Source organism: Mchenga conophoros, linkage group LG7 (genome assembly GCF_057382185.1).
Source record: "Mchenga conophoros isolate Kocher_MC1m ecotype Shallow Benthic linkage group LG7, M_conophoros_male_GT1.1, whole genome shotgun sequence".
NCBI classification, from domain to species: domain Eukaryota; kingdom Metazoa; phylum Chordata; class Actinopteri; order Cichliformes; family Cichlidae; genus Mchenga; species Mchenga conophoros.
This window is the reverse complement of record NC_140532.1, coordinates 48,629,034-48,750,929: the sequence shown is the minus strand read 5'-3', so window position 1 is coordinate 48,750,929 and position 121,896 is coordinate 48,629,034. Positions and strand designations below refer to the sequence as shown.

The following is a 121,896-nucleotide window of genomic DNA, read 5'->3' as shown; positions in this document are numbered from 1 at the left end:
TCACTTAAGGTTCAGAATGAGTTACCATGGCGATGTAACCCGGTAACTGATTGACCTTTTTAGTACAGGGAACCCAGGGTTCATCCTGGAGCTACTTAACAAATAGGCTGTGTCCAAATTCAAGGTCTGCACGCCAGTGTTGCCAACTCCTCAGTAAGGAAAATCACTATTGGTTGTCCTAAAAGTCGCTAGAAGTCGCCAAATGACGCCATCACCTAATTTGCATAATTGATCATGCTAATGTAATTGTAACCTACGTTGTTGGAGAGAGAAATAACATCGTGGAAGAGACATAAAGTGAGTAAAAACGTCCTAAATGCAGTTAGAATTTATTTGGAACTACAAATTAAATTTCTTTTAGCAATTATTGTTTTTTAATGTCACAATTCCAACCCTGCTCCTTTATCCGGGCCTGGACCGGCAAAAGTGACCCGAAATTGGCACTCTGGTGGAGTTACTTTGTGTGTGAGAGTGTGTGTTTATAAGTAGTTTTAAACCTTGTGATCCACAAAACAGCATAACAGTAAAAGAAGAATTGACTGCGTTACAGTCAGTGCGGGAGCAGCGACTTCGCTCATGCGCGATTCATTTGCCGTTTGGACGCACAGGTGTGAACGTCTCCTGCCCTGATAGCAGTTGGGGGAGGACTATCCTCCGCCTGGGAGCGCTTTGGCATATATATATATATATATATATATATATATATATATATATATATATATATATATATATATATATATATATATATATATATATATGTGTGTGTGTGTGTGTGTGTGTGTGTGTGTGTGTGTGTATATATCATAATAATCTAATCTATTATATAGGCCATATTATATTTACATTACCACAGTGAGATGATTTTAGTCTCATGAACAACATTAACTAATTGTTATTTACTAACTAATCTTACATGACTGTTCAGCACAGAAATGACGCCCAACTATCATGTTTTACAGTCCTGTGGTCTCAGCCTCAGATACTCAACTAATCAAAGTGATGTCATGACAAAAATGAATGACCAACAAAACATTTTTCTTCATTTCTGTCAAACAATGCTGTATGTAACGTGTCTCGCGGTTAGTATCATGGTTGCTAGGCAACCTGAACAGCGCGACGAAGCGTATACCGTCCCATTTCACAAGCCTCTCACTTCCGCACTTCTCGTACTTATAGTACGCACCGTACGTAGTATGCGTAGTGCGCGTACTTCAAGCGTGCAGACCCTGAATTGGGACACAGCCATAGAATGGGTTAGGCAGGCAGGTGGAGGCAGGAATTGGCATCATGCCACTCCTGTCTCTATGGCAGGCAGGAGTTACATAATAAATGAACGAATAAATGAATAATTTTTTTCCAATGCCAGGGTTGAAAAAGGGGATCTTTCTTTCTTCTAGAGCCTCCATCGGAAAAAAGACGTTGGGGGTACCATCTCCAGGACACTAGAGGTCACTCTAACTTTTGTTTTATGTTATATTTTTTTCTTCGGATAAGTTTTAGGAGACTTCCGTGTGCGTGCAAACATGTCGCCGTTCAAGAGAAAACGTGCCGGCAAGGATTCCGTTGATTTCAAGCCGAAAAAAGGAAAACTGGTACCAGATGAAGGCAAAGACCTAGAGGAAGTGGGAAGAGAGAAGCAACATGAGATCACGGTGCCAGCGCCGATCTCTCAGGTCAGAGTTATAGCGTGTTATTGTCCACTGAACTATTTTAGCTGGTGAGCCAACTTCAGTTTACCAACTACGCGCTACTTCACTTACTTATCTATAACCTACTCAGTGTGTAGCATCAGATAGAGGAATTCGTTATATCCTAACATTCCCAATCTGATATCGACACAGATATGAACCAAACTGCCTTCTTAAACGTACAGTCGGTATTTAAGGCTAATTAATAGTAAAAAGAAAGAATGTTGTGCTCAAAAATATGATAGTGTGTTATTACGTTCCTTTCAACAAATTGATGCGTTTTAATAAACGCATCGTTAACCCATTAAAAATACATAAATGGCTCGTGATTTTTTTGTGGCGGCGGCCATGTTCCCCCAGCTTATTTAAATACAGTGGCCGGGAAGGACATTTCCACCTAGTCCAATTTTACATGTGAGGCTGAAGTTTGGCTACATGTGTAAAACACCAAAGGAAGAGAACTCGTAGAACTCGAACTATGAGGCTAATTTAAATTCGTGCCTTCGTCTTCAGACGCAAGACTTGAAGGATTATGCTTGTGTTTTATGGTTGTGGAGAAGGGGTCCCCTTCATCAAAGAAACAAAAATGCAAAGGAAAAGAGAGAAGCTCACCAGCATTTTAAGAAAACGTCATCCTCGTTATCCTCACCTCAAGCCAGTGCTTTTGTACATGGAAACAACATGCTAATTTGTTCCTGATGTTGTTGCTGTTACTCATAGTCACTGGCTAAACAACAACAGCACTTGGCTATAAAGTAGACTGTGTCCCAAAAAGGTTTTGCTGTAATAAGCAGTTTGCTTACATCGGAGGGTTTATTCACAAAGCATCAAAACAGCAGCTTTTACCAACAGAAAGGTTCGGCATATCCTCAATAACTCACCTCAGTATGGAGGTCAAAGGTCACTGACCTGTACTACTTCCACAAAGTTTGACGGTCTCTTCCAGATTGAATAAATGTGGATCCCTCTTACCTAGAATTGACAGCTGAGGTAAACAATGGACCAACAGCCTTCCGCAGACAGGGAAAAACTCCCGGGCAGACCCATATCTGTTCTGAACCGTAGTAGAAGAACGCTGTTTCTTTGTTTTGTTGCATTTTAAGACTGAAATTGCAAACTGGTATTTGTTTTAGTTCAATGTTCTGAGCTAAACTGTTTTTAACAGGGCAAATGGACCAACAAGGAAAGAGTTCTGATTTTCTCCTCCAGAGGGATCAACTTCAGAACCAGACACCTGATGCAGGACCTGAGGACCATGATGCCTCATGCAAAGGCAGGTTAGTTTCATGTAGCACTGACCTACAGCATTGCTTCACACAAACACCTGTGTTATCTGTCTTACCTTACTAACCCACAAATCTTGTGCTTAGACACAAAAATGGACAGAAAGGATAAGCTGTTTGTCATAAACGAGGTAAGTTTGCTGTTTAACATCTTAGTTCACTCTTACATAACATATGTAAAGCATCCAGGAGAATAAAGTCATTTGTTTGGCAGGTTTGTGAGATCAAAAACTGCAACAAGTGCCTCTATTTTGAGGCCAAGAAGAAGCAGGACCTCTACATGTGGTGAGAATTTCATTGGTATTACATCTCGTGTACATCAGACTCATAGGAGAGCCAATCTGAACTAAGTTCAATCATGTTCTTGTCCTGTAGGATTTCAAACAGCCCCCATGGCCCTTCTGCAAAGTTCCTAGTCCAGAACAGTAAGTTATTTCGCCACCAAAGCCCTCAAATGCAGCAATCATTTGTTATACGTTGGGAAAAATAATTGCATTGCCCCTCCTCTTTGACAGTTCACACACTGGCCGAACTCAAACTGACAGGAAACTGCCTCAAAGGATCCAGGCCGCTGCTCTCGTTTGATCCTGTGAGTAGAACTGGGTCATAAAGCCGGGAGTAATAAATTAGACTTGCTGTTAGTTTATAATCAGTATGTCTTTATTCCGAATTTGTTGCACTATGAGTCTCATCAACACCACATCAGATATTTATGGTTTAGTGTAGTCAAGGAAATAGGGATGGGAATTGGTAAGAATTTAGCGATTCCAAGATCAATATCATTTATCGATTCGATTACTTATCGATTGTCATTGGGTCCGTTTTGAAAGTCACCACAGTTGCTAAGAAGCAATATAGAAATTACCTTCATGCAAATTAACTGCATGCTGTGGGTTAAATGTTTGAGCAGGTTACACAGAACATGTTAGACATATTACACAGAACACGTTACTTAATTACTCCCTGGAAAAATAATTCCTTACAGTACTCGTTACATTACTTTCATGTTACTCTATAACTTAGCTGAAACACACTATTTAACAATATAAACCTGAGGCTACAACCCCACACACTAACACAAGTCCCTAATGAGAACACTAAGATCTTTCTCTTGGAGAATACAAAGCAGACCACACAAGTGCCGAAGTTGTGTTAGCAGCATAATGCAGTTTTTTCTGTCCAGTTTTCCACTTAACCATTTATCTCAGTCTTTTGTGCAATAAAAGTAAGTGTCCATATCCACGCTCCAGACTGCGTCGCCACTTTCCTCCTCGGACAGGTGAACCGTGCAGGAACCAATAAGAGCGATCGATAGAAAGGCAGAATAACAATTCCAAGGAATTGGACTTCTGGGAATCGGTTTTCTACATAAACTGGTTCTCAATTCCCATCCCTACAAATAGCGTCACAAAACTCTGCACAATGTCTTCGCTCTGATATAAAATTCTCGGCCTGTGATCTGAATAGTGAAAGTTTTTTTGTGTTTAAGTTGAATTTAAGAAAAAACGCCTGAGCAAGAGCTGAAGTTTTTATTTTTACTCTTTATTTTCTTCAACAGAAATTCGATAAGGAGCCTCACTATGCTTTACTGAAAGAGCTCTTCATCCAGGTGCGTTTCCAGGACAGCGTGAATGTAAACTGATTGCAGTTTTTGACACTTTCAGTCTAAAGTCCGATTACATATCATGTTTTTACTGTAAGAACGGAGCAGATGTGATTTTTTTTTTTTTTTTTAAACATTTTTTTCTTGAAGAGTTGAACAAATTGTATTTTCTGACTGAACTCATTCATTTTTTCTGTTGTAGACCTTTTCCACCCCACGCTACCATCCTAAGAGTCAGCCTTTTGTGGACCATGTTTTCACCTTCACCATTGCAGACAACAGGATTTGGTTTCGAAACTACCAGGTACTCTTCTGCCATACTTTTCTAAATTTCATTTGATATTTTATCCCTGGCTTGAGCAGATTCCGAATGAAATATTTCTTATTTTCCTCTGGCTGTGTTCAGATCATTGAGGAAGATGGCTCTCTAGTGGAGATTGGGCCTCGCTTTGTTCTTAACCTCATGAAGATCTTTCAGGGGAGCTTTGGGGGGCCTACGCTCTATGAAAACCCAGACTTCCGTTCTCCTAACATGGTAAAAATCCATTGCACGATAGCTGAAGTTACAATTAATGTTCCTGATATACTAATGTTCTTACATCGAACATCTCTCTGTATGCTCCTGCAGCACCGGAGAGAGATGCGACTGGCAGCGGCAGCCAAAGTGCGAGAGAAGCAGATGGTAAAGGAGATGCAGAAAGGAAAGAAGACGTCTGCGAAGGAGGACCTGGAAAGTGACGTTACAGCGGATGTCTTCCTGACACCAGCTGAGGAAAAGCCCGCTGACATTCAGATGGAAGCGCCTGAGACGAAAGTGGTGAAGAAAAAACAAAAAGCTTTCAAAAGACAAAGGATGCAGATGGCACGCAGGTAACTGGATGGACTGCAATAAGCTGAGTGAATGCTGCTGCCATTATTCAGTAAAAATATGGGAATGTCACCACACAGTCAGGACTCAAGTACAGTATTAGAAACAGTCCTTGGGAAAATATGCATCATGTTTTGTTGCCCCAGTTTATGAACTCCTTTCTTCTTTTTCTAATAAACAAGTTTTTCTTGATGTAATGTTTATTGAGTTGGAGTAAAAACTCTTTTCTATGTCATAGAAATAAAATACCAACTTGATCTCTGTATCCTGTGATGTATACTCCATAAAAGGCTTTTGGAATAGTGTCAGCATAGACTTGGAGGAAGTGTGTCCACAGCTTAAGAGAAATCACACCTATTCAAAATAGGTAGAATAGGTGTTGTTTTAGATCACTGTCTAGTTGTTTTAGATCAGTGAGCTGGGTCTAATGTGTCCTGTTTTACAGGCTGTCAGCCATCTGGAAGCATATGTCAAAAGACGAGCTCTGATATGCAAATATAAAGAGAGCTGCATTTAACAAGTAGACTCAAATTCAGGAGTAACATTCACAAATTGTGAGACTTATGACTGAAAACAGCTGAGTCACTATAGTAATCAATAGAGTACTTGAACACACATCGAACATGCCTCTGTATACTCCTGCAGCACATCGAGCTACGATTATGACGTGTGGCGTAATCATAGAGAGCATAAGAACATCTCTCAAATCTGGCAAATGATGAATCAGTTCATTTTCTGTTTACTCCACTGTGCCCATTACAAGTCCGGCATTTTCTCCATACCTGCCTCCTCTGGCAAACTGGACTCCGGTGTGTAGTTAAGGTGCTTATTACAAGTCAGATTTGAATCTGGTGTTCTCAGTTCTCTTCCACCTCCTCATCGGGACAGCAGTAATATTCTACGAAGCAGATCTGTCCGTCGTCGTTCCTGACCAGGTACTGCAGAGAGAGGAAGCCCCGGTTGTCTGTCCTGACGGAGACTTTACAGGACAAAGCCAAGGCTTTGGTGGACGGCTTCAGGAGGGACATCTTGTATCTGTTTGCAGACAGAATACAAACAAAGCATTACACGGGGATACGCTGAAACTATGCCTAAACTATTTCTCTTGCAGAGATTTTTAACATGATACGATAGAAAGACCAAGAAAACACTTAACACTGGATCCAGGAGTGCTGACTCATTAGTGTCAGCATATCCAGTTGCAGTTGTAAATGTCATTATTTTTCTGTGCTTTTTATTCAGTTACAAGTCAAATGTATCCAGTTAACAAGCTCTATTACATAAGTTATAACAAGTCTGCTTTTAAGGAGATGTAAAGGGGACGAAGAGTCACCGGGGAAATGATTATAATCCTAAACACCTGCATGCAGGTGCTGCAACGTCCTGTGGCCAGACCTCTGGTTAGGAGCCATGCTGGCAATTACAGTTTGCACACAAGTATACAACACAAGGTCAAACCATGGGAGTCTACTTGAGTGAAGTATTTCCAATTCCAGGAATTTCTAGAGCGCCTACAAGGTGAGTGTATACCTATCCGAGTTCATACTTAGGTTAAGGACACTGGCACTAGTTATTAGTGTGTGCACACAAGTGAGTGTCAATATTTTCAAAGCTTAGTTTGTTAATAATAAAAAATATTATCACTGCCCTTTGGTTATTATTATTTTCCCAAAACATAAGCCACAAAATGCTCAGAATTACAATCAAATAAAACAAACTAGATTTAAAGAAAATAAAATGCTAAACAACAGTTTAATACAAATATATTTCAGCATTTCTTATGTTTCATTAAAAATGACTTCTACCATTGCTGGAGGTCATCATTTACAGTCTAGTTTGTTGGCATTACCCGACTGATGCTGGAGAATCTGATCAACTTTGTTGTCCAAGGGTATATTTGACACAGTGACTGAACAGATATACTAATTTTATGACTCTCAAAGGAAAGATGTGTATATTTGGTTATAACTTTTTAATATTTGGATTTATTCATGTCAACATCTTCAACTTTTTCACATTATGATCAGAGTTACCTGCCTGGCAACCATGCGTGAACAGGCATGTAAAAGGGTCAAGACTGAAAATGAGAGTAAAGTCAGTCACAGACAGTCGTGACTGACTTTACAGCGAGATAAAGATCACACATTTTCTGCTATGTCATTCTCTACTGTGTATGACATTTGGTTTTAGTCGCTGTGTTGGTGCTTCCTGTCCTCCCAGTCCACCTATGGCTAGTTTGTGTTCTCTACAGTCTAAATAATCTGCGCATGTGTTCGTGTGCTAACCTGTTCGTTTGTGTCTCGGTGCACTTAAACAGCTCCATCATGTCCGAGTCTTTGGAGTAATCATAATGAGCATTTCCAGCATTCCCAAACGTTGACAACCTTAGAAAATCAACAAATCAAATAATAATAATATAAATGAAAGGTAAAAAGAGCAGCACTTTCAAAAATAATGCAGAGGGGGCAAAGTTAGACTGCAAACTACCTCAGCACACTGATAATGAATGACAGGAAAAAGATCTATTTTGTTACAACAAATCCTTGAAGAAAGTCACTGTGCCTACCTTTAGCTTAGCTATACATTATATTTAGTGTTAGCTTCAATCAGATCGATACAATCCAGCATAAAACATGCCTCAACTTTACCGTTAAGAAGACTTAGTTTCCCAGAAGTGGATTATGTCTAATCCCAAATACTTTTCCCAGTGGATATCGTCAGTGATTTTTCTTTTAAGAGCTTTACACACCAGACTTATAAAAAAGAATTAATTTGAAGATTTTGTGCGTTGAAAATGTTTTTCGGACTCCGATATTTTTCAATTTTCAGAACGAGAATAAAGAGATCTGCCAATCAAACCACTGCATTTGGTAGCAAAAGTCTACTTGTAGCTTAAAACACACACCGGTACTGAAAACTGGTGATGCAGCAAAAGTAAACAACACAATTTCAATACAGAAACACAATCAGTTCTACAAAATGACTTCTCTGCCCCCTCAGATGTGATCCTAACTCTGCCCACAAGAATTCAAACTACCCTAATGACATCTGGAAAGATGTACATACATAAGCGGTCGTGATTCAGCTTCAACTTCTGAATGAAACCGCAAAATTCTCCCTGTTGCTCTGAACCTAGAGTCTCTGTTTCTACCATTTCAGTGTTTACATATGTTGTGTACTAAATTCTGAATTTCATCTGTCCCCCCCCAATGCTCTTGGTGTGTAAAGGACTTTACAGTCATTTTAAACACAGTGATTTTTTTTTAAGGTCAGCAACGTAATCATAAACCAGCACGACACTGTAGAAAAAGTACAGTAAGGACAGCACACCTGAAGTATGGTTGGCTGGGGGACATGGTAATCTGTAGCACTTCACTAGTCATGTCCAGTTCAGAGAAGGCTTCCTTCAAACTCTCTGACTGCAAGATCACCTACAAAAGAGCCAGGGATACATCAGTTGTTACTGAGTTGTGTTTCCTGTTTTTCTAACACCTGCAAATAGTGTTATGCCCGTTGGATTTGTAAAGTAAGGAAACCAGAGAAACTGTAATTTCTGAACTGATTCGTTTGCATTGGTTTATTGTTTCCCATCTGATTTTTTTGTATATTTAATATTCCAGTTTTAATAACAGAAAAAGTGAAATTAACCTTGTTCGTGACATTAGTGCTGCAGAACTCAAAGTCAATCGGTTCTTCTGGTTCTTGCGTGTTAATCTTGCACACGGTCACTACACCACCTTCCTCCAGGAACAACGTCAGAGGGTACCCATACCCCCTGTAGCACATCCGCAAGGCTGTTGATACACCTGCAGCATCACAAGAAACAGATAAAAAGCATGTTGAGTCCCATCTCAGGTGGGGTTTTTTTTAAATTCGTTTATTTTTATGAATTTTACCTGGTGTTGTGGTTCCACCAAATATATTGAGGCAATCAAGGAGAACAGTGAGGTTGATCTGAAAAGCCACCAGATCTTCTCTTATGGTGAACTCTTGGAAGATCTCAGCCTGGGAGACATGAGTACAACTTCACTAAGGTATCAGTATTATAGGATTAAACACAAAGTAAACATACCTGCTCATTTAAGTATGTTCACTGACAAAATACAAGAGAAACACACCTGGATGAAGGCATTGGCCTGCAGACATTTCGAGTCCTCCACTGTGACCTTAAGGCCGTTGGTTGTAGCTGTGAAGATGGCGTGATCTTTGAAGGTGATTGCTTTCAGGATGTTGGAGAGATTGCGAGCATTGTCCAAATTCGCCACTAAAACGTACTGTTCGTCATCGCCTTGCGACTGAGTGGAGAGAGGCATTTTAGCGCTGAAAAAAGGCGCACAGATACCCGCTGTGAGGTCCCTGTAAAGGTAAACACATCGAATTAGCCGCTCCAATCATACATCACATGCGCATGAAGGTAAAACTTTGTTGAATGGCGTATCTTTTATATTCTAAATCGGACAGAATGTAAATGCGCCAAAGTGATTTGTGTCGATTCTACAACACACACACACACACACACACACACACACACACACACACACACACACACACACACACACACACACACCGAACTGTCACTTTGCTTTTACTGAAGTACTAAGCTTGTAAGCTTTTTTTACTGTGGCTCGCTTGGAGTTTAAAACGACGTAAAACACGAATTAACGGTAATATAATTTACATTTGTACTATCTAGATTCTCCTATACATTAATGTATTTAAAATATTCTCCCCAGAAAAACTGTAACTACCTTCGTGTCTCTTATAAAGCTGTTACGCAGCAGTTCTTGTGATTGTTTTTGAAGAAAGGCGCCCGGTGATGAACAACTTCCGCCTGTCGCTCTTCTTCTACGGAAGTTGGATTAAAGTACGTCTTACGTCAGCAACATTCCAGATATTTCGCCATAAAACATACTCTGCCCATCGGTAGTGCGTGACAACATCATTTTGTGATTGGGAGAGGTGAGAGTCTTTATTCTTTTTTCCTCGTGTAACAGTTCAAATCTTTTTATTTTCCTGTCTGAACTTTGGTGACAGTTTTTCATAACAAGCTACCGGGTGTGATATGACGCTAGCTTTAGCTCACTGTTTTATTTGAGCTTAGAGAGCATGAAACCAATAGTGTGTCAACTGTGTCAAGTTAAAAAATGATCGAAAAACAATTTACAGCACACAACAACAGAAATCACGAACAGAGTAATTTGTGTAGTCGTGTGAAAGAAAGCTTCCTTCCACCGTTAACTAAGGTAGCTCAGGTTAGCTTTGAAAACGTCAGTATGGCTGACAGGTCGCTCGGTGTGGAAGACCCAAGCTGCCAGAATAAATAAAACAAACAAAATAATAAACGTCTCAGTACAGTCATTTTTAACGTATATAGACCAGAAGAGTTTAAAATTAACGTAGGCAGTAATTGTTGTAAATATGCCATAAATTTCTTTTTTAAATTTGTGTAACCTATTTATAAAGCAAGATTCTGTTACTTTTCAAATTATGTACACATTTCTGTCATTTCAACCAATATGTTTTTTGCTTTATTTTCGTGTTTTAAAGTGCATGTTGGATTGTTTGATGTGGGGTTTTTGTTTTTGTCGTTTTTGTTTGTTTGTTTGTTTTTTAATTATTGTATAAATGTTAATAAATTCATGAAATGTTAGTAAATCATTCTACAGGAACCTTGTAGCAATATCTCAACAACCAACCATAAACTTACTATGTATTTTTTTTTTTTTTTACAACTCACAATATTTTTTCTCTGTTGTAGGTTTTTCCATTTTTACCAGCTATGGTGTGCATTCCCTGTATTGTGATTCCTGTCCTCTTGTGGGTCTACAAGAGGTTCCTGGAGCCTTATCTCTATCCTTTTATTTCACCCATTATTAATATATTCTGGAGCAAAAAGGCAGTGCAGGAGACCAGTGCTAATGACCAAAAAGTTAGTGAAAAGAGTAATGGGACTTGCAAGGTAAGTAAATGGAAAATTTTTGTGATGTTTTCATTAAGAAACTTAAAAATAATTATGGAAATATTTCCCAGCTCTGGTATATAGAGCGAATATATCTAAAAATGATAGTAAAACTAATAGGAGCCACTCAAAGGGTCTCTGTGTTGTGTCATTTTTAACGTATAAGTTTCATAGTTATTTGATTTGAAGTTTTAAAAAAAAATTTCACTCATGTTTTTCAGCCTGAAAGCAACGGCGAGGCCACTGCTAATGGATCTACAATAGCAACGGATAAGAAGACAGACTGACGCCTCAAAATATATTCAATGCTTCAGAAACAATGTAAATATTTAATTCTTCTAGAGAAACTATAAATTAACTTATAAATCACCTTAGAATTAATTGGATTTTATAACCTTCCAATTGTTATTTGGAGCTTGTTTTTATTTTTGTCATCCATCTTGTTGATATATTTTCTGTTAATCATTAATTGATACAGCTGTTTATTGTATTGAAGGACATAGATTTTGTAAGTTAAACTTTAAGCATAAATAATGAATAAAATAAACAAGACCTCTTAAGTGCTTCTGCTGCTTTTTCTTCATTTTGAATAATGTGTTCTCTTCATATTTGAGTTGTTAAGAAAGCTGTTTTGTTCATATAACTTTGAAATAATTAAAATAAATATGAAAGAATGTTAGCAACTTGACACGAAAGTAGAATAGAATAGAATTAGAATAGAATTCAACTTTATTGTCATTGCACATGCACAGGTACAGGGCAACGAAATGCAGTTTGCATCCATCCAGAAGTGCTTTAGTGATATAGATATATTACAATATATATTAGCAATAATATAGATATGTGAGTATATTACAGAAATGGGTCTATTATGGTATGTTATAATGTACACGGTATGAAGTATGTTGTGAATATTCTATAACTATAAGTATGTACAGGCTGTAGTGAGTACAAGCTATGTACAGGATATGAACAGGATATAAATATGAAAAACTATACAGAATATGAAATAAATAACTTTACAGAATCTGGGATATACAGCTATACAGAAATGGGAACTATGCAAGTTGTAAGCAGTTGTAGGATTAAAGATTATCGAATGTACAGAATGATTATTTACACAGAGCTATACATTAGTGCAGTTAAGATAAGTGAGGGTGTAGATAGTTTCTACAGAGGCTATATAAAGTGCTAGTGGTTGTGAGTGGTGGTTCAGTCCATGTTATTATTGTGTTTGAGGGTACAGTTGTCCATTGTGGGTGTGTGTATGTTCAGTCCATGAGTTTAACGTGGGTCAGATGTCAGGAGGCAGAGTTCAGGAGTCTGACAGCTGTGGGGAAGAAGCTGTTCCGGTACCTGGTGGTCTTAGTCCGGAGGCTCCTGTAGCGCCTCCCAGAGGGCAGGAGGGTGAAGAGTCCATGTGATGGGTGACTGGGGTCTTTGATGATTTTCCCAGCCCTTTTCAGACACCGCTTCCTGTAGATGTCTTTTATGGCAGGAAGTGGTGCTCCGGCGATGCGCTGGGCAGTTTTCACGACCCTCTGCAACGCCTTCCGGTCCGAGGCAGAGCAGTTCCCGTACCAGACTGTTATACAGTTGGTCAGGATGCTCTCGATGGTGCAGCGATAGAAGTTCACCAGGGTGTCTGAGGACAGGTGGTTCTTCCTCAGAGTCCTCAAGAAGAAGAGGCGCTGGTGAGCCTTCTTGACCAGCTTGGAGCAGTTGGTCGTCCAGGTGAGATCCTCGGAGATGTGGACTCCCAGGAACTTGAAGCTGCTCACACGCTCCACAGCCGTCCCCTTAATGTGGATGGGTGGATGTGGGTCAGCATTCCTCCTGTAGTCCACGATGAGCTCCTTGGTCTTCTCGGTGTTAAGCAGCAGGTTGTTTCTGTCGCACCACTCAGCCAGACGATCCACCTCCTCCCTGTAGGCGGCCTCATCGTTGTCACTGATGAGGCCAATCACCGTGGTGTCATCTGCAAACTTAATGATGGTGTTGGAACCATCAGCAGGTCTGCAGTCGTGGGTGAAGAGGGAGTAGAGTATAAGTAGGTATAAACTAAAAATTTAGACCTGACATTTATGTGTACTGCCAGTAGTAACAGTGTTGCATGTACAGTGCAAGAATTACTCCAGACATAGAAGCAGCTGGGAAACGTTTGTCTTTGTCACACATTGCTCAAAAAGGAAAAATATAGTTAATAACATTTAATATCTTTATAGTATTGGAATATACCCTACACTGATCAGCCACATTTAAGCCAGTGAAGTGAATGCTATTATTGACTTGTTACTGTGTCTGCATATGTTCTGTTGTGTAACTTGGCTTCCCCTTATTCAAACACGTTCACCATGATGCTGACCGGGCTGCCAATTTTCCAAGATGCCTCAGGACACCCCATAATTCGAAATATATATGCTTAAAATCACCTAGCAATAGCCTAAAATAAAAGTGTTTTTTTTTTAAACATATAAACAACATGTACTGCCACTATTATTTTTTTTAATCTTATGTTATTAATATATATTTTGCTGTTAGTTTACGAACAGCCGAAACAATGCGATAGCATGGGCATGCACTAGTTATTAAAAAAATGTAAAATAGAGAAGTTATAAAAATAGAGGGCAGCAGTTCTATAGCTTCCAACCAGACGAACACACGAAGAAGATGTAGTAAACGCCCATATGTCGTCATTACGCACAGGGTGGCTACGTGGAAAACATGGAGGAAAGGAGTATGTAGAGTAAACTTAACTGTCTGAATTACAAAACAATTTCAGACCCTTTCCTTTGTCATTCGTACTTAATAAATCAACTGGACTAAACTTCAGGTCACTTTAAAAGACAGTAGTCGCCCCTGAACGGTCCTGGGAATCGGCAGAGCCGCGGAGAGCTGAGAGAAGCGTTTATGACAGGTAAGCTGAGCGGTCAGCTGGCTGCTCTCTGTATATGCGTTATTAACCACTGGCTAAACCAAAGCACTCCTCAATGAGAAATTTATTAGCGCCTGTTTCATTCTTATGTGGGACTTTGAGTTTATATTGCTTACTGTGAAAACTGCTAAGCTGCAGGCTATTTCCTGCGCTTGAAATCAGTATGGTCAAGCTAACGTCGTGCAAGTAGATTTAAAAAAAAATATTTAAATAGTGTCATTTAAAGTAAATGTTGAAATAATATAATGAATATGAAAACGTAATTTTAGCTCTTGCTGGAGAAAGAAAAATTGTCCTTTATGGTTTAGCACTGCAAATATTGTAAATACTGTACTCCACTTCACTTGTGCTGACTACACCTGTGTGTCTAAGGTGTGTCGTTAGAAAAAAAACAAAAGCCATGTCCTGGTTCAGTGTGTGTCGTCCTGCTGTGATGCTGTGAACTTTGGCTTTCAAGGATGAGTTTGTGTTTGAGTTGGTGAGATCTGTTTTACAGGTTTTGTAATGCACGAACATGAAGAACCAGGAGTGTATATAGACTGGCTCTCACTCGTATATAGCACTCTTGCGCTTAAGCTCTGAGAGCACTTTATACAGCACGTGTCATCACAACTTTACACACAGACACACTCACACATATTCATACAAGCACATTTTATATGTCTAAGTGCTTTTAATCAAACATTTACACTCCAGTGAATGCAACTCTGGGTTCAGTGTCTTCCCCATGCAACCTGCAGTAGCCAGGGATCGAACCTATCCAATTGAACCACAGTCATCCCTGGCACCCCTGGTGCCCTTGTTTCTTAAAGCCCAAAGCGACAAGGATGGCCTCTGTCTATTCCTATTTAGATCTGAGTGTAGGAGATGTATAAATGTAAGCAGAAGCTCATTCATTCTCACATTAACCTTAATGAACTTGCTAACTCTGTAGTTAATTTGAAGCCCAGTTGTTTATTGTTTGTGCCTCCAAAGATTAAAGCATTTTCTTTGTCCCAGGTTTTGGCATATGCCTGGTGAAAAAGCAGTGAAGAGCAGCGAGTCTGGCTGAGCACAGCCAGCAAAGATGGGAGCCAACACCAGTCAGGTCAGTGACCTGTCCGATAATCCCAGCCTCAAGGCCCTGGTGGGCACAGAGTCCATATCGGAGAATGACCCTTTCTGGAACCAGCTCATCTCCTTCACCTTCATCAGTCCCACCAGCAGGTAAAAAGGAACACTGTGTTAAGGCACACACCTGAAATTCAATACACCTGTCAGCCATCACATTAAAACCGCAAACAGTCATTGCAGTGTTCTGCTTTGTCTCCAAGCATTTATGTTACTTTAAAAAGACCACTCACATTAACATTGTTGCAAACCAATTACACCCATCCATGGCAACTACAATCCCCGATGACATCCTACCCTACTAGCACATTAGTCCCATCAGACATATCTAGGATGTTCCATAGCCAGCCCAATAAACAATTGCCCCACCTCGCAACACAATCGGGTGTGGGGAGGTGTCCACATAACTTTTACTTGGCATCACTCTGCTCGTTTCAATTACTTAATTAGTAATTTATTAGCTAAGTCAAATAATTGAGGCTATGACATCTAAACACCACTTTACTGTACTTTATAACTTTTATACACAATGTGACGCTTTAAATCACTCAGATGAAACCTTCACATATCAAAACCAACAAAACAAGCAGTAAGTCAGGAAGGCAAACAGAGTGGAGGAAAAATTCATATTGACATAAGTGAATTTTCCTGGGTTGCAGCCCTTAGATACCCTGATGTTTTTAATAATGGTTTGTTCCCTCCACCACAAGGGAACAAAGCCTTCTAGTTAGAAAGTCCTTTTAAGATTTACACCCGAGATTTAAGATTAAACTGTAAACCGGAGGTTTGCAGAGATCACCTGAGCAATGATCTAACAGGGCTGCTGATCTGCTTGGCTGTGATCAGACCAGTTAACCGTTAACGTTTAGTTCCTTTGTAAACAGCACTGAGAAGGAAAGGCACCTTGTTCTCGCTTTCAGGTGGACCATGACTGATTGACTGATGTTACATATTAATCTACTAATGTTGTGATGTTTTCCATTCATAAAATAAATATAGCTACAGTATCTACCAAGTAACAGAAACAAAAGGCACATGTAACATTTTGCATTCATACTTAGTGTTTGTCTAAAATAAGACTGAGAAATAGTGTTGTCTGTATTAAGGCAAAAAGTTGAGCCCTGTCCAAGTATACAGCAAACTGCTGTATACTTGGACAGTGGGGGTCGGTCATGAGTAATCATCACTTCAAGTCGTCCGTTTGAACATTGAAATTTCTGGTGTTGGTTTCTTCCTGTGTGTATTTGCCCTTACACTCTAATTGCTGCTCAATAAGATAAACACAAATAGCTAAAATATCAGGTTGCTGCTATATTGAATCAAACTACTGAATGGTAATTTATAATAACTAGTGCTCTTGGAGTGCTGTGTCTGCTACAGAAGGACACACAGAGATTTCTTAACAAATTTTGTTGTATGACATTTTAAGAAACCTCATGTTCACCCTTTAATGATGAAAGTCATGTGAACCCATTGAGCACTTGCAGGTTCAGAAAGTGGAACATTGTTGCTTTTTCTAATGGCTTGGTTACATATGTAGCACTTTCATGCAGCGTTTTATGCGTGTCATTCTTCTCCAGTATTGCAACAGTGGGTTTGGCTGTCCCTAATGGCTCTACTTCTGTTATTTGTTCAAAGGCTTATAACCCTGTAGTTGTGTAAGGCACTTGGCCTTTAAACAAAAAGAAATAAATCTTTAATTATTTAAAACGCAAAAAGTCACATGGTGAGACGTGATCAAACAAGAGACCTTCAAACTGATTGTTTGTGGACACACATCTTTTTGCACAATTTCCTCTTGTTCTGAAAGTTGAATGATGGCCAGTGTCACTGTCTTTGTGCCATGATAAATAAGTAGTTGAAGCCAGCAGCTAGCTAAAATAGCACAGAAACAGGAAATGGTGTAAAGTAAAATTAGGTGTAGGTCAGGATAAGTGTTTGCTGTTGTCATGGTTACATTTAAGAGTAATAGTATGGGGTATTGTTAATGTAAAAGATGGTCAAGTCTGGCACCACACTTAATCAGGTTCCCACCAACTCTAAAGCTGCTCACAGGAATGGTTGTCAATACAGCAGAAGAACAGACAGATTTCTCAAAGTATTAGGAAGATAAACCACTAATGATTTAATTACTAATAATCTGAGAAAACTCTGCCTCTTCTTCTGTTCTTCACCTGTATTGACAACTGTTTATCTGAGTGAAATGGAAGCGCCTGCACGTTAAACTCAGCAGCTGCGCACACCAAAAAAGCCATCGTGCACACAAGAGTGTCTGCTTTGGACGTGCTGCTACATGCTGCTACAGTTTTACAGTCTCGTGAGTAACTCTCTGCTACTTACTATACTTTCACTGTCTGAAGGCAGAGCCGAAAGGAGGATGGGGGTCCTGGGGTCCTGTGACTGGTCACTTTGATGGACTCTTCAGTTTACTGGGTTACACTGAGTGACGGAACAATGTTTTAAACTTTGTTTTTCAAATTGTAAACAAATAAAGTTGTCAAATTAATCATCAACAGTCACTGTTTGCTGTGCAGCAGTGAAAATACAGACAACTGTCCCGGTAATGTTAAAGAAATATTTTAAACCAGAGAATTCTAAGGCAAGTTCTGAAGCCTCTGCACTGCTGTCCCATTAATCTGTTGTATAGTATTACATATCGTCTATGATTTAAAAAATTAAAAACAAAAATGTCATACAATGATCAGGAAAGGAATTTTGCATCAGAATCTGGAAATTGTAAGTTTGGCCAAAATACAAACATTTAAACCTGTCAACAAAAGGTTGTTCTGTCTGCAGCAAACAGGTGTAACTGCACATACGTGACTAGATGGGAGTGCTTCAAACATGGCCTGGAATTCTACAGTGTTTAAGTACAGAGGAGAAATGGCTCTTTAATATTGTTTTTGCTAGTCTCTTTATGAACTTTAGGATTTAAACAAACAAATATATAAACTTACCAAACAAAACTTAAAATGATTTCTAGAACATTGTGACAACAGAAAGCAGATGCTCAATCATCCAGGTAAGTAAATCCCAAAAAGTTGATTCTGTTCATCTGGACGTAGCGTTTTTAGTGGGAGAAACATTTGATCAGTGCTTTGATCAGTAGTTGTTGATCAATGGTCATGAGAATTTGCCTACTAATGATCAAGGAACTCACCTCCCAGCCCATTGTTCATTCATTGGTGCTGGTTTCAGGCATTATGCAAATGTACTGTTTATAAGATTGGGGAAACCTGCAGTCAGCTGAGACTGAAGAAGTCACTTGGATGAGTGACGGAACGTTTCTCCCACTGAAAACGCAACATCCAGATGAACAGAATCAACCTTTTGGGATACAACAGACATGACTAAAGTTAATCATGTGGTTAGCGGCACAGAGATAACCACAATGCATAAAAAAATTAGACACCTTGCACATAGCGGTTACAAGTATGCTGTGTAATATAGTTATAAGAGCCTTTAGATTTCCACAGCATCATAGCAACGACCTGAACTGTTTGTTAGACACTAGTTCAGACAAATGAGCTACCTACCAACAACAGCCTGTCACATCTTACTCTCCTATCCACCCCACAGACTGTCTGTTCAAAGAACCTGAAATATTATCTGGATGAACTATTACAGTGGAGCCCTGTAGCCAGATGTGTACAACTGGTAGCAACAATAAACTATTTTATATTTGTTCACATTTTATAAAACAATTTGATCTTCTTCTTAGAAATTATGTGTGCCTCTCGTTATGATGATTTTTTTTTTTTTTTAAATGATAGAAGCTATGTAAGATCGGGAAAGCGTTCTTATTTTTCATATTGTAAACAAATACAGTGTTTCTTTCGGTTCTACATCGTAACTCAGTTTAACACAGTAACCTGAAGTGTCCATCAAAGTGACCAATCACATTAGAGCCCCGTTCTCTGTAGGTTCTGCCTCCAAACAGGTACGTTTATTCGCGCTAGGAGGATTTCTCTCCAAGCACCGAGCTACTGTGAGAATGTAAAGCTGTAGCAGTGCATGGAGGTTTTCATTGGTAGTGACCTGGATGGACAGGGTTGGAGATGAGTATAACAGAGGGACAGCGCAGGTTGAGCATTTTGTAAATAAAATCAGGGAGGGAAGTTAAGTTTTGTAGGTTTGGACATGTGCAGAGGACAGAGAGTGGACATCTTTGGCAAAGGATGCTGAATATAGAGCTGCCAGGCAGGAGGAAAAGAGGAAGATCACAGAGGAGGTTCATGGATGTGGAGAAGGACATGCAGAGGAGGGTGTTTGGTTTAGGTCAGATGGAAGCAGGATGATCCACTCTGGTGACCCCCAATGGGAGCATCCAAAAGAACAAGAAGATGAGCGACCAGTGCCTTTAACTAAACCATGATTTATAACTGAGTCATGCTCTGTATCTTTGCATGTTGTATGTATTATTCAGACATTTGTTTAACTTTGTTCTTTTTGTCCCTGTTGACTTGCATCTTATTGTTGTGTAGTACCTTGAGTTTCCAGCAGAGGGAAGGTTACTCAAGCAGTCAGCTCCTTCTGTCCATTTTAACCTGACTTGTTCTCTTCTGTTTGTTTTTTTGTTTCACAGTGGAGACTCTAAGTTACTGGAAGAAGCTGTCATACCCCTGGCCAAGATCCTCAGTATGTTAGCTACTACATAAATAATTTCACATAATACGTGTTTATGGAAGAATATGTCTGAGTAGTCCCAAAGAAAACTGACTTCTCAAGAGTTTGAATTTTAATCATAACATTTAAGTTACTGAATGCTAAATTATCATATTTTGAGGTTTCTGTAGTTTATGTAAAGCTTTTAATAATAAAGTTTTGTCCCCCCCCCCCCCCCCCCCCCCCCCCAAGTTGAAAACAATCCGAGAACGGGGAACTTTGGCGCTCTGGTGAGAATTTTCCTGGGAAGAACCAAAGAGCTGAAAATCTCTACAGAATGCCAAGAGTGAGTATGAGAACCTCAGAGGGGAAGTACTGACTGTCAGTGATGGATTCAGTGCAGGCCACTTATTGTTTGAGAGAGAGAGAGAGGAACGCTGAAGTAGTTGCACTTTCCCATGAGAAAAACTGCAGAGGTATAACTATCAACATACGTATGTGGCAATAATCAGCGCTCACAGCCAAAGCTCCATTTCCACAGAGACCGACTCTTCCCAAGTCACCAAATGTTTTGGGTGGGAACTCTTCCTTCTGTGCTGAGCAGCATTAGAAGTTGGAGTTATTGCTCCTCTTCTCTTTTTCTCACATTTCATAGCAGGTCTGTCCCACAAATCCACATTTTCTTGGTGTGACATAATTGGTGTGTGCAAATAGTTAATTGCAGAGACTGACATACACCTCAGTATTGGTCTTTAGTGGTTGTGAAACTTGGCTTGCAGTGGGTGGTTTCTTTCGTGTTTGTTTCTCAAACTTATGCAGTTTTGGGGAGTTACTAGGTACATGTAATGGAATAATTAAATGCAAAATATGTTTAGTTTATTCCTTTTAAAAAGGTTTTAAAAAGGGGATTAAGTATGTTGCTTCCTGTTAAGTTACACTTCTTTCTCAAAACCCAGAGCCTTAGGTTGGGCATAGAATCCCTCTTAAATGTGCCACATCACAGATGAAGGGAGACAAAGCAGCTAAAGTTCCTCTAGTTAATTTTCCTTTGTCAAAAAAGAGGTTTTCCCCTACTAGCAGAGCTTTCCAGATGTTGGGCAGACTGTTTTTTCCCCACTTAAGGATCTGCTCATGCTGTAAGGATTGCATTTACATATTTCTAGGGTTTGATAACGGTGTGATCTGGCTGCCTTCAGATGCCTTTGCACATTGTGTGTAGATAACTATCCAGGTAAACATGTCATTTTAATGTCAGCTGTAAATGGCATATCAGAGAAGTTATGGCCTAGTTTTGAGCATAATGCAAAAATTCTTCACCCCCAGCTTCTTTGTAGTCGTGTCACAGTGATAATACTTCAGTCAGAGCTACTTTGCATTTAAGTTTGGATACAATCAATGGATTTTTACCAGATGTTTCAGAATCAGCCCAGAAGTGTCACTGCGCTCCACAGATGTTAAAGTAGTGCCAGGTCTGTTCTTACAGAAGCCACTACAAGCTCTACAAGGCACCTGAGGAAAGCAGGAAGCGAAAGATTAGTTTTCAAAAATAAAAGCCCTCATACACATGAAACACTTTTAAAATGTTCAGTGTGTTTAAAGCTGTATAAAAGACAAAACTGTGTCAAAGACTGAGCTTCATCGACATTGCTGGAGTTAGAGTTAATCAAGAAACGCTTAGATTACGAGTTCGCAAAGTTTTTATGCCTATTTAGAGCTTATTTATCACTTTTACTAGTAGCAGATGAGCATAATATTCAGCCATACATACTTTTATTGTTACACCCATAGGCTGTGCAAAGACTTGCTATTGGCTCACTCTCAGTCATCTGAGAGCCCTGATTTTTAGCTGAAAAGCTGCCACTAGTAATTTTTTGTTAAATGAAATGCAAATCCATCTTTTAACCACCCAGAAGCATGCCCATGAGATGTCTTGGTTTTGTTTTTCTCTTCCACAGCCAGCTTTTTATCTGGCAGGCCCACAATGCACTGTTCATGATTCGCTGTCTGCTCAAGGTCTTCATCAGGGAGATGAGTGAAGCTGAGCTGCACCAGCAGTTCTCCTACCAGGAGAGGGCACCAGGATCCTGCGGAGGTGAGCTCCAGTATCTTTTTCACAGGCAGGGCCACAGACTACACAAAAGAGTCAGCTTGAAAAGATTTTGCTAAAAAAAAAAAAAAGGTGCTCTCTTAGAATCAGTAGCAATGTTGAAAATTTCTTGAGTTTTTTGCACTTGAGTGCACCTTACGCAAAACGTCACGTTATCTGTTAGGAAATCTTCAGCATTCTTTACGTTTTTGGTTTCCAAGTGAGTTCTTGGAAGTGAGTAACAGAGGTTATGGCCTAGTTTTAGATGTCTCATATAATAACTGTCAAATGTACGAGACTTCCTTTCATACTTAAGCCAATTCTGAATGTCTCTTAAATTGAATGAAGTTGAATTAATTGGTCTTTGCAAAATGGTTTATCCTTCCATCAGTTTCTTGCTGCTTATGTGAGTTCAGGACACACTAATATAATTAATTATGTCATTAGGAATTATCGTGCTAAACTGCTGGAAAATATGATTTAACATTAAACAGTTTTAGACTTTGTTGTTCTACCGGTTTGTCATCATTTGTTCATCTTTTGCAATTATAATCATGACGAAAGTATGAAATGGATTCTGTGTGATATCCTTATTAAATAGTACTGTGTTATTTCCTCTGTTTAATGGACATGAAAACACAGAGCGACCTGTGGGAACTAAGGATTGGATTAGTGGCAGATTAGTCGAGCAGAGTTGCGACAACTAACCTGATACTGTCTTATATTCAGTGTTTTTCATATATTTACTTTATCAATCCCTTGTGGAGAAACAGGAAGTGAAGACCTTCTTGAGGAGCTGCTGTCCAACCTTGTTCACCTGATCGTTGAAGTGCCGCTGCTGTAAGTCTCTCCCGTCTTTTGCGTGAGGAAAAAGGTGAATTAAACACTCTAAAAAGGTCGGGCATGTCAGAGCTATTCTGAAACGGTGAGAAAGATGCTTACAGCCTAAATGTTTGAAAACATTGCCTGAGTGATTGGACTTGTAATAGTCCGTGATCACTTGTTTCCCCCTGTTAATATGAGTAGCATGTTAGTGACTTAGGAGCTAATGAAAAGCAGTTTGTATGTGTTGTTCTGTTTGCGTGCTGCGCTTGCTTATTCTTGTCTTGAGTCACTAACCAAGAGAAGATGAAATCCATTAAGGAACACGGCATACTGACATGCTGGAACTCTGATGTTGGCAACACGGCGATCCGAAAGAGCGAAAGTGTTGGTTGTTTGGGGGAAGAGAAAAAGCTTGGAATGAAAGTTTAGGAGCATTTCCAGGGAGTGGGAGTGGAGGGAACATAATGTTTGAAAAATTGTATCAGGCTTTAGTCCCGCTGGGCGGTGTGAACACAAACATCCTCTGTGTTTACTTATCAATAAGTGAATGATTTTTTAAAAAGTACACGCAATATGTTTAGAAAAGCAATCTCCTCGAGCTTTTCAAAATAAATTTGTCGAATCATGATTGACGTCTTCTTGTCACAGCATCTTCCACTTGTTCTGTGCGTCGTTCCGGATACCTTCTCTCACCGTCTGCCTCTATTTTCTCTGCACCTCTTCACCTTTCGCTCTCCTTTTCTTCTCTTGTCTCCAAACATCAAACTGTGGCTCCTGTGTAAATGCATTCAACATTCCAACATTATTCATTGTTCCAAGCTTAAAATCGCTCTCTGTTTTTCTTCCCTTCACCACTTTGTGGCTGTTAGCCCATTTCCCCTCTACGTGCTCCTGGCTTGGATGGGAAACCCACCATTCTTTTAGTTAGCTTCCCCCAAGTCCCAAGCAGACTCCTGTGCCTTTTTTGTGGCTTTGTCTCACGAGTACGAGAGTGGTTATTTTTCCATTCACAGGTATCCAACTAAAACAGTAGCTGATTGGTGACAAAGTACTTTGCAAAGCTAAAAAACAGCACGCAGTAATGGAATTAATTTCAAAACAGAAATTTAAGTAGCCCATAAAACTGGCTTAAAGAGTGCAGTGTGCATGTGCAGACTTCACACAGAGCTTCTAAGTATGTACTGGATTCAAAAGACAATGTTTTGACATGACTGGGCCTTTATCATGCACAATGCACTGTTTCTATGCAAACTGTGAGAGCTGATCTGTCCGGGTGACATAGGCTCCAGCTCCCCTCAGCCCTGAATTGGATATTAGTAGTATGACAAATGTTTACTTAAATTAATTACAGAAATATTATGTAAGAGTAGGTCACGGATTGTAGGTTCTGATTTTTAAATGGCTGAACAGGAACAACCTGAGCTTCTTGTATAATATTACACTACAGTATATACACTGTAGTATACAGGGTGGGCCATTTATATGGATACACCATAATAACATGGGAGTGGTTGGTGATATTAAAGTCCTGTTTGTGGCATATTAGTATATGTGAGGGGGCAAACTCCTCAAGATGGGTGGTGACCATGGTGGCCATTTAGAAGTCGGCCATCTTGGATACAACTTTTGTTTTTTCAATAGGAAGAGGGCCATGTGACGTGCGTTCACCAGATATCAACACGATTTCGATCCGCTCCTCACGTGTTTACCTCTTCGACATGTCAATGGCTGTGAACAAAGAGAAACTTGTAAATAACTCATGAAAGAATAAAGTTACGCTGAAACCAAGCACACCATTGTTTTTCTTGTGACATTACCAATAAGTTTGATGTGTCACATGGTCCTCTTCCTATTGAAAAACCAAAAGTTGTATCCAAGATGGCCGACTTCTAAATGGCCACCATGGTCACCACCCATCTTGAGGAGTTTGCCCCCTCACATATACTAATGCGCCACAAACAAACTTTAATATCACCAACCATTCACATGTTATTACGATGTATCCATATAAATGGCCCACCCTGTGTTTCTAACTAACTAAGCAGCTCATTTTCTTTCTTTTGCCAATACTTTCTTTAAAGATACAGCAAATCTTGGGGTCAACGTAAAATAAAGGCAGATGTGAAATGTAAACGTTTGATCAGAGGTCAAATGTGACGTGATATTTGGATGCAAACTGTAATGTGATATTTACAATCCCCATATACCAGTATCATTTCCCAAATGTTGCCAATACAAACAGACAATTTTAAAGATAAAGCTTCAAATGAAAAGTTGACCTTATTCGACCCTGATGAAAAGGTCAGAGGTACAATGTAATGTGATAGTTATAGGTTATCGATACAAACAATGGCAATAAGAAACATAGTTTTAGATGGCTCTATGTAGCATTATTATCACCTTCAGATCAATCTATTGATAGTGAAGGAGAGATCAGAGGTCAAATGTGACATGATAATCTTGATACAGCTATTTCTATATGTTGACAATATATGCCACACTAGTAAAATCATAGTTTCCAAGTTAAAAGTTTTGTCCGTTTTCAGCCAATAAACAATGGAGTTTATTGGCAGAAATCTAACAGACAAACTAAAAAAATCATTTTTCGTCACTGATTAATAGGAAGAAGGCTGAAAACTGAACTAAGGGCGCGTACATATGAGCATCATTTTATAACTCCGTGACCTGTAGTGTGCTAAGAATTGGCATTTTAGCAAGGTAGGAAATGTACTGTAGAGTCTGGATTTTTTGATATAAATGGATAAACTGTTTACAAAAAAGATGTTTTTAGTCATAAAACGGGTCTGAAAAGAACCATCAAGGCATGATATGTAGTGCTGCCACCTTCAGCTAACTGCAGTGCTCTGTCATCCTTTTATGAAGAGATGTTGACATCAATGCAGCCAAGAGAGCATATCAATCTATTCTGTTTGAAAGCATGCATGAAATGCTTATAGATATTATTTTATGCAGATGTTTAGCTATAAAATTGAGTTTGTTTATTTACATGAACTCTTTGTGTTACATTGTTTTCTTTAGTGACATCACCTATAGCATCCTGTTTGAGGCAGTGACCGTGCTGCTGGTATTCTTCTCCTATCAGCTCTTCTACAAAGACATCCTCAGAGATGGAATTATATACCAGCACATCATGAAGGGACGATGGTGAGGAAACACACTCGCTCACACTCCACTGAAGACTACACTTAACTTGAAGTGCCCATATTAACAGAAAAGGTAGAAATGGAAGTGTTTTGTATGTGATTATGTGCTCACAAGCCACTTTATTAGTTATATCAAACTGGTCCCCCTTTTGGCTTGCTTGACCTGCTTGAATTCTTAGTGGCACAAATTAAATCTGGGTACCCTGTGGTCATAAAAGGATGGACATGGTCAGCAACAATCCTCAGGTAGTCGCAGTGTCTCTAGAAAATCTCCCCAACAGCATTGCACCATCAGTACCTTGAACTGATGATGCAAGGCAGGATGGATCCATCCTTTCATGGTGTTTATACCAAATTCTGACCCTACCATCTGAATGCTGCAAAGTTTTTCTTCTGTTATCCAACAATTTTGCGAAGTCCATGCAACATAACCTGACAGGAGTGACCCCCGGTGTGCTCTTCTGCTGCCCCACCTGCTTCAAGGTTCAGCAGGTTGCATGTTCAGAGATGCTCTTCCACAAAATGTTGCAATTTGAGTTACTGTTGCCTTCTTAAAGCAATTTGACCATTCCCCTTAAGGTAGGGGTGTCCAACTCCAAGCCCCAAGGGCCGGTTACCTGCAGGTTTGAGACAGCTGATTTAAAAGGCTAAATGACCTCCTCAACATGTCTTGAAGTTCTCCAGAGGCTGGTAATGAACTCATTATTTGATTCAGGTGTGTTGTTCCAGTGTGATAAAACCTGCAGGCACCGGCCCTTGAGGCCTGGAGTTGGACACCCTGCCTTAAGGCCTTTTGACCCTGTGAACTGCTGCCAACTGCATATTTGCTCTCTTTTTATACCATCTTCTGTAAACCCTTGAGATAGCAGGTTGATTTAAACATGCCTAAATGAGTTACTGTCACATCATTGGCTGGTTTCAGGACATAGTATATATGTCTGTCTTCCTCCCTTCACCTCCAGCCAGTGGCAGCAGATGACTGCCCCTCCCTGAGCTTGGTTCTGCCAGGGGTTTCTTCCTGTGAAAAGAGAGTTTTTCCTTCCCACTGTCACCTAGTGCTTGCATCTGTTTTTTGTTTTTTTTTCTCTCTAATATTGTAGAGTCGTTACCTCATTATAAAACATCCCTTGCGGTGACTGTGATTTGTGGCTATATGCAAATTAAATTGAATATTTTTAATTAATAAGCAGCTGAATAGGTATATCTATTAAAATAGTCACTGAGTGTATCTACATGACTGCGCAGTGCATGTGCAGAACGCCTACAAAGCAGCCAGTTTGGCAAACCTTAAAATAAACAATGAGCTGCTGCTTCACAGTCTGCCATTTTTGTTCACTTGCTAGAGTGGCTTGTCTGACTCTAAAACGTCTAAGCAATGAGCAAAAACACCAAATGTTCTGTTGTTGGCTGCAGACCTGCACAAGTCTTCAGGCACATCTGAGAAAACGAGACTCAGTGATTTATTTTTGTTTTTGATGATAATTCCACAGAACAACAGGGTGTTTGCATGCAGCATGGCTAATATCGTTCCACTAGCATTGATGCTTGTCACTGTCCAGAGCTATGGGGAACTTATTGTATTGTATCATTGAAGCTTGAAGATCCTGTTTGGGCAGAGGAATAAATGGTTATAATACATGTAATTGTGACAGGGGAAAAATAGTTGCATTGAAATATTTATGCGGTGGTTAACGGCTTGACTTCTGCAGGATTCACAAGGTGTTAGCCAAGAGCCCTCAGGCTGCTGTGCCATACTATAAGTTGCAGTCCATAACTAATGTTTATGCCAAATCAGCTGATCAATAGATTGCATTTTTTGGGAGGGGAGCTAAAATGTCTGAACCTGTAAATAAATATAATAGGGTTTTTTGTATTTTTTATTAATACAGCCCCATAATATTTTTGTTTTTCAGTCAAATAATCTACTCACATAAAATTAACCTGTTGGTTGTCCTTGTCCCATTTAACTGATACCAAAAGAAGAAAACAAAACTAATTTAGCCAATCACAGCCACAGCAGTGTGAGAGCGAAACATTAGCCTGTTTATTATAATAAATGTTAATGCAAGCCTGTACATGGAAATGGTTTTCTTGAATGTTATTAAATTTAGATAACTGCTGTATTTTGATGCATTTTGTTTGAGTCCAATAGTTGCAGTTTAGACTAACACAACCAAAGCGAGCACTTTGGCTCAGTGGATTGAAGTGATGAAAGGTTTTCAAGTGACAAAACAGCTTTGAAGGCCATCTAATAAGATTTAGTGTTTCCAGAAAGTAAAGCACAAACAGTGATATTAGATCCACAAGAAATTACAGCTTACGTGTAAAGAAGGGAAAACTGACTAAGATTGATGCCCAACATAGACACGTGTAAATGGAGAGCGGGTTGTTAGACGTGGCTGTAGACACGCACCTGCATGCACATATGTGCGTTTTGCTTTCTGCTGCACTGTGAAGAATATGGCGTGATCAGCGACTAGGAAGGTGCTAAGGCTGACTTTGCAAAAGAGCTGATTTTTTTTCCTCTCTCTCTGGAGAAAATCCTCACAATCTGTTCCTATTCTGTTTCTAAAATTAGCATTTCTTGTCTTTAGCAGGTAAGGAACACTTTTAAACATGACCAAATAACCCCAGTGCTTTTATTCTCAGAACTTTTGCGGAAGGCTTCACTTATTATATATCTAATAAAGAAAACTAAAGTGCTAAAGATGAGAGTGATTGTCTCCGTGCCTCCTTATATTATTCAAAACCTTTATTGTTCAGCCCTTCAATTATTCACACATGATCTAATTTTAAAGAATTGAAATAAAGCTAAGACCACAACTGTAGGGCTTTATTCTTTATGTGTGCTTTACTTTTAAGGCCTAATCTAAGCAGTGAATATAGAGACAAATGATGAACCCAGTACGAATGCAGCTACTACTCCATACTCTTTGTGATGCAAGAAAAAAGGGAGGATAAAGTCAAATAAAATAACAAGCCCAATTTCCTTTGACTTTTCATATGCGCTGAGGTATAAATGTGCATTTATGTCTCACATTGAGTCCGAATGTCCAGTTTTGTCTTTTTAAAACCGTTATCATCCCTTTTCCACAGCATGTGTTTAACCAGTCGACTGGTGAAGACCCTGCTCTACAACTTCATAAGGCAAGAGAAGTGTCCTCCTCCTTCAACCCACATTTTCGAACCAAAAGCTGAGGGCGGCTTGCTTTATGGTCTGGCGTCAGGAGTGGCAAGTACGAGCACACTCATCAACACACGATAAAAAAAGGGAAAGCTTAATTATTATTGTATTTACTAATCAGATTGCTACCCAGATAAGAAGGCAGATCCCACTTTTTGTGTGTTTATGTTTTTATTGAAATATCTTTATTTTTAATTCGTAGTCAAAGTGTGAATATTTAAACAGTTTACTTTGTACATTTCTGTAAAACTTTGGAACTTTGGTCATTTTCACACCTTTAGTTTGTTTACTTGTAGCTTTTCCCCGTGGTCTGATTTGTTTTCAGATGAATCAAAATGTGTCACTGAAAACTACGTGACAATGTTCAGTCTGCTCACTGGCCGCATGTATCTGTGGTGGGGTGCTGTGTTCTGGACTATTGGAGAACTCAGAGAATTTATGTTCAGTTCACGGCTAGTTGCTAGCCTGCACAGACCTTTGCACATCTATGGTACCTTCCCACACTGAGAATACAAAGGATACGAGGCTATGAGAGGTTTTTTAGCTCTACTGTGTTCACACCTACACAAATGAACCCCACCAAGAGGGGAAAACTAATTACTTTGATTTAAACGGACACACTGCAGGTGTGAAAACGCCCTTAGATTACTGTATTATTGCATTAGGGGACTGTGGTGAGCTTTTCAGATGCAGTCACCTGTTTTTTCCTTCCAAATTGTTGCCTAAAATGAAGCAGTGATGTGTCTAGTCACATCCAAAGACTCATATTTTTCCCCGTCTCATATTGTTTCTCACACATACACACACTGCAAAAAAATTCAAATATAATAATTTCTCAATAACATGCCAAATTGAATTCACTGGCTGGTTGGGGTTTTCCTGTGTGAATTTAACTGGGTGCCTACTTTTCTGTCTCCATAACGACTCCTTGTGTTCCTCACCCATTTTTGTCTTTTGTTCTAGTGATGTTGCCACTAGCAACACATCAAAATCAAACTGTTGGATTAACACATCCACACGCCGTAAGATTTATACATTACAGTTATGTTGGGGTGTGGGGGATTTTATAAAATATAAACTGACCCGACGCATCTGAGAAATAAAAGTGAGAGCAACGCTGCTGAAATGAATGACAAAAAAATGAGCGGATTTTTGTTGTGTGCATTTTTAGCTGGTAATGTGCACTGTGTGTGCCTGTTTCAGTGTGAGAACAGGGCCGGGTTTCCCCCACGGATAAACGGTCTTTGTCGGTTGTTGGTGGCAGATTCCTATCAGTGAGCCATCACCATTCAAGCCAGCCTGTCTGTCTGTGGCCAGTGATCAGCTCGATGAGTTATGGTGCCCTGTCCTGTTCTGTAATCCTCTAGAGCCTGTCTGTCTGCAGCCGCCTCCCTTATACACACACACGCAGACCAACAAAGACACAAGCCCTCTTATGCTCAGAGCTCAGAAACAACACTTGTTTTCTTTCTCTGTCTCTGTGTCTCGTATGCATGGAGGCATTTGGCACTGACAGAATATACAAGTGGGTGTTATTCTGAAAACAGTAACTATCAGATGACTTTCTTGAACTTCGTTATACTAGCAAATGTTTGGCTAGTTAGGAGAATTAGACCAGTTTCACAACTGAAGGGCAGTTTGCCCCTCGTGGTTGGGATTGCTCAGCTTGCGAAAACGATTATATAAAGTCATCAGTCGAAAATAACTGATGATATTAAACTAGACTACAACTGTTGAGCCATGCAAAGCTATATTTATGCAAAATAGTGCTCTGAGTTGAATGATGGCATTTATGTTGAGCCGATTTCATTTTATCATCTCAGTCTACTGAACTAAGTAGCACAGAGGACAAAATACAGCTGAGGCAAAGAGCAGTATTATTCATCTGTATTAATGTGGCCGTGTACTAAAGGATGTCACAGAAAGATTTCATGGGTGAGAAGGATACACATGCTTAGTTCCTGTACTTAAGTAGAATCATCGTCTATCTGCGCTTTACTGGAGCGTTTAGCTTTCTGACCACATTTTACTTTTATTTGTTACATCTGTACTTTCTACTCCTTGCATTTTTGAAACGTGCTCATTACTTTAGGTTTAAGACATTTGAGGAGAGTTATTGTTTCCTGTGAATGAGTGCGTTTCCAACAATAAACCAGTTGGAACCTAATAAAGGAAACAATAACACAATCTTATTGATGTATCCATCACTGAGGGTTATTGTAAAGGAAGAGATCACTCAGGGGGTTAAAGTGACTGCGAACGATCCAAAATGGCGTTTTTGGCGCAGATGTGTGTAAATTGTGGTAATGGTATTTCAGCAAATAGCTAGCACTACAAATGTGGAGAAACATTTTTGAAGTGGAAGGCAATATTTCTAATAGCTCAACAAATATCAGCAAACGCACAAACTGTTTCTGTGCAGTTTTTCCACACAGTGGTTATGCTATTCACAGTTGTTTTATTTCTTAAAGAAAGGAAAGAATGTGTGAGGAGTTCATTTAGAGACGTAACCCCTAAACACACACACAGTTTGGTCTGGACTAGTTATGACCAGTGTTGGTCAAGTTACTTGAAAAAAGTAATCAGTAACTAATTACTGATTACTTCCCCAAAAAAGTAATCCGTTACTTTACTGATTACTTATTTTCAAAAGTAATTAATTACTTAGTTAGTTAGTTACTTTTAAAAAACACGATTTACAACCTGAAGAGGTGATAAAGCGATAGATCTTTCAGCCCAATTCTACTTTTTTTGCATAATCCATCATACAACATGTAATCAAATGGAAAAGTCTCTTTTTTTTAACTTATCAGTTTTAATCTTTTAACTTTATGCATCAAGCAAAAAAATGTAATTATGTGCAACATTCTCTGACTTGAATAAATTAGTTTAAGATTTAAACCTATTTTCTACACATTCCAGCCCATAAAATAAAATATTTTTTGTGTTTACACTCACTCTTTCAAATAGATGCAAGTAAAACACAGCAGAAAATAAATAAAGTCAAAGACTCAGCTGTCCTGTTGCTCTATTTTCACCTGTAAAGCAGGACTGCGGTAGGCGGAGGTTTACCCTGGTGCAGGTGTGCCGCGGTCAGTGGAAGAATCCGCGACTTTCTCTGTGAATTTCCCATTATGTCGTTGCGCACTCGGTGCTTGCTTGGAAGTTTAGGGGTTTTTTCCGCTGTAAAAATAAGTTTTCTTCCCACGCACGATGGACGCTAATGTTTTTGTCACATTTTATGGAATCAAACTCAAAGTAAGGTCAGTACTTCCACGCTTTAAACGCTGCACGCTCATACTCTCTCCCACAATCGATATGTGATCCATTGTTGATCTGCACACAGCTGTTGTCACTAACTTATGTCACTGTCACTGTCATGAGACATTCTCGCAAAAAATCACGGTTTTAGTAACGCAGTAACGCAGCGTTCCTACGGGAAAGTAACGGTAATCTAATTACCGTTTTTGCAATAGTAATCCCTTACTTTACTCGTTACTTGAAAAAAGTAATCAGATTACAGTAACGCGTTATGACACTACCTGTTTTGTTTTTTTATACTTGCCATGCCTAAACACTTGAATCGTGGACAGATTTTTTCCAAGAACCAGACACTGACCTTGGCAAAGCAAAGCAGTTCTTGAGTTTCTTTGGCATTTTAATGTCTAAGGGGTAGGATGTCTGTCACACACTCTGCTGTCTCAGTCTGAGCAAGCGTCTGCAGGGGGGATTATCACCCAGACTGGCAACTCAGGAGCTTTTCCTCCCCTCCTCTTCACTCCCCTCCCTCTGCTTCCATAGGAATTCAATTGGTAATTAGCCTCCAGGTGCTGATAATCAAAGGCACTTGTTTAACTGATCAGCTGCAAGTGTGACCACCTCTATAAAAGGAAGAGATCTATCCGCTTGTTCATCTGGACCAAGGAGGAATGAATTCAGCAATGATCTAAGAGAAGCAATTGTCTTTGCCCTTCAATCAGGGAAGGGTTATAAAACTATTTCAGAATAACTGGATTTTTCACAAGTGGAAAACTGTTAAGACAGTTGCCAAACTTCCTAAGAGTGGATGTCCCAGCAAATGTACCCTGAGGTCAGACTGTGCAAGGGCAGAGAAATATTTAAAAAACAAAACAAAAAAACAACTACATCTCAGACTCTTCAGGACTTAGCAAGTTCATAACAGTCCAACTAGAAGAAGACTTCAGGACTGTCATAAGAACAGTCATATCAGCAGAGCTTAGGTTTGCAAAGTTGCATCTGAACAAACCACAAGACTTCTGTAACAAATTCCCCTGGACAGACAAATCAAAATGGAAATGTTTGGCTATAATGCACAGCACCATGTTTGGTCAAACATCCAGCATATCAACACAAACACCTCACACCAACTGTAAGGCACGGTGGTGGGGGCGTGATGATTTGGGCTTGTTTTGTACCTTGCGGGCATTGAGTCAACCATAAACTCCTCTGCGTACCAAACTATTCTAGATTCAAATGTGAAGCTATCTTTGAAGCTTGGCCCAAATTGGGTCATGCAACAATATAGCACAGCAGCAAAGCTACAGCAGAATGGCTGAAAAAGAAGACAGTAAACATGTTTCAGTGGCCCAGTCAAAGTCCAGACTTCAACCTGATTGAAGTGCTGTGGTGAGACCTTAAGATAGCTGTGCAAAAATGAATGCCCGCAGACCTCAACTGAACTGAAGTAGCACTGTAAAGAAGAGTGTCTCGAAACCCCCCACATTCATGTACGAGACTGATAAAGTCATACACTTTATCATACAAGTTATTGTTGCTAAAGGTGCCTCTACAAGCTACTGAATCATGGAGTGTACTTCTACTTCCACATTCCGTCTTCTGCATTTTTGGCTTTGTTTTTGTTAAATATGTAATGACACAAACAGCTTTCTGATTCTGCAGTTTGTTATCTGCAGTCTACATGATTAATATTGAGTTAGCAGCAGCCACACAGACACGCTATGTGTACGTGTATGTGACATTATTGGCATAGCGCACTTAACAGAAAATGATACATTTCTAGCTTGGACTGGAGACTGCTCTCATTTTGCTATTAGGAGTGGAGGATTTGTTGTGGCAGAACTTTGTATTATCATTATGACGGTTACAAAATCTGTGGAATGTTCTCATATGTCGGATATGTTTATGTTACCATGGTTTTGGATTGCATTTGGATAAATGCGCTTTGAGCATATTTTTTGTGAAGAAGTGTGTTTATTTATCGTCTGCACAACATGTTTCCCCACATGCATTTTTTTAAGATAATCATCAGAGGTTTGACATATCCACATGCGCGCATGTGTGTGTGCGTGCATGTGTTTGTATCAGTGTATCTGCGTGCTTGGCCAAAACATTGGGCTAAAGCCCTGAAGTCATATTTCATTCACTGTTATGCAAGTAAATAAGTAAGTAGCACACTGTGTCTGTCTCTGTTGACCAGTGTCTGTCTGCGCTGTGTTTTTAGCCGTAACTATGTGGAATCCTTTCCAACTCCAGCTCCCTTCTCTAGTGTCTCCACTGAGGTGTTTACATGTTCACGTTGCTCCTGAATTAGAAAAGCAAAAATTTCACTCGTTTCATAGAGATTTGAACTCTTGTATGTTTTTTTTTGTTTTTTTTAATAAGCCTGCTTCTATTGCTGGAATTACTGCAGCTGAAAAATGACAGTCGTCAGATGTTAAGGAGTACAAGCCAGCTTAATTAGGACTGAAATTTTTAAATATAACTATGTTCACTCCATTACTACAACCTGCATTATGAACTGCATCAGAAGAAATAAAGTGAGAGTCGAGGTCAATATCAATTCATCTAGGTGATCTGGACTTAGAGGGTTTTCAGCCCACCTAATGTTTTGATTTAAATACTCTGTGCGCCAGTATTCGCGTGTCTGATGGCAGTAGTCATTATGCAAGACTAAGGCCAAGTAAAGCAACAGCACCGCATGTTCTGTTGCAGAAACTTGCAGTGTGGTCTGGCTTTGAGTTTCTATAGACTGTGGGTGCACATTGTGAGGAGAAGTGCAGATAATGAAGAGGTTGTTTTGGTAACATGCTCATCCTGCAAGTAAAGTAAGGTTTTCTGGGGGCATGGTTTGCATGTAGCACCTTTCAGCACCCCCCAAGTCCTAAAGCCCAGATTCTCATTTCAGCGTAGTAGCCTCTGTGAGAGAGTGTGTGACCTTCTCTTTTCCTCACTTTCCCCTTCCTCCTCCTGGTGTCCTCCTCCTCCTCCTCTTTTTCCACTGGGCAGCTGGCCAGGTCCTGAGCAGCCTAAGCAGGGTAGCATTATTGGGTTTATGTGGTGGGCAGGCAGACAGGCAGAGGGAACCAGGCCAGATGGCTAACAAACAGCACCCACTAAGGTAAAATAGAGCTGTGTGTGTGTGTGTGTGTGTGTGTGCGCGTGCGTCAGATATAGTGCAGGAAATGTGGCTGCCAGACCGGTCTCTCTGAAACTGCTGGGCTAGTCACTGTGGTGCCAGTGAAGAGATGTACGGGGCTCCGTCACAGCTTGGCCTTCTCTCGCTTGATCTTGTTTTCTCTCACACTCGCGTCTCTTTCTGGCCAGCAGAAATGAAAGCTTATCATGTGCGTGTGTGTGCGTGTTTGTGTGTAAGGGAGAGACAGAGTGACCAGTGCAAATTATGTAATTCATCTCTCGGGGTTATTCTTTTTTTCTTGTTGTTGTCAAAGCACTTTGCTGATGTTCTTTCACCCACATATAAACAAGCTTCGTCCCCTCCTCTATGGAATTGGGTTCACATTCCTAAACACAAACGTTGGAGTAGCTCTTGGCTAGTCATTAGTGAACCAACATGTAAACATAAGGAGAAAAATAAGGGGGGGAAACGTGTTTGAAAAGCTCCTTTTTCAGAATGCAAAGTCATTTAAGACAAATTAGTTTCAGGCTTCTTCAGTCAGAAACGTTCTTTTTGTCTTGGACGCTTTTGTTTCCCATCAGTCCAAACAGGATACATGAGAATGCCTCTTTAATTTTCTTCAGTTATTTTTTTTTATAATATGATGGGATGCCGGCTTAAACAGGCGTCATATCAGGGCTCAGGGCAGCTAATTAACATGGCTCCATGTGTAACTTCAGCCAGACGTTTGTTACGCTCTTCCAGCCTTCGGCTCTAGATGGCAACAGATCTGCTTGGCTTGTTCTTGAGCTCACTAGTTGGATCATTGTGGGCTCACAACTGCACTCTAACACTTGGTTCACGCATTCTGTTTGGCTAGACGTGGAGGAGCCAGAGACTGTCATCTGTGTACCTTGCTGTTCATGTTTCTTGAGCTTTCTCTTGATGCTTGAAAACACCAGCACTTCGCTTGCTCTACAAGAAATTCTCTCATCTCTCTCTCATCACCCAACAAGAAAGAGGGGGGGACAAAAAAACCCTAACCCAGTAGTTCCACTTTCCGTTTGTGCTGTGGCGCCGTCTGTGTTGTTTCAAATTTCAGGTGCTGCAAACCATTGTGCGTGACTCCATTGTGCCTATTTGGCCTTGATTACATCAGTCTGGCTGTGAATACTTTTCTTTTTTCCCCACTGAAGTGTAAATCTGTTTTTAAGGCTGAAAAGGACTCAATTGTCAAATGATTTCTTTGATAAGATTTCCATGTACAAGCTAACTGCTCTTCCAACTGAATCTTACTTCAATTTTCTGTAGAAACAGAGGACTAAAGTTTTCAGTCCAGTCGATCCTCAAATATGATTCATGTTCTTACAATGAATGAAGTTGCTTTTAATTTCTCATGTTTACGTAGTTTCACAGTGACTTTCATTTCAAATACAAGTCGTGGTACACACACGTTTTCTTTTAGACTCCACAGGAAGCTGTAGGAACCCGCTGTACTCTAATCTGATCATCACTGAACAGCAGACACATACTGAATGGCAATATAGTATGCAAAGCAGCTCAATGTTCAGGTGACAGACACCAAAAGCAGATAATCTTACCAAAACACCAGTAATGTTTGCCAATAAACTTCCACATCAACTTAAAAAGATAACGAAGCATCTGGGGTTTGGATTGACTAGTTTCTGTCATTCAGCAAAGCGTTTGTTCATCTATACAAAGCGTCGACCAGCTAATGTCTCTTTTTTCGGGGCTAATCGAGGGCGCTCTGTGGGATTTGGTTCAGTGCTCTTGGAGGGCCGTTTAAACTCTCTGTTGCAGATCTTCCCCTAGCTTTCTCCACATAGAGTTTATGCTATAGACTGGTGTGAATGCAACTCCCTGAGCATGTTCTTTTGTACGTTTAAGCTTGGTTTTCTGTAAGCTTATGAGTGCTTCTGCCGTGTCTCATCCCCTCTGTGCGAGTACTCTTTGATCCTACTTCAGATGTTCCGTGAATTGAGTTGTATCTTTTCATCGACCTCTCTCTTGTCTGAAGCAACCTTTTCCATTGTTTCACACCATTTTTTGCAGTTATTCTATGTTGTCTAATGTACTGCAGGTCTTTATTAACTCAACTGTGTATGAAAGAAAATACTTTTTTATGCTGTTGTGATGAGTTCAGTCATCTTCTGTGTTCAAGCTAAAGATGCTTGACCTTTACTCTGAGCTCACTTCACTTGTGTTTGCCTTTTTTTTTTTGCCTTTTTTCTTTTTTTTTATGAACCAGCTTCAATTTATAGAAATTCATATTTAATATATAAAACCACTCGGCGAGTTACAACTAATCCAGATACTCTTTGTTGCCATTTATAGGAAGTATATCCATGCTTTCTCATATGACAGTATGGTTGGTTGTTTTTTTGTGTGTCTGTTTTTGGTTTTTTTTTTTTATTGGTTTTTATGCATTATGAGCAAAAACAACAACGTATTTATCTGTCTATCTGTACATAAGCTTTCTTGTACCTCTAATTGTGTCTCTAAATTCCACATTTCTTTTCTTACAGTTTTAAATAAAACTTAATAAAAGAGAAAAAACCCTTGGTGAAAAAGATTGTGTCTTGCTCTTTGCAGGCGGTCTGTGGAGTGTCTTCACATTGGGTGGAGCTGGCAGCAGAGCTGGGATAGACCAGGAACATGACCCTTTACCTTTGTCCAATCAGAGTCTTCTGTTACTGCTGGTATTAGCCAATCTGACAGATGGGCCTGAATGGCCCAACCCCTACCGCCAGGCTATTACTTGTTTCAGAAACACACAAGGTAATATGTACTAGATAAACAAGGCGTGTGTAACACAGCATGCGAAAATCAGATTAGACGAACATATCAAGAAAAAAACAGATTTCATTATTTATCTTTTTATTTTCTACGAATCTCTGATTTGAAGAAGTCAAACTGTGTCTGTTCTTTGAATTATCGTGGTTTAGTAGTGACGCACATAGATACTCCGTCAGTTGTAGTGCGTTCGTAAATGATTAAACTTCTTATTTAAGACCTCCATTAGGTTTCTAAGAAACATCAGCCACAGTCTCCATGGAGTTATCCCTCCGAGCTAAAGATGGATTTATGGAGTTGTAAAAAACAAGATAACATGATAAAAATGTGTATTTTACGTAGTAGCTGTATATGTTCTGTGTTATTGTCATGTTGTTATTGAGATTCATATCAGTACGAAAGCTGGATAAATATTAACTGGTAACTTACGGTGAAGGGGTGGCATTAAAAAGGTGTGCTTTTCTTCCCACTGCTCTTTTTCAATATGTAAACTGAATCAGAACAGAGTGATATTGGAGTGCATTATTTTGGTTGTTTTGTTTTTTTCCTAAATGCTTTTCTCTGTATTGCTTACATTCCCAAAGTCAAGAGTGCTACGGCCCACTTCAAATCCTTAAAAATCTTAAACCTTCACTCTAAAGGGATGTATTTCATTAAAAATTTTACTACTAACGCAGGTTAGTTGTTGTAAATTGCTGACAATTGGCAAAGTGTTAAGTCCAATGTGTTACCCACCTGCCACTGGGACACAAACTTCAGTACAAGAGGTGTACATTTAGGTCAGAGTGAAAGTAATATCACAGACTAGCCGCCTCCTCTTAATAGTTTTTATATAAATATATAACTGCACATACTTACAAACAGAATTTTGGTTTTTACTGTTTTCGGTCTGCCTCTTTTTCTGCGCTGTGTCACATAATGTTTATGATGTTCCAAAACATATTTGGGACAGTTGTTTGTTTGAGTTATGTGAAAGAAGGCAGTGAATACTAATCCTGATAATATTTACCATTGTCCATGCAGACACATCATCGCTGCCTGTAGAGCAACCTCACACTTTCCAGATCAATTTCAACAGTCTGTACACTGCTCTGTGTGAGCAGCAGCGCTCCGACCAGGCCACGTTACTGCTGTACACCCTGCTTCACCAGAACACCAACATGAGGACGTACGTGCTGTCGAGAACTGACATGGACAATCTGGTGGGTCGGATTGAAGTGAATCTGAATCTGACATTTTGGAAACAAATAACACACTTGCTTAATAAAACACATCATGCAGTCCTTCCACACACACATTCAGTACGGCCGTGAAGTTTCGTCATTCAGGACCGATGCCGTGGCTCGGTGAACAGGCGAGATTAGTGCGGGGATTGCTGTTGATTTTCTGCGTGGGACCGTGCCAGCTGTTCCTTATAAGATAATAAATTCAAAGATATTTAGTGACTGGAAATCAATCTTTGGCATCTCAGATCAATTTACAAATGATTTAACATGGAGTAGTATAACTTTTTTTTTGCCTTGTTAGCTAAGACGAGGAACAAACCACAACAGAAGAACTCTATGAGGTTGTTTCCAAGACTTGTTTGGAAATCCTCATAAATTTAATCTTCAGTCACATTTTGAAACTCGTTCAGAAGTAGGGAGGCTACTATTGAGGCTAGGCTCTTTGCTCAACAATGAAGCAGTGTAATGAGCTAACAGTGCTACTGCGTATGTTTATTACTAACTGCTAACTTGTTCGCCTCTGGCACTATTAGTAAATTGGGTTAAATAGAATAATGTGAATAACCCCTTTTTGGAATGTGTATGCATTATGTTTTATGGTAATTTTGAGCTGTTTAATGGCTTCTTTTCCAAGACTGTTTGGATTTTTGCCCAGTTTTGTATGTGTGGTTTGTCTCTGGTTAGATGATCCATGAAGAATAAGAAGTGTCACTAGAGTTGTTTTTCAGAGCTGTGGCTCACACCTCATCTGTTGGCCAGCTCAAAAGTAAAATGACTTAGTGCCGCCGTAGTCTTGAACATGTCCTTCTTATACAGCCATGGCATGAGAAATCCACACAAAGTCAGAAGCCTTGCAGATGTCAACCCCGAATACATGTTTGACTCCTTTTCTTTTCCCGCTGTTTGTCTCAGGTGTTGCCCATACTCGAGATCCTTTACCACGTAGAGGAAAGAAATTCTCATCACGTCTACATGGCCCTTATCATTCTCCTCATCCTGACAGAGGACGATGCTTTCAACCGGTCCATCCATGAGGTGGTAGGTAGACGCACTTTACGTCTCAGCTGTTAACCGTCTCTCTTGGTGGTAATAGTCAATGATTCCTGACGTTTTTCACCTGGTTCGTCTAACTTCTGTCCCTCTCCATCTCACAGATATTAAAGAACGTCACATGGTACACAGAGAGATCGCTAACAGAGATTTCTCTCGGCAGTTTGCTCATCCTGGTGGTGATTCGCACCATCCAGTTCAACATGACCCGGACAAGGGTAAAATTAACACACGGTGATGAAGACGTTTGTACATTTGTGAAAGAGGCATATGTTACAGTCCTGTGCAAAAGACTTTTTTTTTTTTGAAAAAAAAAAAAATTCAATTAATTTTTTTTTTTTAAATGAGACCCCTGTTCATCGAAGCAAATGAGAGAAAGAGCACAAGGATGTGACATTAATGAGGTGTTATACCGTATACTTTGTATTTCAGATTGTTTCCCTTTGTGAAAATTGTCATGCAAAATGTTTCTCAGTCTAAATGTACTTTCCCTTTCTCTTGATGTCACATTTTACATAGTTGTGCATTCAGAGCTTAGCACATTATTCTCAGTCCCTGAAATGATTATTTGGTGCAGTTTCAATAGCTGACCTTACACTAACTTTTCATCTAATTCCCCAGTGCTGGGGGGGATACAAGGAATCAGAGATCATAATGTCTTTACCCAAAATTAGGCTGTGGTTTACTGAAATATGTATTGCATCATTTTTTCTTACTGTCTGTCATTGCAAATTCAGTCCTAACACAGACCTGATGTTCAGTGCATTCCCAGCTCACACATGGCATTTGGCATGATTGGAGTGTTTGAGTTAAAAGCAATTTTCAGTTTGATCTTTATGCCAGTATTGTCTGCTTGCTTGTGTGTGCGTCTTCTCCAGGATAAATACCTGCACACCAACTGTCTCGCTGCACTCGCCAACATGTCAGCACAGTTTCGATGTCTCCACCAGTACGCTGCCCAGCGGATCATAAGGTAAGCAATTAACTAAGGTGTACAAATAATAAAGCAAGTGGGGCATGACAGATGATGAGATGTCTGTAGAATACTTGTATGAGATGATTGAAAAGCAGAAAAAAAGCACGTTCGCACAACACTCAGTAGATTTTTTTTGCAGATTCATGTTGAGGCAGCACATAATATTTGTCATTATAGTAACTTGACAGTAGTTGCAGCAAAAGAGGCTAAAAAAAATAGATTATTTAGTGAGTGGTAAGATTGTGCAAATGACATCGTTATGTAAGAAGGGGGAAATTAAGGGGAAAGTGTTTGGCCCATGTGGAGACAGAAGAAGAGGATGGGGTCCAAACCACACACACAGATACAGATATCAAGTCATTCTTGTCTGTTAACTGCAGACAACAGGAAGGGAATGTTTCCTTCCCTTAAGACGTGCACAGACTCACGCACACTCAAAGATCGTCTTATCTCCCTGCCTGTGTCTCTATCCATATCTGTGACTTTGGTGTTTTGAGTCAGAGAGGAACAGCGTCTCTGTATTTCTACGTGTCTGTCCAGAAGTGATGTAGAAGAACCGACTCCATGTCTGATGATAATGATAATGGTGATGACTGCGATGGCTCGGGCTGGGCTAAACTGGCTGGCTGCTAGATAAAGGGAATTTCCTGCCAGGAATTTCCTAATGTCAGAGTGGCAGCGCTGAACTCTGCTCCATAATTGACTCTCTGAGAGAATCGCGGCTGGTGTTGTTTATTTTAAGGCGGCAGTGGGTTGATTTGCCCTAACCACAACCCCCACACATCTTTCCTTACTAATTTAACGTTTTCCCTGCTCTCCATCAATATTTCCTTTCTGCCAAATTGTTCCTCTATCCCTGCTCGTGTGTCGGCAGACTCAACAAATGCAATTTAGGTCACTGTAATGCTGCAGGTAATGATCATCTTCAATCTGCCAGTTGTTTTATAATATTAATCAATTCATTGTTTCGTTTATTAAAAAAATGTATACATGAGATTTAATATTCACATATAAGAAGCTGGAATTGTGTCTAAATAAACCAGTACAGCTAAATTTGTTGTCATTTTAAAAGCGATCCACGCTCATTTTATTCATATTTTAAATTTGGGGGAAAGGTTTTACTTTTATCTCTGCTGTGAAAGGTTTGTGGATTGTTATGCAACAAGGTGTGTGCCAGAATGTAACAGAATTTTACAGCGCATTGTGTTCTGCCTTCTGGTTGGCTGTAGACCATTGTCAGTCAATCTCGTGCCGAGTCTTCTGTACAGTACAGAATGCGTTCAGCTTGTCAAATTTACATAAGTCTTCCATTGCTAGCCGAAAACATTTTGCACCGTCAAAGGCAACCGCGGGTGCCTTTGCTTTCATTCTATGATACTGGACTTATTTTTCTATGAAGGTTTAAACGTGTGGAAAAGTGTGTTCGAGCCTGTCGGAGAAAAGTGTATAAAGTGTGTAGTGAGGGATTTTACAGCCATAAAACATTTATAATAACTGTAAAAAATAAAGTTGGCTACTTTGTGGATTTCACCTATCGCGGGTTATTTTTGGAACGTAACTATTGTGATAAACAAGGCACCACTGTATACCAAATGAGCATCATGTTGTATGAAATAAACAAGTGACTGAGACCATAAAGGTATGAGGAAAATGTTTACTGTGTTTATTTTGAAACCATATGAGCTGATTTTAATAAAGCCCTAAAATAAAATGGTGAAACTATAAATGAGCGTTCCTACATTTCAATTTTAGATTTAGAAAAGAATCCAAGCCTCCAGATGGGTATTTAAAATGAACGCTGTGTCATATATACAAATGTTTAATCACAATCGAGCACAGTGTGTGTCCATAACGAAACCTCTGCAGTGCTGGGAACAGGACGTCTTTAGGTCTTTAGTGTGTCTGTCATTACTTCGGCCTCATAACTGATTTGGGGATCATGCCAGTACTGTTGAAATCTTTTGTGTCACTGATGAGACAGGCCAGCTTGTGACAGTGTGTTATTGTGGGCACCGTCCCAGGTGGAGCTCACTCGGTGGTCTCTCGTTTAAAATGTGGTGGGAAACGAGCGTAGATAGTACAAGAGGTCCTTGAGTAGTTGTGGCTAATAGAGGCTTTGACTTTAGGTCTGAAGATGATAAGTAGACCTCCGTGTAGCTGCTCACATAGCTCTATTTCACCAATTATCCCGGATAATGAGTGCTAGGGGATTTAGAGTGTGAGTGTGCATGTGTGCGCTGTGCTGTGCTGACAGGTGGGTAGTTGTAGCTCCAAGGGCTTATCAGAGCTCTGTTTGTGCCTCTTTAGCTTGTTGATGTCATTGATTTTAATTTATTCAGATTTTTTTTTAAATCTTCTTGATTAACACACAAATTAAAGATTTAGCACCCCTGAGCACCCACAGAGGAGATTACAAAGTTGTAATTACAAGATAAGGTCACTAATACTTTTTTATTTATTTATTTATTTTTTTACTTTTTATTTTCACAAATAGTACATAATTACATAACATAATACAGTGTACAATTCAAAACCAAAAAATCAACAAACAGACAAACACACATAAAACAAACAACAAACTGATAACTAAACACAAAAAAAACAAAAAAAAAAAACAAAAACAAAAAAACAGCTCAGTTCCATTACAGTTTAAACATTCAAGAGAATCCTTGTAACATAATATTAGAAACATCAGGTTCCACATAGTTCAAGTATGGTTCCCACACCTTAAAGAATTGATCTGTTTTTGAATGCAGTATACATGTAAGATATTCCAGTGGCACTAAATCCAACACTACTCTTTGCCAACCTTTAATAGTTGGTACTTTTTCATAAATCCATTGGAGTAGTATATTCTTCCTTGCCGCATAGGTGAGAACACAGTACAATCTCCTATTATTCTTGGATATTAATCGCCGGCTGGGGAGGCCCAGTATGAGAGACAGAGGGTCCATCTCCAATTCACAACCAAAACTAATACTTTTAATAACACTGATAATCAGCAGGATGCCTCTTAAAAAATGCATTTTAGAATATTGTCTCTTTTCAGCTATGAATGAGTTTACTGTTGCATGAGCAGAGCAGTAATGGTTACTCTCTGTGGGTCTGTGCATGCATTGACCCAAACTGTTACTACACCCCAGGTGCAGTCAAGCAGACTGATGTTTGTCTGTGTCGTGCCATCATGCGGTCCCATAACAGCAGCGGTTTAGACAAACGCATAAAATAAGAGGCAGACATGTCAGGCTAAAAGGGGGACGACCATTTCCATGTAGAGATGTACACAAATAAAATGTCGCATTTAGAAAAGAAAACACGAGTTGTGGTTAAATGAATCTCCTGGTAGTTCCCTGTGTGATGAAATATGAAATAATATTCATTCATTTTAAAAGACTTCATTTACAAATCAAGCAGGTCTGCTTTTAAATTAATAAACTGTTCTGAATAGAAGTTTCTGTTCTTAGCAGAGGTAATGAAAGGTCATTGTTAAGTATAAAATGCCACTTGAGTTGTTTTGTTATTCATCTGTCACAGGCACACTCATTCCTTTTCCGTGTCTCTGTGTCTCCCCTGCAGTTTGTTTGCTTTGCTTTCCAAAAAGCACAACAAGGTTTTGGAGCAGGCAACACAGTCTCTGAGAGGCAGACAAGGAGAGAGCGCAGCGTTGCCAGACTATGTGAGTAAAACTTACAAACACAAACAGTCGGTCCCAGTCTGCAAGTTTAATCATATTTGCCAAATTATGTCTCTGCTTGGACTGTGAATAGTAATTAGATGTGGGCATCCGTGGCAGTTTAGCTGAGTTGATCGGTTTGCGTTTAAAGCAGCATATTTGCATCCTTTAGTTTTAAAAAACAGCTGATTTTTATTTTGTTTTTTTCAAGTCAATGATAAATAAGTCTTTCCAAAGGACGCAAGTTATCTATTTTTTAAAGAAATTTAGAAAATAGGCAATCACCGGTTGCTATGTAACTGTGTGTAGTCCTTAACTGGTTGGTGAGGGGATGCCGGTGGAAGTTGCTAAGTGAAACTGGTTGTAAAGAGTTATGCAGTGCTGCAGCAGTAAAGAACATGTCAACGTGTCTGCAAACGCTTGGCGACTGCTTGCTAAGTGGTAGTGAAACTGTGAAAAGTGTGACACAAAATGGGGACTGTTCATCTTCAAAGTAAAACTTGAATTTATTGAAACGTGGAACCAGGAACCAGGCAGAGAGCTTTTACTGCAGTGGTGAATATTCTCCTTAGACTGAGGGCTTAGCATGGATGCGCTAAACATCCATAAATTACTCCTGATGCCCATAAAACCAAAGGATGGCATTTCTTTTACTCTATGGTTGTTCCGCGCATTAAAGGAACACAATAATAATATGTTAATTATTTCTTGGTTATTGCCCAAGCTAACTGTACGCTGGCTGTTTTAGCCTGCAGAGATGAGTGGTCCTCATTTTCTCATTTAAATCTTGGCAAGAAAGCAAATAAGTGTTAACAAATGTTGGACTGTTATGTTCTGATCAGTCCGATTAATCATCAAAATGACTCCACTGACCGTTTGATCTTAACATTCAATAATGGTGAAAAATGAGCATTATCATAGCCTTTGAGTTTTAATAATTACGTTTTAAATGAATACAAACAAGAGCATTGGCTACTTCTACACTTGAGTTGGTTTTATTTGATGTATTTCTGTGTTCCAGATTTTATTTTTTTATTTTTATTTTTTTTGTCTAATTCCACCTGATGTTTTTGAGGCGTTGAACATTTATAAAACAACGTAGACACGACTGGTTAAAAATAAAGAATGATTTGGCATAATCCAGCACCATAAAGCAACTTTACAGTTTCTGTGGAACAAAGCGAAAAGAAAGGCTGTAACTAGCTAGCTAGTTATTTTGCACATTATTCTTTTGACAGAAAAACAACAAAACAGACAGTTTAAAAAAATTAAATACGGTATTGACTGACAGCAAATTTGTCTTTTTAAATATGTTGATATGACAGTCACACCTGACGAGAGCATTTTGTTGGCTATTGACAAACATATGTCGTCTGTATTTGCACGTAGACGCCGCTGCCCTCGGGTATGTTTGTCTGCCTTTTGGTCTGGCTGTCTCATTAGATTTGCTTGGTCCTAGATAAGCGTGCGTATGCAAACACATTTGTGTGTGTGTGTGTGTGTTTGTTAGTGCGAGTTTGGACAAGGTCCCCATAAATACCCTAAGGTGTTGAGGAAACATGAGCGTATGTGAGTGCTTCTTCAACCGTGTAGTGACTGTCTGATGAGGCCCCTTTACAAGCAGACATCTACAGTATGTAACACACATGTATAAAGCATAATTATCCACCCTTGCTTGGATGCCTCCTTCCTTCAGGGTCTATTGTAATGCTCTTTTTTTATTTACAAACATGCATAAGTGGACATTTTATATGACTGAAAATCAAATGGAGAAATAAAGAGATCGGTTTGCCACGATTGCATTTTCTTAAAAAAAGAAAAAAATTGTGAGTACAGCGGTTATATGAGAAAATGGCCTTAAAGTTAATATAATAGAAGCGAAAAATTCAAAAAAGTCAAAGACATGCTCATGCATGGGAGTACGAGGTCAAAAAATAAGGTCATCTACACAACAGCACTCTTTTGATAGAGACTCACTTTAGTGCTCAAGGGTACATGGCAGATTTTCAGCTCGATTATTTCATGGGAATTTTGAATGAGTGTTTTCCTTGAAGTGTCTGACACATTCTCTGGGTCATAGACTTTAAAGACAGAACTGGTCAGCTTTTCTGATATTGTCGTTATCCTTGAGCTTAGACTATACTAACTGGCTGTGGCATTGGTTCCCATGTCTACTATCCACGTCTCCGTGTCCACACAGTGTGCTGTAACGAAAGGGAACATGTTGTATATTTGGACACACACACATATATATACACACTCGAGGTGAGACATAAGTCGAGTGAAATTTTGTCTTGAGCACAAGCTCGAACAAAACTACACAATTAGCCTTCCCCTTGTTTTGAGTGGTGAATATCTTAGTCATAGGTGTTTTTGAGCAGTGGAGGAGATTTGTTGGAAAGAAGGGCTTTCCAGCCTGCTGTTGTCTTACATCTCTCTTTCACCTTCAAGTAGCACAGGTGAAATTGAAAAGCAGATGTTTGACAATGTGTTTTCAGAAATTAAAGCAACTTTAGTAGCGTCTGTTTATTTATTTCTTCACATATTGCCATGTAACTTTGGATATGTGCCACACTGAGTATTGTCTACTTATCAGACGGAAGCTCCATGGGCTGTCTTTTGACAAACATATGCCAAGTAATAGTGTATGGCTTACCATGTTCTTATTTTCAGACTCCTTGGCTTGTTGTTTCCCTCCAAAATGTTGGCATTTGTGAGTAAGATTTAAAGTGTTGGATTGAGTGTGCTATTGGGTCTTTTATTACCAAGCAAAAGGAAGGACATTCCCATCAGTCTATTCTCGTGCCTGTCGGTAAATGCTAGTATGCTAAACTAAAATGTTTAACATGGTCTGCATCATGCCAGCTTAGCTTGTTTACATGCTGAAGGTGGCATTTAGCTTAAAGCACTGTTGTACAGCCGTATAGAGCAGAAACAGAATAATGAGGGGTCTCTGAAATGTAAATATACCTTTAGGCTCTGCACTGCTAGAGCTTTTTTTTTATTGTTAATTCTCTTTGATTTGAGGTTGGCATAGATGGGGAGTTTAAAATGTAGACCCGATGAGCAGCAGTTTGCTGCTTGTTAGCAACTTGTTAATAAAATCTCAGAAAGTAGTCGCTGTAAGTAGCTGATTTTTGTCAGAGCAACACCTAAGCATCCCTAAGATACTCATTATGCCCAGGTTTAGGCTTCACATTGGTTTATGCAGAAAATAATATATGAAACTGACACAAAGCTGCTCTGAGGCCTTAAATTGTATATGAACAAGTATAAAGTATAGCCATTTTTTCTTTTAATAGTTTTAATGTTAAGTTGAAATTCCTTCCTAATTTTCCATGTCTGGCCACTTAACATGACCTTACACGCCAGCTAAAGCCCGTCATTGGTTTTGAGAGATGTGACATCTGAAGGAAGGGCTGCTGTCTCATTATGCCGGCTCCTTTGTTTCCTCCATCGCCGGCTCTCATCTGCTCCTGCGGTAGTAGCGGATGTGGCGGCGTAATTGAAAGCAGCCTGCCCTGGTGTTACTCACAAACCCTCGCCTTAACTTGGGGAGGTGTGGAGGCTGAGGTAGCTGTAAGGAGAGACAGAGGAGAGGAGAGAGCTGACGAGGGGAGGAGAGGGCCCTGGGGTGGGTTAAAGCGTGTTTTTGTGACAGGCATCTGGAAACAATGCAATTTGGCCGAGCCTGGCTGTGGAGAGAGAACTAATGTTTGTTTAATGTGGGATCGTCCTGGACGTATAATCGCTCTCTTTACGAGGGAGAGACCGAGAGGCGGATATGAAAACGTTGTCAAACTGCCCTAAGCTGAGAGTTAAAGCTGGGTGCAGTCTGCTTCTGTGTTAATGTCTCATCTTTCCCTCCGTCTCCTCTTCTGTACCCCCCTTCTCCCTGTAGATGTCTGCCTCTTGGTTGCTGTCTCTCTCTCTCTGGTATATACACACACAGAACATGCCCCCTGTCCCTGAATGTGTTTGCGCGGCTGCGTCTGGTTAGTATCAGGGAAGACAGAGCGAGGGGTTGGGGCCCTTGAGCCCCCACCCCCACCCCCGGGGGGAACATCCAGAGGCTCCCAGACCAAGAAGGGCATCTCTCGTGGGATCCTATGGTTACCTCTGAGTCTGCATTTTTATTCTTATTTTCCTGTCTCATCCACTGAGATATGCCGAGGACATGCAGTTTGCGGTTGTACATGCAAACAAACATAAAAAGATGGAAGTATGTGTTGCATTGTTTGTCACTGTTTATGCTCCCAGCCAGTAATGGTAATGTTACTTCTCTGCCTCTTAGTCTGTTTACTGTTGTACATTTCTGGGAAAAGACTACAAGCGCACACACACACACACACACACACACACACACACACACACACACACACACACTTACATGCGCACAGACACTGCCAGGAGCATGGTGGACCACCCTGTCTATGTGTTTATGTGTCCTGGTTGAGTCACATTCTGTGATCTCTTTTTAATAGCTGGAGTAGACACATGCATTAGCTTTGTAGCACCATTCCTCTTGTTTAAGAGGAAAGCAGAGCCCGGGGATATATCAACAGATAATAAACATTATGCCTTCTGTTTATTATCAGGGCTTTCAGGAATGTGCGGATTTCTTAGGAAGCTACAAAATGATTTTTTTTTGTGCAAAGTCCAGAATCATTCAGTGATGCAAGCTGTTAACTAGAAATTGTGCTTCTGAAGCGAGCTATTATACAGTCTGCGATGTTTATGTGAGTGAGTAGTTGTAATCAGTCAAGCAGCATTAATGTTTGTGCTGACAGTTATTGTTTAGTTTATTTGAAGTGGCCTCACTGCACATTTTCTTTTTTTATTCGCTTGTTTACGATGTTCTACTGCGTTAAGTGTGTTGTAGGTTGTTTGATGATTCAAACATAGTTCACGTGTAGATGGAAAAAGATTTGTAGCCCGAATGTAAACAAAGGGATGAAAATGTGTAGTTTCATATTTTAGGGTGTTACTTTAGTCAATTAGTATTCATAAACATTAATATTAAAATTGAATTAACACACAATAAAAGTTACAAGCTTATATACAATACTGTTCAAACGTCACCCCTCATTTCTTTATATTGTAGCCGGGCTGTCATCATTTTTAAAGTGTTAATGAGCAATAGTTCAGCTCTGAAAACTGAAAATCTGCAGCATCATTCATCCAAATTTCAGCTTTTTGCTTCAAATCATTTTTAGTATGTGTGGAGGAGGTAAAACAGGAAGTGTCTACAAATTAGAAGAAAGCTTGTCTAAAAGAGTTCAGGCTGTGTTGAAGATTAAAGACGGTCATAGGAGCTTATTTATACTGACTTTTAAGCTTGTTAGAATTGCACAAACTCAGTTTTTTTCTTTTAAACTGTATTTCCATGTGTGTGTACATGTTTGAAAAAATCACTGTACTTATTTCTCTTTTCCCCAGCAAAACATAAAGAAATGAAAGGGTGGTTCAAGACTTTTGCACAGTATTGTTGCACACAAAAAAGACAATTCATGAACCATTTATTACACTAGTTCAGGCATGCTGCTATCAGCAAAGGTTGACCCCAAAGGATTATTTATAAACTGGTAATAAGATGATGAGGTCACAGAGGACTCTCACGTTATAAATTGTTGCACCAGGGAGAAGACTGAGAAAGTGAGACCTCTTCACATCCTAGCAACCTTAAACCACACAGCACACTCGAGCTTAAAGTTGACCAGATGAGACGGGTTAAACATAGATGATTGTTTCTTACTTTCAATTCAGAATCCCAGCTCAGTGACGACTCCAATCCAGACCACTTAATCACTTTGGCTAATGTGACGGGAAAACTTGATATTTTTTAAACTGTATTTTTATAGGTTTTACAGCTTTTCCTGCTGATAAAGACCTCCCCACCGCCCCATGTTATGAAATGCATTCTGCTGTTTATAAGGCTTTATTCAGACAGGTGTTATAGTTCGATTAAAACAAGAAAAGGCCTTTTTTTTTTTTTTTTTTTAATTTAACCAGGAAGATCACCATTGAGATTAAAAACCTATTTTACAAGAGAGACCTGGCCAAGATGGGCAGCAGCAAGTGTCTCACAGTTACAAAAATTACTCAATTAAAATCAGGTAGCAAAAATAAATGAAAACTATCAAATAAAATAAAATAAAATACAATAAAATTCAGCAGTTCATCACAAGGTTGTTTGTCACCATATGTGTAAGTCACACATACAAACAAAGATCTGAGCACTCTTCTATAAATCCAGAACAGATTATAACAGATTATTTCAATCTAACAACAACTAAGTAAACTATCAGTACTATTTGCTGATCTTTTATAGGCCAATTAATCAAGTGTACATTCCTGGAAAGTTATGAAAGATAGAATAAATATATGTTGCTCATTTTCGAGAGGACTTCCTCATGCGAATCTTTAAGTTCCAAATCTGTTACTCGGATGGACTTCTTAAAATCATCTTAGCATGAGCTGGGTTGTGTCATAGTTTAAGGAAATATAAACGTAGGACACCAGCATATTTTTTTTTTAACTGAACTCCAATTAAGAGTTTGCCTATAGGAGACCAAGATAAATGAGATCTTTTAGAGTGGTGGTCTTTAACTGCTCCAAATGAACTCAACTTCAGGCTCCAGGCTGAGTAGCTAAGCCTCTAGTGAAATTGAACATAGAATAAACTAATCACATGTAACAAGTAACCTCTTAACCTCTCTGCCATGCAATAAGTAGCTCATTATCTTCTCTTCTCTGTCTCATAAATCTGTTTCCTTGCATTCCTCTCATTAAGGTGCTTTCCTGCTGAGAGGTGAGAGTTAGCTTACACACTGACTCCACAATTTGGTCTCTGATCTTTCAGGAGTTACCCCTCCCTCACCCCCTCACCTGCCCAGTAACAACGGTGTTAGGCCCAGTTATTAGTTTACTATTATTCTGTTAGCCCGTCTCTCCATATATGTGCCATCCTCTTCTCTTTTGTCATCTATCACTGCCTCTTTCAGCTGCTATTCTCAGGCAGTAGGACTGCCACCCCTGCAGGCAGCAGGTGCTCTGGGGTCCTAATGATCCGCTGCTTCCAAATGGTAATTAGGGCAGCCCTGCTGCATCGTGGTCCTTTCGCGATCGAGGCACAGCAAAACAGAGCACAGCTCGTAGCAGATCAATTAGCACTGCCTACCTATCTCCCAGAGTGCTGTTGCAGCAGTTGGCGTCATCTTTTTTTTTTATCATTATCACTCACGTCATGACCCACATGACCCACAGTACTGCCTTCATTCCCCACCCAAGCCGCCCCGCTGTTAGCGCTAGCCAAGTCTCAGAAAAGTAGTGTGCCTATTTAATCAGGATAAGGTATATGGATGCCAATACACGGGATCCTGCCGTCACACACGAGACGGTGATGCAGAGAGCATCCAGCATAATCACATTGTGTTGATGCTGCTGTTTTTCTTTAGGGTCCAACTTTGTCGCCACACACACACTTTTTTCTCTTTTTCTCTGTGTGCATCCAACAAAGGATGTTTTGTGGGTATGTGAAGCTATGGGGTAATGAGAAGCTGACCTGAGCACAATGCTCTTCAAAATGGTGTGATTATGACATGGCTGTGGTACCATAATGCGGGTCAGACAATGACCTATTTAAAAAAAAAAAAAAAGCTCCCAAAAGACAAGGGCAGGCTGCTGCTGCTGCTCAGCCAGTCTGACCCTCTCTGTCTGTCCACGTGGCTTTTTTTCCAACTCTTCATCCTTTTCCTCCACTGTGCTTTATTCAACCTGTAGGTGTGGCTTTTCACTCTTTCTGTTTGTATCCTCATGCCCTTGTCTTCATCAGTGCTCTTTCTTAATATGTCTGGTTTGTCTGCCCTGCAACAGCCTACAGTGAGCAGCAGGGCCGGCCAGGGAATCACTAAGCTATTGGTTTAATGATGCCAGCTCCTACTTTACAGGGATTTTCATGTCTATGTCTCTAAACACCCTGTCCGCACTCACAAACGCTCGCTTAAAAACATGTGTGGGTATGATAGAAAGGACGGGCTCTGGCTTTCTAGTCACTGCTTGCATCTACAAACTGTCAGTTGTCAGACACAGCAGAGGTCACCACGCCTGCAGATGCGACACATTTACACTCGGTATGTTTAAGAATTAACAGCAGAATTGCACAGAGTTGGGGAAGGGTGAAGGGTGCATATAAACGCTTTGCTTTCCAATAGGGTTTCTGTGAATGGTGATGCAAGTAAAACAGGACGGGATCATTGAGGCTAATGATATGACTCACCTATGTTTTCCTGGGTGGAGAGAAGACGAGAAATAGCGGCATGAGTGGCTGTGACCAAACGACAAGGCACAAGGTTGGAAAACGATGTATGACTAAGAGAGAATAAGGCAAAAAGAGGAGGGAGAGGTAGGAAGAATATGCTGTCAAACAAACACATGTCAAGTGTTTTTTGGGGGGGTTTTTTGTTTGTTTTTTCTGGCTGAGGATGCAGTTTGAAGAGAAAAAAAGTGCAAAAGGACAGAGTGGGAAGTGGAAGAGGAGTCGCCGCCAAGATATTTAAATCCTGTCTGGGTTTCAACCAGACCGTGGACCTCTTAATCTCATCCACTTGACAAACATACACACAAGGCCAGGCAGACGTCTAGCTAGCCTATTTTCATGTGACCTGAATTCCCCAGTGTGGCATTTTTTCCCTGCCAGACTAATCTCATTAAGCTTGGTGCAGAGCTGGAGAACAAACACACCAGGCATCCTTCACTCCTACTCTGCCTCCCTCTCCTGCTTTTGTCTCCTCTTCGTCACGTCCGTTTTCTCCATCAGCTAGCCCCCCTACCCCCCATACTCTCTTATCATCTATGCTACCATTTTTGTTGCTGTCCTCCTCCTCCTGCCTCCACATCCTCCTACTCAGTTTTCTCTCTTATCTGTCCCTGCTTTCTGTCTAATTATGGCCTGCCACTGCGGAAAAGAGTGGAGCAAGTATAGCTAGGCAGTGGAGTCGAGCTCAGAGAGCCACCTCTGCTTCCAGACGCACAATCAATCCTCATTAGAGCTGGCTCTCCTGCCTTCCTATTGCCTCTCCACGTCTGCCGGTTAAAGCTCAACACCTTCAACCATCATGCTTGTGGAAATCAGTGCAGCAATGTTATTGGATGTGTGTCGAAATAACTAGAGTTTCGTTACCAGTTGCATTGATGGTGTTCACAAAATCTGAATGCATTGTTTTCGATAAAGATCATAAATCTAGAACTGTTCAATCCTTCTTCATCATTTTGCTGGGCTTGAGTGGCTTCTGTCAGAGAGCTACACAGGTCAGCAAAGCTGTTGGAGAATAGGATGGCTTACAAGGTTTACAGTCTTTATTTGACAGCAAAGTGTAGAGCGCAGACAGGAAAGCAGGGAGAAGGAGCGGGTGGCGGGGGGATGACATGCAGGAAGTGGTCTGGATTGGACTCAAATCTAGGCTACCCCTGCTGCAGCCTTTGGGTCACGTCCGAGCCTTCTTTTTCCTTGGTTCTCTTCCAGTCAAATCGATGCACATTGCTTTGAGCAACCCGTTTCCATGCCTGCGACCCCACCTGTGATAGTCGGCCACATCACTGGACAAGAATGCCTTTCAGTGCTGGACTTCAGCATTTCCGACACTTCTGACACAGATTCCAGCATCGCCGTTCACTGTGAAGCTTGTTTGTAACACCTCTGTAACCTGCAGCAGCTGGATTTGCCTGGTTTAAAAAATACATTTGGTAGAAAAGTAATCACACCGTAAACAAAAAATAATAAGATACATCATTCTGAATTAATTTTAAAGGGTTGCCCTAGTAATTACATTTTCAGCAGCGCAACCAATAATCTGTAACCCATTATATTTCTAAAGTAACCTTTTTCAGTGCACAAAAGAACACAGCTATTTACTGTTATCTTAATCCCCCGGCTTTTTTTCAGGGACTGATTATGTGCATTAAAAAAAAGCATCACAGCAAGCAAAGTTATTTATAAGATAAGAACTTCTCTCAAAGCAGGGCACCGAAGATGGAATATAAAATGCTACCACATGCAGTTCTGTTACAGATGATTTGCCCAGATTGGAGGTAGACTCGGTGGCCAATCAGCTCGCAGCAGGAGTCTCACCATGTTGCTGTTTCGAATCAGATATTGCAAATTCTTGGTCAAAACAGGTCATCAGCAGAACAGTGATGCAAATGAATCACTAAGCATAAGTGTGCTGTGGCGAATATAAAAGCTCACGTTGTGCCCGGCTCAAGAATGAGACCTTGTGAAATATAAATAAATCTTTTTTTTCTTTTTCTTTATCAGAAAGCTTTGCCATCTCTGCTGCCTATTCTAATGAACGTTACAGGAATTTTACTTCAAGCTGAAATGTGGCAGCGTGCAAACCCAGAGGAAGTTTCTAATGAGTAACTGTCTAAGGCGAGGCTTCCTGCAAAGCAAAGACAATGATTAAAGGTTTTCAGACCGACAGGCTGAACTGGTCAGTTAAATGTTTGGAAAAGTGACGTTAAATATGTTTTTGTCATAGCATTCATATATTTATGCACCATTGCCGACAGAGGTACATGTGAGAACACAAACGTGTGCTGCTTTAACCCAACAGATTCCTTCTTAAAGGCTGGATGGTGTTGGGTTTTGGTGATATGCTGCATACTTTACCTACAATACGCAGCATTTCCTAATAGTACAAACGTGACTGAAACTGCCTATTTCCTGCTACTGTATGTGCTACATGTGAGAAAGGACAGCTGTGGAAAATATCCTAATGCAGGTCGCCCAAAATTGCCCAAAGTTCACGTATGAAAACCACTTAAAATGACGCATTTCACACGAGACATTTTGACAGTTGTGAATAGTAAGGACTGTATTCAGCATAACTGCCTGCGTTTCACTGTCACTGTCATAGTTTCTACATCCACATAAAGGACTGAGGTCATATTATCAGCATTATATCATTAATTACATTTTTGCTGTGGCACAACTAAAACAAGACGGGCAAACTTTAGCTGAGTAAACATCTTGTGATAAATGCACACTACTGAGCATTATTACACACTGAATTCATAAACACTTTGGTATAAGGCACACCTCTTTCTCCTCTCACCCATCTGCTGGTTTTTGCAGACATATCTTGGTTTGGGTAGTTTTTACTAGGCACTGGGAGATCTTTTCATTGAAATTTTATGTCATGTTATTGTTACATATAGTAATAGTAATTATAATACTTTTTATATATTCAGACAACACTGCAAAATGAAGAATGTTCAAAATGGAGCACACATATTTATTCATATCTGCTTGGAGGCATGCAAGGATCTTTAAAGATCCAGGATCTGAACTAAAACCTGTCAGATAATCTACGTCGCGTGTTACAGTTGTGGTCAGACTACCGATGGACTGATTTCCATTGCATTAAGCTAAGCTGCTTTGGATGTCCCTGACTTCTGCATTCTCTTAGTTTGCATTTTGTTGTTCTAGCTGCTTCTTCTGAGCTGCTTACACAAGCGGCTCTTTGACTCTGTTTGGCCTAACATAGATGCTGTATACTGTATATGTTAAAAAAAAGAAGTCGCTGAGCAGATTTTTAGAATTTCTTTTTAAGCAGTAAATTTAAGTATTTGTAAAGCAGAGACCATATTTTTGTCTTTTTGGGAGTGAAGAGAAACTGATACTCGTGGTTAGTAGTGCTTGGTTTAATTGAGATGAGTCACGGTGCTATTGAGTTATATTTTTCTGGTTTCTCATTTATGGAGCTTATCTTGCAATATCATCAAACGTAGACGGTAGATTTTGTAACGCTCTGCCCACAGCTGTCACACCATGGGAAATTAGTCATGAACTCTGTTGACCAAAGTTTTTATCTCTCTGTAGATTATTCATTTTCCCACGCTCTCTACTGTTTTCTTGTTGTGCGCCACCATTGAACACGCCAAAAAGACGTTATCTCATCACGGTGGCGTCTGTCTGTCTCTCTTGTAGACGGATTGTTGTGAATGAAGTAACTAAAGAACAATAAACCAGATTTCTTAAAGCATGCCTTTTTCCATTAAAAGCAGGTTGTGTGATGAAACCAAACTCCTCTAGCTGCATAGACTTCCGTTAATGATGAAAGCCATTTTCAATATCATTAAAGGCTACAAGTAGGCGCATGTTTTACGAGTTACCACCACGCAGATTAAGGTCCAAGGTTTCTGTAGCATAAACACGCTGATAAGGTAAATGAAACCGAACTTTAAAGGTTGACAGGTGCAGACATCTTTATCATCATTTAAAAACATCAGCGACACTGAAAACCTTTCTCACTATGTAGAAAGGATTCTCCTACTGACTGCTTTAACTGCAAGTTATTAAAAAGATTGTTCATCTAATTAATAACTGAAGCTATTGAAAGTAAAAAGAGTGGCCGAGTGCTTCACACTACTCGCGCTAAGTACAAAATTAAGGACTTTTTCATTTGTACACTTAATTATGAACATTTTGAATGCAGGGATAATAAAATATAATTTTTTTTATTTACTTTTATGGTTGGATGTTAAGATTAATACCACTGTCATACGTATGTGATCACTGTGACGCTTTAGTCAGCAGCTAGCTCTCCTAGCTTATCTAGATTATCATAAAGGCTGAAAACACGGAGGCGGTAGTTGGACCGTCTCCAAAGCCAACAAAATATTTCTGTTGCACCCGCATCTCTCAAGCTCACAGATTGTGTCTCTTGTTTAATCTGCACAAAAACAAAAATGTAAAAATAACAGATTGCCTTTGTAAAGGGGGTTATTTGTTGAACTGTTTCTTTGGAAGGACAAAAATAGCGTTTCACCGCTTTTGAGCAAAAGGAGCTACTAAAATTGAACATCATATTGCTGCAGTCACAGTAATAGTGGGAACAACCACAATTAAATCAACTATAAGTCAAAGAACCTGGAATCTTATTGGCTTTGAAACTGTTGCTTCAAAGATGGGGACCAGGTCTGCAACCACTTGCAGTCAGCTGCCATAAAACTGCAATAAAATGCAGTCACGAAATGGGGATGATATGTGGACAAGTTGACAATTACATGCTGTCAGTTTATGATAATGCACTGGTTAATGCTGTTTACATGCGCAGAAATGCAAATTAAACAGAATTGACAACCTACATTGAGAATCCAGTCAGAAGCTGGTAGATCTGAAACAAGAGTTCTTTCTCAAATGGTGACGTATGTGCTGCACGATGCTAATTTAACAACAAAATAAGAGAGTTTAGCTTTTACTTAGGAATATGACGGGAACCTGCTGACAACCGGTAAAATCAAGTCCACAATTATAAAAAGACGTGTCCCAGACTAGTTACACTCATTGTGGGAGACCGACTCAGACTGATTGCAACACATTAGCGAATTGGCTCCGTTAGTAAATTAAATAACAGTCATTTTGCAAACCTTTGTCAATCTGTCTGAGAATCCGACCGGCATTGTTTGGAGACTGGAGGTCGAGGGTGCAACATGCTCGATCTCCGAGCGACCATTTGGCCGCCACAGCTAGTTGGAGTCACACAGTGAGAGAAGAAAGATCCTTTTCCTAGCTGGGAGGAGGTCGTCTGAACCTTCATAGATATTACATGTTATCAATCTTGTCTTCACCAAAGGGCAACTGTGCATATTTTTCTAAAATGTCAAACTTGTTTTTGATGCTGCTTTGGGATTTCAGTTCATTTCTCCAACAATCTCTTGTGTTGATGTTCACATCGGGAAATCCTTATTTATGAACTTTTTGGGTTTATGTGTTGAGAAGCCTACTTAGTTTGAAACAACGCTGAAAACAACGCCATCATGTCAGGCGCTTTAAAACTCTTTATCTTTTTGTCCGTCCTTCTTATAGTCTTTGACTGTCACGTGTCACTGAGTTGCCGTCTTTGCCACACAAGGAAACACAGGCCAACACGACCTGATATCTGGTTTAAAAGATCACCCTTCTGTCACTTGCTAAGACCTTGGCTGACATTCATGCTTTACTTTTTTGTCCTTCCTCTGATCCCTGCTGCCATTTCTGCCATCTGTCTGTTACCCCCTGCTGATCGTTCTATCAGAAAACAATCATTTAAAAACAATATAATAAGTGGAACCAGTCTAGTGGGAAACCAATTAACCTTTACATCCTCCCTCTCCCTCCAGGCCCAGGACCTGAGTGTGATTGAGGAAGTCATCCGCATGATGCTGGAAATCATCAACTCTTGCCTGTGCAACTCTCTACACCACAACCCTAACCTGGTGTACGCACTGCTCTACAAGAGGGAGCTCTTTGAGCAGTTCAGGACGCACCCGTCCTTCCAGGACATCATGCAGAACCTCGACACGGTCAGCCTGTTTGAGGGTTGTTGTTTGGTTTTTTTAAACTAGGAATCGCACAAAGCATCACAAGTGAATTAAGAGAAGCCTGACAGTTTTTTCTGCAGTGTCCTCTTTGTCTGCTCAGAAATGTTGAAAAAGCCGGGCCAGAAGATTGCCGTCAGGCAATAAAGAATGAAAGACTTAAGTAGTATGATTGAATTAATCAGTCCACTGGTGTCAAGTATCTGCACATTACATCTCAAACATTCAATGAGTATGCGTGGTGTATAAGTAAGAAGGGACGCGAGAAATCTGTCATTCACAGTCACGTAGAGAAGGGAAAGGAAGCTTTGGTGGGTATGAGTGTGTGTGTGCAGAGGATGGGGGTTGCTGCATACATTGCCACAGGCTTTTACAGTTATCCATAAGTATGAGGGAGGCATGCCTAGGTAGAATCCCTCGGTTAAGTCAGTTTCCCCGAGGCTATTCAGGATGCGAGGCGGCTTTTTTGCTCTTCTAAAATAAGCCCATATGGGGGAGGCCTTCTGAGTTAATGAAGAGATTAGTATTAGATAGATGTAGACACACATAGTGCATGAACTCTGGTGTGCTTGAAATCTTTAAAACAGCCCACACTGAGAAACAAAACTGCCTGTAGAAGCATTTTTTAATGTTGCTCTGACAAAAAAGAGCTTTAAAAGGAATTTGTAATAGTTCTTTTTTTTTTTGTAATTAAAGAACACCAAACATTTCTTCAGGGAAAAACTTAGAAGAGCAGTGGAAACACAAAAAATACTTTCTTAGATTTCTTCTTTGAGGTTAAACCCAGAAAGCATTGAATAATTTTTAATTCCAGTGAACTACATATTTAAAATGAAAAGTTTTTGACATTTTCTAAGTTTTTTTCCGCTGACAATAAGCAGAATTCACCCAGCTTTGCAAATCATCTCGATTTATGATCAGCTGCAACTCTTTAAACATCTCATTGTAATGGCACCAGTCAAGCCAGTCCAGTCCAAAATTAAATCTACTCATTCTTCCAATTATAGCCACTTTTTGTCTGTCTTCTAACAGGCTTAAGTGTAATTTGATAAACATACACTATCATAAATACAATGATTATTTTAATGCTTGAAGCCTGAGGTTTGGAACACGTGGATATGTGCCAAATGCTGGGTGGTCCACGGCTGCATCTTTTTTTGCTTTAAAAAAAATATGAACAAAAATGTGATTTATTAGAAGAGCATATATTGCTGCTTGTTTGTAAGTCTCTCTGCCTTTTAGCCCTCGATCAATGAAACTTAGGTTTAGGTCAGCTGACTGACTCATCCATCGAAAGGACGATTGCAGTTTATTCGAAGTGTCGCGCTAACGTGGCACTCTGAACTGAGAAGGTGCCCGGGGCATCTGCGCACAATGTCCGCTCCAGTTTGAGGCAAAGTCACAGACGTGCAGATCTATGTTTACAGTTAAAAGCATGTATTGGCAACCTTTACCTGGGGTGAAATGGCACCAAAAGAGCATTATGGAAAGCGTGTGTGATGATCTGGACCATGATGCTCTGCAAGAGGTTGAGCCCTGGCATGTGGAATGTACACCTACTGCATACTTTAACACGTTGCACACTACATACACCTTTTCAGAAAAGTAAGCAAAAGTATCCCCTGGTGGCAGTAACCCATTTCAGCAGGCTAACGCACCCCTGCCCCACCGCAGTGCTTGTTTAAGATTTAAAGAATACAACAACAGACTTCAAGGTACTAACTCTGTCTCCAAATTCCCCAGTTCTCGATCTGACTGAGCATATCTGGGATGTGCTAGAAAAACAAGTCTGATCCACGTAGGCCCCACCTTGCAACTTACAAGACTTAAAGGATCTGCTGCTCATGTCACGGTAGCTGATACTGCAGATCCGAGTTGTTTTTTCTGGTCCTACATAATATTTGGTAGGTGCCTTAATGTGGCTGGTTTATCTGAATAGTGTGTGCTGTGCTGTATCCTTATAAAGAAGCATCTACAGAAGCGAGTTACTGTTGCTAGGAAACATGGCAGCCCATGCACGTGTTTAAATGGCCGTTTATGGAAGCGGCAATATTTTGCCTTAAATGAAACCGAGCTGTCGACGTACTGTAGGTTCAGCACAGATTCCTCTAACGTCATGTTCAAACCACTTTTGGAACACTGACCAGTGTTGTTGTTTACACAGCTGAGGTCTCTCAGGCCTACGCGTGTAGCATGATGCCATTTTGTTCCTAGATCTTCATATTGCACCCGGTGTCGTCATATCGGGTGTGGCTGCTGAAATATTAATGTGACAGCTCCAAACAGGGATTAGAAGAGTTGGAGAGGGTCGTGATGGAGCTGGGACTTGACATTAAAGCTCAATGAGAACAAGGTCCCGTGTGTGTATTAGGAAACACAGACAAGAGTGAATATTGATTTTTTATTTATTTATTTTTTGCTAATGCTACCAGCTGATTTATACTTACAAGTAGAACAAAATGGAACAAAGATATCAATAACTGCATTAACACAAAACCTGACGAGAAATATTTTAAAATAACCATTTATTTTTGAGGAGATAATCAACAAGAGTTAAATTTCATCAGCGAGTTATATTTTCTTCTATTTTATTGGATAAAAAGTGGATTTTGCTTTGGACACTGCCTGCTTTATCACATATGTTTTGTTAAGACACTTAACAATGACCATTCAAACAAAAGAGACATCTTAATTTTGTGTCTACGCTTGAAGACAACTTGGCAAAGAACCTTTTTTTTAATTATATCTTTAGACAATCTGTTACTAGCAGCCTGTCACAATTCCCCCACATTTCCTTAGTTAAATCTACAAAAAATGCCTGATATAGCGTAGTTTCACAAGCATAAAATAACAGTTTTTGCACCAACATATTGATTTTCAAGCTTGTAAGAATTATACAAACTGTGCTTTTGTCTTATATACTATATTCCCATGTATGTTTGCACATTTCAATAAATAACTGCACCTATTTCCCATTTTCCTGGCAAAACATGAAAAACTGAGGACACTGTATTGGTGGTAATTTGTATTTAAATTCTGTGTTTACCCCTAAATACTCCAACTGTATTCAGTCCAATTAAATTTTATTTCTATAGCACCAAATTACAACAACGGTCACCTCAAAGCACTTTAAGGCAAGCTAAAAGACCCTATGGCAAGTTTGTAATTGGCTGTTTCCTCCTGTTTGACCTTTAGGTTATTGGTTTCTTCAGTCAGCGTCTGGAGCAGGCTGGAAGTGACCTGTCTGTTGAGAGAGTTCAGGAGGTCATCATGAAAGGAGCCCAGGCACTGCCAAAAGACAGACTGAAGGTAATTCACTCACACAGACACACAGGCAGCGGGGCGACAGACAAAGTGGAAGAGCGTGGAAAGCAGGAGTCATAAAATGTGGGCTTTGCTAAAAGGTTAAAAAAGAGAAGAAGAAGAAGTGGTAAATTTCTATGCATGTGAAGAGAGTCCAGTTGAACAATTGAGATGTTTGGGATTGGGATATGGACTCGGGCAATGGAATGATGGAAGGAGGCCTTTGGGAGTGGACACAAAAGGCCAAAGCCCAGTTCTCATTAACATTAATGCCCATCTTCGTTCCATTTCTGCTTACCTGCTACATGTGAACATGTAATGACATTTCAAGGAGATGGGATGGGGGGACGGCTAACGGCACTTTGTCATGGGTACATCAGATTGGGGGGAGGGGACGAAGGAGACATAAATCTGCCACCATGCCTCGTTACCCAACACTCCTGGCGGGTTCTCTAACCCTTTCCCTTTCCAATGCTCCTCCATTAATCAGTAAGGAAATATGTAACCAGCGGTCTCCACAGCAGCTCGGAAGCTCTTAATTGCATGTTTTATCATGTGTTTCATGTTCCATATACTTGACTGTTGGCTGCAAGCCATTTGTCTGTGGAAGAGGGATGGTGCGCGGCCATGAGTCCATGTTCTCTCTCTCTGCCGTGCTCACAGCGAGCTCATCAGAGCACTAATGTAGCGACCATGAATTCACAGAATTACCCACCGAGCCATGTGGATAACCCTCATGTCCTTCAGCGAGAGTGCTGTACCTGTGGCACAAGTCAATGTGGGTCATGAGTGTGTGTGTGTGTGTGTGTGTGTGTCATCTCCTGCATTTGTGTATGTCTGCTGATGACCATCTGACTAAATGGCAGTCTACGTTTTTGTGCAAAAGTGTTTTTGAGTCTCACGCTGACTCCACATCAGAGTGCTTTCCAGCTCCACAGGGTGATGTGAAGTGAAAAGTATATCTGGGCAATGTGTCTTCCGGGAAAAGTCCCTACCATTTGATGGCACCATCTCTCAAACAAACAGCTGTCTCTCCACCTCTCGCCTCCCGTCATCCTATGAGCTCATTCAGCTTCCCCCCAATGTAAAAATCTATAGGTTAGATTAATGTTGTGTGGAATCGTCGATACGTCGGCAATTACTCCGATGAAGCAGTATCGGTGTCTCAATCAGTTGTGGCTCCACGGAGAGCGCCGACATGAATGAAATGTTCGGGAAAAGCGATTGTTCCTCGCTCTTTCTAAAAAAAAAAATTTTTTGTGGAGTTTTTTTTTTTTTTTTTTTTTTTTGGTGGAGGTTTTCTTGCCCTCGGGTCATGTGAACATTGCATGTAAATGAGTGCATCAATTTTTAAATCTTAAAGTTGCACCCATATCTACACTAACAACCAAAATCAGAACATTTTGTTAACACTTGCTGAAAGCTGAAAGCACCACTGTGGTGTTGCAGTGCAGCTGGGGAAGGATATCTATAAAACTTCATTCCCAAACTGTATTCTATGGTTCTTCTTGCACACTGATAAAATCATCAGTAAGGTGACATTATTTTCAGATATCGTCTTTTTTTGTGGTTATTTATTTTTCAGCTCAGTTATGCAGTCGCAGTGAGAATTCAGCCATTTATGTTGACAGGAGGCGAGTTAACAAGCATAAAACAGAGGCTTAGGTGGAGATGATACTTCCCATGTCTGTGGGTCTGCTAGTGTCCGCTTGGATCCCACCAAAATCAATTTTATCATCAGATGGTTTGCACGCGGTGAGTGCAGACGAATGTATCAGCTAGCCATGCACCCAGACAGCTGTCTTCAAGCAGACCTCCAAGAAGTGTTTGGCATAACAGGACTGACTACTACCCCATCGGGTCTCCAGCTGTCCTCCACTGAAATAACTGATGCTTAAGACACAATTTACTGTTATTGCATGCAAATGTTTGGACATTTTTAGTTGCAAAATGATCTTTAAAATTACGTTTTTAGATTATTTTTTTTTAAATAAAAAAAAAAAAATATCCACATTTAGTGTTAATCTGTATCAGCCTGTACGTGGCGCCAATATAATAACTTCAAAATTGGTTGGTTGGGAACTGCAGACACTTGTCAGGTAAACCACTGACATAAAGATAGTATGGACACTAGTTAATCTATTGAAATAGAAACATATAAGTGAGGATGCAGATTTTTAACGGGGCAAAATGTAGACATGCAAATTAGGCGCTAACTGAAAGAAAGGATTGAAGGTGGTAAGTACCCCTTGGATGACCCTCAACACTCAGCTGCCTGCCTCTCATTCTTTGTGTGTGTGTTGTTTCAGGGTGTGTGAGGTTGAGTGGTGCTTATAGGCAGTGCCTGCGGAATGTGTTGTTTAGCCTCTCCTGCTGAAATCTGCCTCTTTGAGCAGCGATAGCCTACAGACTCTCTGGCTTCTCAGGAAGAGACGGAGGGGGAGGGGGGTTACCAGCTGTTAGTCAGTCAGTACCTGGGGCTTAAGAGGCCTGATGGCAGCCATTACTACTTTCCCACACACTGACAACACAGTTTCTATACATTTCTATGTAGAAATCCTCTTTCAGATGTGTGCAGTAAATTCAGAAAGCCCATGCCTAACTTGTGTAATACAGTCCGCCTTCAGAGCTCAAACTTAGGGCAATCGGGACTTTGCAAAGCGTTAATAGTATTAAGCAGTTTTCACAAATGCATTGCAGCCCTGAACTTTTGTAGTGCTCACCGAATGAAGCGCAGTGTGATAAACGTCCACCGCTCTCTAGGTCGGAGATTGGCTGCTCTTTTAGTCTGCGAGCTCTCTGGTACAGATATTTTTCCAGTGCATTCACTGCTAGTGAGTCGCCGTCATGCGTCCCGGCTTCTTCTCACCCTGTCCAGGAGGCTCCTTCGCTTAAAGCCTGCAAAGTATTTCCAGTAATGCACGCATGTCTGAGGTGGATTGGATAGCTGTGGAAAATCTACTGACCCAGTTTCACCGAAAATGTCCGAAATTCATGTATGAAAACAGCTCAACACTGTCGAAAGAAAGGTCACCCTGACGATTTCTTAAATATACCAGTTCTCTCCTGTCAGATCTCAATACTTGAACATGATTTGAGCAAATGTAGAAAAAAAATCATCAAGATCTGTAGGTTGAGCTATTGTTTATTTATTGATTGATTATTGATTCTGGCTTTTTGCCATATTTGATCATCTGTAATAACTGTCTTATACAGTTTGAGCATTTAGAGTAAGACTTAGGAGTAGGGGTGGGTTTTTATAATCGATTTATCGATTAAAATCGATTCTGGCTTGGGTAACGTAAAATCGATTCATTAAAATCCTGAATCGATTTTTTAATATTAATTTATTTTGCCCGAAATGCCAGAATCTCTGGTGAAACCTCACAAAATTTCAACAACCACCAAACAGCTAAGACAGTAAATGAGAGCAGGTACACGGCTTCTGCACAAAGACGTAAACACACAGCGCGGATCAGAATCAGTGAGATGTCGCCTTTCTCAGCTGACGGTCGGGGCTGAAAGCCGACAGCTCGCTGATTCTGATCCGCGGGTCCGCGCTGTGTGTTTACGCCCTTTTTGCGCTGATCATATGGCTGTTTGTTTTATCTCTCTCCAAACAATATTGACCGAACCCAGCAGCAAAAGAAGATCCAAACTACGCTTCACATAAACATCGTCATGAATTCACTCTGACTTTTGCTGACTTTTCAGTATAAAAATCACACTTCATGCACAGCTCTCTCTCTCTCTTTTCTGCATTATTCGCTTGCTTGTTACGCACAAGTCTACCGTTGTTTACAGGCTGTCGGCCGACTTTTTTTTTTCCCTTTTACTTACTTCCGAAAAGTAAACCTAATTTCTGCCGTTCAATATTGAACAAATGTAAACTTTTTAAAATTAAGCAAAATGCAAAACGCTTAGCCGTGTCTCTAATAAAACCGCTGTAACTTCAGAGGTGATGTTCATGTGTTGATTAATGGTTTTCTTTCGTTTTTGATGTACTGCAGATTATTTTTATAAAATCCCAGGCCAGGAAAAATCACCTTCATGTTTTTCTGTGTTTTATCTTCAGCTACTTTGACACAAAGGCATCTGCTGTGATGCTCACACCTTTGATAAAGTCTTGCGTGTGTCAGCTTCCTTTTAATAGATACAAAAATATGTAAATGTACTGATCTGAATTATAATATTTCTGACTGTCAAAATTTCCCAGATTCAAATCGAATCGAATCGAATTAAATCGAATCGTGGATCGAATCGATTCGGGACCTTGTGAATCGGAATTGAATCGATTCTAGAAATCAGTGACGATACCCAGCCCTACTTAGGAGTCTATCTGGTGTCACCTCGGATATCTTTCCCTGTCAAGAAAATTATGATGTTGCCAAAAAGAAAAATTTAATCAGCAGAAGGATATTTACTACATCAGTTTACCCTTCATTTTATCTGAAACATACAAAAGAATCATATCCTTTTAGTTTATTTTCAGCTGTCACTATGGGACATTGCCCATAAATATTACTAGCTAAAGCTTTCAGACAGTTGTGGTGATCGCAGTATATTAATATTTTTCTGTGAGAAAGTCACAGAGGCATAAAGTGATGTGAGATTGAAATAAGTACTTTGACTTTTAACTCAAACGTACTATTTGAGACAAACGAGAGTTAAATTCCACCACTGATCGTTTTTTAAAAATGTATATAAAGTTTATATCATAATAAAATATTGATATAATGTAACCTGTTTATATTTGGACGATCAAAATGCAAGCTAGTCTCATGAGCTATGTTAGCAAACTAGTGTGCTTGCTAAAGTTAACATTACTAAAGGTGTTCTTCCAGATACATCACACACCCATGAAACGAACTAAACTTTCCCAAAGGACGGCTCTAAAAAGCAGAATGTGAATATAAAACCCACGACTTTTGTCAAGGATTTGTAAAGCGTTTCGAAACCTGACTTTTCAGTGTTTGTGCGTGTACCTGCATGTAAATGTGTGTGTTTGTGTGTATCAAGTTCTTATTTGCTCCCTCGCCGCATTCTTCTGTGTCTGGCCGCCGAGCGCTGTCAGCGAAAGCACAGTGGAGGAAAGGGAACACAGCGTCCTAAGTAAAGATATGAGGCCAGCCAGCCAGTCTGTGTTCAGGGGCGAGGGCCTGACCCGCCAGGACCCATAACTAACTGATATGAGCCCGGGCCAAGTGGGCCCCAGCCAGCAGTCAGACTGAGAACAAAACAGAGAAGGGGAGGGGAGGGGAAGTCAGCAGAGAGACAGAGGAGATATGTACTGGGACAGTATGAACAGAATAAGGGACAGAGATAATATTAGTTACTGGATGTGGCAGTCTGGAGATGCTCTGATTTTATTTTTATGTTATTTTTTCCCCAGAATTCACTCAAGCCTGAAAGCAACATTTTTGCTGTGAGGCACTTGCCATTGCCTTGCAATATGCAAGGCAATTACCCTGGTGGGGCTCTCGAACATAGATGTAAGAAGAAGAAGGCGGCCGTTGGGATTCTGGGTCATTTTTCCCTCTTCTGGCTTTGTGAAATTTAGGGAAATTGGTCATGTGAGCGTGCGGGACTTTAAGTTCCCACGGTGTCGAAATTAAACTATAGGAGTGTAAGGATGCTTTTTATAGATGCCTGCATGCTAAAAACTGTAATTCTAGCCTATTGCTAGGTGGTTACTAGGCAAGATGGGATGTCATGTCTGATATGATATAGATAAGTGCTTTCAGGGGCCTAAGACGTACCTGTGTGCCAAGTTTTGTTGCTCAACTCCTGATTGCGTAGGAGGAGTTGGCAGCCGAAGAAACAAACAAACACACAGGTGGAGATTTGTGTGTTATAGTAAGACATATTTAGGGCTTTGTTTGTGCCAGATTCATGTCGAGTTATTGCGATTGTCCACCAGAGATATCACTGTAAAACAGCAACTTCTCCTCTGTAAGTGTTTATTATTGAGCTTGGGACAAACTCTAATCTAAGCTAGATGGCTAACTAATTTTAGATTTAAAGTACAAGCACGAGTCTGGTATTGATCCTCGCATCCATATCAAGAAACACAGATTGGATGCCGAGCTATTCCTATAATTACAGAGGAATTCCTTTGCATCAGTGGCACCCATTTTTGAAGTAGTGATAATGTTAGCGTGTCAATACTAAAAGCACGCCAGAGATTTGTAAAGATCTAATTATAATATGATTGGTGATGTTTCTGCGTTTCCCATGAATAATAATTTAGCTTCTTTCAATGAGGCCATGAAAATGATAAATTATGGGTTTAATACTGAAGTGAAGCCACTCATATCTGTATTTATACAGATATAAAGCATGCAAATCCGTATAGTAATGCTAGAGTAAATACCATTTGTGTGCTTGTGCTTTAGCTCTGAGTTTCTTTACCTTTTTCTTTAAACTGTGACTGCTGTGTTCAGGGCTCATGATGGAGAACTACTTATATTCAGAGTGTTTAAGCAAGCGTTTACCAAAGTAGCCTCAGTGTCTTATGTGTGTCTGGTTTCTATGAAAAAAGGCGCTTATGCCGTATTTTGCTCATATAGAGGATTCGTTTTAGAGGTGTTAACATTGATTGTGCATGTACACATAATGCTTTACGAGTAAGAATAGGTTAATGCTGATGCTGTAACATGTGTTGTTTCAAACCTATGTTGACATAGCTGTGTCTGCTGGTTTATGCTTTGATTAACCTAATTGCCTAATAGCACAACTGGTTGTGCTTCATATGTTTTCATATATCACGGTGGTTGCTGCAGGGTATTAATCTGCTCGGCTGCCGTCTGTTCATGCTTGTAAACACGACACTGCTGAAGAAAACTATTTTCAATCAAAATGAAAAATTAAAGGCTGTATTTCTTCCTCTAAGCTTACAAGTAAAGGCCTGAATGTGTGGAGCAACTGTCACCAACAAGGTCATGTGAACGCCGGATGAGTCGTTATGCTACGAGGGAGTCACCTACACACCCATGCCACTCAGATAATACAGTTCCTGCATTGTGTCTGGCCATCAAAATGGGAGTGGTGTGTGTGTGTACAGTTTAGCCTCAGTAACCTGGCATATGGCCTGTGACCCCACAGCCCCTCGGTCTGTGTCATTGTGATACCGATAGTGAGGCCTTGAATGGAGCCAATCAGGATTGAAAAGACTGGACTCAGACCATCAAATAAAGGCTCACAGCATCTGTCTTTCACCACAGACTGATTACTGGCCGCGTGTGTGCACATACATGCATGTGCAGACAGGAGGATATAATGAGGTACCATTATGTATTATTGATGTGCTTCCCCGGCTGCCTACCTGCTGTCAGGTGGGCTGGCTCATGCATGCTTTGGTCTGGTCTGGTCTGGTCTGGTCTGGTTGGTGGGCTTCCAGAAGGTTTGGAAAAAGCTGGTGTTCAAGATGATAACTGATTACACAAAACATTCAATTTGTCAGATATCGATCTGTTAATTTGTGACTTTTAAATTCTTAAAATTCGTTTTCATTGAAAGGTTGAAAGGTTCAGTTTTACTTTTTATTATGGTGAGAGGTTAAAAAGGGCACCAATTAAAAATGGTAAATGGCCTGCATTTATATAGCGCTTTACTCAGTCCCTAAGGACCCCAAAGCGCTTTACACTACATTCAGTCATTCACCCATTCACACACACATTCACACACTGGCAATGGCAAGCTACGTTGTAGCCACAGCTGCCCTGGGGTGCACTGATGATATGATATAAAAATAGATGATATGAAACTAAACAGAGCTGCAATTGAATTTTATTTTTGTGCTATTTCTAAAGACAGCATGTCAGCCCAAAGTGGAGAAGTTCCCCCAAGTGCAGATAATGTTTCCTCTTTATAGGAAAAATAAAAAGAAGACTTTTCCTGACCAAACCAGGAACGCTTGCAAAACTTCTTCCCACTTCACAAACTGCTGCGAAGTGTCAAGGTTTCAAAGAGGTCTTCCTCATATTTCACGGTACTAACAGTGATTTGAGTAGCACAGCTTTTCTGCTTCATGTGAAAGTAATTCATTCATTCAACAGCCAGCTCCAAAAAAAAAGGACTTTATTTCAGTGAGCTGTGTTTGGCAATCCACAGAAGAAAAAAAACAACAAATACCACGTTATTGTAGCGCAGCTCTAATACGCTGCTTCAGGTCTTGTTTTTTTTAAAGCATAAACTGCATATAAAAGATAGATGTAGCCACCGTGACCCCACCTGTTGGTTTATGAAGCAATTCAGCTCAGCGTCTTCGGTTTTTTTGGAGACAAAAGTGACCATATTTGGACAAGAGTGAGATCAGTTAGCAAGCTACATTCACCAACACAGTTAACTTTTAATTAGTGCTAATAATAGAGCTAGCTATTTCCAAAAACATTTATTTCTTACCAGGCTCTGAACATGTTTACTTACTGGGAATTTATAGGGATAATGTTGCGCCATGTGGTTTAAGAGGTAGAGCAGGTCATCTGCTAATTGGAATTTTGGTGACCTGGCTTCTCCAGTCTGCATGTCAAAGAAGCCTTTTACAAGATACTGAAGTCTGAGTTGCTCCCAATGCATTCTTCAGATTGTGAATGTTAGATTAGATGTAGAAACAAGTATTTGCATGAATGCATGGGTGAATGTGACAAACTATAAACTACATACATGTATTATAAAGCATCTGAATGCTGCAATAGAGTATAAAGGCACTATATAAGAACCCCCCTCATGAAAAACAGAGCAGCTGAAAGTAGCTTTTAACATGAGAATGTAAAGTGAGCGTCCACTGACCACTGGAGGAACTGCAGTTTCAGCGTCGAGTTCATACTGCGTAAAAACTACCGATCTGATAAGTTAAAATATCTTCTTTGAAAAGACTCTGTGCGGAAACATTTCTGCATCAGCATTTTCTTTTTTATGACTTGCTCATCCTACTTTTCTCTCGCCCGGTGTTTTCTGTGAATAGAAATTCCCAGAGCTCAAGTTCAAGTATGTGGAGGAGGACCAGCCAGAGGACTTCTTCATCCCCTACGTGTGGTCGCTGGTCTTCAACTCTGGAGTCGGCCTCCACTGGAGCCCACACGGGATCGAGCTGTTCAGCATGGACTCCGGCTGAAGGACACGTTGCAGCAGATTGCGCGTCTCCATCTCCGTTCAGTACAGAAAAAGGAACTGACAGCACGTGGGTGTGGGTGGGTGTGTGTGTGTGTGTGTGTGTGTGTGTGTTCTGGGTAGGTGTGTATGCATTACCCTTTATAGTATGTTCACGCTGCTTTGAAAGTGCCTCAACCTTGTAGAGGATGGTGTTTCTTTTTCATGCAGCACAACCTCGTTCTCCCAATAGGTCACTTAAAACATGCAGACACATGTTACACTGCTCTGATGAACATCCATTTACTTCTGCACTGAATACTAAAAACCTGCTGTGACTCAACACCTGCCACTCATCTTCAAATGTCCTATTATTGTTGATTTTACACGCGATTATCTCATAAACTGTTTTTCTTTTCTTTTGGCGTACATTGTTCTCAGTGTACAACAGCTTTTGACACATTTGCGCTTTTGAATTGAAGAAATGAAGAGAGAGAAAACTCTGTTGTCATCATCAGTATGCAGGAGTTACAGTGTTGCCGGCTGTTTAATATCCCTCCCCACCCCCCACGTTCAAGTACAGCTTAATTAAATTTCAGTCCCCGGATGATATAAGCACTCTGCATCACTCTTTAATTCGTCTGATTTCGTTGTTGCTTGCAGCTCATTTATTCCATACCCTGTTTTTGTCATTAGCATTTTTTTCCTGATGCTAACCCAAGGCAAATACTTAAACCGGGGACGGCCATTAAACCTCCTGTCCTGTTGTGCATAATTACCGTTGTCTCCTTAACCGGTTACATTATTTCATGTTTAAGTAGGGACTTATTGTTATTTATTTTCATGTATATTGTTTTTATATATATTCACCATCCCAAAATGTAAAGTGCAGTAGTGCTGAAATGACTACTATTACCGAAAGAGAAAAGCAATGGTACTATACTTTGATTATTCCCAGACGGGAAAACTGGCTTTATATATAAATGCATATAATATGATGACAGCTGTCCTTTTTGTGGCAATGTTTACCTTGAAAATAGAAGTTTAAATAAAAATATGAAATCAAACCAGCCTGAGTGTCACGCTGTTATTTAGCAGTGAAATACTGCAGCATTCATGTGACGTTTATCACGTTTGTCTTAATTGTTTTAAGGCTATGCAACTTTGGACTGAAAGCCTTGTTTATGACTCTGTCAGCCTGACAAATGTAAAGTGTTTATCGACCACAAGCTGAGCAGCCTGTCTTGATTTTTATCGAGTGGATTGAAATGTCCTTGCCCAGTTGCACAATGCTTTATGGCTCAGTTGCATTGGGATAAAAATATGACAGCAACCATCCAAACAATCCTGGTTTGACTTGGGCTGATTCCAATCGCTCTCAGACAGATTAGCGAAGGTTTGCAAATAATTGATGAACGTTGATGACACATTAGCCAATCAGTCTGCAATCAAACAATCTGAGTCGGTCTGCATCAGTAAGTGTGCAACGGGGAGCTTCGCTTAATTGGTTGGCCTCTGGTTGTATTCAGCGAATTGTCATATCATCACAAACAGAACGCGTGCGATTGCCGGCTTCACCCTATTCCGATCGAACACTGCTCTCATAACACCTGCGAAACCACTATAATGGTATTTCTGCACTTCAGTGTTAAATTAAAATTACTTTTTCAGAACACACACATCTTCAGTGACTGACTCGGGGCGGGTGGGACAAATCCCACCCCCCCCCAAAAAAAACAGATGAATAGGAGAAAATGTCAGACTGAAGATGGAAACGAAGTCTGAGGAGGTGTAATTTCTTTTGATATCAGAGTGACCTTTTAAGCATTGTAGAAAGAAGGATTAGAAAAAGATGTGTGAAGCCTGTGTGCGCAAGATTTAGATTTCTTTTTCTAAGACCTCTTAGATTTCTCTTGATACCCAGTGGCTGGCCTTTTCTCTCAGTTATATTGACCTAAGTTATTAAAATATTTACCAAGGTTGCTGCTTCATACCTTCAATGATAAATATATATCTGTGTGTGTGTGTGTGTGTGTGTGTGTGTGTGTGTGTGTGTTTAGCCTTGGATTTCATTGCTGCTTGCCCGGCACATTTCAGCCACAGTCTTCTCTTGCATCTTTGCAGCACAAAAGAAAGATCATCCTGAAGACTGGACTGTTACGCTATGAGCAGACTTTACCGTGTGTCTTATTTTCGCCTGTTTTTATCATCGCTGCTAAAGCAGCAGAAACAGAGGCGGAAAACCACGTCGGGAGTCAGGCGAGGGGGGGAGGGGGGGGGTGCAAAAGTTTACGGCACAATGGCACCCACTGTGTCGCTGGAGCTCCCACTTCCCAAGAGAATTTCATGCCTTTCGTCTCTATTGTATTGGTTTTCATGCCTGAAATTCTCTTGTTCTCAGGGACAATATAATGGATGCAATTCGATGTAAAGAATGGCTCATTTTCAGGACGGGTTCATTGGTAGGTTACAATGAAACTGCACGCTCAAGGAGACTGAAGCCCTCTCCCTCTGCACTGACTCTCACCTGCCTCCAGCTCTATTATCTCTGTGCCAGATGGTTGAGCGGAGGTTTTTTTACAAAGTGACATGGCTCCCCTTGTTCCTTTATGGCGCAGGGGTCACCTTACCCTCGGATCCCATTTCAGGTGACAGCAGGAAGATGGATGGAGCCAGGGATTTGGGGATGTATAGTTTTGTTGTTGTTGTTGTTGTTTGTGTGTGTGCATCTTTTTTTTTTCTCCCCAGATGTTGGTACTTTTCCTCAAGGTCTAGGTGAGATCGTGTTGACTACCCAGTGGAGTGTGCTTCTAGAACCATCGGTTATCACCAAACCACAGTTTACACCAGTGAGATACATTGTCACAATAACGTCGCTGGCTCACTCTTCGCTCTCGTTGACACGTAAAAATAAACCACCAAAGCTTGGTTGGAATTAAAGCATTGCATCTGTGGGCCGGCCCATAAGTGGAAAATATCAGTGAGATATAAAGATGAGACAGGCGTATTATCATGATCTTGATGTCTGCATCAGTTAACCTCGTTTTTGTGAGCACGGAAGGTTTGGAGGAAGTCAACAAGCCCTGACCAGCTGGCCTTGAGAGACTTCTCTTAGTTTTTTTCCTACCTTACACTGAAAGTGTTTTCTGTTTTTCATCTTATAAATGACATGGCTTAATTTGTACAAGTCACCAGTCATCAGTCTATTTATGCAAAGTCATAAAGTAAGTAACGCTGTTCCCAAGACACTTTCCAGACAGTGTTGCGTGGTGTATCAAAATCTCATGGTGCTTTTTATGTGTCGATAAGTCATAATACAGCTTTGATGAGATCCTAACATCACCAGCGGAAATGCAACCCCAAACTGTGATATAGTACCTCCACTGTGTTTTACAGATGGCTGCAGACGCATACTTCTCTCGAGACAACCTTAATACATACTGATGACGACATGACCCAAAAATTTCAAACTCTGATTCATCACTTCATCAGACCTGTTGGCACTGATTTTCAGTCCAGTTCTTGTGTAGTTTGGGCTACCTCAGCCTTTTCTACCTTTTCCCCCCCTTCCTTAAGAATGGCTCCTTGACTGGCAGCCTCCTACTGAGACCACTTCTGATGAGACTTTAGCAAATATTAGATGGCTCAACTGACGGGGCAGATCCATCTCTCAGTCCTGTGTCAGATCCCTTGAATAGGACATGAAATTTTAATCTTGCTGTATTTCTTTCTTTTTTGACCTAAGTTATTAAAATATTTACCAAGGTTGCTGCTTCATACCTTCAATGATAAATATATATCTGTGTGTGTGTGTGTGTGTGTGTTTAGCCTTGGATTTCATTGCTGCTTGCCCGGCACATTTCAGCCACAGTCTTCTCTTGCATCTTTGCGGCACACTGTTGCTCTCTTCTCATTAGTGTGCCAGTCTGCATTCAGCCAACTCACAGCATCATACACATCAAGCAACGTGCAGTTGGGATTCTGCATGGGAACATTTTCATTGGTTGAAAGCCCCTTTCTATTGTAGGTAAATACCTCTGCAAGCAGGCACAAATGCGGTGCTATGAATTAAGCATAAGTGGGCGATACCATGTAGCTTCTGTGAAAGACTCATCCCCCACAAACAGTTCGTCCATAAACATCACGCAATTACTTCAAGGGACAAAAAACACTGACTGGCATCAGTATCACAATTGAGCCAGGGCACTCTTCCATGTAGGACAGTTAAATGCATGGAGATCATCAAAATAGTTTCATGCCAGTGGCCTTTAAAGAGAACTAGGTCACTGAGGCCTCCAGCTTTAACATGACAAAGATGTAATCCCTTAACCCAAACCAGACTAAAGAAATCTGAAAGTATATGCTCTCTGTGAGAGGTTTATCAAACAACACCTTACAAATTAGTTCATCTCATACTGAAAAGACCAAAGCCCGTTGGACAAGAGAAAATGCTTCCTAAATGAAAACGTGAATCTTATATAACATCTATAATAACTCTTTGAGATTCAGTGCACTTTGCACGTGTAATTGGGTGTAAAATAACATTGTTGCATCTCAATGTGTCAGGCTCACTTTGATCCAACTTAAAAGTCTGGATTGATTAAAAGTTATTGATATTGAATTGAGGGGTTTCTTTGTGTTGACTGACCACTGGCTGCAGGGCACGAGCTACATACTGAGCAACTTTCAGCTAAAGATGAAGTTCTGAACTTTCACGCCAGTCCTCAGGTTTTACCCAACATTAACTTAACAGACTGATATAACAATGCATCAAGGTGAATTAGTGCTGTGCGATACTGCACACCACCAATTTTGGTATTTATCCCATACCAAGTAAATACAGGGCCAGAATTACCAATACCAATACCGATACCAATACTTTTAACCTATAAAGTTAGCTTATGTAGGGGAGAGCAGCGTCTCATGATTTTTGAGATTTTCAAACTGAATTTTTTTGTGGATCAAGAATTAAAAATGTGCCTGTACCTAAAGCTCTTTGTCAACTTCTGTTGTTTAAATGTGCTACAGGCTATAAATCTACTAGACTTGGCAGGTGACACAAAAAGATTAAGTTTTTTCATTTCCAAAAGGATAAGAATTTATTTAACACTATTCAGTGGGTTACATACTGAATTTTGAGGATAGAAAATATTGATCCTATTGTGCTAGTATCGATCCGATACCGATACCAGCGCTGGTATCGATATTAGCAATATTTGGATTGCTCTAGAAGTAATACTTTTAATCATTTTAGCCAAAACTGAAGATCACAACCTTTATGAAGGTAAAATTTATCGCCAGGCTGTTGCATTAGACTGTTTGACATTTTTACCGCAGGAGAGTAACTCACTCATTGAACATTCAGTTGGCTAAAAGGAGTCTGGGGCAGGTTGGTAGGTCTGTAGCTAACATTAGCATTCTGGGATAAAATGTGGGTCATACCGCATGTCTGAGGACAAGACTGAAGCTTTCTCTCATTCATTATAGAGCAAACCCCACTGGACATGCTGATAATGGTACATTTTTTCTCAACACACGATGAATAAGTTTTTTCCCTCCTTTTTTTATGCTTTTTCACAGCATGATTTTTTTTTTTTTTTTTTTTTAAAGAGGCTGCGTCATTTACAAGTGTGGGTGTTTTCAATCCTTCCTGTTGTGACATCGGATGTGCAAGTTGTGAATTTTTTAAGTTTTCTCTTATCTATTTAATTAAAGTTGCCTTATTTCTATCATTCTTATCTCACCAGCGACTGGCTGCCTGCCTGCATGCAGTCTTCACCCTATTCTTAACATTCTCATTCACACATAATAAGCCTGTTTAATTGCATATGTGTGACCCCCACTCGTCTGAAACCAGTCACTGTGTCAATAAATTATAGTGAAGGCTAGGGCTGCTGTCTAGAATATTAATCATCCCTCTTGCTGTGTAATGCTGTTTTAGCCGACTGCACGCCCTCATTTGAATCACCTCTGCAGGGTCACTTGATTGAGCTTAACGAGGCTGTTAAAGCAACAGCTCAGCAGCTTTTAGAAATACATTTATTCACTTTTTGTTGAGACTTAGATGAGCAAGACTGCTGTATATATGCCTTATGAATACATAAGGCTAAAGCTAGAAGCTAGCTCAGCACAAAGACTGTGAAGGGGGGGCATGAAACTAACCCTGCTGTAGCCTTAGGATGTGAGAACATTAGCACCACACTCCAGTTGTCAACCAGAAAGCACTTCCAGCTCCATTTTTGCTCTTGGACTCTGCTGGAGTAGCTTTTGCCCAGTTCAGAATAATAATTCATTTTATACTGGATGCTGGTACAGCCCCCTGGGTCATCTACGTTCTGAAATGAGCAGTTTTAATTCCTTTCTCTTTAAGCCAGCTTTCTCCTGATTGGCTGCCCCCTGCAAACAAAGGGTTTGAACACCAGGTGGATGGGACTGCTGCGCTAAAAGCTAGAGCTGTAATGATGAGATAAAATATCAGGGATATGAGCTCTTATCGGAATTGGTTTTAACAAATGACCTCGTTTTTTTAAACTTTGCCATGCACCATTTGAACAGTGTGACAGAAAGTCAGAATGGAGAAGAAATGTGTTTTCAGTGTCTTTGAACGTGGCATTGTTGTTGGTGCCAGACAGGCTGGTCTGAGTATTTCAGAAACTGATGATCTACTGGGAATTTCATTGGAAATTTCAAGAGAAAATAACAAATGAGCAACAGGATAATGGGCAAACTAATTAAACTCATAGGAAGGCAACAGTGACTCAAATAAGCAGAAGTATGCATAAGTTATGCAGAAGAGTATCTCTGGAATCACAAAGCTTCGAATTTTGAAGCAGATGGGTTAGAGCAGCAGAAGACCACACCGGCTGCCACTCCTGTAGGCCAAGAACAGGAAACTGAGCCTACAGTTCACATGGAGTCACTGTACAAATCACCTTACACTGGTTTGTTGAACAAGTCAGCGAGTTCACTGTACTCAGATGGCCTCCACAAACACCAAATCTCAATCCAATAGAGCAGCTTTGGGATGTGGTTTCACATCGTGGATGTGCAGCCAACAAGTCTGCAGCAACTGTGTGATGCTATCATATCAGTATAAACCAAACTCCTAGAGGAATATTGCCAGCATCTTGTTGAATCTGTTGTACGAAGAATAAAAACAGTTCTGAAAGCAAAAAGGAGTCCAAAGTGGTTCTATCAGTATGTACAGAGTCCAGTGAGTGCATGTCGTTTTAATGGCTGTACTGTCATACTGTCAAAATCCAATAAAAAAGACCTTGACCTGCTAGTTGGGTGGGGGTGGGGGGTAGGTTCCACAAATATAGTGTTCGCAACACCAAATTACAGGACTCCACCAAGCATGTAAATACACCATCAGTATTTACTTCAGTTATTGTCATGTCAGGTGTGGTTTAAAAATACATGAAAACGTTATCACGCAGGGAGGGAAAAAATATTAATGAATCCTTGTCCTGCACCTTATTGCAGACAGACTGAATCCAGACTGAAATGGAAACTGGTTAGATAAAATTGGCTACTTCCTGGAGTCTGGGGAATAGTCAGTAACACACACAAAAGGAAGGGCAGGGAGAAGTGGAGAGGGAGAGAGGGGGAGAGGGGAGGGAACAACGTGCGTCTGCAGCGACTTCCACAATACCTCTGACAGACCCTTTCCCCTGACTGATTGCTTCCAGACTTCTTTAACAACAAAAAAAGAGGCGCAGTCCCCTGTGTTGTTTGGGCTGTTGAGTCTCCTCCTGCTCGGCGCCAGTGGGTGATCCTGGGACAATGCGGGTAGCCCGACCCCCATCCATCGACCACAATGCACACCTCTGCCCCCCCAGCCCCGCACATCTCTGCAATCATCATTATCAGACACCCCTCCCATCTGCCCCCGGGAGCACCCCTGTCACCTCCTCTGGACTTGTCTCTGTGGAGGTAAACACATTAAGCCATGTAGGTGACACACACACACACACACATGCATATTATTCATGCGCACATTGCAAAGGGTTTGGTACATGCTAGGAGATCCTATCTGAAGGCCTCGGACACTTTGGGTTCAAAGTGCGAATCATTTATTTATTTATTTGAATAAAAAGTGAGTTTATTGAGAGAACAGATCATGTATATGTGCGTATAGAGATAAATAAGCTGTCACACTTAAATGACGTTGTTTGTGTTTTGTCTCTTCAGCGACACACAATACGGCAAAACAGATCGAAACGGTAAGAATCAAACCGTTGCGCCTGTCATAATAAATATGGATTCGGCCGATAATAAAGACAGCAGTCATGTGGGCACATCCCATCTGTTGTCAGGCAAGTCGGGAAAGTGATGGGCAAGAGCGCTGGATGAATAAAAGAGGGTGGAAACCGCCGTGTTGATGATTAAAAGGCAGAAAACTGGTGATGCTCGTCCCACCTGGAAACCAAACGTCCAGAGGGCGGCAGCAGCGCGCTCCCGTCTGACTTGGGACATACTGGCCTCTCTCTCTCGCTCTCTCTCTCGCTCTCTCTCTCTCCTTGTGTTAAGTCTTTCAGGCACATTTTTTATACGTTAAAAAAAATCCCTAATCCGAACCAGCTCCATCTACGACCCGACATATCCGGTGAGTGGTTGAAGTGTCGCCCTTGGGACTATCCCACGCAGCCCCCTCCCAAGCCAAACCATCCTGAGTAATCATGATGACAAATGCACAAATGTTATATTACCAGAAGAAAAAGGTGGAAATCAGAGTGTTTCTAGCTTAAATGACACACACGCACACATCAGCAACAGAGCTGCTTTAATATGAAGCCAGTGTTAGTAAAGCTGAGATAACAGAGCTATTAGACGTGGTTGGAGCTCGAAAAGGACATTTGAGTTTACAATCATCAAGTAAACTTAAAAAAAAAACGTTTATATGACACTAAGGGGCCAAATTTACGTCACTATCGCTCTGTCAATTATTCAGCATTAAACAGTGACGAGAGAAATTTCTTGTAAGACTTTATATCATGTCACAGTTTCTCAACTTTACCCTTCTGGCAACTTTTTGCCCCCAAACTTTCCTCCTTTCAAAGGTTTTGTGTGTGTGTGTGTGTGTGTGTGTGTGAGTGCGCCGCAGGCTCTGCTTGATCTGTTGTTTGCGCAACACACAATCACATTTCTTTTAAGCGACAGGGTGTCTAGACACACACGTGACCGGGCGCGTCAATGCGCACTGGAGACTGGAGACGGAGCAAGGGCACCCAAACCATCCGCCTCATTTACAGACAGCCTCATACTCCCCCTCGAGATCGCAGTCGGCGGCTCGCTCTCTCTTCCACGGAAACTTCGCGTGAGATACGAGCTTGGGATTATTTTAACGCTCAGAAAAAAAGAAAAAGGTTCGCCTGTGTGTTGAAACAGGTCGAAACGCTCGGCTGCTGGACGAGTGTTCTCTCTCTCTCCGGGCTTTAGAAACGCAACTCAACTTGGGTGAGAGATTCAGACCTGGATTTTTGCTCCCTGGCTCATCTCAACCCGGGCAGACCACATCCTCTGCAGACGATTGGCATATTTGGACGATAGCGGATAAACAAACAAATAAATAAATAAAGCCTCCGCATGCCCGGTGGAGAACCGCACTCTGTGCAGTTTGGATCACGGATTTTTGTGGATTAATGCTCTTGAAGACACACGGCAGCGAGCTTCGGTTTTCATGGGATAATTGCTATAACATTTTAGGCTTAATTAGGCCCCACGTTCTGTAATTTCCATTAAAGCTACTGCGAACTGGCAGAAAGCTTTTTTCGTTCTTTTTTTCTAAGGCAGTGTTTATTTGCTGAAAAAGCTGCCTGGAGAATTTTTAAGGGGTCAGCTCACTGCTCTGGGTTGCACATCACCAAGTGAAAATTGTAACACATTTAGGCTCCGCGCAGCAGGGTTGCTCCCCCATTCGCTTTAACGATCACATTCTGCTAGGTTTTCGTCATCAGACACAAGTCTTAAATTCCCGAAGGTGATGGTGACTTATCCCCGGAGGAAAAGTTAACTGTCCCGTGAACCCTGTCTGCTTTTTTTGGTGATCTGGTTTGCAGAAGACGGCGAAAGAGACTGGCGTATGCTACAGATTTCCTCTGCTTGTCCAGACCACAGTTTTTCCACCGTCTTTTCTCAGGCTGCTTATCACCGCCTGGACTCGGATCCCGGAATCTTCATGATTTGCGGACACAATGCTCGTTTTTTAGCCGGGAAACCCTCTTTTCGTCCCGCATGTTTAGGACCAAACGATCGGGGCTCGTCCGGCGACTCTGGAGGAGCCGTGCGCCCGTGGAGGGCGACGGGGAAACGGATAGAGGGACGCATGGCTCCGGGGGCTGCTGCATGGGCAAAACGACAAAGGTGGCCAAGTCCAACGCAGGGTCGGAGGCTGAATTGAAGGCGTTGACCCACTCGATACTGAAAAAGATCAAAGAGAAACAATTGGAGGTGCTTTTGCAGGCAGTGGAGTCCAAAGGGGGTGCCCGCAGCCCCTGCTTGCTCCTGTCCAGCAAAGTGGACGCCAAAGTGGGTCAACAGTCTTACTCTCTCCCCATGCTGCTCTACAAAGTGTTCAGGTGGCCGGACCTCAGGCATTCCTCGGAGTTGAAGAGGCTGTCTTGCTGTGAATCCTACGGGAAAATCAACCCAGAGCTTGTTTGCTGCAATCCCCACCACATGAGCAGGCTCTGTGAACTCGGTGAGTTGGATTTTTATGAAAATAGACACGTTTGTTTATTTATCTGTTTATTGGCAGCAAGTATTTTGAATTCTCTGGCCTTATTTCAGAGCAAGTTCAAGTTCAGATGCTGTGACATCATGTCAGAATTACCTAAAGAGCTAATTAGCCTAATTCAAATGACATCACCTCTGTTGGCACAGTTGTGTTGAGTTTCCATAAGGTCAAACTAGCGTGCTGAGACCCCCCCCCCCCCTCCCCCCCAACACCTTCCCATCTTTTCGGAAGTGTGGCGCCATTAAATCCGAGTTTGGCATGTCATTTGACTAAAATAATAATTGATTGATTGGCCGTGTTGTAAAAACGGTAACATGTATCCTAACGTATACAAACATAAAGAACATGCTTTATTTTATTTTTGGCACTTCAAATATGCGCTTTCCAAACAACAACAAAGCCTTTCTGCTATTTAAACCTTTCATAGATGGCATTTCCGAAGTGCACAGGGCTTTACAGTCTTCCAGTCTTTCCACGGTGAAGTTTTTCCAGGGTCTCTGTGTGTATGGGCGTGCACGCGCTCGCTCGATTGAGTGCGCGCGTTTGCTTGGCGTCCCGGGCCAAAAGAGGCCCGTATCTCAGTTTGTCCTAGACGCTGATAGTGGCCCTTCTGGCGCCAGGCGGCCCCCCCCCTGTTTATCTGCCTGCCAATGAAAGGCAATAGCCGCCCAGCCGGCCTCTCAGCCTGCCTCTCCAGGCGGAGCTGACAGACACAAATCTTTCCCCCCTGAAAAATGACAAATCTTATCATAAAGTTTCGATCTCTCCCTCCCTTGTTTTCCCTTTTTTTTCCTCATGTACTCATTTTTTTTCTCCATACAGAGTCTCCTCCTCCACCATATTCCCGCTATCCCATGGACTATCTTAAACCACCAGGTGAGCTTGCTATTCATGCATAAATATATGCATTCATGTTATTGCCAGAAGCGCATTTGTTTTTGCATAACATTTCCATCTAAAAGGCTATGTTGCATTTATGAATGTTTGTGTTGTATGTGCCTCTCCAGTGCGTGTGTGTGTGTAGGAAATGGCTCCATGTTATGTTGTGATTTATGATAGCAGTGGAGTGGCACGTCTGGCTGACTGGCTAGCCATTTCCAGCATGGCTGACAGCCAGGGCAAGGCAGTACAAAGTTGAGACACCAGCTATAGACTGACTGACTGGCACATCACCGGGGGCAGCCTGTGTGTTCCTGTGTGTGTGTGTGCGGCTAAAGGGGGGGGGGGTTGTTTGTGTGTTCGTCTATCTCTTGTGAATCGCAGCGCAGGGAGAAACAGACAGACAGCGGCGTCTCTGGAGCCAGCCAGTCTTTATCAGCTGAATTAATCAACAGAATGAGGGTGAGGGCTTGTGTGTCTCTAGTGTGTGTCTGTGTGTGTATAGCTGGGGGTGTCACTGTCCCCATTTCCCGGTTTGATGTCTTGCAGAACAGAAGAGAGGCTTTGTTGTAATTTCTTCCACATCTAAAGCGTAACTGTTGCAACCGTGTTAATTGTGCACTTCGCTCCACACATGGCTTCTGCTGTCATTCTCTTCCTCTGTTCAGGAAAGTGGCATCAAGTTATGTCAAACAAGGCAAAGTCAGTTTTCAGTGTGTTAAACTTCACACTGTAGCTAGAATAGTGTGAGATCTACATAATTTCCCATCCCGTCCTCTGTGTTTTGTGTTGTTTTTTTGCTCGTTTGCTCATCATCTTGCTGTCTACAAGTGCAGGAGTTAAACAATGACCAGTTAGGCGACCAGCCAGCCAGTTAGTCAGGAGAAGAGGAGAAAGTGGCTTTGAGTGAGTGGAAACAATAGGAAGTCATTGCAGCTGCAGCTGCGGTTCTTCAAAGCCCCCCTCCTCCTTCCCTCCGTCTTTGTCATCACCTCTTTAGCAGTGATGTTGTCCTTAAAGAGCGTTTTTCAAAAAGTTAAATATAAGTAGGGTTGATCTAAAGTGTTGGAAAGAAAAAAACAAAACAAAACAAAAAAGCCGCAGCTCAGTCCTCAGTGCTTAACACTCAGCTGATGTGAAGTCTGCCCTGTGGAGTTGCAGTGGCGTCTCCGTACGAGTTCAGTTGGAGACTTTACCCTGATGAAAGGAAACAAGAATGTAAATAGGAAAAGAAGGCTGGATACACACAAAGGAAATGATTATACAACTCATACCAGCCTGAATGGGAATTAAATCCCCCCCCAAAAAAAAAAAAAAAAACAGAAAAGAAAAACCCACAGAAAGTGTGTGCGTGCAAGCAGATGTGTCAGTTTCACGCCTCTGCGGAGCGTACCTGCTGCTCTCTTTCCTCGTTCGGTTGCGTTAAGCCCGCGTAGCTGCGGTTGTGGTTACTTGGAGACGACCCGTGTCTGTCTGCGCGTCTCCTTATTGGCAGAGTAGGTGAAAGAAGTATTAATAAAACACTGCAGCGTGGTGGAGAGTGCACACACACACACTTGTATGCACACGGGACAAATAAGCTTATCATGCAAAAAAGTAAAAACAAAAAAAAGCCAGGGGTTTTTCCCTACCGCCTCAGGGAACTGTCAGTCATCAGCTGGTTCATGTATCTGGACGTTATTACAGTTTTCTGTAGAATTCTCTGTGTGTTTGGTTTATCTGAGGATGTGGTAAATCCTCATGACATTCAGAGAAATCTGCATGGAGGGCGATTGGACGTTGCTAAATAATTTGCACGGAGCGGAAGGGCCATGAATTTTATGATGATGGTTTTATGATTCCAGCAAGCAGGAAGTGGGTGGGTGGGTTGGGGGGGGGGGGGGGGGGTATGCGTGTCATGGTGCCTGCCCACTCCAGCAGTGGCGGTCAATATGAAAGTAGGCCAGACATAAAACGCTACCTTGTTTCAGCTCTGGGGAATATAAATCACACACTGTTTAGTTCCTTCTCTCTGATGCCCCCCCACCTCAGCCCTGTGGTCAGCTGTGAACTGTTGCCCGGGAGACCAGGGCAAGGCCATTGGCAGCCGGTGAAAGCGAGGCAGGCTCGGGTTATGCCCGTGCATCTCGTTACCGTGACCGCAGCAGCATGGGCTGCGTTTGGACGGGCCGGGGTGGGAAGGGAGCAGTGAAACCGCTCTGGTTGGCTCTGTCAGCTGCTTTCAGCAGAAACACAATAGCACTCCTTGCCATACGTGGATTACTTCTGTAGGTGCAAATAAATATAACGCCTTTTGGCGCCTTGTTGAGCAGTCAGAGCGGGTGCTTTGGAGTTGGGTAAACTTCACTGACCTTACACTTCAGTGAGAGTGGCGCTGACCACCGCTCCATAGTGTGGTGGTCAGCATTGTTGACGCAAAAGGAATATATCATTAATAAATCCCAAGCTACCAGCAGCAGTCTGCATTGGTCCTAGCCCTCGCCCAGCACATGCTGTGGTTTTGTTGAAGCTCCATTCAGGTGTCGTGTTGAAACTAGTCTACATTACAAGTCTTAGTGGGAGTTTAGCATTCAAATGCAAAGCGAAGGAGAGAGCGGGTCTAGTTTTCTCTCTATTGCGCGCATCTGCTGGTTCACCATGAAGAACATTTAGAATAAGCAACTTTTTTTGAGCCTTTTTTGAGCCCACTAAATGATTTCGAGGCTTGTTTTTGCATCTTTGACAGCTCTGTTTGCTTTTCGGCGTGAAGACTCCGATGTCGGTTTGACATTCAGATCTTTTACACAAGCCCGGTCTACTCAGACCCAGAGCGGTCGTGTAATGTTGGGTTATTGAGCGGGGTTTATCGTGCCCAGATTGAACCCTCCGCTCAGTCGTTAGCAGAAAGAATACACCTCTTTTCGGATCAGCAGCTCGTCTGTGCAGGGGAAGCCGGGCTAACGTTCCTCCTGAAGCAGTGGATTATGGGGGATTATCAGGGGTGTGAGAAGCGCTCCGCTGTAAGTCTCCTGTGCGTATGTGTGAGGGTGCGAGCTTCGTCGTCAGCATCTTCATTAGGCATTGATTTCACCAGAGTGATTGACGGCCTCGCAGCTGCTGCTGTGCTGTCTCCTCTCACTGCCATGTAAATGCACACACACTGATTCAAACTCTTCTTTCTCCATTAGATTCTCCAGACTCTGGACCTTCATCCAGTGAAACTGGAGGAACGACTTACTCGGCCCCTGTGGGGCTTTCAGGTAAATATTCCTACTATTACCCATTTTTCTGCTCTTTTTCTCCCAATCCATTCCACTTATGTCTTCCTTTTCCTCTTCTATTGATTCTTCCCAACAACCACACGTATTCCCTCCATACTTGCGATGATGGAGGCGGTGATTGTGGGGGCCCCTGCTTCCCCTCTGTAATAAAAAAAGCCGTTGAAGGAGGGCGGCGTATTTCTCCCACATCCACATAAATTCCTCCCTCCTGGCTCTTTGAACAACGCTCCACTCTTCTCCTTTTCCTTCCCCGTTCCCTCTCATCCCCTTTCCGTGTTGTGTTGTAATGGAAGACAAACACGCTCAAGCGTTGTTTGGAGAAGAATATGTTCTGTGTGTGTGGTATTGAGGGAAGAAAAATGTGAGCAAAAAAAGCTGGCTTCGACAGACATGAGTGTTTGTTTGGGTGTGTTTGCGCGTACAGGGGACGTATTTGTTAGATCCTCCTCCGGGCTCTGTGGGGATAAGAGTGAGACACAGGCGTCTTTCTTTCTTCAACCTCCCTGGCAGGATGTATTTCGAGCTTCTTCGGCATTTCCCGCATAATCTCCCTCTGGCAGCGCCGCCTTCCCTGCCCGTTGCCCCCCATCCGCAGGCTCCAGACTAAGATGGGTGTTCGCGAGAGAGAAAGAGTTTGTTCGCCGCTTGCCTTGAGATTGCTCTGTGCTTTTCTCTGCTTTCCTTGGCCTCAGATGGTTCTCATTACCGGGCCTTTAAAGCCTGTTTTATGTCAGTTGGTGTTCGCTGCCCGTTCCAGCCCCCTCCTTTGTTTAGTGGTGGGGTTAGCCTGCTTGTCTGCCTGTGTGTGTGTTAGAGGAACAGAGAACCTAAAAATCAGTCTCTACTCTCCTCCGCCTCCTCTGCCAGACCATCAGATGGACACTAAAGTAGGCCCAGTGTGCATTAACTAAAGACACATTTTAGGCCCAGTTCAAGCGGTGAAACCCAAGAAGTGGAGTCTTAACAGGCCTCCTCGTACTCCCCTCCCTTTCTTTTTCCCCTCCCTCAGTGAAGTATACATGCCACCCCTCCTCCTACCCCTGTTTTCTTTCCTGGCGAGGGTGACATGGCAGCGTTTCAGTGAATGTGTCTCCTCAGTAAAAAGCATTAGAGGTAGAAAAGGCCAGGCGGGGTGGCTCCAGTGCTCTGCCCTCATGATTTCCCTGGCAAGCCAAGAAAAAAAATGGCTAATCCATTCGTCCTCTCACTCCCTCCCTTCCTTCATTCCCTGCTTCCCTCTTTGCTCCCTCCCTCTGGGGCTCTGACAAAAGAAACATGGCTCTCCCAGAGGCCCGCTGCTGACCTTCTAATTCACTCACTCTGCCCTTTTTATGTTCTTCTCCAGACATATTTACAGAGAGGGAGAGGAGGGCGGCTCTCAGGGAAGGAGAGTGGGAAAGACTTGGGAGTGAGCAAGAGCTGTGCCACTTCTTCTCTGCTTTGGCGTTATAATGCAGTAATTAAGTGTTCGTTGTCTGTAGGAGAAGGCTCAAGCTGTAGATCTAATGCGCAACTGCACCTGAGGCGAGAGCACAAGCTTGACCAAAGGACATCAGAGTCGGGAAAGAGGAGGCTCTTTCTCTGCAGGAAAAGCCATCCAGGCAGGAAGGAGTTAAGTGAGCTGTGACAGCGACAAGCGCAAATGCAAACTAGGCTGCCTGCCAGGCTACCAGCTCCAAAGCTCCTCTCGCTGGCTCACGTCATCAGCTTGAAACAGAGTAGAGAGGAGGGAAAAGGAGAGGAGGAGGGGTCGATGGCTGGAGGCCTGGAGCTGGGTGTCGGGGTGCTGATCTCTGTTTGAGCTGGGAGTGAGGGCTTGGATCAGGGGTTTGGATTGAACCAAGAACAGAAGACAGAGATCAAAAAGAGAGATTTTGAAATGGAGAGCAGGCCAGAGTTAAGAGGGTGCTGGACTCTGAGTTATGAATCTGTAGGGTGTTAAGTAACTCGTTAAAAGCCATATAGTGCATTCAGTTGAGTTTATGAGCAGATCAGGTAGCATTCACATTGCCAATCATTCATTTTGTTAAGTTTAAAGTGGCTTGCAATATGTTGTTGGTTGTGAGTTTTTGGATTCGTGACTTGTGAATTTGAAGATATGGAAGTCTGGATCAGACATTAACTGTCGGCTTTCTGCACTTTATTGTTAAAGCCTTCTTTAAAGTCAAGTTACCGGCCACCACTGTTGATGTTCCCACTCTCTGGGATGTATAGTGTTGTTTGTGTGTCGGTGGCATGCCTGTTGGTGCCATTGGGGACTGACCCGGAGTGCCTATGTGTAACAGGATCCTGTCTTGCTGTGGTGACATGTACGCATGCACACACGCACACACATACAGTTTTTCACACATACACACAGGCGGGCAGATAGAATGACTTGGTGTGAGCCCTGGCGCATGGCCGACTGTCACACAGGCGCTTCCTCCCAGTGCAGGTTAAATTTAGGTCCAGTTGTATTCTTATACCACCAACCAGTCACCTCACTCGACAGACAGTCGGCCAGCCCTGTAGTCAGTCAATTAGTCATCCAGTGAATCGGCTGGAAGTTTAACCTTCATCAGAGATTAAATTTAGTCCTGGCACCTTGGCTCATTAAATCAAACTAGTTCTGCTGTCATGCTGAAGGTCCCAGAGAAACGGCCCATTTTTGGTGCAAACCGAGGGCGAGATAAGGCCTGTATGTTTGGTATGAAGTATTAAATACCTAAGACGGCATCTTACTTTTTTTTTTTTTTTTTGCAAAAGAACCTCCAGCAATTAGGAGCTCAGCTCAGAAACAGAGCACCCTCAGTCTCCCTCAGCATTCCTGCCTTGTTTGGGTTAGCAGGGAGAGGAAAGGGCTGCGCAGGATATGACCTCATGTCTTTGAGGAAAAGGCGAGCGGACAGGGAGGCAGCTGAGGCCTCATCTTGACGGAAAACAAACAGTGGAGTGCACCGAAGGAGGGAGAGAGAGAGAGAGTAACTGAAAATTTGTTTTCCTTAAACCATGAGAGAAACGCGTGCGGCACCCATTACGGTAGAGCGAATTCGCACTTTTCTGACCGTAACAGGGTTTCTGTTTTGGTTGTACCTTCATTCCTTTTTGGTTAGATCTTCTTCTTCTTTTAAATTTCTCCTTTGCCTGAACAGTAAGAGGAAGGAATGGAGAGGGAAAGAAGATGGCGGCTTTGGGTGGAGAGGGAGAGAGGCAGAGAGAGAGGTGGCCGGCTCCTCGCTCTCTTCTCTGTAATTTTGGAGGCTGTGCGTTAGCCAACGAGTTGAGCCGAGCAGAGCTGGGCCGCCCCGTGCCGGGCCAGGATCTCTCATTACTCCCCACTTCCTCTCCTTGCGCGGCAGCCAAACCGCCTCTTGGCAAGGGACTTAATTTTGGTTTTGGCTGTCCTCTGTTCCCCACCCTGTGTCATTATGCTGCACAAATCGAAAAAACAGCGCACACAGACAGCAGAGGATAGAGAGGTGCGGGGTGGGGGGTGGAAAGAGAAGGGGAAGAAGAGGAAAGCGTGTCTAGTTTTTGCGAAGCTTCACACGCTCCCTGTCCTCTCGCAGCATCGCTTGCAGTTGAAAACATTTACCTACCTTTGCTGAGCCCGTTGATTGAAAAGAGGCCCATGCAGATTTGGCCATGAGCCAAAGCTGGAGGGAAGCCCAGAACAAGATGAACATTGTTTTGGTTTGCAGTCACTCTGTGGAAGTGGATTTTGACATTACCTCAATGTATGAAGATATGAATGAAGGAGGGAGGCGAGGGAAAGAAAGAGAGAGGCAGAGCGTGCGAAGTGGAAAGAGGAAGGAAGGGATAGAAGCCGTCTTTAACTGGATAAAAACAGGAATGGAAATAAGTGGAGACACATGCCTGTAAACCTGCGTGTGTGTGTGTGTGTGTGTGTGTGTGTGTGTGTGTGTGTGTGTGTGTGTGCGTGTGTGTGTGTGTGTGTGAAATTTCTAGTGTGACACAAAGTACTGCCGTCTCCACCCTCCCGCCTGCTCATTCATGTAGTCGGTTTGTCTTTTGTGTACTCAGAGTGGAGGGGTGTGTATTTGTCTCTCCCTCTCGCTCTGCCTCTCTTCATCTTGGTGACAGGCCCAAACCCCGTCGGTAGCCACATCTCTATCCTGAGCATTGGCACAACCACCCTCACCCACACACACAAAAGCGCACGCACATGCATGCTCGCTCGCAGACGCGTAGAGGTGTATGACGATTAATAACAGAGTAAGAATGCAACAAAAACCTCTGATCACATGCAACTGGCTCTGCTAGCTGTTTAGTTCCCACGGTGTGTTTTTTGGTTTTTCTGTGCCACAACAATGCAGGTTATTGTCTGTCCATCTGTCTGTGTCTGTGTGTATAAATGGCTCCTTAGATACAGATCCTGCGGGTAATCTCTCGACCTGTGCGTTTGCAAAAAGTGAGCCGATGACATCACTGCAGTCTGCCTGGCACCTTGTAGTCAACTAGCTGGTGTTTATTTGTCCTGTCACCCTGGGAAATCTGGGCTGCAGGGAGTGGCTGTGTGTGTGTGTTGGGGTCAGCTTGATGAAGTGTTGGAATAATAACTCAGCAGGAGCAGGGAGGAGGTGTAACACGGAAACAAGGGTGTCCTTGAGTGGAAAAAAGTATTGTGCTGCAATTTAGTGATAATGTGGATCCAGATGGAAGCCGCCGGCCGCCCCGTTTCATTACGAAATGGCCCTGTGTTTTGTCACAAGCCGCGGAGAACACCACGCCTGAGCGACTTCAAGACATGCGGATCGTGTAATTACGGCAGGAACGTCCACTCAAGAGAAAATTATACCATAGATGGAGACATTTGGGGGGGGGGGACATGCAACATTTCTTCTCCTTATCTCTCTCCCCCCTCCGTTGTGGCTGGATGGTTCATGTTAGAGATGGCGTGTCTGCAACTCATTCTCTCTATCTGTGTTTCTGCAAGGAGTCAGATCTGGTGATAGCGAAACCGTGCCACTCCCCTTGGTGGTTTTCCTGCCATCGGGGCTTATTTATGTTTCCTGAGCTAGGGGGCGGGGAGTAAGACTTTGCATCGTACCCAACCTGCCACTCTGAAGCACCACTTCCTCTGTCTGCTACTAAACCCACCGCCTTTCAGTTGTCTTCTTTTCTTTCTTTCTTTTTCTCCTACTCTGCCTTTTGGTGCATCATTTCTTCTTCTTCACTCTCAATTTGCAAATGGTGGCATTCGACAGACACAATGGGACACTTAAAGCAGTAAAAGTAGTTTCACTGCTTGATGCACGGTGAAGATGGCCGTATTAGTCATTTTTGCACATTTGCACCCCCCCCCATGCCACTTCTATAAATGGCTTATATCACTTGACGTAGCATCAGTGTGGACTTACCAAGAACTGTCAAGATGCATTGTGGGTAATGCAGGTGACTTGCAGGATTTTCATTTTCTCATCTTCTTTCGCGTTCTTTGTTTTTAGCTTGAGTTTGTATTCTTTGAAGAAACAGTGCAATTGAGTTGATAAATAACATAATTTAGCCCAAGTTAATGGCTTTTTTTTTGTTAATGGCTGCATGCTCTGCTGCACAACAAGTAATCAATCACAAACAAGTGTAGACTTGGTCGTTGTCTTTCAGCACTTGAGAAACACCAGCCAGACTGTATACTGTCTATAATCTGTGGTCTGTGCTAATGTGAGACAACGGTAACACGCAGAACAGCTGACATTTCTGTCGGGGGGGGGGGGGGGGGGGGGGGGTTCCATCTCGCTGCAGGGCAACCTGCTAGTGACAAATAAAAGCTGTTTCATTTCATTCTTGCGGTGAAAAAAGTGAGCTGATCAGCCAGTAGTAGTTGTGAGAAGGCGGAAAGTTTGCTGTTGATTACACTAAAATCAATGAGACTACATTTCTTTGTGAATACAGAGTGAGAAATGCCAGGCTTTCAGGCGCACACACACACAAACACACAGGGTTGAGCATATATACGTCATGGCAGAGAGAGCAAAAGGAATGCCTCAAGGTTGACCCTTGACCTCTGGGATAGACTTTCCCCCTGCTTGAGAGAGGGTGTTGACTTGGAAAATAAGGCACCGTGAAGGGCCCTTTCCCCCACCCCAGTGGTGTTGTATCCTTTATGTCTTCCTCATTCCTGTTTTCAGCTGCACTCTGTGTGTGTGTGATGACGACAGGGTCATTACACGTCCGAGTTGAGACAAGCACAAACACACACACACACACATAGCTCTCAGGGATCGATGCGAGACGGTTCTCAGGAGCCTCCTCACTATTTGCAGATGTTGAAAGTATAGTTCAGAACAGAAGGTTGGAGGGTTTTTTGTGTGTGTGTCCATGATGGCGTTAATGTGTAATTCTGTGACAGTGCTGACTTCTATGAATAGAAACAACTTGGTGTGTGTGTGTGTGTGTGTGTGTGTGTGTGTGTGTGTGTGTGTGTGTGTGTGTGTGTGTGTGTGGAGTCAGACAGAGGTAATGATTAACCTTTGCAGACTGTGTAAGAGAAGCACCTAGTCTGCCACCCCCACTCCACCCCTCCTCCCTTCAAACTCAGTCCAATTGTCTCAGCTAGCGTGGCGTCCGCTCTTTAAGCCTGGGGACCATTAAAAACCACAGGGGAGCTAACACCCTGACCATTTGCCAAATCTGCTATTATGTGCTAAAAATGCTGCTCTGCATGGGATGTTTATTTAACAACATGTATTTATAATTTCCTCATATGCTGCAGCGGACTTATCTCCAAGCTGATGGTGCATTAAATACCAAAAATGAAGAAAAAAAATACAGCTAGAAATATGCTGATTTGCTCATAACCAGTAGTCACGTTAGCCCATACATCCTGCAGCATCATTTTGGCATTCTTCTTAGTAAACTAGCATGAAAACTGTTTTTCTATTTGGGGATAGAGGGGTGGGGGGTTACATGTGGACCCCATGGGACAGAGCAGCAGACAGGGGCAGAACATAAAGGGCTGGGGTGACAGATGGCCTGAGGGTTGCTAGCTAGCCAGCTTATCTCCAGTGATGGAGTAGCCTGAAAGGACAGGGTGCAGACGAGCAGGTGGGGGTAGGCCGGGGCTAAGACTTGGACGGGCAGACGGATGCACAGACGAGAGAATAAGACAGCCTTCGGAGCATTTCAGAGACCGTATCTGATGGAAACACGCTAGGACAGGCGCTCTGACAGCACAGCTTCGCACGCACCTACACCAGACGCACCTGAAATAGTGTCAGACGGTAACGCGAGGAGGCAGACTGGCAGACACCTCGCAAAAAATGTGTTAAAAATTGAAATCAGTTTAAATTGAGTCTCACCTCACGCTCAAAGCGCATCGATATGGGGGCCCACAGATAAAGAGTGTGTCTTTCACCTCTATTAATATATGTGTATGTGTCTGTTCATTTAATGTTCATCAGTATGAGGTGTAAGCTCATCTGCTGTCAGGACAACCTGCGAACATACTCTTCCTGAGGCGGCACCCTAAGGATCTTGGCTGGTTTCGGCTCTGCTGCTTTGGTGAACAGTGAAAGTTGGTGTTTGTTTACCTGCGAGGGCCATTTGAGCTGGATTATGAGTGGCATGCACTGTTTATTAGAGCTTGGATCAGGCCTTAACTTAACTGTTCAGCACGACGGCACTTGTAGTGTTCTTTTAAAAATACAGTGGTGCAGCTTTAAGCTATAAAAGGATTTGAATCCTACTTTCCGTGCTGCTTTGCTACCTGGCCTGTCTATTATAAGTTCCCTTTCCGTTTGTCTGCCTTGCGTACGTTTTATCCTTTCATCTCTTTTCTCCTCTGCGGTTCTCGCTTACCTGCAGTCTGAGCGAGCTTCTGAGAGGGGAGGATGACTAGGGAGATGGGGGAAGGAGAGGGTGGGGGTGAAAAGCAGTTAATGTAGTCCTGAATAGCAGGGTGTTTTCAGGCTGCAATGACAGGCTCAGACAGGCAGCCGCTCTAATGACCTCTGACGCCAGGCCCTGTCTCTCTCAGCAATAACAAACACACAAGGGCCCCACAGGTGAGCTCTGCCAGCAGGCCCGCTGTCAGCTGTTAAGAAAGTCCAGTCCACTCGGTCCTCTTTGCCCATCAGCCCCTGTACGTGCAAGACTGTGTGACACCGGCCTGAGATACAGATGACACTTTCTGTCTCTTATCTCAAAGATGAACCTTTCGTTTCCTCCAGTTTGGCCTGAGGTAGAGAGCTAGGTACTTAGTTTCCCCCAGCACCCCACGAGGATGGATTTACGATAAACTCCCCGAGGCTCGGCTCAGACCAACTTCAAAGAGCTCAGCCGCTCTTGTTTTATGGAAGGCATGCTCCTTTTTTTTTGGTGCTCCCTTCTCTCTCCTCCTGTTTCTGTCTCTTCCCCCGGTGTTGTCTTTGTCTCCCCCTTTTTTTTTTTTTCTCCTCTAATGAAGGCTAATGACAGGCTGGGGTAAGTCGGCTTGGGCCAGCACAGATCCTGCCACATTAATGTTGCAGTTTTTCTCAGACGGGACCTTCCAAATTACCGGTTACATTCACAGCCGCTGCCAGATTAAAGAAAGAGGGGGGGTGGCTGTGGAGTTGAATGGGAAGGATGGTTGCCACTGAGAGGGGCTCTGTCCATTTTTTTCATATCTGTTTCCCTTTGCAAACAGTTTTTTAACCTTTGCATGTCTCATTTTGTAAATGTGTGTGTGTGTGTGTGTGTGTGTGTGTGTGTGTGTGTGTGTGTGTGTGTGTGAGGAAGACGGAAAGTATAAAAGATGGCTGAACAATTAGATAGAAGTTGAGGCGATTATACGATGACCCCCCCCAAAAGGCGCAGGAGGCTCCTAAAAAAACCACGAGAGGAAGCAAAGTTGCAAAAGTAACAGTCAAAATATGTGAAAAGCCTTCCCTCCCCTGCCCACCCCCTCTTTCTTTTCCTCTCGCCCTCTCTTCTCTGTCTCCCTCTATTTCCCTTGCGCCTGACTGGCTCCCACTCTTCTCTCTGGGAGTAGCTGGGAGCCAGATTTCTGTGGAATAGAGATATGAAGGGTTGGGAGGGTGGCGAGGGGGCGCGAGGCATGGCGCAGGAGGCACTCTAAAGGGTGGTGGAGGGGGGGGAGTTTGGAAACTGGAGCGTGGCCAACGCTACACTTTTTTTTACGCTCAAGAGAAACTTTAGACTGCAGAGGCCTAGCTTGTCAACGATTCAGACAACTGGGAGGTTTTTGAGAGTTAACAGCCCGCCTTGCTCGTCAGCTAAACACGGTTTTAGCTCAGGTTAATCTCCGTCACGCATAAATTCGAAGACGGTTTCCTATCATTTCCTCCAGTGGGGGGAAGCTCGTTGCCATCGAGAGAGAGACGGGGAGACGATCGGACAGTCGGTTGACGTCAGCACATTGTTGGCCACGCCGCAACAAAAATACAGCGAGCCAGACAGAAGATAAGCATTTAATGCCTAGATAAATATTGTACTGCGTGTGGACGCTTGCCTGCCAGTGTCTCAGAGTTGCTTTTCTTGTCTGAAGTCCAGGAATTCCAACATGGTTTTCCTGTGTGGCAGAAATCGAGGATGACAGTTTAGCTTTGGCTCTTGACAAAAGCAAATTCCCCATTTCCCAAACAAGGAATGAGGAAGAAACTGTTCTGAAGTAGTAACGTTTTAATACGTTTTGGGAGTGTTTTTCCTCGACATAGTTGACTTTTTCTTCACCTCTTGATCTACTTTTACTAGCTGGCATGTTTATAAAACACTGTTCTTTTCTGGTTTTATGTCTCTTTACTCTCCTCTCCTTTCGAGTATTTTATTGCCTAATGTTTCAGTGTCATTGTGTTTTCTCGAATCTAACCCTCTCCTTCTCTTGACTCTTTTCTCCTTTCAGATTCCCTGGCATTGCAGGAGTCTGGCGAGCGGGCCCACTGGTGCGTGGTGGCATACTGGGAGGAGAAGACTCGTGTCGGGCGCCTCTACTCGGTCCAGGAACCCTCTCTGGACATCTTCTATGATCTACCTCAGGGGAACGGCTTCTGCCTGGGCCAGCTCTGCTCCGAAAACAAGTCCCCGCTGGTGCAGATGGTGCGGGCCAAGATCGGCTATGGTATCCAGCTGACGCGCGAGCCGGACGGGGTGTGGGTCTACAACCGCAGCTGCTATCCCATCTTCATTAAGTCGGCCACACTGGATAACCCGGACTCGCGCACGCTACTGGTGCACAAGGTGTTCCCTGGATTTTCCATTAAAGCTTTTGACTATGACAAGGCCGGCAGCTTGCAGAGGCCCAACGATCACGAGTTCACGCAGCAGCCTCGCACAGGCTTCACAGTGCAGATAAGCTTTGTGAAAGGCTGGGGACAGTGCTACACCAGACAGTTCATCAGTAGTTGCCCATGCTGGCTGGAAGTCATCTTTAACACCCGATAGCACCAGCAGCAGCAGCCTTCCCCCTCTTCTTCAACAGCCCTCACAAACGGACTACACCCACGTTCCTTGTTTTTTGTTTTTTTTTTCCCTTCTCTCCACGGGAAAAAAAAAAGGATTTAAAAGAAGAAGAAAGTCTAAAATTCTGACGGGACTTTTGTTTAATAAATGACTAGGATTTAATTAAAGAAGCGAAAAAAATGTATTTTATGTTATATATAAATATATTATTAATTGTAAATATGAAGACGTTTTATATGCATCATTATTTATGTATTGTGCAATGTGTTGATGAGAAAAAAAATAAGATGCACTTTGCTTAATATAAATGCAAAACAAAGAAATGCCAAAATAATAATAAAAAAACAAATACAAATAATATTTCTTGTCCGGTCTTACTTTGGAGTTGTGGTGGTCTCATTCATTCATCCATGTTTCCTTTCAGTGCATAATTCAAATAAGATTATTTGAATGGATCCACATGTCAATTCTTTAAAACCCATCTAATTTGATTCGGTCTTCATTACACCCAAAGTCAACAGTGGCTTAACTTTATATTACTGAGGGACTTTGATGTTGTGCCACGGATCTTAAAAGCATTTCCCTCCCCAGACGAAATGAGTCAGACAGTGACAGAGCCATAGCTCACTGTCCGTGCTCCAACGGGCTCATTATGCCTTTTAAAATTGTCTGTTTTTCCTGCGTTATTTGGGGGATGAATGTCCCTCTTCCTCTCTGTCATTAAGAAACTGATGACATCACAGCCAGGAAGCCCTAATGACAAACTTCAGGAACCAATAAAGTCAACAGAGGGTCCGGTTTCCTGGAGGCGCAACTTTATTTAAAGGGCTGATAAAAACAAAAAGAATGCAGCATTAAAACAATCGCAGAAGAATTTGGTGCCACACCTAAGGAAATTAAAACTTTACTGGAAGATTACAACTTCACTTAGACATCTCCAGATATCAGAGGGGTGTATCGAGCATGCACTTGGAGATGTTGGCACATTAACAGCCTATTTCTCAAAACATGGCAAACCAAAACAGATTTCCTTCTAACAAACACGTATATGCGTGAGGCATGAGTGTGTGTCTGTCTGGGTCCCGTCCTGTTGCTAGTCAGATGGGTGTCTGTGAAGAGGATTACTACTGTAAGCCTGCTTTACCCACACACACACTGTTTCAAAGACCTACATTCACAAGACCCACTTTCCACGCCATCCAATCCCCTCTAACCACCCCATCCTGCACTCTGCTAAAGAACACATGGCATTTCATAGAGAATACCAGAGACAAAAATCATATTTACTGATAGCAACTTTGCAGTGGAGACAGAAAGATGTCTGTATGTTTTTCTTCATGTCCTCCTTATTTGATGAAACCCTTTAGAAGTGTCTGAAATATCAGACCTTTCAAATAGATCTTGTCCAGCATAATTAGTGGGGAATTTATGTGCTTATATGTTTCTTATTGCTGCATTTTGCTTGTCTATTTGAACCTTTAAAAAAGAAAAAGACTGAAAAATGCAAATTTTTTGCTAGTGATATACTACACCATAAGACTAAGAATCACAAACATAAAGCCACATTGAAAAAGATATATCAGCAAGTGATTGTGGCTGAAACACAAGGATGGATGCATATTTATATTCTTTCTTATTAAAGACTGTGCTCAACACCTACACAACTTTATATCTTCGTATCTCCTTCAAAACCCACAAAGAAACCTTCACACAGAGACAGTCACTTAAATCAAAATCTATTTCCACATGATGGGACCCTTAAATCTCATGGCTATCTGTGTGTGTGTTGTGTGTGTCCTTCGAAACAATAATCCCCAACCCTGCTAATACAGCTAAAGCGGCTCGGAGCTGTGTGTGGTTGTGTGTCCTTATATCCATGACCCATGACTTCTCCAGACAGGGTGACCCCGATTCAATAATTCCATTAAAAGTATTGCAGTTTTCTCCAGAATCTCTCGTCAGCATGTACACGTACACAGCTAAAGTAAGCTGTTTGTGTGAATCGCTTCTAGGAAAAACACGAGTGCTTTAGTTCCACAGTATTTGACTCAGTATGTTTAAATGAGTCTGTTTTAGGAAAAAACAGCAAAAACGCTGCCTTCAACATCTTCTAAGGAAAGAATATTCAGCCAAATAAATACAATAATAAAGACTTTTTTCTAGCTCTTTTTGAGAATGAGGTGTTGTATTATAAATTAGTGGAATTGGTGAAGCGGTGCCCCTAGTGGTATGATGCAGTAAATGGCAGCTAATCCCAGTTGAGCAAACGAGTAGCATTTATTGATAAAAATTTGGCGTTAATATACAATATACCTTTTGACTGTCAAATGACAGTTATGCTACTGTGAAACTGTCAGTGGTTAATGCTAGCTGAAGTAAGTCCGAAGTGAACTAAGAAACAGCCGGTCACGCCTTGTACCAATTTATTTACCTTTAGCACATCAAAATGTGGTGTAGCAAACGTTTTAAAAAACCGCCCGTTGTGTTAGCTTACTAGTTTGCCATTAGCCAAATTTCCAGGGTTAAGCTCCTTAGACTTCCAATGGTATAAATAACATCAAATATCATGTTTTAGCTAGACTAACTGTTTGCTATGGCTGGATACTTCTGTAAACAAAGTTCCCCAAAGTCACCATGGGACAAGACTATCACCTGGATACTGACCACTTAAGCTCCAGCCACAAGAAGAAGTGGCTATCAGCATCAGGTAAGCAGCGTTGGGAATGGCATGTTACTGCCATTAAATATTTTGGTAATGCAGAAATGTACCACATTATTATACTGAGTTCAGTAATCCCATTGCAGTTATGGCATTTCTTATGTTACTTAAGTTCTTCAGATATCTGCCAGATGGGTGGATAGAAATAATAATAATAATGATAAAAATTTAAAAAGTCAAGCATGTCTATTTCTTCCTGTGCACTTCCACTACAATGAGCTAATTTCAGGAAGGAGGAAGTTGGTAGAGTGGTCTATAACTTTTGAGGAGTGTCGATATGGACTTTGCTTTTATTTCCATTGCACCAAAGAACAAGAGCCTAGTGTTAAAGTGCAAACTGCATTAGGACAGAAACAATACTCCTAGCACAATGTCTGTGCTTTGCAAGTGCCTGCACACACAGCAAAGAACCCTGAGTGTATGCCAACCCCAGCCCAGGAGCCAGACACTGAACTTCAATAGGTAACACAGGTAGCCTGTAGTAACGTAGCCTCCATTTCTATCCGTACATGTTTGCACAGTAGAATTACAGTGGCAGTAACTCTGAAGTTTCTTTGGACTGGTTTTTCAATTTAGCTTTGTGTTTATATTTAAACACTAAAAGGAAACTTGTGTGTGTGTGTGTGTGTGTGTGTGTGTGTTCATTAGGATGGGCATTGGTGTCACTGTGTGGGACTGAATGGACTGTGGGTTTTTATTGTTAACAAGTAATTAACTTACAAAGCTTCTGAATAAAACAACAGTAATGTAATGACTAGGGTAACAAATTAGTTTGTCCAGAGAGTACTCTTAAGTAACATAATGTATCAACAATCAACAATTAATGCAGTATTTTGTGTAACAACGTAACACCGCAGGTGAGTAAAAAACATAGTCTCTCGTCCCCCCCCCCCCAAATGGCTTTATTGGTGCTTTATTCTGCTTTTTGAACATCTTGTAAACTCTGCTGGGGGAATTTTGCATTTAAGGCTTGCTGGCAGGATGAAAAGAAAAGGAGAGAAAGAAGGCTTTCTGTCTTTCTTCTCTTCACTCATTTCTAGAAATGAGTGAAATCCAGAATTTTTTCACTTAATGCATCATATTTTAAAGGTGTAGCACCTGCAGAGATTCCCTATTTTGCAGGAGCACCTGTGTGATGGTGAACTGTGAGTATAAAAAAATGAAATAAAACGAAATCTAAAAATACAAAATAATTCTTTCACATGAAATTAAAATGTCACAAGGAAAAAAGGTACTTACTGAATGGCTCTGGCCCTGCTGTGCCCCTGATTCACTGCTCATACCTAAACAAACCAATAGTCATGCATCAACCAAATCTCTTAAACACACGTACTGCAGGCCAATTCCCATAGAGTAAAGTAAAAACCATCCAGAGCGTCACAAGTGGTGTTGGGACAATTTATACAGTGTTGTATTAGAAAAACAAAGTTCAGACATTGGTGACCTTGGTTACAGCCATGGTGGCAAGTTATAATATTTTTCTATCAGGGTCACTTCACTATCTCAACCAATAGTACCTCTATTCTTCTGGATTCTCGCCACCTTTGGCAGTGTCTTTCTTCTATTGCTATTGAACCACTGGGTTAGCAGCTAATTCAGTCAGTATCCATATTTGTGACATGTGCTATATGTGGGCCTCCTGTCCTTCAGTTTTTTTCTGTCCTTGTGCATGTATTACTTCGTCTACCTGCTTCTCAACAGCTGAGTGAATCCCATTGATCTGGGTGATTTATAGCTTGAAGTTCTGCTCTGTCACAAAGGCGATAGTTGTTGCAAGCTGAAGTAAATTGTAAATTAGTTTTTGTTTTTTTTTAATTGAAGCTGCCTCCTCACTCACCAGGGTTGCAGGTCCAATAGTTGTTTATTGCTTAAGAAGGTTCCTAACTGACCTGGAAGTAGCTTCATAATGACAGCTGGCCAATTCAAATTAAAATACCAAGTGCTTCCTTTATAACCTCCTTTAGTGTAGGACACGCAATGGATACTCCTTGTAAAAGGAGGTGAGATAATACCGCTCTGTATTTCACAACTGCCATTTAAAGAAAATCAACATAACTGACAGGTGGTGATAATCACTTGCATGGTAATGTTTCTATTTCTTGCCACAATCCCTTCATATGTTTTAAACCTTCATCTACAGGCTTGTAAAACCCACGAGTGAACTATGAACTGTATGCTGCTGTAATAAAATTAGTTTATTATGAAGCAATTACCTTACCTAACATATATATATATATATATATATATATATATATATATATATATATATATATATACCTATATCAACGTTGTTTATCATGGTTCAGTTTGCATTAGTTGTGCCCTCAGTTTAACTATTGCTATTTTGCTAGTGTTTAGGATTAATATAAATTCTGTTCATTTTTGCCACAAAGCTTTAATTAATTGGCAGTTACACTGGATCGCCAGTCGTTCTGTTTCATGTGAGCCAAGTCAACAAAATCCACTGTTACATTATAAAGTAAACCGAGCACCACATTTATCTTTTCCCTTATACATTCTTTGTTGCATCTTTCCTTGACCTCATGACATTTCCTGCTGAGGTCAAGGTGTAGCGATTAGGAGAAGACCTCAGGAAGAGAAATCAATAAAACCCTGAAATTACATGGTGCATTTGTGTCACCGTGGAGGACAATCTGAAAGGAGCACTTCCAACACGCTGAAAATAATGCGCCCCTGGTTGGCGCTTCCATAGGTGGGGTTAGGGGTGGCTGCATTGTTCTGTTGCAAGTGTGTGACTATACCCTGACCTTTTTGTGTCAAGGATTATTTTTCAAATCAGAATCTAGCACTCAATCATATGCAGACATCCTCTGGATTGTTAAGCCAATTATTTCTTGAATATGAGTCATGTGACACCGTATAAATGCTGGTGTGCAGTATTTATGGATGAATAGTTCCTGCATGCTTTGTCCTTGCATTTGCCTGGCGTGTGTCGCATGCTATTTGCTCACCTCTGCCTGTGTTTGTGCTCGTGTGTATATGCTGTCATATATTTGTGCACATGTGCCTGCTTGTGGGGGAGAAGCACAAAGCCCAGTGCCAGTCTTATCTTCCCTGGTGGGGAGATAAGACAGCCTGTGCCCCAAGGGGGGCCCAGGGCTTGGGATTGGGGGTGACGGAGGTGGTGGGGCGTGCACAGTTTAGCCATGTTTACATGCTGGGAGTTCAATAGGGGGTTTAAAGAAGATGACAGTCAGTTCTGGCTTTCATATGCTGCTTTAACCCCAGTATGGCCGCCCTCTTGTCTTTCCTGACCTGCACGTACTAAAGAAAACACAAAAAACAAACACAAGTACAGATGGGCTGAAAGGCATGCAAACACACATGCACACTGAAGCCCTGTTACATGTAAATAGCATGCTCTCTCGCTATGAAATCTTTCTGGGTGGTCAGTGAACACTGAAGTGCAGTAAATTAAAAGACTTCGCTATTACTGTAACTAAAATTAGCTGACATTAGCAGGAACACAGCTCCCCGATTGTAATTAGAAAAATGTTTTGAGCACAGCACTTTAGTGTGATGAATTTTGAGCCAACATTGATCTGGTTCTTACAGACAAACTGGCTGTAATTGGAATTTGTGAGTTTCTAAACCAGTGCTTACTTGCGTCCTCTGTTTGACTGTGCAGTCACATATGCCTGCATGTAGAGCACAGGAATACACAAAAGCAGGATCTCTTGAAGGTTTCTGAGGGAAGGTTTTGAAACTCTGTCTTTTAAATGGCAAAACGCAGTTACGACAAAGGACAGCACAGAAATCACCTCACCTCACACCAATGTAGCTGAGAGAAAAGCACAATGTACACAATGTAGACTATTAAACATCGTAAGTTCTCAAGTTGGATCCTCATTTGTCTTCACAGCTGAACTTATTTTCATTCAAGAAACAAATTTTGAGCTTTGTGACATGCTCCATTATCCTGCTGTAAATAGCCATAAGAAGATTTGTACACTGTGGTTGTTCTTACAGGTTGTCAGCAACAATACCAGGGTAGGATGTGACATTTAAAAGATAGTCAGTTGGTATTACGGGGCCTAAAGTGTGCAAAGATCCATTACACCACAACCAGCAGCCCAAAACTGTTGATCTGTGCTTTGATATCGTTTATCCCAAATTCTCACCCAAACAACTGAATGTTGCAGCAGAAATCAAGACCACCGGACAAAACCGCCTTCTGTTGTTCAGTTTGGGTGAGTCGTGTGAATCATAGCCTCAGTTTCCTGTTCTTTGCTGAATGGAGTGGCGCCTGATGTGGTCTTCTGCTGTTGCCCACTGTGTTGTGCATTCAGAGATGCTCTTCTGCATACCTTGGGTATAATAAGTGATTATCTGAGTTGCTGTTGTCTTTCATTTGAAACTGTCTGACATCAACAAGACATTTTCGCCAAGATAACTGCCACTTACTAGATAGTTCCTCTTTTTCATACAATTCTCTGTAAACCCTAGAGACGGTTTTGTGGGAAAATCCCAGTATCGGCAGTTTCTGAACTATTCAGACCAGCTCAGACGGAGTCAGAAGGAGTCAAGCATGTGTACCTAATAAAGACGGAACTGAGTTATACCTCAAAATGATAACAGTAAGCACATTTTCATTTTTAACTTCCTAAGACCCGAACTCTTCCACAGTATGCATTTTTAATTTCTCTTTGATATTTGGGCTGATTGGGGCCCGATGAATGTAAAAACAAAGAATTACCAGATTTATTTATTTTTTTACCTTATTTTTGTTTTTAAGAAAAATAAGAGCCACATATGAGGATATGCGTTTAAAATTTTGATAGAACAGTACCAGTATAATGTAAGTGGATATCAGGCCCTTGTAGAGCAAAATTGAGTATTTTGGTCTAAATAACCCAAAATGTGATGTCCACATATGTGGACGCCAGGTCCTAGGAGGTTAAACATTTGTACCACACACAAGTAGAAATGTTCTTTCTGTATCACTGCACAGTTATTGCAGATAAAAATCAATCATTTTTAGGAAGTTATTAGCACCAGATTTGCATTGAGACAGGGCTGTAGCTAGCTGTTACCTTGATTTGCAGTTAACATATTATTTTCTCAATTAATTAATATGTTTCTGTTCTAACTATTCTTTTAATGACTGGAAAATGGAGAAAAGAAGCACCAAAAAATAGGGATTTGTGTTCTAGGGCCTACATTGTAAAACTTAAACACAAAGTACTACATTATGGAGAACAACTAAAACAAAAACCAGCTGGTATACTGTGAAAACCGGTGCCGTTTCAGATTTAGGCATCACAGGCTTAATGACGAAAGAAACAGGATGACTCGTCTTCAACTGTCTGTTGGCTTTTCACAAATATTGCAAGCCTCACACCGTATCTGATTTCATTTACTTAAGCAGCTGCAACGTCTTTCTGGCAGAGCAGAGCGCTAAATGAAATTGACTTTAAAGTGCAGACCTGCAAAAGCCATGCAATTGCCAGAGATCAAACTGGCAAACAACAAAAATGATAACACAATTTAAATTGTTTTCCCCAGCTGTGTGAATCATCGTCTTAATATCTTTCTAAGTGACACTCCGCCCAGAATCTGCCTTTTGAGTACAAAATGCTCAGCAGGTCTGCTTTTAGCGATGGTTTTGCAAAATAAAGATTGTTTGGATTTCTGTATTCTTCCATAGATTCCCCTGTTTTATACATTATACCCTCTACATGGCCATAACATTAAATCATCACATACATCCCTCTCTCTGATGCCCTTTCTCTCCCATTTGTATTGAATGCTGTGCGCTTATTATTACCAAGATAAATCAAGAGAAATGCCAGTGAACACTCGAAACATAACCTATGAGAAATAATTCATCTGCGCAATATCACCGTGGGACAAGCTTGAGATCACTACAATATCGTATTCCTTTCCTTTTTCAATTACGTTAACCAAGCAGAGACATTCCCTAAGCTTGCCTCTTGATTATGAATTGCACTGTCCTCTGTCCATTTGGACCTTTCTCCCACAGGCCAACACTGTGATGTCACACTACCTGACAGAGACCTGACTTTAATAAAGCAATGGGAAATTTATTTTCAAAAGGAAGGAAGCAGTGTTTGGCGACAAGATGACTGCCAAATACAAAGGTGAAGGCACGTCCTGCAGGGAGTGTGTGACCTTTTCACACACTAACACACAAACACTGATGTCTTAAATCAAGTGGTCTCTCTGAAAGAACACCAAGTCCTGTGGCAGCAACACGGAACTGTGGGTATACGCGCAGCTGAGTCGGTGTCTCGTCGGCTGTCTGCGACCGCATTCCTTGCAGCAGGAGGGGAGCAGACAAGGTCGAGGGCTAAACCGCCACATTGCTGCTGCTCTGCTTACAGTTTGGTGCGAGGTGACAAACGGCTACATGTGGATTGCAGTATTATGGCATTTTACAACCAGGTTAGCACTGCAGTGGCAACACAAACCTCACCCACAGTCGAAGTCATTATCCAGACTGTTGCGTTCTTGTGTTGTGTGTTGCATTTCTTGAGAGAATTTGTGACGGAGACAACTGGAAGGGGAAACGGGGATGAGAGAAGGGGTCATAAAAGTAATTATATTTGAATGTTTTGAGTTAAAAGTTGGTTTAAAATTGGACTGGAGAGCCGTCGGGGTTGTTGGTCCTTGTGTTTATGTGTGTCTTTGTTCTGTGTGTAAAGCTGACTTTGCAAGATTCCTGTGTGGATTGGAGTAAATGAGGGCTGTGGAATTTGAGTGGAGGGTAATCATCAGACCTGCAGGAGTAACCAGATACCGAGTGCCAGACTTCAGAGGAATGGGAATCCCTCCACACCAACACACTGCCTTCTGCAAGAGACATATTGGCTGGGCCAGAACAAGCCGTCCAGTCTCCTTCCCCCCACATTCAGTATCTCCTTTTTTTGTGTGCCTCTAAAATTCACGTATAAAAAGTCTCTGTTTACAGCTATACCGTAAACAGAGACATGAAGTATCTTAAATACTTCCTGGAATACTTTTAAAGAATCAAGTGTGAATTATGACAGTGAATCGCAGCATTTATTCAACACACTGGACTTTCTGAGAAACTGGTTGCAGACGATATTAATCTGCATAAATTAGATTACTTTTACTGCAGATGCTGTGGTGGCTGCATGTGGTTAGATTCAGGAAATAGAAGAACTTTTATCAAGGTTAAAAAGCAATTTCTCTTTAATCCCCTGCAGATGTTTTGGGTGTTAAATCAAGATAATGATATTTCCATAACCTCAACACCCAGAATTGACCTGACCTTTAGGCAGTATTTAAACACAAATACTGTAACTAAACAGCACATTATGATAAAGTGGCTTCAGCAGAGAAATTATAGTGATCCTTTCTGGAGAATTGCACACTCTTGACTTTTTATTTTATTTTTTCAGTGTAAAAATAAAGCACACCTCTTGTCTTTCAATTCTAAGGAATGTTTTCTGTATAGAAACATAATAAAAATAAGCTGATTGTTACCAGGTCTTAGAATTAGCTAAATACACCCCATATGAACAACAACACATAGTATGCTACATTGTATTGTCACTTGTTTAGCAGAAGTTCTAGTTATAGAAATAGTACAAGAAAAATGAAGTACACACATAGGACTTAAGAGGTTAAGTAGCTGCCAAGTGCGGCTAATCAATTGCAATTGATCATCAGCAAGTGTGAGCCCTTCTATGAAAACACAAGTTGTAGTAGTTTGCTGGTCTGGAGCATTCAGGTGTGTGTTGACACATGTGCCAAGGAGGAAAGACATCAGCAGTGACGTTAGAGAAGCGATTGTTGCTGCCCATCAATCTGGCAAGGGTTATAAGGCCATTTCCAAACAATTTGAAGCCCATCATCCTACAGTGAGGAAGACCATGGAGAGGAAAGTATTCAAGACAGATGCCAATCTTCCTAGGAGTGGACTTCCAAGCAAATCACTCCAAGGTCAGACTGTGCAAAACCCCAGAAACCACATCTCAGTCTCCACGGGCCTCAGTTAGCATATTAAATGTGAAAGTTCATGACAGTACAGCTAGAAAAAGACAGAACAAGTATGGCTTTGGAAGGTTTGGCAGGAGAAAGCCTCTTCTCTCTAAAAAGAACATGGCAGCATGGCATGGGTTTGCATATCAGTCTAAACACCTCGTGCTGGTGGAAGGGTGAGGATCTGGGCTTGTTTTGAAGGCACAGGATTTGGGCAGTCTGCGGTCATTGAGAGTGCCCAATGTGAGGCCATCCTCAAATTTGGGTGAAACTGAGTCATGCAACAGGACAATGAACCCAAGCAGAGCAGCAAAAATTTAATGGAATAACTAAAAAAGATCGCCATGTTATTAAACAGCTGACCTATTTTAACAGTAACAATAATTTTTGCACATCAGGTCATCTCACATATCAACCAGCATATTAAGCTCATACCGCTTTTGCACATAAATCTATTTAATACTTCAATTTTTCATTTTTGTCTCCATTTATTTATTCATGCTATTTGTATTTTATCTATTGTACATTTTAACCGGCAGCTGTGTGTGGACAGCAGAGAAAGAATGTCATTGTACAGAGATATGCTTTTTCTTGGTACACATGACAATAAACGCTTTGAATCTTGAATCTTGAATGTTGCGATGGCCCAGTTACGGTCCAGAGTGCTTGAGAGCATAATGAACAGGTACGTTTAGTCATTAATGAAGAGTGATCGAACAGAGCTTAAAACTAGCAATGCTAAGTAGCTAACATTAGACCAGAGGTGTTGAACTCCAGGCCTCGAGGGCCGGTGTCCTGCAGGTTTTAAATATCACCCTGGGTCAACACACCTGAATCAAATTATTAGTTTATTACCAGGCTTCTGGAGAACTTCAAGACATGTTGAGGAGGTCATTTAGCCATTTGAATCAGCTGTGTTGGATCAAGGACACATCTAAAACCTGCAGGACACCAGCCCTCAAGGCCTGGAGTTTGACACCCCTGCATTAGACTGATTGGGTCTGGCATGTCTCAAATGATTAGGTATGTTTGAGATCACCGGCTTGGGATTGTCTGTTTTCTTAAAATGATCCCACAAGCTATATCTTAAATCGGTCAACTTCATGCTTAGATAAGGTATTTGTGAGGTCCAACTAACAATGGAATATATACATGCAGGGATATACTAAAAGTGCCTGGATGGTTTACATATACCGGTCAAAAACTTTATTGTGGACTAGGACACACAACTGAGATCAGTAGTATAACCAAATCACTAGTTGTTGGTGGGATTCCCTCTCTTCAAGTTGTACACTCCTCTTCTATTTGGTTAAAATAAAGTTGGCAGAATAAGCAGTAGCTTGAATGAACAATAGAAAATGGTGGTACCATCAAATTATAGCTTAAGTCATGGGGCAGGGTTTCAGATGGCTTTGTGGTTACACTATACCTACTGGATAGGTTTATCACAGAAAGTACACATAGTTTAAGAATAGATATATGTACTCAAATGTATACGCAAGCACATATTTAAATTTGTTCTGTGTCTGCTGTGTTAGTCCACCCTGGGGCCTTGTTATGTGAAGAACCAGATCAAAGCGTTAGTCCTGAATCAAGCAGGAAGAAGAGATAAAGACGTATAAAGGGAGGGAAACACTGAATGTATCGGGATGAATGCTACACCTTCTGCTTTTATCTCCTCGCTCAATGCCATAACAATACGTGTTGCAGATAAAGGCTTGTCTATTCAAGTATGCTTGATTACAGACTTGTTGGAAATCTGGTTTCTTTTGTGCTACACTGACACATTTGCCGTCTACTTTGCATTGGCCTCGGAGTGCCAAAAAACGTCCTTGCTTCTATAGTTTGACCTGTCTGTCTCCACCTTACTATAACAGATTTAAATAGATTTTCTTTTGCAACATTCACAGTAGTGAGAGCTAACATTGTGAAAACATTTCTCAGAGATCATGTTTTTGATACTCTCGATTCACAATCACCTTGAAGAGAAGTAACACACTCTCTGGGTAAAAGTGTCATGTTGATGCCAGAGGTCAGAGAAGAATGGACAGACTACTTTGAACTGAGGGGAGGTCAACAGTAACTTAAATAACAACTTGTTTCAACCGAGGTATGCAGAATGCACGACATGAATGTGCAACACATCAAACCTGGAAGTAGATGGGCTACAGCAGCTGAAGACCACAGCGGACGCCACTTTGTCAGCTAAGAACGGGAAACTGTGGCTACGGTTCGCATGGTTTCACCAAAACTGAGCAAAAGAAGTTTGAAAAATGTTGCATGGTCTGATGAGTTTCAACGTGGGTGGTAGGTTCAGTATTTTGTGTAAACAACATGACAGCATGTATCCTTCCTGCCTTCTATCAGCTGTGCAGGATGGGGGTGGTGTAATGGTGTGGCGGATAATTCCTTTGCACCCCTTAATATCAGTTGATCTGCATTTAAATCGTATTGTAATCAAAGGGCCTCCATAGTCACCGGGTCTTGGTCCAATATAGCAATGCTGAAAGGTACTGAATGGTGATATTTTCATCATAGATGTACAGCCAAAAGGTCTGCAGGAACTGTGTGATGCTGTCATGTCAAGATGGCCCAAAATTTCTGAGCAAGTTTGTTAAATCTATGCGATGAAGAATCAAGTTCTATAGGCAAATGTTGGTCCAAACCAGTACCAGCAAGTTGTAACTAATAAAGTGGCCAGTGTGCATACGTGAACCACGTACCACATTAAAATTTGAGACTTCAGAATCGGCGTTCCTTTTTTGTTTAGAGCAAGTTAAATAATGTCATCAGCATACAATAACATTCCCAGAATTCCAATACGAACCCATCTGAAGCCTTAATTGAAGAACCTAAATCAACAACACAACGGGAAATAACTGAAGACAAAACACTCACGTGACATGACAGCATCCACTGGTATCTTTATAAAGCAGCAGTTCCTTGATAAAGAGACTTAATGAGATTATAAAACTTTACAACAATTTAACATCCAGACATGATAAAGACAGGATTCAGTAAATGGAGACATAAGAAAAAATCTTTATGATGTAATAAGTCATTGATCTATTGCACTGTGCATGACCTCTTGATCCCTCCTCTATTCCCTCCATTTATATTTTCTTCCTCACCAACGTAGTGGTTTTGGCCCTTTGTCGTCCTCCTCCCCTCCTGTCTCTGCTCTCTATGAGAGGTCTTTTCCTGTTGCCCTTATCTACGAAGGAGCCAGCAACGTTGACGTACTTCCATGTTGTACTGGGCGAGCTGTACTCTCCAAACAAACACACTGGAGCAGAGAGAGACGGAGAGACACTCTGGCAAAAAGAAGATCAAGATAAAGGGAAAAAAACAAAAATACCGCCAGGGAGGGTCTGTTTTTTTTAAGCAAGATAAAAAGATACCAGAGAGAGAAGAAAATCCTGGTGGGTTTGTTGTGCTGTGTGCACTGTGTGGTAAATATCAAGGATTATATATATATAAATATAGTTTTTATCAACAGAATAAATATTTTTGTTCCTCCCCAAAGTTTCTTAGATTAAATCACAAGGTTGCAACGTCATTGTTATTTCTTAGAGTGATCTTTGAAGTTGCTTTGTACAAATCCTTTACTTATAGATTTTTTAAAACTTACTTTTTTAAAAAATAATCAAACAAGGTAATTCTGAACCTTCACATTTTTTATTGTGTTTCAAACAGCATACCGACAAACACCTCGCTCCAAATCGCCACAGTCACACCCAACGGAGCTCATCATTCGTGAGCAACCCGCTGCTCTTTCATCTCACCCTCCCCACCTCTTTTACACATCACTCTTTGGGTTGTGCAGCGATGCCTGATATTGAATAGTACTGAATGAAATGCTGGAGAGAGACTTTTTAGTTGGAGTGGAGTAGATGCTGGCTTTCATCCAGTAACCTGCCATCATTCATCTGGGCAACAGGGGTTATTGAGAACAATCGCAGATGGAGAGAGAGAAGTGTGCTGACAGGCTTTATATGTGTGATGATGTGTATGGCTCCTTCTGCAAAGAGCCTGAGAAAATGTTTTTCATTCCGCCCTTTCTGCCATTGTTACAGGGAAGCCGACGTTTTTGTAAAGCTAGATAAGATAAATAATTCTATGGTATGAAGCAAGAAATGCTTTACAGCAGTGTGGCAGCAGCAGAGGCAAGTAGAGAAGCAACAGGGGCCTGACTGGCTTGATGTTTTTACTTTGCAGCCTTTGCACTGAGTAGAAAAGAAGAAAGTCAGCATTGAAAACTGCATCCACAGCTAACCTAGACTGACCATGTCTCCAACCTATTACTAAACTGAGCACACAGATTAAACTGATGTTGACCTTCTGGTCTAATTCCTGGTGAACAAGGAAAACAAACACGGTGATGTCAGACTTTTTTAAAGAAGAGTAATGTTACCGATATGAGTGAGCGCTGTTTCTGGTTTCATAATAATAATAATAATAATGGATTGGATTTATATAGCGCTTTTCAAGGCACCCAAAGCGCTTTACAATGCCACTATTCATTCACTCTCACATTCATACACATTCATCACATGAGTCCTTCCACAGATGTCTTAAAATTAATTTCTTTTTCTAACATTTGAACTTTGGTCACACTACTGCAACTAAAAAAAAAATTATTTTAAATCTTTTTTTGTGCATTTAATTAAAGACCACATGTGCCGTCTCTTTGTGGCAGATATTATCGTACTCCTTTGGTACTTTGATGAAATATTATTTCTCTGTCTCTTCAGCACACTTTGTCAGAATCAGAGAAGAATAATTATATTTATTCTAACGGGTTTGGAAGTGTGATTGCATGATTTGTTCAATGACAATGACTCTTTTAAACTGTGCAGATGATATGGCCCTGGTGACATGAGGTCACTGATGGAAAACACCTTAAAGCTTGTAATAGGCAAGACAGAGGAGCAGTGTTGTAGGGGCAAATTGCGACATGCATAACCCCAAGGACAGCTGGTAGAGCAGGGGAGTCTTTCAAATATCTGGGAACAGAGGTAGGTACCTCTTTCTCTCTCTTCTTGTATATTCTGACTCAATATACAAGATATGTCACGGACGAGAATGCGGTGGACTCAAGAGCAGACTCAATTTGCTTAGAACTGTGTATAATTTATTGAAAAGAACAAAACGTGAACGGAACTGGATTTAACAAAAACCATACGCAGAAAACTAAAGGAAATCCGTGGGCGGAGAAACCGGCGTAGAGCACGGGGAGACTTCTAACGGGAACTTCTGTAAACACAGGGGAGAAATGTTACTGAATGGGAAACAAACAAGTAAGGGACAAAGGTACGGAGTGCCAGTGAATAGTCTTGGGCTTACTTGGCGACCCTAGTCATTTAACGGGGAAAAGGCTGCCAGGGGTGTATTCCAAAGAGGGTCAAGAGTGGAGAGTCCGGTCCAGATTTCGAAGAGATGGAGAATACAGACTGAAGGGCAGGCTGAGGAGAAGTGGAGTATATAATCCTCGGGTTCCGAGCAGATGGGAGGACAGGATGGAGACCAAAAACAGCACTACTGGTGAGTGCGATGGGTGGAGAATCTGAAGAATACAGGAAACAAAAACATATTAACCCAAGGTCCAGATATACAGAGTCAGAGCTCAGAGGAGGCCGAGTTTACCACAGATGGTAGCAGGACGAACTGGCGAGGAGTGGCAGGCCGTGCTGGCTTAAAAACCCTCTAGGTGGAGCCCCGGAGATTGACAACAGGTGATGAGCTGGCCAACTCCACTCCCAGGGACAAATGACAGGAACCTGGACCACGCCCAACCAGACACTCCCACAGCATATGACAGTACCTCCCCCTCAAGGGCCGCCACCTGGCGACCCCCCAGACTGGGCCCTGCGAGGGGAGGAACGAAACGCAGCGATCAGAGACGGGTCCAGAACGAGCGACCGGGGAACCCAAGAACGCTCCTCAGGCCCATACCCCTCCCAGTCCACCAGGTACTGGACACCACGACCACGGCGGCGCACGTCAACGATCCGCCGGACCGAATAGGCCGGATGACCGTCCACGAGCCGGGCGGGAGGCGGGGGAACAGGCGGTGGACACAGAGGACTGCTACGGACCGGCTTGACCTGAGAGACGTGAAACGTCGGATGGACACGCCAGGAAGCCGGGAGCCTGAGACGGACCGCCGAGGGGCCGACGACAGCAGTGATCTCATAGGGGCCAACATAGCGGGGAGCCAACTTTCGAGAAAGCGACCGCAAGGGAATGTCCTTAGCACAAAGCCACACCCGTTCACCAGGCCGATACGCCGGAGCGACAGAGCGGCGACGATCCGCATAATCCCGTTGCCGGTCGACAGTTGCAAGGAGAGCCCGCCGGACCCTCCGCCACACCCGCCGGCAGCGTTGAAGGTGATGCTGGACCGAAGGAACAGCCAAATCCGCCCCATCCTCTGGGAACAACGGTGGCTGATATCCCAGCGAGGCCTCAAAGGGCGACAAACCCGTCGCCGAAGACGTGAGAGAATTATGGGCATACTCCACCCAAGGCAACTGAGACGACCAGGCCGCCGGGTTCAGTGACGAGACGCAGCGAAGAGCGGATTCCAACTCCTGGTTCAAACGCTCAGTCTGGCCATTGGTCTGCGGATGGAAACCAGAACTCAAGTTGACCTTGGCACCCAGGGCCGTACAGAAGGCCTTCCACACTCGGGAGACAAACTGAGGCCCCCTGTCAGACACAATCTCCGAGGGTATGCCATGAAGACGGAACACATGGTCTGTAAGGAGCTGGGTGGTCTCTGCAGCCATCGGCAGCTTGTCCAGGGCCACAAAGTGAGCCGCCTTGGAAAACCGATCAACTATGGACAGAACCACCGTCTTCCCCGAAGAGGCTGGGAGGCCGGTAACAAAATCCAAGGCGATATGAGACCAAGGCCTATGCGGGGTACTCAGCGGTCGGAGTAAGCCAGACGGGGGCCGATTAGAGGTCTTGTTACGGGCACAAACGGAACAGGCAGCTACATAAGCCTTCACATCCTTGTCCATAGAACGCCACCAGAAATACCTCTTCAACAAAGCCGTGGTCCTACTCACTCCCGGATGGCAAGTAAACCGGGCTGTATGGATCCAATGGATAACAGCCGACCGGGCGGCAGAGGGCACAAAACGCCGACCGGGCGGGCCGGTTCCCGGATCAACGTCGTCCCGTAGTCCTTGGCGTATAGCCTCCTCCACATCCCAGGTGAGGGAGCCAATCCTGCAGGTGGAAGGGAGAATGAGCTCCGGGTCCCGGGAGTCCGAGTCCGAGGAGTACTGGCGAGACAGAGCATCGGGTTTAAGATTCCTGGAACCAGGGCGATAGGAAATATCAAAGTTAAATCGAGCAAAGAAAAGGGACCACCGAGCCTGGCGGGAGTTCAGTCTTTTAGCCGTTCTGAGATAAGTCAGATTCTTGTGATCTGTCCAGATGATAAATGGATGTTCCGACCCCTCCAGCCAGTGGCGCCACTCCTCCAAAGCCAACTTAATGGCCAGGAGCTCCCTATCCCCAACGTCATAGTTCTGTTCGGCAGGAGAAAGGCGTCGAGAAAAATAGGCGCAGGGCTGGAGCTTGCCACAAGGACCAGAACGCTGAGACAGCACAGCCCCCACCCCCCACACTTGAAGCATCAACCTCCACCACAAACTGCCTACTCGTGTCAGGATGGACTAAAACAGGAGCCGAAGTGAAAAGTCGCTTGAGTGTGGCAAAGGCCGAGTGAGCCTCGGGGGACCAAACGAAGGGGACCCGGGAGGAAGTAAGGTGAGTGAGAGGCGCAGCCACCCGACTGTAGTCCCTGACAAAACGCCTGTAGAAATTTGCGAAGCCAAGGAACTGCTGCAGCTGTCTACGCGAACCAGGAACGGGCCACTCCACCACTGCCTTAACTTTTACAGGGTCCGTCTTCACCTGCCCTTCCGCCAGTAAGTAGCCCAGAAACGAGATAGACGAGACATGAAAGTCACACTTCTCGGCCTTCACATAAAGGCGGTTCTCCAACAGTCGCTGCAGCACACTCCGGACATGCACCCGATGTTCCTCAAGGGACTGAGAAAAAATCAGAATGTCGTCCAGATAAACAAACACAAAAACATTCAAAAAATCCCGGAGCACGTCATTCACCAGTGCCTGGAAGACTGCAGGGGCATTGGTGAGGCCAAACGGCATCACCAGGTATTCAAAATGCCCCAGAGGAGTGTTAAAAGCAGTCTTCCACTCGTCACCCTCCCTTATGCGGACAAGGTGGTATGCATTCCTCAAGTCCAACTTAGAGAAGACAGTGGCCCCGTGGAGGGGTTCGAAAGCTGAACTGATCAAAGGCAGGGGATACCTGTTCCTAATCGTGATCGCTTTAAGGCCCCTATAATCAATGCACGGCCGGAGCGACGCATCCTTTTTAGAAACAAAAAAGAAACCAGCGGCCACCGGTGAAGAAGAAGGACGAATGAGACCGGCCGCCAGCGAATCCCGGACGTACGTCTCCATAGTCCCCCTCTCCGAACGGGACAGGTTATAGAGACGGCTGGAGGGCAGAGGGGCACCGGGGAGGAGATCAATAGCACAATCATAGGGCCGATGAGGAGGCAGCGACAGAGCCCTGTCTTTACTGAACACTTCTTGTAGATCATGATATTCAGGAGGGACAGAGGAAAGGTCAGGGGGGGAGACAACCACTGGAGGAGAAACAAAAGCCCCCGAGGGCAGAGCTGACTTTAAACAGTTGGCGAGACAAAACAAACTCCAACTCGCTACTTTCTTCCCTGCCCAGTCAATGTGCGGATTGTGCTTCTGCAACCACGGAAAACCAAGGATCACTGGCACGTCAAGGGAAGAGGTGGCAAAGAGAGTTATGTCTTCCTGATGATTACCTGACGTGACTAACTTGACAGGCGCGGTCCGGTGAGTGATCATCGCGAACACCTCATTATTCAGAGCGGCGGCCGGGATCGGAGGCTCGAGCGGAATGAGGGGCAAATCGAACGATTTAGCCACCGCAGCATCTATCAAATTCTGCTCCGACCCGGAGTCAACGAGAGCACGGAGAGAATGAGCCTTAGTACCGGACATCAACGAAACCGAAAGCAAAAAACGGGGTTTATCACTCTTAAAAACACTGCCCACCCGTAACCCCGGACTTACCGGCGGGCCACGCCTTTTGGCCAGACTGGGCAAACAGCGATGCGATGGCCGCTTCCCCCGCAGTAGAAGCACTCTCCGGCTCGGAAACGCCGCTCCCGCTCCTCAGGAGTGAGCCGAGCGCGGCCAATCTGCTTAGGCTCAGGGGAAGGAGATCGAGAACGGACGGATGATGTCACCGGAAGTGACGGGGGTAACGCCGAAACGGCCGCGGGTCGAAACAGAGACGGAGAGGGTTTGGACCGCCTCTCAGCGTCTCTCTCCCTCAGTCGACTATCGATCCTGAGAGCAAGAGAGGCAAGCGCTTCAAACGTGGCCGGCTCGTCGTGCACAGCCAGCTGATCCTTCAGTTGTTCGGAAAGGGACGCTAGGAAAATACCCCGCAGCGCAGCATCCGGCCAACCCGCTTCAACAGCAGCGGTGCGGAACTCGATCGCATATTCCGCAACGCTGCGTTTTCCCTGGCGGAGTCCCAACAGCCTCTTAGCTGCAGTACCCTCAGAGATCGGGTGAGCGAACGTAGCCTTGAATTCCTTGAGGAAGTCCTCATAGGAACACGAGGCAATAGGATGAGAAAACAAAAACGCCTCAGCCCACGCAAGCGCCTTACCCCTAAGCAACCCAACAAAATGGGAAATCTTGGCAGCCTCATTAGGAAACGCGTGCGGCGTGCGATTGACGAACAACGACCACTGAAACAGGAACCCCCCACACAGCCCCAGCTCTCCATGAAAAGGCTCCGGTGGAGGAGAAGAGATGCCCCGATAAGCCGATTCAGGACGCGCAACGGCGGGTGCAGGCAACGGTCCCGGCTGACTAGGAAAAACGGGTGGATTAGGCTCCCTGATTTCTGACAACCGGGTAAGTAACTCCTCCTGTTTTTCACTGATAGCATTACACTGGTCCATTAAGGACGTCAAAGTCTGTTCATGCCGTCCTAACACCGCGCCCTGTTTGTTAATGGCGGTGCGAATTGGGTCCGCTGAGTCCATTAGTGGCCAGTTCGTTCTGTCACGGACGAGAATGCGGTGGACTCAAGAGCAGACTCAATTTGCTTAGAACTGTGTATAATTTATTGAAAAGAACAAAACGTGAACGGAACTGGGTTTAACAAAAACCATACGCAGAAAACTAAAGGAAATCCGTGGGCGGAGAAACCGGCGTAGAGCACGGGGAGACTTCTAACGGGAACTTCTGTAAACACAGGGGAGAAATGTTACTGAATGGGAAACAAACGAGTAAGGGACAAAGGTACGGAGTGCCAGTGAATAGTCTTGGGCTTACTTGGCGACCCTAGTCATTTAACGGGGAAAAGGCTGCCAGGGGTGTATTCCAAAGAGGGTCAAGAGTGGAGAGTCCGGTCCAGATTTCGAAGAGATGGAGAATACAGACTGAAGGGCAGGCTGAGGAGAAGTGGAGTATATAATCCTCGGGTTCCGAGCAGATGGGAGGACAGGATGGAGACCAAAAACAGCACTACTGGTGAGTGCGATGGGTGGAGAATCTGAAGAATACAGGAAACAAAAACATATTAACCCAAGGTCCAGATATACAGAGTCAGAGCTCAGAGGAGGCCGAGTTTACCACAGATGGTAGCAGGACGAACTGGCGAGGAGTGGCAGGCCGTGCTGGCTTAAAAACCCTCTAGGTGGAGCCCCGGAGATTGACAACAGGTGATGAGCTGGCCAACTCCACTCCCAGGGACAAATGACAGGAACCTGGACCACGCCCAACCAGACACTCCCACAGCATATGACAAGATAACTCAACAGCCACGATTCAAACTCTGCCGAGGAAGGTCAGAAGTCTTAATATCAGTAAAGAAGTTTCAAGCCTGGTTTACGAGTCACTCATTGAATCTGTCTGGACCTTCAGTATTTAATCCTGGCATAATAGCCTCACTGTTATACACAAGACAAAACAGATACAGTTTAAGCACCACTGTCTGACTCTGCTGGTCATACAGCTCTCGCACCCTCCATCAGTCCTTTCAGCTGTTACCATCATGGCCAGCAAGTTTACTTGGCTATGAAAAGGCAGACAAAACCTCCTTTATTCCCATACATGTGAAACTTTATATAAGATGTTATGACATAACCTATTTTAATTTTGAAGACTTTTTGGATGTCCTTGTATTATTGACTGTGATTTTTGGGTCTGATGCCTGATACTGCCTGTGGCCAATAATTGTTCATCTTTAGAGCTAAAGATGTTAAAGTGTCTGAAAGATGAGTTTCTGCTGCTTTATTCTAATGTAGCAACATTCAGTGGATGTAAAATTATTATCATGCCAAACGAAACACATTTTATTTGATGTGACAGAAACAAAGCCACACATGGTAGCATACGTACGACCAAAGATCCTTACTCTCCATCTTACTGACTGATCATCATCATAAGGAAGCAGTGACCGAAAAAGAGGCTTCCTATGAAATTATGAAATAAAAGAGAAAATAATTGTGATAAATTGCCTGAGACATTGTACTGACTGTGAGTAATTCTTAATAGATCTTCAGGAAATTGGCTAAAGGAAGGTTTTCTCACACGGTAGCACCAGTGACACCAGTGCAATGTTGCGTTTCTTTCACGTGTCACATTCAACATACATCGCCTCACCAACATTTGTATGTGTGACAGAATTTTGCCCTAAACATACAGCCCTTGCTCTGCTATACCCACTATGGGTATAAACACTCGTGTGGTTCTTAGAATTCTATTTCATTGATTTTAAAAAAACAAATATTGTGAAATTGATAGCTCCAGAAGCTGTCACTGCTCAAATAGCATTTTGTTTTATTTTATCATCCCAATAAATTGTATTCAAGTCTAATTTTTCTCTAAAGATTAGGCTCTAGAACGACTGAAAAATAATCGAATCTTCTGCAACTTGCCATACGGTAGTCATGCATACTTTTATAAGATATTTCGTTGATGTTTTACCAGCTTTAATAGATGAATCCCCATATTAAGTTATTAAGGCCTTCTGATCAACTGGAAAAAAGTAATTCATGCCACATTTTCAATTAGATAACAGCTATTATTATTTTAGAAGAATATGTCAGATTTTCAAACATCTGCAATTACCCGTGTGGCTTCTCGTCATCCCATTTGACGATTGTGACTGTTAAAGATTAAATTCCTGTTTCGTCTACAGAAAGTTTAACCTTGGATCAGGCAATAAAGTCACTCAGTTATTTTGTGACTCCATAACAGGAATCTGCCTGATTATCTCTCTTATAGAAACCATTAATAAATAAAACTTTAAAGCTTTGAAAAACAAGTCTTTATCTTGATGGGTGTTTCTGTCATGTGATGCATCCCTTCATGTTTATGGTTTTATGTTCTTTCAGTACAGCCCGGTTTTTAATATAGCACTGAGAATTTGATTACTTACCAAACACTGTGCAAACTTCCACTTAACTGTAAGAAAAAAGATCTGGGGATGTTGGATAATTACGATTTATGGACTTTATGGACTTCTTCCTGGACTCTAACAAAGCAAAGAATTTCCAGTGTAGCAGACATGGAGCAATGGGAATATTTACTGGGAACATTTTTGGTTTCCATTTTCAGTTACTGTTATTGATGTTTTAACAGTAAAAGGAAGTTCAGGGTCTCCTAAAACATTTTTATATCTCATTTAACAACACTTACTGGAGTTGTGGAGGTATTCTAAGAATCCTAAAAGAGTCTGATAACCATGTGAAAGAAAATGTTCTTTAATCATAGATGCAGCAACCAGGCAGGAATATGATTTGGTTTTCTTTAATGATTTATAATAATGATGATTATTATTATTATTAACAGAGGCCAACGTGGAGTTGCAGTGGTTGGCTTTGTCACCTAAAAGTTAAAAGGTGTTTGGTTTAAATCCACCTACAAGCTGAGGTCTGTTTATGTTCATCTGTGGATGCATGGATGGGCAATTATTATAATGCTCTTTGAAAGAGGGTGTAGCAGAGTATGGGTAGAGGGAATGGGATGGTAAAAGACCCTACAGTGTTAGAGAGAAATCCCAATTACCAAAGGGTCATAGGAGGGTGAAAGAGGGAAAGGGTGTAGAAGACTGATTAAGATAATGAACGGACATGAAAAGGTGATAATTAAGCTAGAGAGAATGGGAGTGGAGGGGATATAAAGAGGTAAGGTGAAGGAGGAGGAAGAGGAAGTTGAGCTGCACCAGAAGCACCTCCAGATGCCACTCCAGTTCTTCTCCTTCTCATCTGCTCTTTCAGTTTCTTTGCCTCTTTTTCTTTTTTCAGATGTTTCTTTGCTTCTTTCATTCTCAGCAGTTTCATGTCTATTTCTTCTTTCTTTTTCAGTAGTATCGTTTTTTGTTTGTTTTTTTTTTTACCAAAATTTTTCCAGTTCTGACTGTTGAATCCTAATTTTGTCTCTTTCAGTTTCTTTTTTCGTCACGGTTTGGATGTAGAGGAGGAGGACCCAGGCGCGGAGCTCTGTATGTAAACAGTGCATTTATTTACAGTGTATGGAAAAAACAACAATAAATCCCCGTGCTCTCCCCTGACTCCCGTGTCGTGTCTCTCCATGAAAAGTCCGTGTCTCAGCACTCCT

The 121,896-nt window shown here is 41.9% G+C and overlaps 5 protein-coding genes and 1 long non-coding RNA gene across 9 annotated transcripts; 4 read left to right on the top strand and 2 right to left on the bottom strand.

Moving 5' to 3' along the window:
• The first annotated feature begins 1,257 nt into the window (after positions 1 to 1,257).
• On the top strand, positions 1,258 to 5,699 carry brix1 (biogenesis of ribosomes BRX1). Of its 2 annotated transcripts, XM_085279825.1 has the most exons (10): positions 1,265 to 1,673; positions 2,854 to 2,965; positions 3,059 to 3,102; positions 3,186 to 3,256; positions 3,347 to 3,396; positions 3,487 to 3,560; positions 4,530 to 4,580; positions 4,777 to 4,878; positions 4,981 to 5,109; positions 5,203 to 5,699. In XM_085279825.1, the coding sequence occupies exons 1-10, from the start codon at positions 1,524 to 1,526 to the stop codon at positions 5,446 to 5,448; spliced, it is 1,029 nt and encodes a 342-aa protein (XP_085135951.1). In that variant the 5' UTR covers positions 1,265 to 1,523; the 3' UTR covers positions 5,449 to 5,699. The 2 variants fall into 2 exon arrangements, with proteins under 2 accessions (XP_085135950.1, XP_085135951.1); XM_085279824.1 differs by having other exon boundaries at positions 1,258 to 1,673; positions 4,981 to 5,699.
• A 15-nt stretch (positions 5,700 to 5,714) lies between these two features.
• Positions 5,715 to 10,311, bottom strand: rad1 (RAD1 homolog (S. pombe)). Its single transcript, XM_085279826.1, has 7 exons — positions 10,191 to 10,311; positions 9,561 to 9,798; positions 9,339 to 9,447; positions 9,091 to 9,248; positions 8,773 to 8,873; positions 7,728 to 7,826; positions 5,715 to 6,477 (listed from the first exon to the last, which is right to left on the bottom strand). The coding sequence occupies exons 2-7, from the start codon at positions 9,753 to 9,755 to the stop codon at positions 6,300 to 6,302; spliced, it is 840 nt and encodes a 279-aa protein (XP_085135952.1). The 5' UTR covers positions 9,756 to 9,798; positions 10,191 to 10,311; the 3' UTR covers positions 5,715 to 6,299.
• On the top strand, positions 10,259 to 11,961 carry c21h18orf32 (chromosome 21 C18orf32 homolog). The gene is made up of 3 exons (XM_085279827.1): positions 10,259 to 10,401; positions 11,201 to 11,401; positions 11,623 to 11,961. Exons 2-3 carry the CDS (start codon positions 11,222 to 11,224, stop codon positions 11,686 to 11,688), a joined length of 246 nt encoding a protein of 81 aa, XP_085135953.1. The 5' UTR covers positions 10,259 to 10,401; positions 11,201 to 11,221; the 3' UTR covers positions 11,689 to 11,961.
• Positions 11,962 to 14,085: 2,124 nt separating this feature from the next.
• Positions 14,086 to 73,250, top strand: dym (dymeclin). 2 transcript variants are annotated; one of them, XM_085279822.1, is made up of 17 exons: positions 14,086 to 14,318; positions 15,336 to 15,542; positions 20,032 to 20,084; positions 20,304 to 20,397; positions 22,007 to 22,143; positions 22,905 to 22,977; positions 26,002 to 26,127; positions 29,223 to 29,362; positions 38,300 to 38,485; positions 39,524 to 39,702; positions 40,639 to 40,764; positions 40,881 to 40,994; positions 41,655 to 41,749; positions 45,329 to 45,428; positions 59,589 to 59,771; positions 62,982 to 63,095; positions 72,055 to 73,250. In XM_085279822.1, exons 2-17 carry the CDS (start codon positions 15,403 to 15,405, stop codon positions 72,202 to 72,204), a joined length of 2,010 nt encoding a protein of 669 aa, XP_085135948.1. In that variant the 5' UTR covers positions 14,086 to 14,318; positions 15,336 to 15,402; the 3' UTR covers positions 72,205 to 73,250. The 2 variants fall into 2 exon arrangements, with proteins under 2 accessions (XP_085135948.1, XP_085135949.1); XM_085279823.1 differs by having other exon boundaries at positions 14,087 to 14,318; positions 22,911 to 22,977.
• An 8,117-nt stretch (positions 73,251 to 81,367) lies between these two features.
• Positions 81,368 to 97,814, top strand: smad7 (SMAD family member 7). Of its 2 annotated transcripts, XM_085279820.1 has the most exons (4): positions 81,369 to 82,881; positions 83,740 to 83,793; positions 86,964 to 87,035; positions 96,898 to 97,814. In XM_085279820.1, the coding sequence occupies exons 1-4, from the start codon at positions 82,416 to 82,418 to the stop codon at positions 97,434 to 97,436; spliced, it is 1,131 nt and encodes a 376-aa protein (XP_085135946.1). In that variant the 5' UTR covers positions 81,369 to 82,415; the 3' UTR covers positions 97,437 to 97,814. The 2 variants fall into 2 exon arrangements, with proteins under 2 accessions (XP_085135947.1, XP_085135946.1); XM_085279821.1 differs by lacking the exon at positions 86,964 to 87,035 and having other exon boundaries at positions 81,368 to 82,881.
• A 20,557-nt stretch (positions 97,815 to 118,371) lies between these two features.
• LOC146570961 (uncharacterized) lies at positions 118,372 to 119,058 on the bottom strand. Its single transcript, XR_014893218.1, has 2 exons — positions 118,606 to 119,058; positions 118,372 to 118,515 (listed from the first exon to the last, which is right to left on the bottom strand). It is a non-coding gene; the product is annotated as an uncharacterized LOC146570961 (long non-coding RNA).
• Positions 119,059 to 121,896: the final 2,838 nt, after the last annotated feature.

Excerpts from the sequence above, each read along its gene's own strand:
- brix1 (XM_085279824.1), top strand. The coding sequence starts at position 1,524 with ATGTCGCCGTTCAAGAGAAAACGTGCCGGCAAGGATTCCGTTGATTTC. Across the intron at positions 3,257-3,346 it reads AAGCAGGACCTCTACATGTG|GATTTCAAACAGCCCCCATG; the intron begins GTGAGAATTTCA and ends CTTGTCCTGTAG. Across the intron at positions 3,561-4,529 it reads CGCTGCTCTCGTTTGATCCT|AAATTCGATAAGGAGCCTCA; the intron begins GTGAGTAGAACT and ends TTTCTTCAACAG.
- rad1 (XM_085279826.1), bottom strand. The coding sequence starts at position 9,755 with ATGCCTCTCTCCACTCAGTCGCAAGGCGATGACGAACAGTACGTTTTA. Across the intron at positions 7,827-8,772 it reads CCCAGCCAACCATACTTCAG|GTTGTCAACGTTTGGGAATG; the intron begins GTGTGCTGTCCT and ends TGATTTTCTAAG. Across the intron at positions 6,478-7,727 it reads ACCGAGACACAAACGAACAG|ATACAAGATGTCCCTCCTGA; the intron begins GTTAGCACACGA and ends GTCTGCAAACAG.
- c21h18orf32 (XM_085279827.1), top strand. The coding sequence starts at position 11,222 with ATGGTGTGCATTCCCTGTATTGTGATTCCTGTCCTCTTGTGGGTCTAC. Across the intron at positions 11,402-11,622 it reads AGAGTAATGGGACTTGCAAG|CCTGAAAGCAACGGCGAGGC; the intron begins GTAAGTAAATGG and ends CATGTTTTTCAG.
- dym (XM_085279822.1), top strand. The coding sequence starts at position 15,403 with ATGGGAGCCAACACCAGTCAGGTCAGTGACCTGTCCGATAATCCCAGC. Across the intron at positions 20,398-22,006 it reads ATCTCTACAGAATGCCAAGA|CCAGCTTTTTATCTGGCAGG; the intron begins GTGAGTATGAGA and ends TCTCTTCCACAG. Across the intron at positions 63,096-72,054 it reads TGCCAAAAGACAGACTGAAG|AAATTCCCAGAGCTCAAGTT; the intron begins GTAATTCACTCA and ends TTCTGTGAATAG.
- smad7 (XM_085279820.1), top strand. The coding sequence starts at position 82,416 with ATGTTTAGGACCAAACGATCGGGGCTCGTCCGGCGACTCTGGAGGAGC. Across the intron at positions 82,882-83,739 it reads GAGCAGGCTCTGTGAACTCG|AGTCTCCTCCTCCACCATAT; the intron begins GTGAGTTGGATT and ends TTCTCCATACAG. Across the intron at positions 83,794-86,963 it reads GGACTATCTTAAACCACCAG|ATTCTCCAGACTCTGGACCT; the intron begins GTGAGCTTGCTA and ends TTTCTCCATTAG.